This window comes from Python bivittatus, unplaced genomic scaffold (genome assembly GCF_059951505.1).
Source record: "Python bivittatus isolate LINGU-HERP-01145 unplaced genomic scaffold, Pbiv_v1 ctg000590_np1212, whole genome shotgun sequence".
NCBI lineage: Eukaryota > Metazoa > Chordata > Lepidosauria > Squamata > Pythonidae > Python > Python bivittatus.
Genome location: NW_028277086.1, coordinates 9,046,410 through 9,156,137, shown reverse-complemented (window position 1 = coordinate 9,156,137; position 109,728 = coordinate 9,046,410). Strand labels below are relative to the sequence as shown.

The following is a 109,728-nucleotide window of genomic DNA, read 5'->3' as shown; positions in this document are numbered from 1 at the left end:
AGACCTGGATGCTTTGATACTTTTGAATTGTGCATCAGCACAGACAATGCTAGTCTGTCTATGTCATCTTTAGTGGTTTTAGCTCTTTATGAAGACATTTTAGTTCTTGGTTTGTATTCTTTTGAACTATTATTTTTCTTGGTTTGCATTTATTTTGGCTGTCTTTAATTATTGATGTCTGCAGATTTCTTATTGTGTTCTTAGGTTCTATGCAATTATTCTTCTGTTTTTAATGTAATGCCTAAGATTCTCTCTAGGTAAAAACACAACCCAAGATAAGACTTAACAATGCCTCCTCCCCCCCCCCAATTTGTCAGCTAATTTGTCCTTAGTTTCATTAATCAAATCCTGCCACTCTTACTCCATGGTTATTTTTAGAAAATGAAGACATCCAGGGATTGCAATATCCTTTAACATAAAAATCACGTTTAAGTTTCCTTGAGTTAAGTGGACTTTTTTAAAATGACCTGCCAACTTTCCGAATTACCCCTTCAAGGGCAAACTGAGAAGGTCTGAGTCACCTCACAGACTGCCAGTAATAAATCCAATGTTGGGGGAATACAGAACCATTGAACAGCTCCTTGTGGAGGGCACCATAAAAAAACCCCCCACAATAAATCATTCCTTATTGACCTTTATTCATGCTTGCTACAGAAGACACATCACTCTGAAAGATATGCCCCATTTTGAGGTGATGCAAATTTATAGGATACTTTATTAGAATGCATTTTTGTCACTTCTCTATAAAAGTGCAGAATTTCAAAGCTGGTGTAATGTATGTTAATATGAGGTCTGCATTTTAAGAGCAGTGACAAGGCCAGCTCTAGTGGTGTTCCATTTAAAGTCTTACATCTTAGGTAGCATCTTACATCTTACATTTTCATGTAGCAAAGTGAACATGAAAACATGGCATTTTATTCTAGCACCATAATTGTTACAACCAGGACAATGATTCTCTGAAGTTTCATCTCACCCCACCAAGACATGAGATAAAGACATTTATGAGATAAAGGGAGGAGCCATGCAGGATCAGACCAAGGGTCCATGTAGTTCTGCATTCTGGGACAAACAGGAGCCAATCAGATGCATTTGGGAACTTCACAAAGTCAACAAGGTACTAGCCCACTTTCACTGATCCCTATACATGAGAATTAACACCCCCACACACACACCATTAAATCTTTAGGCACTGTACATCCTTCAAAATCAATAGCCATTCTTTGAACCAATCTTGATGAATCTATCTACGCTCCTGTTAAAATCGTCTCAACTGGTGGTCATGACATATGATAGCAGTCATTTCTATAGATGGGATAACTAAGCTTAACAATCTAGACTAACAAGATCCCCCCCCCCTTTTATTCCATATATAGAAGTCTACTAGAATGTATCTTGTTTTTAATCCAGAGGGAGCAGATAAATTTAAGAGCTTCAGGGTGGGATATGCGGCATACAAATGCTGGCATCCAAAGAAGGGAAGCACTAGGCAATTTAGGAGGAGTAGCAAAGACCCCTTGCCACCTCTCCTTCTCAGCATGCCACCTTAGGCTATTGGCTCATTCAGTCTTCTAGTAAGATTGGCCCCGAAGGCCACCATCGTTCATTGTTGGTATCTAGAATTAGACAGCTTGGTCTAATTCTGTAGATCTCTTCACATAATCATCACCAGACGGGGAAGATGGCAGCTAAGTTAAAGAGTATTTCATTGTTAGAGTGATACCCCATCTTTCTCAAGGTAGCGTAGAGAGTGCTTTTTCCACACAACAACTCTGAGAGGTAGGTTGGGCTGAGAGAGAGAGAAAGAAAGAGACTGCTTGGCTCAAAGTCACCTGGTGAACTTGCATGATCAAGGGTGGACTTTAACCTGAGTCTTCCCAGATGAATCCAAAACCTGCAGTTGGCTCTAGTGGTATGGTTCCAACTTCCTGTGAGGACGTGGAAAAAGCAGTGTTGTAGAGCAGTTCAGCCTGCTATACACACATACAGAGTTTGTGTGATGTGTTGTGAGGCTCAGGAAAATTGGCTAAAGTATTCAGTTTCTTTCAAGAAGGGCAGCAATAAGAGTCTTAAAAGCCAACAGGAACTTGAAACCACAGATCCTGGGGAGGCTGTTAACTGTCTTTGATTGTGAATTCTGTATTGATTAAATTACTAGTTTCCTCTTGCCAATGTTTCTTGGGCCACCAAGTCACCTAACAGTATCTTTGAACTGGCTTATCTAATTTTTTAGTAGAGAAGCACAGCCAGATTCAGAAGCATTTATCTATATATCTGTCTCCCATATGTATGGCTTCCAGAGATTCTTTCATCCTCCAAAGATAATTTATAGATCTCAGGACCTACCCCATTTTAAGTCTGGCCCAGGACCACTGGATCATTTGTACACTGTGAGAATCATTTATTGCTTTGCATCCCTTTTATTCTTTCCAACCCTTGAAAAGAAATTACGTAGAGAGTTTCAGAATTCTATTCATCATTAGGACAAGTCTCTGAAAATGGAATGAACAGGGCCAAATTGGGTGTGGAGGGAGAAGTTGGCAAAGAAAGATTAAGTTAAAAAATGCTTCAGTTCAGTCCAGGACTGCAGGGGGAAAAAAATCCCCAATGCCATCCCCTAGGGGAAAGGCAAGTGCTTAGAATTTTGGTGATTGCTCCATTGCCTCCCTCTTGGTCCTAGGACCTACAGCAAAGCTATTGTTAAGGGGATGAAGAGAATTCCAGAAGCAGGGTTCAAAACAAAAGAAAACAAACAAAAATACCAGCATTCAAACAATGCCTCACCCCATCCCTGGCTGTTCTGTGTGGTATTTAAAGCATCTAAATGGTGAAAACTAAAGGGGGCTGCAAAGCTACCCAGATGTCACATCAGCAAGGCCCCATTCCTCTGCTCAGTGTATTACAACAGCAACAAAATAACAGTACAATACTATGATGGCTTAACTCGGTGGGGGTAAGGGTGCAGAGATGGAACCAGCAGCCAGGAAGAAGGACAAAGCAGCATTTCCAACCAGGGGAAATGGCCCATCATCTAAGTTCCACAGAGCTCCAGCTCCTCAACTGGAAACTGGATTCACTATTTTGGGTTGAACTGCAGCTGAGCTGAAAAATTAACTGGCTCAGCTGCTGAACACTGATGACATGAGGAGCATGAAGACCATTCAGAAGTGGTGCAATCGCCCTTGGGTGAAAATGCTAAAAGGACAGGTCTTATATCCTGGAAATCCTCTCCCAAATCCCCAAGAACACTCAAATGCCAAAGGAACAGCAGTGCTGCGATATCTCAAAATTATCTTTATTGCAGCATAAATTCCAGTCTCTACTATACTGGATACATAGATTTTCATAGGCATCTAATACAGGAAGATAATTTCCTATGGAACAGCTGTGCTGCAATCACCGGCTTGGGATCTAGAATGAATACTTTACACGAACGCTTTGTGTTTGGGTTTCCTGCTTTTCATTGAGGTGGTAACACCTGTGTTTCAACCAAACCATTTCAAACTTCAAGGTGCAGGTCCTGTATAGTTGTATGGAGTTCTATGCCAACACTTCCTTCTACATGGATACCTATGTATACCAGGTTACAACCCTTCTCTATAACTGGGAAGAACATTTGACAACATGAACCCTAACCTGTAGTTTTAAAGTGGGATGACTCCAGGCATACAATTTTAGTGAAAATGAGACCCAATAATTTGAAGCAAGAAAGATAAATCAGTAAAGGCTATATTTGAAGAACAAAATGCTGCCACTACTGCTTTCAAAGGCTTACCTTACTGAGCTACTAAGAGTTAACTTGGATAGGGTGGTGGGAGTGAAAAGAGGGGAGAGACTGCAACTGTGGTTGGTGGACAAGCTAACAAGTGCCCCTGGTAGAAAGGAGCATGGCCCTTCCTTCATCCGTACTAGAGTGCCTAAAATTAAAAAGAAAGAAAGGTGCATATATAGAAATTGTTTAAAACTGAGATAAGCAAAAATCGTGGGGGAGGTGAGGAAACAAGCCAAAGGATTTAAACCAGCTAGGAAGAAAAGTTGAGCATGGCATTCACTTGCCATATTCATTTACATTTTCTTCTTTTGGCTATATGTCTATAAGTTTCTCCAACATTTTGTTGGAATCACAGTAGTTCGGGACATCTTGAGGAATGCTCAATATTACTATTTACCATGATGCCCTCTGACTACACAGGGTAATGATATAATTCTTAAATTCACCCTGAGCTTCCTAAACATCAGGCACCAAAAAAAAAAAATTCTTTATGCCTCATATCCCCAAACAAGGATCCCCAGAAATGATTGCTGCCTTCAAAATGGTGGGTGCCACCGGTCAATCAAAGCCCCGTTCCATTTTAATGGACATTGTGTGCACTGCATGCATGTAAAAAGGGCCAGGCGTCAATCACAGACTGCTCACCAACTGGAAGCCAGTAATTATCACTAAGAATGCTTCTGCCCCAACAACAATTCATACTTGTATTGGGGTTGAAGAAAGAACCGTGTGAAACAAGATGCATATAATCCTGGCCTGACATACTGTTTAACAGAGCTGGACACGAATTTTGGCAAGCATTTCAATTTCCACCAGAGACGAGAATAGTAAATAGGTATATGTATGTATGTAAATATGTGTGTGTGTGTGTGTATGTGTGTGTATACACACAAGATAATTAGATAAAAAGCATGTACCTTAATGGTGTTCTAAACTCAAAAGGAGCTATCTCTGGATTAGTTCTTTAAATTAAAGGTGGAACTTCTGGGTTATCTTCAAAGCTCACAGCCACGTTCTTGGTGTCCACGACTTTGGGCTGTTGAAGCCTTAAAGGTCCTTGTCCAATCCAATCCTTTTTATGGACAATATTTGTCACATCAGGGAAGGAATACTTGGTAGGATCCACTTCCAACTTCTCCAGATCTTCATGTCTGCAAGAATAAGCAAACAAACAGGTGAAACAGAGGAAAGCTAATCTGCAAAGTAGAACAGAACAGATTTCAGTCGAAAAAAGCCTTCCAATATTTATTGCTATGGGCAGGATATGAAAGAGTTTGGCTATCAAGAGCTCCTTCAGAACTCCAAGCACAAGTTTAGATGTTCTCTAGTCAAGATGTTCTGCTGTTCAAACATCCTTAGGGTTTTAGAAATATATTCTGATGATTAAGTGGCTTCTTGTGAACTACTTGATAATATTAATCTCTGATTATCATTTTGCTCATTGCAAGTCTAGAAGATCTGTATGCAGCTGAATATTTCACTAAAGGCTCTACCCTGCCTTCTCTCCTAAGGGGCAAAACTTGCTACTGTTTAACAGTTCCTGGTTTTCTTTTCACCTTCTTAAGAAACTAACACTGATAAGATTGGTTGGCTTTTATTTAGTTAGACATCCTTCACAAGTCTAACTGGAAGCTCATCCTTAGTCCAGGTAAATAAATATAGCAAGAGAGTTAAAACAGGATGTACCCTTTAACTAGGAGAGAATTCTACAAATATTCACCCCAATAATTTTGGAAAGTGTCTTCAGATGTAATTAGCTAGCTTGGATCTTACAAGCTAATATTGTATCTCCTACCAAGACAGTGGAAAGAGATGTCTAATTTCTGAGTCTACTAATGCTGCTTAAAATGGGTTTTCAACAGCATGTAAGCTATGTTTGACGAAACTGGGGGAGCTGAGTAAGCAGAGACTGGAAGATGGAGAATTATAACTTTACGGTACAGTAAAGGTACCCACTTTCACTTCTTGACTTGCTAAAACATTACCATGGCAGATTATGTATGTAATATTACATTATGCTTGTTAAATTTATATTCCCATCTTGCATTCACAAAGCCATACCTTGGTCCAAGATTTTTAGCCTTGATAGTATGAGAGTTTGCTGGCAAACAACAAACAAATGAAAGCCGAACAAATCCTACTGAAACCACATTACAATGTATTTACTTCTGACACTGTCATCATAGGCATCTGGTGGGGTGGGGAGTTACAAAATGTGCCTCATGATAAAGCCCCTGCAACGTATGTAATTTGACACCAAGTACATGAGGACAGGATTTGTGTCACAGTGGCCTGGGTGTGTGCTGTCTTTCCATTATCCAGGCTAGCAGTGGATGCTGGTCCCTGCCACACTGATGTTTAGCCAGTGCTACCAAGAGAGCCTCTATGCTCCGTAAGGTATGAAACATTAGGAAAAGGAATGGGACACAGAAGGAAAAGGTGGAGGGAAGGGAAAGGAACAAGGAGTTTTTCAACCTTTTTCCTTTCCTTACTTTGTCCACCCAAAACTTTACCCCCTCCCCAAAAGTGTTTTTTCCCTTGCAAGCAGAAAGGTATGGACTGTGGCCTCTATGAGAAAGTGGGAAGGGGAAAAACCCTACAGAGAGCCATTTTGAACAAGCAAATAGTGGGAAGATACTGGGCTAAGCAGCCACACGTGTTCTCTTTAAAACACAACTACTTTTTCCATCGTTCAAAGGTTTGGCCCAACGCTAACTTGGTCTTTTATACGTTTTTATTCACTGAACAGCATCTTGAAGGAACACGTGCTTTTAACACTCTATTTACTGCACATTTATTGGAACTATCTACCATTTCCAATATGAAATGCCCAAAACATAGCTTATCTTAACAAGCATATACATTGGTTGCTATTTAAATGGAATTGTGTTCCCAGCAGCTTTTGCACATTTCTGTTTACTTGGATGATTTTTTGTTGAGTGCTGACCCATCAACCCACACAATCATTATGAAATCGTCGTCTCAATAGAGTTCTTCTTTCAACCCAAAATTAAGTCATTATTTCACTAGGTAACAAGCACTATTCCAGGATCAGTAAATCAACGGACATAACATATATTGGGGGCTTTCTGTATAGTATATGAAACTATGATATGCAAAAGCATGTCATAGTGTACACCGATACAGCACCATTCCTGCATGATCAACCTGCTGTGCAACTGATAAGAATGGGACTATTTAGTTAAATTGGATAAAACACATGAATTAAATCTCATAGTTCAGCATTGTCTTATTACAGCAGCACTCTAAGGGAGGTGAAGGAGCTGTCCAGCAATGTCAGTAGTTAGTGGGCCTAATATTGGGCAGATCACTAGACAACTAGACAAAGAGCAATTCTATGGAGGATGATGCATCAGCTCCTACCAGATACCACCTACAATTCCAGGAGAGGACAGTATTTTGGACGCTGGGACTGCCATTAACATCTATGCAGGAAGGGCCACAATCTTTGCACCAACAATGGACGGCCTAGCTTAGGTCTTACAGTGCAGCTTTGGCATACCTCCTGCCTCAAAATGATTGGAAACTGAGCCCCAAATGCTGGGGTTTGGGAGGCCATGCGCAGTCCTAGGACTTCAGGTAGCCCATTCCTGTTCTATACCAAAGGACATTGTTTAGTAGAAGTGACCACATGGAAAGCACCAAGAGGAACACAATCTAGGGGTTTTTTTTCCTTACATTGCTATAATCTAAAACTGGGGGGGGGGAAATTGAAAAGGAATTAGGGAAGGATCAATGTGCTTTGCTCTTCTTGGCTTATTTCTTGCTCTCTCTCTTAAGCAAACAGCAAAGAGACTGTTCCGGGTCAGCTACTGCACTTGAACTTGGGCTAAACACCTTTCCGTTGGCCCAGAATTGGAAAGCTGGCAGTTTCCCATCACAGAGACCTGCCAAGGTCAAATTCTTAACTGCATGGTGACCATCTGCCAAAAGGTTTTCTAATTGCCTGATTAGAGGAGGGCATGAAAATCAGTAATATCTATGGGATTTATATCAGTGGTGTACAATTCTCGTTGCAACTGGCACAGTACCACCATGGGAGTTAGGGACAAAGACAAGACGCGTGTTTAGTTGAACTCACACAATTCATAGACATTATTTCTGTTGCAAGAAAACACCCCAAAGAAGAGGGGAAGCCTGATCAGCCATCAGAATGAGAGCATAGCAGGGAAAGCACCTTTCTTTGCCTCTCTCTTCCAACAAAAAGTGTCTTTGCGAACGTGTTACTTACTTTAAAAAAACCCTCCAAATATCAGTGCATTTAAATGCAAGGAGCACCTTCAGAGACAATTTCTTTTTTTGGGTGGGAGGAAGGGAGAGATGGCCAGGAGGAGAAGAAAAGCATACCTTTTTATTTTTATCTCCACCCACCTAGTCAGGAGGATGCTCAGGCTTTCCCAGAGCTGCTATTAACATAACGCTAGCTGAATTCATGCAATTAACATAACAACTGGTTTGGCCTTTAGGGAGAAGATATAGGCTCAAAAGGTTTGAGGGGCATCCATTTTTAAAGCTCCATGGCTAGATCTTGCATGCTATTAAACTCTTTAATAATGTGGTTTGGCAATTACAGAAAAATGCTCTACAAATGGCCATTCCTGAAAGGTAATTAACTGCTGTCTTCTCAACTCTTTGCAAAAAGAGTGTTATGACTCTGAATTAGATTATTAAGTCTTTTTGGGTGGGCTTCAAAGACTCTTACTCAACCATCTTACTGTTGCCACTTAAAATGCCATTTAATATTTCAGAATAATCCTGGCCACAAGTTTCTCTAAGGAGAAAAAGAGATGATTTACTTAAAACATACCATGTAGAGGGCACTGTCAGCAATGGAATGGTAGCTGGTCTTCCCATGAAGTACTGTTCTGGTTCATCAAAAGATGGAACCCACTGGAAATGGTTAACATGCTGCTTGGAGATGTTTTGGACTCAATGGCATAGAAATACCAGTAATCAATTAAAGAAGTCAGCTCTTAAGGATTCTTCCTGAACTTTAGGAAATATTAATTGCAGTCCTGACCTCAAAAGGTCATCAACCCTTTCACAATTTTTCAAAGAGGAACACAAAAATTGCAACCCACAGGGATGCCATGCAGCCCATTAGCCTCCCTTTTGCAGTCTTAAAGGAGGCAGTGCCAAAGTCTTTAGCTCTTTCTTGGCATTTTTTGAAGTTTGGGGAGAAGGTTCAAGAAGGTAAATGGGTGTCTCAGCCTTTGAAATCACCACAAACTGCTTTTAAAGGAAAGGACTATCACTGTGCAATGAAGAAACTATGGTTTAAATCTGATCAATGAGGAGTATGAGAACTGCTTCAGATTGTTACAGATCTTTGCTCATCCCACTGAAAGGAAAACATATAAGTTCCTTTCTATGACATTTTGCAGATGCTACATTGCATCCTGTCCAATTCAGATGACGTTTTTTAAAAAAACAAGGGTCTTACCATCTACCTATCACATTTAACTGGTTCACTAAACTTGCGTAACAAATTTACTAGCTCCATATCCTGCCTTTCCTCCAGGAGCAACTAACATGGGAATCTCTCTTCATTTTATCCCCACAGTAATTCTATTTACTTGTTATTCAAATTTATATAGCTGCCCAATTCATACATATGACTCTGGGTGGCTTACAAACAATTAAAACAAACATAAAAACAACAAAAAAGAACAACACAATTAAGGAAAAAAAATACAAAAGCAAATTAAAAAATCATAAAATATATAAAACTTACAGCTGAGGCAATCCCATTCATCAAAACATCAGTAAAGCCATTGCACCAGCTCCATCACATTCCAGGGTCCCCATGCAGGAAGGTAAAACCATGGTTTTAGGGCCTTGCGAAAAGCCAGTACGTTTGGGGTCAATTTGATATCCCAGTGAATGATATTCCACAGGGCAGGTGCCATGGCAGAAAAGGCTGTCTTCCTGGGTCCCTCCAGACAACACTTCCTGGCTGACAGGACCTGCAACATGCCCCTCCTACCAGACCTGATGGGACGGGCAGATGTAACTGAGGAGAGGTGGTCCCTCAAATAACCCAGTCCCATGCCATGTAAGGCTTTATAGGTCATTACCACCACCTCTAGAGTGTGGACTGGGCTGAGAGAAAGTCACTGGCCCAAAGTCATCCCATGAGTTTCCATGGCTGACAGTAGATTTGATTCTGGTTCATTTATAATGAGTTATTTAAGGTGGAATCTCTTTGAATGATTGATTTCTTTCCACCTGGGCTAAGTTGCCATTTATGAGATAAGCTGTCAGCTGACTTGCCCATCATCTCTTGATTGTTTATATCAGCTCTTTCTTCCATTCCTTTCCCAGCCACCCCTCATTCTCTCATAGATTCCTCCTCAAAAGGCACCCTCTTGCATAATGTTCATATCCAACTTTTTGCTTGCTCAGAAGGTGACCTGTCTTACTGCTTATATTAGGTTCTGTTATGGTTCATTGTGGCCAGAACATGATGATTATGCTCTTCAGCAGATGACATAAGAGTGCTGGCTAAGCTTCCAGCTCTGGGCAAATGAAAAATACTGATTAAGTCTGCAAAGGACTAAGAATGGAACAAATAGTATTACTGCTGCAGATCAAAAATTGTGAGGCAAGAAAGAGATGCAAACAGAAAAAAAAAAATGAACCTAGAACACCTATGTCCTTGAACCCAAAGCTATCATTGGATTACATGAAGACCATTCACATAACCTAATCATCTTCAGAAAACCGAATCCAGGACTGATATCAGTACTGTATGTACATTTGGGGTTCATTATGCTACTCCATTTGCAGTGCTGGAATAGGTAAATCAGACCGAGGAAAGTATGATAGGTGCTTTAGGCCACACGTCTTCAAAGCAAGGCGAGGAAAACCTGGCAATTACCATATGAGCCCCTGATGCAGAGGGATCATCTCCAGGAGTTAAGCAGATCCTCAGCAGCAACAAGGCCTTCTTTAGGTTGGACCTTCTTCCTGAAAGGTCATTTACTTGCTTTCCAGTTCTCACCATTTGGTTAAAATGACTGGATTCCCCTGGACTTTTCAGAAAAGATGTTTATGGTTGCTTCGTTTCCAGTTTTAGATCACTAGTTTTTCTTGGTTTTATTGATGCTAGACACATGCTCTGTTTTTGCTTCATATTGTTCTGCAACTTTTGACTGCAAAGTGCCGGAAAGCCTACAACAGGGACCTGAGTCTCTTTTCTTCTCTGCCCCTCCAAAACACCTTGAGTTGGGCTGGATCTTTCCTGCATTCTGGGGAAAGGGGACCACTAGGTCCCTGGCTGACTCTATAACCAGATACTCTAGGCCGGCCTTCAACCTGATAACCTCTAGATGTATTGGGACTACAATTCCCAGAATCCAAAAGTGCTAGGGAATTCCTGGAAGCTTGGCATTCAGACAAATCAGTCATCACTGCACACATAGAGATAAACCTTATTTACGTACCGTTCAAATGATGCAATCAAAAGCCTAGGAAGGAAACAAACAGCCTAGAACACATACACACACACACACACTCCCCCAGATAAGTAGGAAACAGCACCAAATAAACAATCAGGGAAGAAACAATACCGTAATCCAGGAACCACCAAGGAAAAACTGCACCCCAACCAAGACAGGCAGGGCAAGCTACTATTAATAAATAGCCAGCAAACCCCATTCTCCCTCTCCCTGATGATGTTACCTAGCCTGGTAAAGAAATGTCTGCAAGAAAAAAAACAAGCTCAGAGAACACCACGAACCCAATAATTCAACCTTGAGCTACCTCTATTCTCTCCTATTGGTCCCAGAATCTCCCGGCCCTCTGTCATGTGGGGTAGTTTCCTGCAATGGACGAGATGCTGTGAGACTGCAAAATGTCCACAAGACACAGCTGTCTGGCTGAAAGATGATGATTACAAAACCTTGCTACAGAGCCTGCTGCAAAACTGCACACAAAACCTGGATCCCCTTTCCACTTTTCATTCAAGCTTGAATTTTCTGCCTCACTGCCAGTTCTGAGCAATCTACTAGAACTGTTAAGTCTTCTCACATCAGCAATTCTAAAATGTGAGAGGTACATGTACACGTACAAACACACACACACACACACACACACACACATTTCTCAAGCCCTTGGAACTTCAGAAAATGTTTTTCTTCTTTGTGCCAAATAGGAGAGGGTGGGGGTGGGCAACACTGAGAGAGTTTCAAGAAACAAACATTTAGATCCCAGATTTACAAGTAAACTGATTCTTATTCTGCTTCAAGAAAATAAGATTGAAACTCTTAATTTTTCCTCTTGTTCCCATGCACACTTAACATCTTTGAAATAGATTCCTTTGATAATTGGTTCTGCTTATTTTGCAACATTCCTGCAGGGATTCCCCCCCCCCCCCGTATGTGGGTTCCGCCCCTCCATGAGAAATACAAGGAACTTTCTGCAGATCCGTATTGTGGCCACCCCCAACTCCACCATCTTCTGCCCCATGGGAAGTTTGCTGAAAATCTCTTTATGACTAACAGTGTCACCAAGCAGCACATTTGAGGGTTAAGAGAGTTCATTTGTTACCTGTTGGAAATGTACTATAAATGTGCTAGCTTCCCTCTTTTTCTCTTCCCCCCAAATAGTGAGAATTGTTAGAAGTATGTTCTTCATTTAACTCTGAGACCGTGAAGGAATAGTAATTATAAAGAATGTTGAAATATCTTCCCACCACTTGAACTGTTTTCCCCCCAATATCTTCTCTTTAATGCTTTCCAACTCTTCTTTGCCCCCATCTCCGCTCCAATTTAGAGGTTGCTCAGTTTTCCTAGGGAAGCTGCCCAGTGTTACATAATAAAAATGTGAGTGATTGCCGAATTCATGCAATTAAAGTAACATCTAGCTTGGTTTTTAGTGAGTCAAGGAGAAGCTCATTTTTTTTTTTTTATCTCTGTAGCTAGGTCTGGTATGCTATTAAGCTGTTTAATAAAGTGAATTTAATATTACGGAAAATGTTCTACAAATTATCATTCCAGGAAAGTAATTAACTGCTGTCTCCCTGACACATTTGCAAAAACTGTATTGTAACTCTGAATTAGCTTATTAATCACTCTTCCCTTTAGTGCTCTCAACTCCTTATTTGTTTGTTTGTTATTCTGGAGCCCAGCAGATAATAATGCTACACTGTTAATATGAAGACGAGAGCAATTTGTTGCATATGTAACAACAAACCAATAGGGAACCAATATTCAAAATTAGGAATACAGAAAGGTTTTTGGTCCAGCATATCCAATATTCTGGCTAGTGGCAACTCCCCACTAGTTGAAGGTGCAAACAATCACACCTAGGAGTTATCTATGATGCCAGCTGGGACCCTGAATATCATCCCTAATATTAGACCATGCCAACACCATGTCCAGAGCATTTGTTTAATAGGCCCCTATGGAACTGTCCTCTGCAGATTATGGGATGCTGTAAAATTCCACACAAGTGACAATCTTCCATCAAAACTACAGTGGGATATTTAAATGAAGCCTTCTACTAAGACTGTGCTCTTTGGTTCTAATTTATTCAGCATTCTTAACACTTCAAAGTACATTATAACCACTCTGATTCATTCTTACATCAAGCAAAATTGTTTCCATTAAATTAGAGTTGTCAAAAGAACTTTAAAGGGTTACAATTAGCACAAGCAGAATTCATCTATACATGCAAAAAGCATGTTCCTATACAGAACCTTTAATATTTTTAGACTACTTTTCCTTTTCACAATTTTGCAAAAAGAACTGGGAGGAAAGAGAGCACCAAGGGGACTGGATACAAGAATATTAAAATACATCTGAAATAACACAGCAACCATTAGTCCACCTTACAGCAAGTTAGTTTAGCTCGCAGGGATCAGCCAAGCAGCTCCCACATGTGATGCCCCTGGGTAACTCCCACTGATTCCTATAAATGGTCAAGCATTAAAAATGGCCCAAATCACACAAGATGGCTAAAACTAGAAGAATCGCTCACATGAGATTTTGTGAGATTCTACCTACTTTGTATAACTTAAAAAATATGTGTTGTTATATTTGGCATCCAGGGCACTGCATGGAATCAAAGAGTGGCTATCACTTGGAAAAGATGCAGAAGATGTGTGGCATTCGTTAGCCTGTTTCAACCGTAATGATTTTTTTGTTTGTTTCATGTGGAGTTTTTACAGTGCTGAAAGCCTTGACTCCCCCCATGGGTACTGTGTTGCCAACCCTGACCTAGCATGTTGCAGACAGCCCTTTCCAGAAAGCTTCAGCATTGGCTAGAAGAGAGGGAATTGGGACTTGTAATCAACAACAAGGTGAAGAAACAGTTTTACAATGTGTATAAAATTCTCTGCTTCAGTGGCTGAGTTAAGAAAGCTTTTACAACTGTAGGAAAGGAAAACAGTTTTCCTACAGTTGTTAAGAACTTTCTTAACTCAGCCACTGAAGCAGAGGATTTTACAACATTCCCAATGGACGAACTATTAGTCAGCACTCTTCAGGTAAGGCTTGGCTTCACAACAACCAACATCACAATTATTGCTCCTCCTCACAACTGCATTATATTGAGCATATTTGCCAATAATTAATCTATTTTCAGCCTGTATAAAATTGAGGTGCTAAAGGGGGGAAAAATCACAACAATTACCTTCTTATATTTTGTTGCAGTTTCCTGGGATCAAATGTTTTCTCAGAAGTGGATGTTTTTTGGCTAGTCACTACAACATCTTTAGCCTGGGGAAAAATAACAGTTGGTTTCCTTATTTTGTTGCAGCTTTTAGCAAAATGGGGGAAAATGGAAATACAAATGTTTTACTTAATGTTTCAGTCCATATTATTTGAATAATACATTTTTAAGGCTTGGAAAACAAACACCTAAAAGAATATTTGAATGAACTAAGTATTGGAAACTATTCCCCATCTCCACCTATAGGTATATTTGCATTTCTTACATATAATATATATTGATTCCAAAAGAATTATTCTCAAATTGTCTATTAAAATATATAAAATGTCATCTAGCCAAAATTAAACCCATCCGAGAGGCACATATTTCAGTCAGACGTTCATAGAAATCCTCAGCTCTTTTCTATTTCAAATCTTCACAGAGATTTGAATTCCTCTATTTTGGCTGAAAAAAACTTTATAATGAAGACTTAAACTAAAATGATCCAAGGCTGGGTTGTTATATCTGATACAACCCCCCCCAGATCTAGACTACAAACTAAGTAATCGTTCCCAGAAGTGCTAAAGAACTGAACTGAATATTCATGAACTTATAGAATATCCATGTCTGATAATAAAAAGAAATAATTTTAGGATAGAAATTGTGAGTAAGAGTGTATGTTTTTGTCTTTACAAGTGTACATGCACACATATACAGAAGCATACACACAAAAATAAATGACAAGAGTTTTTTTAGAGTTCAGTGGCCATTCATTTCTAAATACTTTGCTTATTAAGTAATCTATAATTAATTTGTTTGGGACTGGACAAATGAAAGGAAGCACACATTGGCTCTGTCCATCCATCCATCCATCCATCCATCCATCCATCCATCCGAGAATTAAGGGCAAAGGGAAAACCAGATTTACCCTAACCATCAACTAGAATGGAGTTGGCTACCATGAGATTTCTTCTCATTTCCCTGCTAGGCAGGACACTATTGTCAATTGTCCTAGGACAGCAGAACAGAGGGAAGTATATTTTGATGGATGCCAGTCAAGAATCCAAGATCATTATAGGTTCATCCATTAGCCAGAGTAGACACAGCAGGCTTGTTCTCTACCTTTCCTTCCTATCAGAAAGAACCTTTCCCTCCCATTTTCACTGGTCATCTGAGCCAAAGAGAAGAACTAAAAACTGCTCACTTATATGTGCAGTGTGCTTTATTTTGTATCTATTACAAAATGCCCTGAAAATAATTCAGGTAAAAAATGGAGCATCAATTTCTAAAACAAAAGAAATACATAAATAGATGCATTATGATTAAAATCTCCTTAGAAAGGTCCCCCCCCCATTTTTTACTTATTTTCTATTAGTAATCTGAACATATGGCACCACAAAAGAAAGAAAACTGAACAAAACTGTACAGTGTGGTGTGAGCATTTTCTCAAAATGGCAGGGTACAATTTTTGTCTAGATTCTTCAGTTTCTTGTTTGGCTGACCTTTACAAACTTTTTTTTCCTATTGAAATCAACAGGAAGTTGACTTTTCCAATGGATTGGCAATCAACACATTCATCCAATGAACAGTTCAATAGATCCCAATTACAACTCAGCTCTTAAAATAATGTTAAAATGGGTTTCAGTCATTACTTTGATCTTATTGAACAAGCCATTCAGATGTAATCAATAAAAAGCTGAGTTAATAAAGCAGCGTAAGAAACTATTCCAATACCCTGTTTTCTGCCTGGTCAAACAGATGCTTACAAGAAGGGCACCAATACAGCATTGGCTTTGTGATTACCTATAATGGCATATCACCCTGCACAAATTTTGAAAACTTTTTTTGATTTGCTGAATGATGAAAAGTGTCTAGTTCTATGTGACTAAAACCTTTTGCTGCCTTTTTGACTTCCTCTGGGACAGGAAAGAATATTAATTTTCAGGCTTAACAAAAGTGTGTCTGGAAACATAAAGAGCTTTCATTTAACTGATATAGTAATTTATTCTCTCTATAATCTCTGGTACCACAAAGTCACCAGAAAGGCAAGAAATACAATTTTAAACCCAAAGAAACAAGAACTGGAAACTGAAAATATGGAGAAATACAGATTTTTGCATAATGAAGGATGGGATCTTGTGCTGAGGTCAAAGAACTCTCAGAGAGGAGAGGCTTGAGTGAAAATGACAGGTTAAAGAGTAAAAGTCTTGTGTGTGTGTGTATGTCTGTGTGTGTGTGTATATGTATGTATGTGTCTGTGTGTGTGTCTGTGTGTGTATGTATGTGTCTGTGTGTGTGTATGTATGTGTATATATATGTCATATATATATATATCATATATACACACACACACACACACATATATATATACACACACACACACACACATATACACATACACACACACACGCACACATATATATATTTATATATATATATATATGACATCTTCCCTAAGCTGGCATCCTCCAGATTTATCGATATCTTATATATATATATTGTATACCGCCTAGAGTCGCTTGGATAAAGGGAGATGGATGGCTAATAAATTGAGTAAATAAATAAATATGAGATGTCATATATATCAATATCTATATTTATATCGATATATCATATATATACATATACAGTGGAACCTCGGGTTACGAACGCTTCTGTTCACGAACTTTTCGGGTGATGACCAGCTCCGGCCGCAAAATTTTGCTTCGGTTCGCGAACTCCGCCTCGGGTTACGAACAGGATCCGCGGCCATTTTCCCTCCCATGACCCGGTCCGCAGCCATTTTTCCGCCCCTGACACGTGGTCCGCGGCCATTTTTCCACCCCTGACACGTGATCCGTGGCCATTTTTCCGCCCCTGACACGTGATCCGCGGCCATTTTCCACCCCTGACACGTGGTCGTAGGGAGGGGGACTCTCCCTCCAAGCAATAGCCGCCTCCCTGTCCTCCACGCCAGAACGGATTAACAGTAATTACATTGAACCTTATGGGAAAATTTGCTTCGGGTCGCGACCAGAGTCACGGAATGAATTAAGTTCGTAAACCGAGGTTCCACTGTACATATGAGTTCCCACAAGGGAACAGCACCATCCAACTACCGGCTAATAACCTGCCTCCCCACAACATGGAAAGTCCTATCAGGCTTCATAGCTGCCAAGCTACAGGACCACATGGGCCAGTACATGAGCACATTTCAGAAGGCCATTGGGAACAATACCAGAGGCTCAGAACACCAGTGGCTCATGGATACAGCAGTTGCCCAAGACTCAAGGTCTAGACAGACCAATATGAGCACAGCCTGGATTGACTACAGGAAGGCCTACGATTCAATACCACGCACATGGATCTGTGAATGCCTGGCACTATACTAAGTCAACAGGACACTAAGGACCATCCTCAAGAACTCAATGGGACTGTGAAGGACAACACTGGAAGTCAACTCAAGATGGCTCACACAAGTGGCCATCGAGTGCGGCATATAGCAAGGTGATGCACTGTCCCCACTGCTGTTCTACATAGGCTTGAACCCCCAGATAATCATAATCAGCCAGATAATCCCAAGGACTAGATACAGATACAAGTTCAAGAATGGAACTACCATCAGCCGTCTCCTCTACTTGGATGACATCAAGCTGTATGCTAGGAGTAAACGAGACATTGACTTACTGATCCACCTGACATGGATCTACAGTGAGGACATTGGGATGTCATTCACACTGGAGAAGTGTGGCAGGATGACAGTAAAGAGAGGGAAGGTAGTTAAGACTGATGGAGTGGAACTACCAGTGGGCCACAGAGCAGACATAGAGACCAGCTATAAGTACCTTGGTATCCCACAGTCACATGGGAACCACAATGAGGAGGCAAGGAAGACAGCAACTTCCAAGTACCACCAAAGGATAAGACATGTCCTGAAGAGCCAGCTCAATGGGAAGAACAAGATCCATGCCATCAACATGTACACCTTGCTAGTCATCAGATACCCTGCCAGTATACTGAGCTGGCCAAAGGAGGACATGGAAGCTGCCAATGCTGAAGACCTGGAAGTTCCTCACAATTTATGGAGGTTTCCACCCCAAATCCAACACCCAGAGACTGTATACCAGCTGGAAAGAGGGCGGGCGGGGTCTGGTGAGTGTCAAAGCCATTGTCCTGGATGAAACCCAGAGCTTCCAGGAGTACATCAGTAAGACTGCACCCAAAGATGAGTTGCTGAGAGAATGCCTGAGGTAGCAGCTGACATGGGAAGAAGTTCAAGCAGAAGAAGTGCCATGGCAAGACAAGCCCCTGCATGGGAGGTACTATCAACAGATAGCTGAGGTGGCTGATATTAGGAAATCCTACCAGTGGCTGGAAAGGGCTGGACTAAAAGACAGCACTGAGGCACTGATCATAGCAGCACAAGAACAGGCACTAAGCACCAGATCCATAGAAGCAGGGGTCTACCACACTAGACAGGACCCAAGGTGCAGACTGTGCAGAGGTGCCTCAGAGACAGCCCAACACAGAGTGGCAGGTTGTAAGATGCAGGCAGGAACAGCATACACTGGACGGCACAACCAAATAGCTGGCTTTGTGTACAGGAACATCTGCACAGTGTATGGGCTAGGCCCTCCCAAGTCCAGATGGGAGATTCCACAGAAGATCCTGGAGAATAACAGGACTAAGATCCTGTGGGACTTCCTGATCCAGACGGACAGGCAGGTACTGTCCAGTCAACCAGACATCGTGGTAGTAGACAAGAACCAGAAGACAGCGGTGGTGATGGGACAGCAACATCAGGAAGAAGGAGTATGAGAAGCTGGAGAAGTACCAGGGCCTAAAAGAAGAACTAGAGAGGATGGGGAAAGTAAAGGCCAAAGTGGTGCCAGTGATGGTAGCAGTACTCGGGGCTATGACTCCTAAGCTGGGAGGGTGGTTCCAACAGTTCCCAGGAACGACTTCAGAGCTCTCTTTTCCAGAAGAGTGCAGTGCTAGGAACAGCTAAGGTACTGCACAGAACCCTCAAACTCCCAGGGCTCTGGTAGAGGACCCGAGATTGAGGAAGATGCATACCACCCATAGGGGTGAGAGGGGATTTTTTTTATAAATATATGGTTGAATTTTATATACTTTTTATATACTTTTAAACAGAGCTGTTAGCCTTTTTGAAAAACCAGCACAATGCAAAGACAGCATATTATTTTTAAAAAGCAAATATATGGGGCAGCGTTTCCTGTATTTTTTTTTAAAGATCTGGATCAATAAACTACTTGGATTGACCACATTCTCTATTTGGATTGGATACAACTTGATGACTGAACAACAACAACAATTGACCACATTCTCTATTTGGATACCTGTATACGAGGATCCTTATTTTCAACTTGTTGGCTTTCTTGGCTACCCGCTGTATTCTCAGGAATCTTCTCAAGCACCAGAGTTCAAAAGAGCCAATAGTCTTGCTATCCAGTTTCTTCAAGGTCCAACTTTGGCTTCATTCCATAGAGTATCACAGGTAGAATCATTGTCTGCAGAATTCTGATTTTTCTAGGTATAGATACATCATGGCATCTGAATAGCTCTTCTAAGACTTTCACTGCTACTCTACCAAGGGCTAGTGGCATATTTCTTGCCTGCTTGTTCATTTATTGATCCTAAAAGAGAAAAGTTACCTACTACTTTGACAATTTTAAGGGTGGTTCCTGTTCCTGTTGTGATTAGTTTGGTCTTCTTTATATTTAATATTAGTCCCATTTTTAAATGGTGGTCCTTAACTTTCATTGGCAGAGGTTGCATGTTATTCACATTTTGAGCTATTACAGTAGTACAAGTAGTCCTGGTTTAGTGACCACAGTTGGGACCTGCAACTTGATCATTAAATGAAGCAGTCACTAAGTGAAACTGTGCCTGCGCTTATGATCTTACTTCAGCTTTCCTTTGCTTTACAGACCTGTGAAGGTCGTAAATATGAGGACTGGTCACAAAGTTACTTTTTCATCACAGTTGTAACTGAATGGTTGCTAAACGAGGCAGTCGCTAAATGAGGACTATCTATATCATTATCATAGGGCAGGTTATTGATGTTTGTTCCTTCAGTTTTAAAACCATGCTCATCTTCTTCCAATCTAGCTTCCCTCAATATATATTCAGCATGTAGGTTGCATAAATAAGGGGAGAGTATACATTCTTGGCTACTCCTTGTCAGCATGGAACAAGTGTGTTCTGCCATGTTTCTGCCCTGTGTATAAGTTTTGCATGAGGATAAAAAGATGTTCTGGGATTCCCATTTTCCTAAGGACATTTCACAGCTTGACATGGCTGACACAATCAAAGGCCTTTCTTACTGAAGCATATATTGATTTATTTTTGGTATTCTTTGACCTTCTCAATTATCCAGCATGCATCAGTAATAACGTCTCTTATTCCTTGGCTTTTCTGTAGGAGTAAGACTGTGCTAGAAATCATAATGTCCAGATTAAAATCTCACCCCTGTTAAAAATTCAGCTGATTTTGCAAAGCAGCCTCTCTGCCTATTTTTTTTCCATTTTAACATCATCCCTTTTGAACACTAAGCTCAACTGTAAGTTCAACAAGCTTGTAGTAAAAATGGGACCACAAGAATGTAGAAGAAAATACCAGCATGCTTGGGGGAGTCTAGATTGAAAGCACAAAAAAAAAACCTTTAATAATTAAGCTGGCCACAAATGGCCTTTCAAAACACTCCTTAAAATGGGCAGAAAAAACCACATTGACAATTTCTTCCCTGGAAGGAGAAATTCTTCAGTGATTTCTCAAAGGCAAAGCCCCATGAGAGTTGTTCCCTCACAAAACCTCCCCTTGGGATTTATGCATTTGGCATATTTTCTGGGTGGAAAACAATACATGTACCCCATGATAGTACAGAAAAAATGGAATAAGCTTCCTTCTACATGTGAAAAGAATATAAATCAACAACTATTTTAATATTCAATTCATTTGTCACAAATCTTTAAAATATCTGCAAGGATTCTAAAAGTTCACAACCATTTCCAAAAGTGCTATTCTGAAACTAATAGACACAGATTTTAAATGAAATTTGTTTTGGAGAAGTGGATGTTGCTCAAATGAATAAAATTCAGGCACGGTTCCAGCCATTGATGAGGCTGCAAACCTGTCATTGCAGATGCACTATCTGAATTAATAAGAGACCTAGCAAGACAAAACAGATGGTGAAAACTGAAGGAAATTGGCTACATGTAATTTGGATATGGAATCACATTTCTGAAAATGTTCAAGAACAAATTCAAAAAAAGGAAGGAAGGAAGGAAGGAAGGAAGGAAGGAAGGAAGGAAGGAAGGAAGGAAGGAAGGAAGGAAGGAAGGAAGGAAGGAAGGAGCAGCAAAGGAGCACACAATGCTATAATATCTTCTGTCAGCACGGGGGGGGGGGGAGGGGAGCAATCTAAGGCCCCCAGGCAGCACGGGGCCTCCTGCTGCTTTTTTCCATGCCCAGAGCCCTCGCCAACTACAATGACCCAAAACCAAAATCAATGGTAGGTTTTCTAGCATTTTCAGATAGGAAACATGAAAACTGTACAGTAAACCCTAAAACAGACTTAACACAATTAAAAAAACACCTCTCCCCTACTAGAGAAAAAAACCCTGTTAAGGGCAGCCCTGGTCATCAAAAGATAGCCAATACTGGAGTTTTCACATGCTAGCAAGGTTATGCTCAAAATCCTACAAGCTAGGCTTCAGCAATACATGAACCGAGAACTACCGGATGTACAAGCTGGGTTTCGAAGAGGCAGAGGAACTAGAGACCAAATTGCCAACATTCGCTGGATCATGGAGAAAGCACGAGAGTTCCAGAAAAATATCTACTTCTGCTTCATTGACTATGCAAAAGCCTTTGATTGTGTGGATCACAACAAACTGTGGCAAATTCTTAAAGAGATGGGAGTACCAGACCACCTTACCTGTCTCCTGAGAAATCTGTATGCGGGCCAAGAAGCAACAGTTAGAACCGGTCATGGAACAACCGATTGGTTCAAAATAGGGAAAGGTGTACGACAAGGCTGTATACTGTCACCCTGCTTATTTAACCTATATGCAGAGTACATCATGAGAAATGCCAGGCTGGAAGAATCACAAGCCGGAATTAAGATTGCAGGGAGAATCATCAACAACCTCAGATATGCAGACGATACCACCCTCATGGCAGAAAGTGAAGAAGAACTAAAGAGCCTCTTGATGAGGGTGAAAGAGGAGAGTGCAAAAGCTGGCTTGAAACTCAACATTAAAAAAACTAAGATCATGGCATCTGGACCCATCAATTCCTGGCAAATAGAAGGGGTAGAAATGGAAGCAGTAACAGACTTCATTTATCTGGGCTCCAAGATCACCGCAGACGGAGACTGCAGCCATGAAATTAAAAGACGCTTGCTCCTTGGGAGGAAAGCTATGGCAAGCCTAGATAGCATATTAAACAGCAGAGACGTCACCTTGCCGACAAAGATCCGCATAGTCAAAGCTATGGTTTTTCCAGTAGTAATGTATGGCTGTGAGAGCTGGACCATAAAGAAGGCCGAGCGCCGAAGAATTGATGCCTTTGAACTGTGGTGCTGGAGAAGACTCTTGAGAGTCCCCTGGACTGCTAGGAGGTCAAACCAGTCAATCTTAAAGGAAATCAACCCTGATTGCTCATTGGAAGGATCGATAATGAAGCTCAAGCTCAGATACTTTGGTCACCTAATGCGAAGAGAGATCTCTTTGGAGAAGACCCTGATGCTGGGAAAGATTGAAGGCAAAAGGAGAAGATGACGGCAGAGGATGAGATGGTTAGATAGCATCACTGAAGCAATGAGCATGAAACTGAGCAAACTCAGGGAGGCTGTGAAGGACAGGAAGGCCTGGCGCAATATGGTTCATGGGGTCACGAAGAGTCGGACACGACTTAACGACTAAACAACAACAACACTGGAGTTTACAGTAAGCCATGTGGGATGGGGAGTGGAAAGAGAAGAATAGCATTTTGATCCATCAGCCTTGCAGGAAATCATCCAGGAGAGAAAAATATTAATGGCCTACTGGATTCTCGGCCTTCATCAGGAACACTGTTGACCTTTCCTACTATTCACCAAATACTCACTTAGACATTATACTATGAAGTATCTGAACGTTTCCCATCCCTGAATTAACAGAATAAAAAACAGGACAAGTGGTAGAACAAGTGTTATGCAGCCATTAAAACCCACAAAGGGAGCCAGCTTGGTGCAGTGGTTAAAGGCACCAAGGTAGAAACTGGGAGCCCATGAGTTCTAATCCTGCCTTCAGCATGGAAGCCAGCTGGGTGAATAGTCCTTTTTTAAGTTTTATGAAATTTAAAATGATTTATGAAATTTAAAGGCACCTCTTGAAGCCTTCCAGTGATGAAGAGGATCACAAAGAGGATCCTGCCTTTTTTATTGTGTCATACATGATAAAATAGTAAGTCAAATCAACCAAACTGTGCTCTGTGATGTTCAGAAATTATGCTCCCAATGATTTCTCTGGCTAGCTTATCTTTTGGGCAAAAGACCATAATTACAGGGGGAGACAATCATTCAGTGGTATTACACTTCTTTGGTATCCAAAAACTTCTCAAACAGAGTCCCTGGTATCTGCATTTCTGAGAACCACTCCTCCACAACTAGTTCATTGAAATTATCAGACACCAACAACCCTACACTAGGAATGCAAAATTACAACTTTTCAAAGACAATTGTGTGAAATGGCCTCAATATTCCAGGAAAGACTGGTAGAATATCAAACGAGCACTGCAGTCTTCCAGGCAAAGAATAGAGGTATCCTCTCAGAAAAGACCTGAATTGGCAGGGTCCTATATTGCATATAAAATCTCCCAGGTGAGATATGGGTCAGGCTTGGCCATTACATTAGAGAAGATCCTACAACAGGTATGAGAACTTCAGTCTCCCAAAAGAAACTTGCAGAGTAAGTAAGAAGGATGTTTGGGTAAATAGGTCAAAGTTTAAACTGCACTTTAATATCTCTGTTAAATATTTGTCCCACCTTTGGTATGTTGATAACCAAATGTCCAGTAGTCTGAGATCTTCTAGCAATGCTGCTATCTGGCTTCACTTCTTCAGGAAGCACAAGTTGAAATACCTTTAAAAAAATCAAACATATCAACAAGTGTTAGCCCTTTGAGGTAGCTCAGACAAGAAGCACAACCATGAGTACTAACTCTATCTTATTGTAAAGTTACATTAACAGAAGCTTGCAAGTCTGAAAGTACCCTCCCATCCCTTACTTTTACTCTCCCAAAACTAGGGAGGGTCCCTTCTGAGACGCTTTCTCCATCCCCCTCCTTCGGGCCCAGATTTCGTTTATCAGATTGTTGTCTAGGCTACAGGTGTTCTTCTTGTCTCCCAAGGTCATTCCCATATACCATTACAACAATGGACTATGCTAGCATGCTTTGACACAGAAATAATTCAAAAACCTTAAATTTGTTAAGGTTAGTTTGGAGGGGTTATGATGATGCAACATATCAATGCAAGGTGGATGGCCATAGTGACAGCAGCAATGAGTGCATTATTGGAAGATCTGAAGGACCAGGTTGGGGACAGAGTATTCTGAAGAAAATCTGAGTGGTTGCTAACACTCAATACCAACTTGATGGCACATAATCAATCAATCAACAATAAAAAAAATTGTGACCCAATTAGAAAATAATTAATAATATGAATAACATGACTTTAATCCAAGAGGATTTATGGAATTATACTCTCTGATGGCATAAATGAATGCCATTTTAATCAGGTGATTTGCACCTTAAAGAATTTTAATTTACACCCTAAGTAGAATGTGTATGTGCATGTGGGGGAAAGAGAGAGATGCAGATAGATAAGGCAAGATAAGACAGTCCCACAAACACATGGACAAGGATTTCTTCTGTGTTGTCACTGAAAAGTGTGATTTTTCTATTCTAAAAGTTACAATGTGTGCTTAAGATATTAAGATACAATGAGAATAATTATGTTAGTCCATTTTAGTTGGAAAATAATTATATGGACATGTCCATGAAATCACCAGGAAATGAAGTTGATTCGAAGGAGAAATTTCATTTTTAATTTTTACTCTGCTTTTAATAATATCATAGTACTAGGATTTTTAAAACCGAAAATGAAAGAAGTGTAATCTAGAAGGGTTAAAGCAAACATAGTAGGAGAGGGAGGGAGGCTCTGGTCTACTATGAATTTCACCTTTGAAGATTAATACTTTTCTCAGTTAACTTCAGAGAAAGCTTTTTAAAAAATATTAGATAAAATTATATTTAACAGGAAGCAAATGAAGTATGTTATGCCTGTATTAAGATCTAGGTACTGACTTGCGGGTGTGATTCTTTGAAGCATTATCTGTGAACTCAGACAAATGGATTGGGAACCCACTTCTCTGCAACCTTCCAGAGTTTCAAACATTATTAGGATCATGTTCCTTCCATTTACCATACCTCTCTACACACAGTTTCTGAGACCATCACAGCATATCTTGGAAACAAAAGCTGGATGAGACTGAAGCAATACCCCTTAGAAATTAAGTCTGAGGCCTGATGAGTTCAAGCATCCAGACTGGGGAGCAAAAAAATGTGCTGAGACTAGAACAAGTGCACCCAAAATGACATGCTTCTTCATGAGACAAATCTGTGGTAATCTCCATGAAAGCTAGCAGTTTCAGACTAAGACACCAGAAGGATATACCTGGGCCTGCCTTTCCTTCTCTACTACCACCACCATCTTGATGGTCTGCGTGGGCAAGTGTGTTGAAGGCAATTGCTTGTCCATGACCTGACTTGCATTGGGTTTCACTTCTTTTTGCTTTGTAACCTCTGCAAATTTCCCTCACTGTTTAGCTGCATGCTGCTCCCTACTCTGAATGCAGCTTTGTCCCCTCTATCCATCAGCTCTGCTCTGCCTGGTACCCTCAAAATTGCTTGGACCATAACTGTCATAGGCTTCACACAATGCTGACTAGTGCATTTGAGGAGTCACAAACTGACACATCTGGAAGGCCCCAGGAAAAGAAAGACTGTTGTACATGATGATCATCTCTCCTCCTCTTAGATGTCTTTCTTACAACCAAGCAGGGTCAGAATAACAAAGCCGGCCTCCTTACATCCCAAAAGAAAGGCCAACATCATAAAGTGAAAACAAATCCAAATGAAATAGGCTTTAAAAAAAGACTCAAAGCAACAACAACAAAGAATACTAACCTTTCCTTTGATCATTACCCGGACATAAGTAGGCTGTACATCAACATTGAGGAAGGAGATGTCCAGATGTCTGAGAGAGAGGGGGGCAGCATTAAGTTTAGCAGTTCTCTGTTCCCTCTGTTCCCATCAAAAAGCAGAGTGACACACAGGTACATCATTCAGAAGATTGTGTGCAACCTGTATCTAATACAACCTTTATTTATTGCAAGATTATTTTTTTGCCACTCAGTCCTTAAGAAAACTAATAGTCTCAATCCCCCTTTTTCTTCTGACCCACTGAAAATAATAAACATCTTTACTTTTGATGATACTCTACAATTTGCAACAACAAAGAGTCCAGAAACCCCATATTATGATGGTGAAGATTTTATACTGAGACAAGAGTAGCGAGGAGAAATAGGAGCCCAGAGATCATACATGATCCCCATAAAAGAAACTGGTACAGGAGGGGTGCCCACTGCGGGGAGGGCCAACACTGTCAAAATGGAGGGTGAAACCAAATGATTTAAGCCCCACTCCTTTTTAACATGGATTGTATGCATCACTCTCATGTAAAAAGGGGTGGGGTTTAATTGCTCTGGTTGTGCCCACTATTTTGATGCTGTTGATTCCCACCTCTGCAGACACCTTTGTGCCACAGCCTTCATGCAGAGAGAAATGTCTGATTTCTATCCTGCTATTTTCTCACTCAAAAACTGTCACCTACTTACATACATGCATGGGACTAATTCACCCACTATCCTATGCCCAAGTTTTATTTAACTATAAACCATAAAACAGAAACCTACTAACTGGATGGGTTCACACACAACACACACAACCATAACAACGGTTGGCTAGTTTGTGTTTCTGTGTGCCATGCAAACCTAGAAAATTGGATTGATTCCATATGTTGCATTAAGACAGCCAACGGCTGAAATGTTAGCTTGTGTAACAGTGAACCTGATCAACACGTAAGATGAGTACAGCTGTTGTAACAAACCTGCTGATGAAGTTCTGCTCATTAGTCTATTGGACAAACAGATAAAAGGGGATAGGATTTCCACACTTTTTGTTTTTTTTTAAGTTACCAGGAGGGGTATGAGTTTGACTGGAGTGGTAGCAATACTGTTTGTTAACCTCATTAGATGTAAATGCTCCTTCTTCTCCCCCAATACTGGCATATGTCTTAGGAAAAAAAAGTAGAATACAATCACTTTGTAGAGTTTATTCTAATCCATGTGATCATTTTAATCCCATTCTCTGGTTTATATGAAAAAATTCTGTCAGCTCAAAATGAATATTGTACAGCTTGACAAAGGGCAGAAAAGAGCAACATAATTATAAGCATGAGTCTGCTTCCCCAAAGGAAAGATTAAGTCACTGGGTTTGGGGACTTAAGAAAATGAGCAAGGTATACAAGAACCTGCACAATATGGTAAATGTTGATATACCTTTTTATTTCTCCCTTCCTGTATTATATCTTGAGTCATCCACTGCAACTAAATGTTGGGAGACAGAAGACTGAGAAAGGGAAATAATTTTTTAAACAGTGCACAGTTAAATTCTGGAAGGGGCTGCTACCTACTGTACCCACTGAGATAAAGGGGATTAGACAAATTCATGGAGGACTGGGCTATCATGGCTACTAGTCCTGACAGTATCAAAGACCTCATGCCTAAACATGGATTGCTAGTGACAACAGCATAAGGGAGAGATGGTTGAGCTTCCTGAATACTTTTCCCAGATTACAGCATGCTGGACTAGATGTTGGTCCAACCCAGCAGGGCGTTTCTTATACTCTTCGGCTGTGAATGAACAGCCAAATCAAAATCGACATGCCTCCCGAAACAATCTCAGCAAAGGAGCAAATAAAACAAATCCTTCTGACCTGTAAACAGCGAGATCCAGGATGAACTGGTTGTTTTCATTGTCATCTTCCAAGGAGAAAGGAAGCCTAGCAATAACAGCAGCAAGGTCTGCACATTATAAACTGGACTGGATGAAGTGCAGTATCAAAACTTCAAATGATTGTGGTTTTATTATTCAAGATGACATGATCTAGCAGTTAGCAAGATACACATGCTTCCCAAAATAGGTTTGCAAAATCTAAAAACCCAATAATGTTAAAATCTACGGCTGTTTTTAAGTTGAAACATGATGGGATGCTTGACATAAGGTCCATGTAATTCAAAGCTACACATTTGCGCTGAAAGAGAGACACCTACTGGCAAAAAACTGATTAAGTGGGCTAATCTTAGTATTATTATCCATGCATCTTCCCTCCCTCCCTCCCTCCCTCCCTCTCATTAGGTAGATAATACAGAACAAATGTCTTTGGAGCTTAATTTTTTTAAAAGAAAGTCCTGGTTAGAAAACACTATCTAACCCTGCACTAGATCTGAGCTATTCTAGTTTCTAGACAAGGGCTCTATTGTCTTACCATCACTTGCTACTAAGGGATGAAATTTAAGAGCTCCGATTTACAAAGCACGGCCCCTTCCTAGAGCTGTTCTGAACTGTTTCAATTTTCAGAATGTATTTATTTAATTTCTTATGTGGGTAAAATATGGCCCTTGGGTGGACAAAACATCAATATGAGAAAAATGGCACTGACTGAACCAACATAGTCTGGTGATTCAGATGTTGGAATAGGACCCAAGGATACCCACATTCAAGCCCACTTCAGCTATGGAAGCTTGCTAGATGACTTAGAGCCAGTCATTCTCTTAGCCCAACCTAATCTCACAGGGTTACTGTTGTGCAAAAAAATCATAGAAGAGAGTGCTGGGTATGCTGTTCCTAGAGGGAAGGGGTGCTATAAGGACAAGTGACCACACTATGTACAAAATCCACAGTCATATACAGTATTGCACCTGCATAGCCTTAGGGAAATCAATTGTTCCTCGTTTCTCCCCTCCTTATTTGGAAAAAGTATTTGGAAAAAAATAACCTATTTTACAGAATGGATAGATGGATGAATAGAAGATAACTCTCTCAACAAAGTAATGGGTTACTTCTATGCAAATGTTTTCCTAGAGAAAAGCACAGTACAGAATTTGGATGTTTTAAAAACTTTGGTTTTTTAAGGTTACAAAGGTATTTATATTTACTATCCCAAATTGTATGTGCACCTGATTTTCAGTATTTATTTCTCAGAGTTGGAGGGACTAGGTCTTTTCTCCTTTTTTCTTTTTAACATTTTGTTGCTGTACTGTGCAAATTAGCAAAAAAGCAAAGGAAAGCAAAACCCACAGTATTTTATATGCAAACAAGCTAAATGATATTATTACCATGGCTGATCTTATCTCTGTAATTCAAAAATTTAACATGAATTTAAACATCTCCATGAATGCTAGAGAATTTTAAAATGTTACTGTCAAGTTAAATGAAACTGGTGGGCAGCTTGACAGTTATTACCTTTGATTCGGCATAGCTCGATTTCAAAGTTAACTGCTATGTGACCTGGAATGTTTAAGGAAAATATCCAAAGCTTTCTTTAGCACAGAAAATTAGTTGAATGATTCTCTTGATTACATATAGATGGAAAATGGATTGTGATCGAACACATAAACCTAACTTGACATCCAATGATTATATGGGACACAAAGTTTTGCAGCACTGAGTAATTAGAAATGAGTGAATTGACATTTTTCAGAGATCAAATTACATATATAAATCCCCAAAATCTATTTTCCACTTGAACTTGATCATCAGAATCAAATGCATGAATTAGAAAAACATGAGGCAAACCTCTGTATTTATTTATTACAATATTTGTATAGTACCTCAAACACCAGACTCCAGATGGTTTACAATCAATAAAAGCACGAACAGCCTAAGATTCCATAAAATAAAAACATTCCTAAATAATTCCTTGAGGCATGTTCTGGCAATATATTTTTAAATTGTGTAATTTATATGCAAGTGTGATAATCATAGGAATTAATAAGCTAGCATCAAGGAACACAAAATAATTGATAATCATTAATCTAGTTTGTATAAATAACTGAATTTTTTTTGGTTGAAAATTGCATTTTGTTTAATTTTTTTTTCCTTAACAATGTGGTGTTTGAGAGAAAGAAAAAAATATTCATGAAGGCCATGGGAAGGGAAAGATCAAAGACTTTCCTGTAGCAAGGGGAACAAAAATTCACCCCATTTTTTAAAGTAATTGAAATCATATTTACAGTAAATGAAACACATTTGAAAGATATCTGAGCCATATATAAAACATACAGTAAATTACCCAGAAAAACACTTTGAGTATAACAAATAATGCATTTTTTCTTCCACCATATCGGACAGAGTATAGAGTTCAGTAGCATCCAGAGGGGAGGGCTGAAAAAAAGTCAAGGTGGTGGTCATGAGCACGTGATCAAAGTCCTGCTTCTTGAACCTATGTGCAATGTTGACACACATATACAAAAGGGTTAGGGCTTTGATCATGCAGTTATGGCCACCATCTTGATATTTTGGAGCTCTGAAACAAATGCTCAATATCTAAACATGGGGCGGGGAGGGAATTGGAAAAATGTGATATTTTCCTCCTCGTCTAGGCTATTAAACTTTAGCATCTATTTTGTTCCTAGGAAACAACTAACATGTTATATTATTTATTAGTTCTTTAAAAAAACTGTAGAGTGCTAGAGACCACCTGCAGCCCCAGGCAGTGGGTTGCCCACCCTTTATTTAACCAATTCAAATGGTTCATGAATTATATCTTTTTTACATACTTGGCTTCATTTACATTTAAAACTCTTCCTTCTGGGGTGATCAAAGTGCGCAGAGGCTTCTCTTTGTTTCTTCGTTCTCTATTAAAAAAGCAAAACATTTTTTTTTTTTTTAGTTTTGATACATTTTGCATTCTTATCCTTTCTGCAAGGTAGCAAAAACAGTAGCAGCAAGATGACCAAGCCTTGAACTAACTCTTAAGACACATAAACAATGTCCCATTTACTTTAATGTGCTGAGAAAATACTGATGTGATTCCTTCAGGTACAATCAAGGCAATGATAATGGCTCCTTCAGTTCATCTGATCCCTAGCTACCAAATGCTTATCTAAACAGAGATGTTTTCTTGTCTATTGCAACGCTTCTCTAATGTTTGGTACTGCAAAGGTGTAGTTTAATATTAATTTATAAAATAATGCATGAAGAATCAGCGTGTTTGAGATCTTGTTATTATAATATTCAGGTTCTTCATTATGCCATACATATCATAAAATATAAATATAATAAAACAAACCTTGCTCTGTGGATACTATTGTTATGAAGACCTTCTGGTTGATCCTAATGTTACTGAGCTATTAGAAAAAATGCTTTCCATGAACAGTAGATTTCTGGCTTGTGGGATCTATTTTAATCTTTAGTAAAATCAGATACCCATGCAGCTGAAGTCTGGTCCATAACAGAACTGAAGCTGAACTATGGCTTAGTAGGTTATGTGAATCCAGTCAACTGCAGTGTATTCACTAAACCACAGTTGAACAACTTAGCGCAAGCTACAGATTCAGTCATTAACTTCTCAGGGAGAAATGGCAGCTGTTTCAGAAAAGATTCTAGAGATAGGGCTTCTGGTGATGTAGCTTTGCAGCAGTTCACAATCTCCCTGCTCCTCATGAAATAAACATTAAAATAAGCCATTGGATTAGATACAGACTTAGGTATTAATGTTTTCTCTCCCCCATCATAAGAACAAAGGGAAACACCTTAGCATCTCCTATGAGAAATACTTTACTAATTATGTCCATGTAGCATTGCCAGAATGCTTCTGCTATTACATAGTCCAGAGGCCTTTTTATGAACAAGGAAGGACTGTTTCGTTGCTTCTATTCTGCATGACAATGTTGGAGATGGCTCATGTTGGCCTCCTACGCAGAAAATCTTTAAACATTCTCCCATCCTTATATTTCATCATGCATACGCATGATGGAGAAGCAGCTTATAGTTCATGGTCAGAACATTGTTTGGTACACAAAACATCCCAAATGTAATGTTTATTTAATGTATTTATTACAATCATATCCCACCAGAATCAGAATCGATTCTCAGCAGTTTACAATATCACGTAGGAAAATTAAAATATGCATAGTAAAAATTAAAATAAAAATTAGAAACAGTTAAAACAAAATCACCCCCCTCCAATTAACCAATAAAAAATAAAAAGAATGTTTCACTATCTATGTTAGCAAGTTACAGGTTTGAAAAGAAAATGTATCTCCGCTGTGTGTGTGTGTGTGTGCACACATACGTGCCCTTGTGTATCTACCTTCAAATAAATCCTGTTTTTTTGGCAACATTTTTTAGAAGTGGTTTGTCACCGCCTTCTTCCTAGAACTAAGAGGGAGTGACTAGTCCAAAATCATACTACTGCCTAGAATTCATGGTCTCTTGGTTTCTAGCCTAGTACCTCTAACTACTACATCAAAGTGGATCTCACCTTTGCATTAGATATATGTAAATATGCATTTATTCCATCACAAAGTTCAGCTGATCAGATTCTGCCTACATGCTGGCTATGCCAACATATTCTTTGCTATATAAGATCCGGTCATGGTGAATCCTGTGGCATACTGTACATCTGAGAAAAATCTGAACTTTGACCCTGCTCATTGTTGCTTTCTGCTAGGGAATCACCTGTTAGCTCTGACTTCTGTGTAACAAGCCTTCACCACCTTGTTTTAATCATTTTTCTGTCCAGCTTGTTCTGTCCCCACCACTTCTACAATTGCAGACATCTTGCAGTATTTATACTAATATATTGATGTCAACCCTAAAAAGTAGACCAGATCTGGAATCTGACTCCACTTGAAGGCTAGAATTTTATGCTTTATTGAGCTAGGCTATAGTAACTGAATCTTGCAAGTCTGCTTTTGTGTTACCTTCATTCCCTCTGTAATGGCTTCTGAATATTCAGTTTAAGGCTATCTCCATGGCTCTCTGCAATTCAACACCAGAGGTACATAGTCAACATCTCTGAATAGGGTACTGAGTCACTGAAGTTTAGATCTTCTGGTGGCTACAATTTCAAAGCCTACATTCTCCATAAGTGCTGGCATACAATCGCTATGTTCCCCTAACATCATGGGAGCCTGGTCCAGTATGTCTGAAGGGAACCACACTGGGAAAGAGTCTTCTAAGACCTATTATGAGCATCTGATACTGGGTTATATCCAACAGAAGTAGGTGCATTTCCATGAGTGCTAAAGTGGCCAAAATGTTCAGCCTTTTCTTTTGTTTAAGGAATGTTGTGGAAGTGATATGGATCCCTTAATCACACAACCTCCCCGCAAACCCTGAAGTAGATGTTGGACACATCCACTCTGGTGACATCATGATGTTACCAAGGATAACCCTTGCAGCCAGTGACAAGCCAAAAAAAAAAAAAAACCATGCAGACCCTGGGTGTACGAAAGTTGCCCACCCCTGCAATAATGTAACAGGATTTCCTATAGTTCTTCTCTTCAACAGATTTCAGGGATTCTTCAGATTTCCAGAGCAGAGTTGAACACAATGGGGGCGGAGCATTATGAGTCCAAGCCAGTAGCAGAAAGACATCTACCAATGGAATTACTTGATAGGTTCTAACTATTTAAGTGAGAAAATTAAAAAAGTGTGAAGATAAAAATATATTTGCCACTGTGAATAAAAGAAAATTAAGTCAGTCAGTTTTCTTTCTGTCTGAAATATATAAAAATTATGCATACCTATTTTCTCTTTCTTTCCTTTTCTCTTCAATATATTGGTGAATTTCTAACCTAGCCTCTGGAGTATGAGGCACAGGTTCTTCCCAAAAGGCTCTGTCTTCATCATCGTCCTCAATTATTAATTCACGAAACTCATTCCTTTCTTCACAATTTTGGTGGTTCTCTGCTCCTTCTGCAGAATAGTAGCTAGAATATAACGTGCAAAAGAAAATCTTGGACACTTGATTTATTTATTCACTTCAAATCCTGTTCTCTAGCCACATGTCTAGCCTGGCTGGAGAGCAGCTTAGCCTGGTGACCCGCCCTACCAGTTCCATTTGAGTGAATGAGGAATTAGTAGTGATGGTGGTGGTCAATGTTCTGAGCTCTAGACGTACCAGAAAAAAGCATCCTCTTCCATTTGCCCTGCAGTATATTCCTTTTTTCTGATTGCTCATAGCTCTCCAAACCATCTTGAGAGAGGGCTTGCAACATATTCCCAAAATTCCACATCATCTCCCAAGTCCCAAAAGGATGGACAGCCATAGATTATGTAGCAATAAAAATGTGACAAAGCATGATTAAATTTGTTGGGATTATCCCATCTTTCTATGAAGTGAACCTCCAGACTATTTACAAGCAAGAGGTTATTATAATACCCAAAATAAATTTTAAAAAATAACTAAAATAAACCCAAGTTTACAGACACAACCCAGAAGCTCTGGATTTGCATCAGCCAGGCAGTGTTCCCCTTTTAGCAACCACTACATTCACATTCAAACACATTCAGGTCTAATTTCTAGCTGAATTCATGGAAGTTAGGGAGACAAGAGGGTAGACCAGAATGTATAGCACCGCTCTCTTTCAGACTAATTCCTGTCTGATCCGGTCAGGCAGGATGGGCGTGCTTCCGGCCCCATCGGCTAAGGAATGCTGGTTGGCGGGGCCTAGAAAAGGTGCCTTTTCTGCCATAGTGCCTGCTTTATGGAACATTCTCCCTCTGGACATCAGGATGGCCCCAACCCTGCTGGCTTTTTGTAAGTCTTTAAAGACCTGACCCTGTGCCCGGGCCTGGGGCCCCGAGAGTGTGCAGAGACCCGTTTCGTGGTTATTTTAGAGATTATGATGGGTGATTTATTCTTGGCTATGTATTTTAATTTTTGCATTATTTTGTTTTTATGCTTTAAATTTTGTTCACCACCCAAAATCACTTGGTGAGATGGGTGACCATACAATTTAAATAAATAAATAAATTCCTATTCTTATACATTCAGTTTTCTCTACCCCAAATGAACTACAGTGGCACCTACATGGGTGTCTTAATGTCTGTGTATGATTGTTTATCAAATCCCAGATTATGTCCTTTCTTCTTCTCCTCCCTTTTCTTCTGCTTTTCTTGAATCTGTCTTTGTGCCTCTTTTTTTTCTTCTTCTCTTTTCAGAAGATAGATTTGCTCCTGCTTGTGGATTTTTCTTTCTAGTTCAGGATAGTTTTGTAAAGACTGAATCCTTTCTGACCGTGTTATCTCGTTGCAATCCAAAAACTTTAAAAAGAAGGGTGGAGGGGGAATAAAATGATATTTCAATACAGTAAGCAAGAAATCCATCTCTCTTTGTTTTTATTATTCTTTTCATTAAATGTAAATGATTACATTTATTAAATTACAAATTCCTCAAGCCCAAATTAACGTAGAATCCTGTGTATTGAAAGGATGGACAACTTCTAAGAAGAAATATTATGGGATAAAAGGGCCATAACGGGCAGGATTATGTTCAGTGATGTTTTGCAAGTGGGTGGGACCAGTATTTTCACACAATTTTAGGGATAAAAATGAAGCTGATATCGGTCAAGCAATTGTATATTCCATGGTTGTTTTTTTTCTTAGTTACACATTCTGAAAAAGGCGGAAGGAAAAAAAAATCTGGGACATGTTATTCTCATGGGACTCCCAAACCTCTTTTTAGACTTCATTAGGTAGGGCCCACCGAAATTTAATGCTGAATCATCAAATCCTGAGGGGTGATTTGCCATTACGTTCAGAAAAAAAGAGACAAAATTCTTAAAACTGTGTGAAAATATTACTCCTACCCGCTTGCATGATATTACTGAATATAATCCTACTGACTACAGTGGTTGGTCACTTCATCCTTTAATTCAAAAGTTGTCCAACCTGGTTGGGCTACTGCATATAACAGCTGCCTATCCTGTTAGGAGCCTTTGTGGATGGTAAGGTTTGCAGGAGAGGAGCAATTTGTTGGCACGCAAGACAAGCTCTCCTCCTGCATTGCTCCAGATTATGGGAGGCACTTCCTAGACACCTGCCTTTAGTGCCCACTCCACCCGTGTTTTGGAAGTCTACAAGAATGCATCTCTTTGAGCAGACTTTTAACAGCTGAATGATTTTAATATTTATCGTACTGTATTGTATTTTTAACTTCTTATATTTTGTGCTTGTTTTCAAATTTTAATATCTTAAGCCTTTGCAGCACAGCAAGGAGGAATATACATCAAATAGATAAATAAGAAGGAAACCTCACAATCCATAAGCATAATCCTACTGTTTTTAAAAGGCGGATCATAGTAGCAATTAAAAAAAAAATACTACCTGCTTGATAACAAGGAATATTCGTAAGATGACTGTCATTTCCCCCTCAACAAGCGCTTGCTTAAATATGTAGTCTATTATCTGATCAATTGAGGCATGCTTGAGCAACTGAATAATTCAATCCTACAATCCCATTAAGTAAAATGTAATGAATTCCCTAACAAGGGACCACAGCCTGGTAAGTTTTTCTTCGTTGTTGTTGCCTTCCTAATTTTATTGCTTGTTAAAGTAGTTATCAATAGTTTTGCACTACTGTGTTAAATTAGTGATTTCTGCCCTTGACACAAGAATGTTATTGGTATCTAAATTAGAATTTATCATAGACATACTCTGAGTTGTTGTAGAGTAGCAACCACAAACTGCCTATAGCCTTCAAAATCAGTGCATGGATTTCCTACAAGGAAAAGCTCTTCAAGATGTATATTACTTTTCAGTGTTCTGACACTAGACAATTTTCCAACGAAATTTGCTGTCAGGTCCAGCTTCTGCAGCTCTTCACAACCTGTTTGAAAATGAAAGAGGACTTTTAAGTTTAACAACTCTGCATTTAATTAACAAGGACTCCTACCTCAAAGTCATCATACTGACCCCATCCTCACTCACTTCTTTTTTTATGAAAGTAAATATCAGGTGTGAGAAGGATGAGCAACATTTTTTTAAAAAAATGATTAAAGTTTGTTTCTCAGGTCAAACCTCATAAAACTGGAGATTTAAATGCTTAAACGTTTAAAAGTGCAAAAACAGGAAAGGGTTTTATGATTTTCAGATTTCAAGACAGCAGCCATCAATAATGTTTGCATTATTATTGTACTGTAGTATACTATTATATTTTATTATGTAATTTGATATATTACTTTGTTATTTTATATTTTGTGAACTGCCTAGAATCCCTTGGGATTTGGGTAGTCAATACATTGCATAAATTAATAAATAAATATGTGATCAGAAACAGCAGCTTCCTCCCATCCTGGTTTTTATACCTATGAGATCAAAAGCATTTGCTTCTCCTTTTAAACTATAATCATCCAGGAGGAACACATTCAGAGAATTCTGGTTTGATTAAATAGAGGTGCACAGAGTCACTGGGAGTTGGGCAGCATATAAATTTAATAAATTATTATTTTTATTATTGCCCTGGGATTGCAAGGGGCCCCTGAAAACTCTGGGTTCGCTTCTCAAAACTGTCATAAAATTGTAAATGTGGATGTGACAGATTGAAAAAATGACAAATGACACGAGTGCAGAGTAATCATGCCAACCATATTTAATTTAATAAAGACATCAAACATTAACATGTTTGTCTGAACATGTGGAAAAACTCATCTGGGGGAAAACAAGGCAATCCATTTAATCTTGCCATCTTCTTTTCAATCTCCACACATTCAGATGAAGTCTAAAAGGGAGGTTCTATTCATATTGGTGTGATCTAGGACCTTGTTTTACTGAGGTTCTGGATCACAGAGACAGCTACATTCATGTCTGAACCAAGGTTTCTGCCTCCACATCAGACCTCTCATCCTAGATTCTTAACTACATCAAAGGGTAAGAGTCAAGTGTATGGAAATGTACTTACTGTAAATTAGCTCTATTACTATTTACATGTATAAGGCAATAGAGGAATTTGGACAACAGTCCAATTGCACAACCATCTTCTGACTAGTCTGTACTAGGCAGTTCTTCAAATACCATACTGGAGAGCAGATGAGTCACTCTACATATGTTACCAACTCTCTTTGGTATAATAATCCAAACTATAATTTATTCTCTTGGAAACTCACTCTCAAATGTCTCTCTAAAACTCTACAGAGTGCTGGAGAAGCCCTTGCTCAGATCAGTAATTAATTCAGAACTAGAGGTTCTTAAAGGATCAAGGAGCACTGGGTTAGGCACCTAGTATTGCCTATCAGTTCAAGGAGAACTTGCAGCTTGTTAAAACTATTTAAGCTACTGAATTGTTAAGCTTCTGCTTTATATTGCTTAGTCCTCTGGTGGGGAATCTGTGGCCCTCCAGATTTGCTGAGCTATGATGCCCAAAAACTCTAAAATGGATGAAGAAGCATTAAATTCAGGGTTTTGAAATCACCAAGTGAAAGTCCAGACTTAAACCCCACAGAAATGATGTGTCAAGACCTGAAATAAGCAATGTTGCTAAACTGAAGCAGTTTTCCATGGAAACATGGACCAAAAATTCTACATAGTGATGATCACCAATCATAGAAGTGCCTGGTTGCAGTTATTACTGATAAAGATGATGCAAGCAGTCACTAAATCTAAGGGGGCGATTACTTTTTCACACTAGCATAATGGTTTATGAAATAAAAGAAGCAAACATCAAACTTTGATTTTACCTGTTCTCTCAGATACCTTTTATTTATCTCTGGGAACTTTCATGATGGTCTGATAACATTCACTGGCAAAGATATATACTTTAGGCCAGTATACTATATTTGCTGGCTGGGGAATTCTGGGAATTGAAGTCTAGACCTCTTAAAGTTGCCAGTGCTTTAGGCAGAAGGCTGGTCTAGAAGACCTCCAAGATCCCTTCTAATTGTTTGATTCTATGACCCTAAGTTAAAAAAAAAAAACTAACAAAAGGGGACAAATACTTTTGCACACACAACTCAGTAATATCTGGAGGGCAACTGGTTCTTCAACTTTAGTCTTCAATCAACCTGTGTAAATCCAAATTTAGATTCATAACCTGCTAAAGAACTGCTTCTGGGAATAACTTCTTGTGTGTAAAAACACAACAGCTGAGACGTGCTTATGTTTTTGTAGAAATAGATGCATATGTATTAACAAGCATTACCCATAGAAACATTCTTCAAAAGACAAGTATCTTACCTTCCAAATTTTCAATTTTTTCAATGTTGTTTAAAGCCAGATTTAAATATTCAAGCTTCTTCAGTCTGCTAACGTTTTCTGAAACGTAATTATTACATGTGACAGTTTTGCTAGGATAGACTTAGCATTCCCAATAGTTCAGTAGTTGATTCTTTAAAAAAGCAGGCAAAACAGATTTCTTAAAGTACCAAAAAGATTTATTGAGCAAAATTATGAATTAATTGTGAATGAAACACACAGAATGTTTATTTTAGAAAAAGAAAAGCATGACATGAATTACGGATCTTCTTATTCAAATGACATTTCTCTCCATTGCAGGGATTTGGAGGATTAAGTTAAACTGCTTTCCTTTTCAAAAATCCAAAGGATTGGTGACTGAATTAATTCGAAGAACACACGCGGACTGTAAAAGCAATGGTGGGCCTATGAACAAGATTTGATACTAGCTCTAGAGACCCTGTCTCTTTTACACCCTAATTTTTTATAGCCACAACTGCAATGAAACAAACTATATGGTCAAGCGGTAAATCTATCTTCAGCTAGTTACTGTATAAACAGCTGTATATATCATTGTATGTATAGTAATGTGCATTTTATCTTCCAGTGGCTTTTTTTGTTTTGTCTGCAGAAAAGCCATTAATTGAACTTCCATTTCTTTTTTATGAATCGATGGAGGTTACACATGGACAGAAGAGCAGAGTTTAAAACTGCACTGGCACTGATTGCTTGAAAATGCTTCACAGCAACCAAAGCAAAGCGGCCATGACTGGCAGGCAAGGGAAAAGTAGCCTCTGCCAAGAATGAGCAAGCACCAGCAGTTTAACCGTATTCTTTTATCTCAACACCCTTCAGCGGGAGCCTGGGAAACAAAGGAGCAAAAAGGACATGAAAGGGTTCCTGGGGAAGAAGAAACTAAAGGCAAAGTCACCTTACCAGAAAGCCATTGGATTCAAATGGAAAACTGCATTTTCCCCAATTCTATGATCATGACATCCTTGTTGAAGACTTGGGTGAACAATCTCATAACTACATGTAGCCCCTGAACCTCTATTTTGCATCCCAATTACCGCTCAAATCACACTCCCAGTAAATGATGATCTTCACTGCTTTCCAAGCAAGTAAAATAAGTGTGACAAGCCCCAGAGAGGCTTAAGGTAACAATTAAAGCAAAAATCCAAAATGTGAAAAAATCTAGAAAAAATCTGGCTGGGCCTGCTCTTTTCTGTCCTAATATCCTCTTAGCATGCTCTGGGCAATACGTGGCACTGAAATAATAATGTCGGCCACAAAACCCATTTCCAGCTGTAACATAATCCAGAGTTCTCACCCCAGGCACAAATGACCAGGCTCACATTATCACCCTTCAGACACATTATGCAAAGACCCAGCTCTCTGGCAAATGATCTAATGTAGGGAAAAATGGAAGGCAAGAGAAGAAGAGAATGACCAGCAGCAAGGTGGATGGCCTCAGTTACAGCAGTGATGGAGTATACACCATTGGAAGATCTGGGCGGCCAGGTTGAAGACAGATCACCCTGGAGGAAGTTATCTATGTGGCCACTAAACCAACTCCAACCTGACACCACATAATCAATCTTTCAATCAATTTGGTGATCCCTGTAGGCTACCTAAGGCTTTTAAGGGTCGCACAGGACTCCAGGAACTTAAGTTGTGTGTTTCTGCTGTACACAGATGTCTGTACTATATGTCGGTATTATGCATGCATTTTCAGCAAAGGGCTTGGGCTACTTTCCCCATTTTAAATTATTTTTCTTCCTTAAGTTATATCTTTTTCACTTCCCAGAAGGATCACTACATAAATTCACTTCACAGATAAATACACTAACCAATTTTGGAGATCAAGTTGTTTTGGAGATAGAGAATTTTTAAATCCCGGCACCATTTGTCAAGATGTTCAATTTTCTCGATATTCTGTTGGTGTAAGGAAATTTCTTCCAAAGAGAAGATTTCACAGTTGTTATGCTCTGCCCGTTGCCTAACCAGTTCTTCTGTGACTGAAAGACATATTGCAGAACAGAGAATCAATTTCTTCCATAAAACAGGGAGGGTACAGACGGTTCCTTACAAATAGATTAAATTTAGAAATCAGTTTTATATTCATCCATCCATCCATCCATCCATCCATCTATTCATTCTTATGCAGGATCTTCATAAAGCAAACTGAATAAAAAAAAAACTACAAGAACAGCAAATGCCTTGTAATATATGGCTCAGCAAAATTGTGTTTTGACTGACATTGTTGTGCTCCATCAAATGTATGTTGTTGAGAAATGGATCTTATCAAAGAGTTTCCTTGGCAAATGGAGAATAAATATCTCACAGAGGAATAATCTTTTTTCACTGTTTAAAGAGACACAGATGGACCGTCAGTACTTCTTTACTTTAAAATAAATACTTTTTATTCAGAGAAAAGTTTAATTTTATATTCTTCAATAAAAGAAAATGGCAGAGGGAGTTTAGAGGGAAAGTCCTCCCCATCCAAAATAAATAGTGTTCCTTCCATCCAATTATGGCCTTATGGGATTTTTAAGTGAATCAAAATAGTTCTACTATCCATATTTCTTTGAAAGATTATCACTCCCAGATTCCCTTCCAGTGAGGAATGGTAAACTGATGCCCTGCGCTCCACGGGAGACATTGCAGCTGAAAGGCAGCTGGATGCGGGATCCAGACTGCTGATAATTCTCTCTGGATAAAAGAGAGATCTTGAGATTACCCTCATGATTCCGGACAGCTGGTGTTTTTGTGAGTCAACAGCAGAAACTGACAATTTTGCAGTCATTTGCAATCAGCTGGGAGTCGCAGTTCCATCATGCTCTGAGCCATTAATGTAGCCTTTTCATGAACTCAAACTTTGACCAAACCTCATCTTTTTAATCACCTTGGAGTTTCATTTTTTTCTTACTGTCTCTTTAAGATTGAAAAACCTTCAGAACCACAAGTTGGGTATTTGCTAGGTGAGTCTCTCTTCAATCCGTTTAAAAAGAAAGAAAACTACATGTTTCCAGTTTTGTAAGATCTTTATTTTTGCAATATATAACAAAAGGGGAACTATAGTGTTGTTTTTGGGAAAGTTTTTAAACACTAAGGATTCAGATGAAATTGATTTAAAGAAAGACTTTGAAGTTAATTAAAAAGATCCTCTGATGTGGGAAAAAATTTCATGTTTATATTTCGACCTGGTAACAAAGCTTTGAAGGTTAATCACTAGAGAGCACCAGATGGCTACTTTAAAGGAAAAGTTTTATAAGATGGCTCAAGAGATGCTTGGGCTATTTAACCCTACTGTACACTGGAACCAAAAGTTGTTATTAAAGAGAAACAAGTCCCTTGAAAGATAACCAAAATGGACTTTAAGGTGTTTTTAAAAATTATAAACTATAAGAAAGAGATGGAAATATTGGATTTACAAATGAAACTGGAAGATCATTTAAAAATTTAAAAAGATATACAAATAATGTATCAAAAGAGAGATGCAGATTACCTGTTTAAATTGGAATATAAGAGGCTCACTGGAGTGGCCACACTGAATTTACATATGGACTTTGATAAAGATGACAAGGATTTCAAGAGAAAAAACAAGGATAGTAGAAGAAAGCAGATGTTAGAACTTTATCTATGGGATTCAAGGATTGATGGGAGAAAGAAGAAAAAAACACAAAATTGGTTTACTTGATTATGGTTAAGTAAATGGTTGCTGTCTCTGGTAATGTTTAATGGATACTTTGACTAGCTAGGGTTTTTTCTTTATTGGAAATGTTCAATTGGGTGTAATGGTTAGTTTGTAATATCTGTGTTACTATTTTTGGTATATAAATAAGGGATTATTATTTCTGGTAAGGTTTAACAGTTTTTATTTTTCTGTAATGTTTAATTGTTAATTGTGATTAGATTTTGATTATTAGGAGAGGAATTGGGGGATTATGTTTAAATGGAAAGAGGGACTACATGCTTATGTTGTTAGTTATATTTGTTAATCTTTACACCTTTTGTTGATTAATAAGGAGAGCTGAGGACTTAGAGATGGGTCTATAGAAAATGAGGTGAAGTATGGAACAAAGATATATTTGGTAGTATTTTAAGAGACAGTGATAAGTTGAATATACTTGCTGGGGATGAAGGGGGACGTTTCTTCTTATTGGGGGGGATTTTTTTTCCTCTGCACTTTCTTAACATTATTTTTCCTTCTTTTAATGTATTTTTGAATTAGGCTCTTGTATTAGCTTATCTGTTTTATATAATCTTTAATAAAATTATTGGAAAAAGAAAAATTATCACTCCCTAAAATCAATAAGACATGTATCAGAAAATGTGTATCTGGAATAGAATTATTCATGTGAATATTGGAATAAATCCTTCTGTGCCTCTAAATTCATTTACCTTTTTGATGCCTCCATTAATTCAGTAAAGTATTTTGGAATGCAAAGTGAATGGAACTCGTTAATGGAAATGGAACAAAACAAGAGTCACACATGCATGCTGTGAAAATGCTTAAATTATTCTAAAAGGTAAGTTTTCCTCATATTTCTTCATGATGTCCTTATCAATTTGTTCAGGATACTGCAATCTAGCTTCCCTGACTTGCTGCCTTCCAAATAGCCTTCAACGATAACAATCACGAAAATATTTTCTGCATTGCTGTTCCTGCCGCAGGAGCCCAGAGGGCTTCACAAAAGAACAATAAAATCCACCTGAAAGCAATGTAGCCATAAATAATGAAACCAAGCATCCTAAAAAAGGAGAGAAATGTGAAAACAAAGCAAAAGAGCGAGGCGGGGGGGGGGGGTATGGACATGTTCTTTCTACCTCCCCACCGTCTACAGTCAGATAGGGAGTTTTTATCCTAGAAACGCCAGGAGTCATTTGTCATTGGAAAAGAAAGAGTGGGAAGGGTACAGGGGGGACAGCTGAGCTTACCTTGGGGGAGAGTTCGTAATGGGGGTTCCTCCACCAAGCAGGCCCCATTCCTGGCAATCCCACAGGAGCCCAGCTAACCCAGGGGGCTCAGGACCTCCCAGCATGTGGGGCGGAGGGTATGTGGGGGGGTGAACTTCTATCCCCTAAGGATGCTGGCCAGTGCCTCCCATGGTCCTCAGAGCTCCCAGGCAACCAATGCAGGGCTCCCAGGACCTGCCTGGGGGGTGGCATTTCGCCCCATGGCTGCTTCTGAACCCCCTGCCCCAGGGCAGTCCCCCACAGAATGTGGGGCCCGGAGGGATCCCTGGGGGGTGTAACTGGGCAACAGCTGTGACTGGGCAGAGGGCTTCCTTGGCCCCCAAGGGAAAGAGCAGACCTGGGGAGGAGCCCCCAGGAATACAGACCCACCCTGGGGGTCAGCCCCTCCCTCTCTGTCCAGCCCACCTCGTGGGGTTGTGGCGGCTGCAGTGGGGGGGGGGGGAGCCATGCAGTCTGGCAAGGAGAGAAAATAGGGGGAGGAACTGAAGAGGTGGAGAGAGAGAGGTTAAAAAATATGTATATAATTTACCTTCTCACATTTTATAAATTGATTTGCATTATTAAATTTATAATTTAATATTTGACATTTAATTTTTAAATATAATGTATATAATACAATTAATATATATTTAATTTATAGTTAATTATATACCTATACACACACACACACACACATATATACACACAGACATTTCTAATTTAATATTAATAATTTCTAAGACGGGGCTGATGGGGGTTGTAGTCCAACCCCTCCGGAGCAGGCGCAGGTCTGGGGGAGCCTGTTTTGAAAGGCAGCCGGGCTTCGGGCAGGAAGCCGCCCTTCCTTTCCCGACGCGGGAAGGCGGGGGACGACAAAGCCCCATAGACCACTGCGCGGCCGATGGGAGTTGTAGTCCGACCGTTCTGGACAAGGCCGGCTTGCAGGAGGCGGCTTGGGGGGCTCCCGAGGCCGCAGGTCCGTCCCGAAAGCGGAGCAACCCCGCAGCGCCCACCACCCCCGCGGGGCCGAGGAGCGGCTACTCACTCCGCGCCATGGCCGCCGACGCGCTCGGCCCCCTCGGCCGCTTCTCCCCGGCCGTTCCCAGCGACGCCGCTCGCGGTCGCCACGGCAACCAGAGGAGGCGGGGCCACGCGCACCGCGAGACCCGCCCGCCTCGGGCGGAGAAAGCGACGAAAGAGCTGGGAGAGGGAAGCCACTCTTCCCACACGTCCGGTGCTGCAGCGAACGCCGCGCTCTCCGGGGGGGCTGTTCCGACGCGGTGTCCTCTGGCCGGGAAGGACTCCAGCTCCCATTATCCTCCAGGCAGCTGAGGAATGGGAAATGCAGTCCAACATGTTTGGGCGGCAGCCGTTTGGGAAAGCCTGCTCTGTCCTTTCCAGATTAATTTAACATGAAGAATTTTTCTCCCCGCTCCGCCCCGCTTCTTGGATTTGCGTGGGGAACTACTGCAACATAAAAGGAGGTCGCTGGGATACCGGACTTGTCTAAAAGTCTGGGTGGATAGTTTTCCCTATGGAGGCAGGGACGGGTTAGAAGCGGCGTTTGCAAGAAGCGAGGCGCGGCTCGTGCGCCCGATGGGGCAGGGAAGGTGCCAGGGGGGTCCGTCGGGGGAGAGACTTTCATGATTTGGGGGCCAGTGCAAAAAAACCAAAAAAAGCCTCTTTCCATTCAGCACTCATCTAGGCACCCAAGATATTAACTGATGGGTCAATTAATAGTCGATTACTGTTATTTATTAAACTTGCATGACACCTGACTCTGGGCAGATAAACCCGGGAATCACACATTGGCTAAATTACCCTCCATGCTGATGGTTCATTAGGCTTTGGCATGCTACTTTGTGTGAACCCCTTTATTGCGGTCTTGGCACAGCTCCATCCTTAAAAACTATGTATATTCATTTTGGATAAACTTGTGTTTATTGTTACTCCCCACCACCACCACCACCACCCCCATCTTCTTTAGCAGAGCGGCATCCAGCAGGATTTGCTTTGTGCCAAACAGTTCAATTAGGTTTTTTTTAAAAAAATAAGGAAAACCAGATGTAGCTTGGTGGTCACAGTGCTGGCAAATAAATGATGGTGTATACTCTTGAGTTGCACTGCAAAATGATTACTCTGAGAACTTTTATAGTATTTCCTGACTAATAGCTACCACCAAACAAGCCAGAGAGATGCCAGTATTTGCAAGGTGAAGGAAATTAGGTACAGTACTCAGAATTTGGCTGGTAGTGCTTTATTAAAGGTCCTGGTTTGATAGATATAATGAATGCCACCATTTGAGTAAGCAGAGATTTCAGTGAAAGCTACTATGCCTTTGGAGAAGATGCATTTGTGCTGAATTTACTGTATATTTTTGAGACAGTACCATCCATATTAAAGCAAACGTTCTAAAAATTGCACCTTTCCTGCCAAGTTATTATTAAGCATAATACTGTGTTATGAAACAATGCAGTACAGTGTTGTGGGACTTGAACCAGGAAGATCCAGTTTCAGATTTCGACAAGAAACCCATCACCACAAAGAGACCCACTCTCTGTACCTAAAAAGTGGTAGGACTCTCAGCTGAAACAGCACTTGCTGTCTGACCTCCAACAGAGAAAATGCCTCAGAGATCCAGGAGGAGGAACTGGTGTTGCTCATCCTCACACCCACTCCCCTGAAGTATTTGGTAATTTTCTCTGCTAGAAGTCAAGGCAGCCATACATGGAGATCCAGCTTTCATTTTGCTCCTCTGTGTTGCAGTTTTAGGTCCAGGTGGGTTTCCCTTGAAAGTTCAGGGGATAAAGCTCAGCTGTAACAACTGTGACTCAACAATAGGTCCAGCAGGTAAATAGCACCCTGTTTAGCCTTTGCAGTGGGCTGGGTTGTGTAATTTCAGGTGCAGATGGAGGCTCGTGGAACCAAATGGTTGTTTACAGGATACAGCCGCTTCTCCAATGCAGAATAACAAGCTGAGCTGGTAACTACAAAGACCTGCCATGTGAGCATGGAAGAGCTTCCTGACAAAAGCTGTCCAGATCTGCAAAAATGAATCAACCTCCTATAGCTGTAACCGCGTACGGATTCAGCCCCAGTGACATGTGGATGCCCATGCCACCTTCGCTCCCCGGCTGTCCTCCTGGGCTGGAATATTTAAGCCAAATTGACTGGTTATTAATCCACCAGAAATACGAAATTCTGGAACTCATAACGTCCTTTGAAACAGCCAACAAGTACGAAGTAAGAAACCGTTTGGGACAAATGGTGTACTTTGCCACCGAAGAAAACAACTGCTGTGTGCGGAATTGCCTCGGAACCTTGCGGCCCTTTACCATGGTGATCGCTAACCACATGGGACAGCACATCATCAGCCTCGTGCGACCCTACCGTTGCATCAGCTGCTGTTGCCCATGCTGCTTGCAAGAGATGGAAATCCATGCGCCACCAGGCTTTCCGATTGGTTATATCAAACAGATATGGGACCCCTGTCTGCCCAAATTTACACTCCAAAATGAAGTCCGAAAGGATGTCCTTAAAATCATTGGGCCTTGCTTGACATCTGCCTGCTGTGGGGATGTGAATTTTGAGCTGATGGCACTAGACGAAAAGACCAACGTGGGAAGGATTTCTAAGCAGTGGGGAGGCTTTCTCCAGGAGTTCTTCACAGATGTGGATTCTCTCGGAATTGCGTTCCCTCTGGACCTTGAGGTTAAAATCAAAGCAGTAGTCCTTGGGGCTGCTTTCCTCCTCGATTTCATGTTCTTTGAGGAGGGAGGAGGTGGGCAGACTCTTGGTGTTTGGTGTTAAAAGCTGGCTATCCCTGCATTATAAAGCCTTTAGAGAAAGTCCCTGTGTTTATTTATTCTTCCTTGGCTAAAATGGAGAGTCAAGTTTGCTTTCTAGAGATATTTTTTTGGATGAAAAAAATTAAAGCTTATTTTTGCTAATGTCTGGCCCATAGACCTTTCATGCGCTTGTAGGATAAGAACTCTTCCAGGATGTGTCTGTATTTCAAAGGGCTTCTCTTTTCAAAGGAAGTTCTGTTTTTGTTGTAGTTTGGTTAACAATTTTTGGATGTTTTATTTAAGGTCCCTTTCATTCATTCATCGTATTCTTTGAACTCTTATGGGAGGAAGAGTGGTATAGAAATAACTATAACAATCTGGGGGTCCTCCTGGACTCACGACTGCTGCTCAAAGAGCAGGTGGCAGTCATGGCTAGGAGGGCCTTTACACAGCTTCTTGTTGTGCCCCAGTTGCGCCCATTCCTAGATCAGAGGGAGCTGATCACCGTCACTCATGCCCTGGTCACCTCCTGTTTGGATTTCTGTAATGTGCGCTACATGGGGCTGCCCTTGAAGAGTATCCGGAAACTTCAGCAGGTGCAAAATGCAGTGGTGTGGGCAGTTATGTGTGCCCCCAGGGTGGTACATGTTACACCTCTGCTCCGCGAGCTACATTGGTTGCCAGTTTACTTCTGGGTCCAATTCAAGTTGCTGGTTTTAACCTTTAAAGCCCTTCATGGCATGAGGCTGGGTTACTTGAGGGACTGCCTCTCCCCAATTACATCTCCCCGTCCCATCAGGTCTGGCAGAGAAGGCATCCCGTCTGCGGGTCTCGTCTGCCAGGGAATTCCATTTGGTGGGTCCCAGGAAGTGGGCCTTCTCTGCCGTGGCACCCACCTTGTGGAATCTTCTCCCCCCGGAAGTGAGATTAGCTCCATCCCTCTCAACAGTCCAGAAGTCCCTCAAGACCTGGCTATGGGATAAGGCCTGGGGGTCCCAGGTGTCAGGCCTAGCCCGAGGAACTCCAAGAGTCCATGCAAATTCAGTTCAGCTATGTTTATTAGCTACAACCTCTAGCAAGAATCTCCCCAGACTGAAACCCCAGCTCCCAAGTCAGCCAGCCACAACAGTGTGAATTCCTCAGGGAGGTGCCAGTCTCATCCTCTCGTATCTCCCACGCTCCTCCGGCGAGCTAAGAAAATGTTTTTTCTCCCTGAGCCTGGCCTTCATAATTCCATTCCATCACACAGGTGACGAGGGAGATTTTGCGTTGGCTCCCTTATTAATTTAATCCGCTCCTGTTTTGTGTGTTTTTACTGTTTTTTTATGTGTAGTTGTTTTTATGTATTTATTTTTTTTAGTTGTTGTACGCCGCCCAGAGTCACCTTGTGTGAGATGGGTGGTTATATAAATATGATAAATAAATAAATAAGAACAACAAGAAGATCCCAGTGTGTTATAATTATACTGCATCTGTACTAGCTGTACGGCTAAAATAGTGATGTAGATTGAATAACATGTTGCAGCCTATGTTGATTTATTTATGGAGACTATTTTTGGTATATTTAATACATAAAGGGAGAATTAACACCTTATTAGGGAATGGAGGGCAATGTTATAGATGGTCTCCTTGGCATATCCTAGGCATGCTTATCCGGTAGAAGGGAGGCAGATGCGTGTTTATGTGTTCTATGGTTTTTATATTTTTATATTTTTAAAGCTGCACTGGGGTGGCATTTAATTTCATTGTACGAGAAGTACAATGACAATAAAGATGACTTTGACTTTGACTTTGACTTTGACTTTGACTTCCATGCGATGTTGCAATGCAAATACGAAAGGGCAGAGTGTTCACTGTGATGTCACAATGCGTGTTTGGTTATTTTATCATCCTCATGGCTAGGTGTGAATACACCTGGTTCTAGTGTTTGGGTTATGACTGTGAAAAATGGGATGTCTCTGTTTTGTCTGAGGAGCATGCCAATATGCAAGGGTTGAATGAAAAGTGATGCCTCCACTTCCATAACTTTAGTTTAAGTTCAGATATTTTAATAATTGAAACAGAAAAATAACCCTTGAAGTAAGCTGTTTTGTTACCTGTATTTCATTCTCCACATAATCATCTTTCACTACACGCTTCTGCCAACGATGGACATGCTATTTAAAGCCATCATGAAAGAACTCCACATTGTCTGTTCAATCAGATCCAGATAGATGCTGACCAAGATATTTGTTCGATTTTGGGAAAAGTTGCATGGGACCAATTCTGGCTGTATGGGTTAAGATGGTGAGATCCAACTTTGCAACTGCCTCTTGGATGCTTTGAGAGATGAGGCTTAGTGTTGTCATGTTGCAGCAAGATTTCCTTCTTGTTCTTCTGAACTCTATGTAATTGTTGTTTCAAAGTTTTGAGTGTTGCAATGTAGCCCTTTTATGTCATAAGAAATGGGTTTGAATCTTGGTCCCCCAAAACTGTAACCTGTGTTTTCCTGCAAAGCCTGGCTTTGAATTTATTTTCCTGCAGGTAAAGCTTTGTGATAATATTCCATGGAGTGACACTGTGTTTTTGGGTCATAAGGATGGGCACAAGTTTTGCCAGCTGCCTTGTTGCTTAAACCAGTGTTTTTCAACCTCAGCAACTTTAAGATGTGTGGCCTTCAACTCCCAGAATTCCCCAGCCAGCATGGTTAGGGGATGCTCAGAATGCTGGCTAGGGAATTCTGGAAGTTGAAGTCCACACATCTTAACGCTTCCAGGGTTAAAAAACACTGGTATAAAGTGTTCCGAATCTCTTAAGCTCCACTCTGTCACCTAGGCAGATGCTCAGATAGTACAGAAAAATAGGGAAAGAGGCCTTCAAGTCATGCTTTATTCTTGGTAACTTCATGGACAACTCCAGGTACATTTCCTGTTTTCTGGGATTTGTTTTTTCCAATGCTCCAAATTAGTTTATAGCCTAGGAGTTTTCTGGTGGTGTCCCATCCTAGATGTGGGTGGGTTGTACTAAAGCAGTGTTTTTCAAACTTGGCAACTTTAAGAGGTGTTGAGTTCAACTCCCAGAATTCCCCAGCCAGGCAGACACACATTTCTCCTCCTCACATTATAGCCACTTCCTTCCACTATCCTTTATTGCCTTTGTTTCTCTTCTCTCCATTGTTTTTTCTTCTCTCCATTCTCTCCTGCCTCCATACCCCCTTCGGCCATAGCCTTCCACATTACCATCTTTTCAGTCCTCCTCCACCATTCCTATTGCTCTCAGTCACCCATGCCCTGGCCACCTCCCATATGGATTATTGTAACATGCTGTACATGAGGCTGCCATTGAAGAGCATGTGGAAGCTTCAGTTGGTGCAAAATGCAGTGATGCAGGCACTTCTGTGCACTCCTTGATCAGTGCACATTGCACCTCTACTCTCTGAAGTTGCATTGGTTGCCAGTTGGCTTCTGGGCTCAGTTCAAGATGCTGGTCATCACTTACAAACCCCTTTGTGGAATATGGGCTGGTTATCTGAGGTTACATCTACCTGTCCCACCAGGTCTGGCAGAAGAGGCATGTTACGGGTCCTGTCTATTAAGGAGTGTCATCTGACGGGACCCAGGAGGAAATCTTTCCTGCCATGGCGCCTACAGTTTGGAACATCATCCCCCACAGGTCATATTGGCCCAACTCTACTGGAGTTTTGGAAGGCTCTGAAGACATGGCTCTGTCAGCATGCCTGGAGATCTGGCTATGGTTTGGAGCCTGCTAGATGGTTGTATCGATTGATGGGTGACTTGTACTTCCCTGCTGATTATGTTTTGTGTTTTTAATTTGGTTTTAATCTGATTTTGAAAGGATTACTGTTTTTACTGATATTTGTACTTCCTTTATTGGTTTTGTTACTTGGTGGTTTAATCACGTGAGCGACCCAGAGTCACACATGTGAGATGGGTGGCTATACAAATTGAATGAATGAACGAACGAACAAATGAATAAATAAATAAATATTATCCACCACATCTTGGGGCATCTGCTGGCTTTCCTACTCCAACCATGTAGGACTCTTCTTCCTCTCATAACTGAGGATGGCTGGGATCCAGAGTTCACTGACACTCAGTCTTGCCAAGGTTCAGCTGAAGCTTGTTGTTCCCCATCCAGATGCTCACAGCCTCCAGACACAGGGATAAGGCTTCCACAACATCACTTACTTCACCAGGGGAAGAGATGTATAATTGAGTATCATCAGCATATTGATGATATCTCACCCCATGGCGACGGATGAGCTCACCCAGCAGTCTCATGTAGATGTTAAATAGGAGAGGTGAGAGCACCAACCCCTGCAGCACCCCACAGAGCAGGGGGGGGGGTGGGATCTCTCCTCCCCAATCACCACCATCCCTGGAGGAAGGAGGTGAACCAGCACATCACTGTGCCACCCACCCCCAATCTTCTGAGCTGATCCAGAAGGATACCATGGTCAATGGTATTGAAAGCCACAGAGAGGTCAAGTACAGCAAGGATGGACACACAACCCCCATCCCACTCTCGCCAGAGATCACCCAAAAGCTCAACCAATGCCATTTCTGTCCCATACCCAGGTCTGAACCCTGACTGAAAAGGATCCAGATATCCCACTTCATCCAAAGTCCTCTGAAGCTGTTGCGCGACCACCTTCTCAATCACCTTCCTCAAAAAGGAGAGGCTGGATGTTGGACGAAAATCATCCAGTATCGTGTGGTCCAGCGACGGCTTCTTGAGGAGGGGGCAAACCAGAGCCTCCTTAAGAGGTGCAGGAACGACCCCCTCAACTCAAGGAAGAACTCACCATTGCCAGAACCCACCCACACGACACCCCCCAGGCTGCTTTCACAAGCCAGGCGGGGCATGGATCTAGACAGCGGGTGGCTTTGCTCACAGTCCTAAGGACCCTGTCCAGCCGTTCCAGATAACCAGGCAAGACTCCACCCTAGGCATCTCCCCCGGACCTGCAGCAAAGCCGGTGTTGAACTGCGAATGAATATTTATAGATTTTTTTTTCTTAAATTGTTCCATTTTTAAAAACGGGAGTATGTCTACAGCCACTGGGGTGGCGGGGTGAAGCCATGCCTGCGCCAAGTAGAGGTGGCCAAGATTGGCCCCAAAGTCACCCACCAAATTTCCTGGTCACTCTTGGACTACAGTTCCCATAATACCCAACTGGAATAGTTTTGGCTTCTCTGCCTAGGTGACTTGCCATCTGCATTTTGTTTTTACAGTGATGTCTGTTTCTCTTCCCTCAAAGTCTTTCAGACAAACAAATAAATAAAGGCAGTGGGGACCCAAAATCATTTGAGATAGTGTTTCTCAACCTCAGCCAATTGAAGATGTGTGGACTTCAACTCCCAGAATTTCCTTGCTAGCCAGCTGGTGGGAGAATTCTGGGAGTTGAAGTCTACACAGCTGAAAATTGTGGAGGCTGAGAAACAGTTTAGATCAGTGTTTCTCAACCTTGGCAACTTTAAGATGCGTGGACTTCAACTCCCAGAATTCCCCAGCCAGCCACGCTGGCTGGGGAATTCTGGGAGTTGAAGTCCACACATTTTCAAGTTGCTGAGGTTGAGAAGTACAGTTACTGTATCAGCAGCAGCATTCTCCTCATCCCTGCTTGGACTTGCCCAATCCCCACCGCCCTCCGAAGGGCGCATGCGCCCTTGCCCCCACCCAGCTTTTCCTTTCAGCCGTTTGGTTTCTCCCTCGTCACGTGCCGGAGCAGGGACCGCCATGGCGGCGCCCGGCTTGGCCTCGCCCACGCTACGGCGGGCGTCGCGGCCCAGTGACGTCAGGTCTCGGCGCTGGGGCGAGAGGCGGGGCCGCGGGGGTCGACGGCGATGGGGCTCGCCGAGGAGGAAGAAGGGGGTGGAAGGCGGCTCCGCGGCTGCTGACCCTCCGCGGGGAGCGAGCGGGGGGACCGTTGTCCCCACAGGGCTGGTAGCAGCGGCGGGTAAGGGCGGGCGGGCGGCGGCAGGCCTCGCTCCCGAGCGGGTCCCAGGCAGGGCCCGGCTGAGAGGGGAAGGCGACCCGCAGCGGCCTCCTCTGCGGACCGCCTGGCTGGGTGGGCCTGCCCGGCCTGTGGAGAGGCCCGAGTGGGGGATGCCCTGTCTCGCCCCCCGGGCTTGAAATCCCGGGTGTAGCTCCCAAGGCGGCCCTGGAAGGTGGCGCGGGACGGAAGCGGGGCCGAGAAGGGCTGGGGGCGCCTCAGCGGGGCAGAACGGGACCCCCTTTTTTTTCTGGGCGGGGGGCAAAGATAACTGTGGTAATTTCTTCGGGGGCAGAAGTATGAGGGACTTCGATCCCCGCTGGGGTGGCTGAATCCCCATGAAGGGCTTTGCCTAAGTGGGTGTCAGTGCCTGGCCAGGTGCGTCTGAATGGGACAAGCTCAGCAGGGTGCTGCCTGGGATGGGAGACCACCAAGAGTTCCCAGTTGGGAAAGCATACTGGAGACAGGCGTCCTTGCTGCCGAGAAAACTGCACGGATGCCTCCCTGTATTCGTGAAGAATCAAACTGACGGCCTGGAAGGGTGTGGTTCGGGTTATCTAAGTCCCTTAATTAGAATGGAAGGTTAAAAGTATGGATCTGGGGGCTTTTGTTCTAAAACCTGGAGGTAAGGTGAAGTAGGGGGAAAAATGTTTATTCCTGGAAGAGGCCATAACCATCCTTCACTTTTCATGGTATATGGACTGTACTTTCATATGTGAGTGACTTCCAGTTTCAGATACTGCCTCCTAAAACCTAGTCAGATAAACCAGCTTCACCTTGCTTAGCCCCTTCTAGTTATGCTGAACTTTAACAGTATGGAACAGATTAGTGTAGCCAGTCCTGAGCAGAAGGGTATGGTTTGATAGAAGATTCATCCTGTACTCTTTTTGATCCCTGGAAAATTTGTTGCGTGGCACACACCAGGGTGTGGAGATCATTTTCTCCCAATCCATGGGGTTTGTATATATAGTAGAAAGTGTAGGGAAACCTCTTTGTCCTGGTATATGTTGATGCTGTGTTAAATTAACATGATGCGTGCTTACATTTCATTATCTGGCTTGATAAAAAGTGTTGACTGGTATTATGTAATGATCTGTACACTGGGGATCTGTTTTACAAATTCATAGTTCAGGTGAACACAAAAGGATTACTCCACTGGTGAATATCAACAGAGAGAAACTAATCAATATCCCAATTTTTTAGATTGGCTGCAGTCTGAGATTTCTCGGTACTGTATGTGCTTACCTGGGAGAAACCCTGTTTGAATTTATAAGAGATTTTCAGAAAAAGGCAGGACTACTTGTTCCAATATCTAGGTTAACGTTGTTTTCTGTAGTCAACAGATAAATACATGAATATGGCATTGTGGTTGTATGTGCACAATCATGAAGAAAGTTAACAAGCAATAATAGTTAAGCCACATTACGTCTTTACGTGTTTTGGGAATTAGGCCACCATGTTACATCATAATACAATTTTTTACGTTAGTATGCTATGAGAACAAGGTTATTGTAATCATGATATATAATTCAGTGTATGTAGGAACACACCTGAAATGTTTTCTTTGATTCCAGGAATGCTTTTTCTCTTTCTTTGAATAGCTAAGAAGAAGGATAAATTGAAGCTATCAAGATGAGCAGAAAGCCTCCACATCGTCCTGGGATCACATTTGAAATTGGTGCTCGGTTGGAAGCTCTGGATTATCTACAAAAATGGTATGGAAGCTGTTTATGTTGCTGGCTTAGTTAGAGGACTTCTTCACATGATATATGGTAGCTCCACGCTGAAACATATTTACGTCCGCTAACTAGCTTGAGATAATTTCTAAAAAAAAAAAAAAAATTGCATGGCAGTTCTTGTCAAAAGAACTTGCACAAAAAATAACTTTTTTAAAAAAAATAAATATTACTTTAATATACAAAAAGGAGGGAAAAGAAAAAAATTAAAAAGAACAAAAAGAGAAGAAAGATACAAGAAATAGTAATACATTCCAAGTAAAGAATGTAATTAAGCCGAATTTTTAAGCACATTGTGAAACCTTGACCACGAGGAATAATACAATCTTTCCTTTACATCAAGAGATGAGCCAGTTCATAATCAGAATGTGAACATCATTGATTCAAGTTGGTATATCTGGGATAGGGATCCCTTTCTAACATTGAAAAATAACATTTATTACTATGCCCCCATGCTTGATAAATCCATATATCTTTATATAGTGATAAATTCCACATTTTATTAAAAATGATATTCACATCTTTAAATGATATCAGTGATTGTAATACTATATGAACAAACTTACGTATATTAAACCAAAATACGGCAGTAGACGGAGAAGCCCATATCAGATGAGAAATTATCTGCTCCCCCATTGTATACTTCCAACATAGTGAGATTGACAGCCTCATTTTTTAAGTATTCTCTAGGGCATCCAATAAATATAAAAATGTTTAGTCGAATGTATCATCTTATAAGAAGCATGCTTAATATTCTTTAAGACTCTTAGCCTTTGCTTTGTTAATGATATTCCAGTTCTTTAGAGTTTTTGCAAATAACCATTCCCACCTTAGTGATACTCCTTAGTGATTCTTTTAAAAATACTGTAGACCTAAAATCATCCAAAACATGTTCCAATATTGAAAATAATTCAGGAGATTTAAATGCTGCTTCACAAAATATTTTGATAAATGAAGAGATAATTCCATTTGTAGTATCCCTAGTGGAAGAGTCAATCCAATTATTAAACCAGGAAGAAGTATTGATCCAGTTAATAAAACAAAAAAATCCATATTTATACAAAATGTTTTTCCTAAATTTCTAGTGCACCAAATCAAAGGCTTCTTCCTCATCCAGTAAATCTGTCTCTGCTGATTTCAATTTTTTTGAATGTACATCCAGAACGTTCATTTCTAATCTAATATTATCAGTTACTTGGCAACCTTTTATAAAATCAGATTTTGTGGAATGGATAATTTATTTATTTATTGAATTTATATAGCCACCCATATGTTACTCTGGGCGGTGCACGCAATTAAAATAACGGAAACAAAAAATAATTAGGACGAAACTGTTAGAAACAAAACAATTAAAAACTATAAATATAAAACAAAAATCCATGGAAGGGTGCATTCAGAATCTTACAATGCAGCCATTTTGCGGGCTCCATATTTCCATGGGTTACCCAGGCCCGATGGCAGAACCAAGTTTTCAGGGCCTGCAATAGTAGTAGGTAATATCGTCTGTAATATCCGTGACAAGGTTTCTGTCAATATTTTTGAATCAGCATTTAACCAGGAAACTTGAGGATGGCTTTCATAGTCAGCAGGTTCTGTATCATTTAAAAATAATTGTGTAAGCCTCACTGAAAGAGGTTTGAAAATTTTTATTCAAAAAGACATCGTTAATAGACCTCCAATAGTATTGAAGGAAAGAGTTCAGTATATGTCTTATATCACTCCCACTAACCAATTAGTCTGGGAGCTTTTCCTGTTTCCAGAGTTTTAATTATATGTATTTAATTTCTTGGAAACATATTGAGCGTGCATAATCTTAGGAAGAGCTGCCTGCCTGCTTTCGTTCGTTTGTTCATTCTTTCCTCCATAGCTACATTTGATTTTGTATTACATAATCAAGAACGAAACTTAAAAACATTGCTGACTTAATGAGTCAGAATCATTATATACGTTACTGCGGGTTGCCTTAATGGAACACGCAGGTTTCTCTGGAATGATCTCCTGCCCGATATATGACCAGCCCCAACACTGCTTGCCTTTAGAAAAGTGGCTGAAACCTGGCTTTTCTTCAGGCATTTGGGTCCGGAGGGGAGGGTGGAAGAGTCCTCTTATGGCTATTTTAATTATCCTGTTTGGTTCCCCATTTTAAGTACTGGGCTATTTTTTTAATGATGTGTGGTATGTTTTCTTAATGTTTATTTAAGACATTTAAGAATTGAGTTGGGCAGCCTTATAAATGCATGGAATAAATAAATTGTTGCAAGTGCTTCAGTTGAAAGGCTTGTAATATACCAAGTGTTTCATCTTGCTCCCTTTATCTGTATTTAAATGATTCAGTGAATATTCTGTTTCAGGTGCATAGTGGGAATAAAGATTTCTTTTTTTAACTCTTATGATAGCTTTATATAATTTTGGTTTTTTTTAAAAAAAATTTTTATCCCGCTTTTCTTATTTTTATAAATAACTCAAAGCGGTGAACATACTTAATACTTCATCCTTCTCCTGTTTTCCCCACAACAACAACCCTGTGAGGTGAGTTGGGCTGAGGGAGAATGACTGGCCCAAAGTCACCCAGCCGGCTTTCATGCCTCAGGTGGGACTAGAACTCACCGTCTCCTGCTTTCTAGCCTGGTGCCTTAACCATTGCGTATGTACTTAAAAGTTGTTTAAATGTTTCCCCCAAATTTTCTTCATTAAAAAAAGAAAATCATGAAGCTTTCACAATAAGATGGTCATCCGTGGGTTCCTAGACATAATATCTCTGTATAACAAAAAAACCCAATCTATTTTATGAAGAGTGGATCCTTTCATAATGCCACATTTAAATACTATCTAGAGAAAATGGGGTGATTCTTGTAATAAAGTTACTATGACACTATCAGATAGAGACCAGTGGTAGGCAGCATGCAAATAGCTGTCATAAATACATACATAAATTAATATGGAATAATATGTAATTGATTCAACTAAGGATCATAGTATGAGAAAATAAATTGGTTGAGAGCAAATCTGATTTGGAACAGGAAAAGAAATATAGTCTTCTAATGTATTTAAAAGTCACCATTGGACAATCAGATTAAGGTAAGAGATTCTTCTCTTGTGGAAGAACATGAGTTTCTTGTATTTTTTTTAAAAAAATGTTCAGGATTTAAGTGGCTTAACTTGATAATTTGAATCTCTCTGCCTTTGAAAGAATGTTGAAGGCTTTTATAATCCCCAGATTAACAGATATATTATATTGCATTAATCTATTAATCATCACAGGTGCGCGATAAACTTTTTTCTGTTTACTAATTAATAAAGCAAAGGATAATATTGTCATTCAGCTTGGGAGTTATCCAAAGTCGTAATTCAGGATGTTGCTGTAATAAAATGGAAGTCACCAGCTCTTATACCTAATAAACTGTAGATATACACCTCTAATTATCTTTGAACAAAGATAGGTTTTAGTGCAATGTATATACTCCACTCCTGTGGATATTCCATTAATACAAGAAATACCTGTTTTACACATTGTAGAGAAAATACTTTTAAAAAAAAAACTATGGGACAGGACATTTGATAGGGTTGCCAGCATGGGAAAGCAGTCACCCTACCGAGGAACTTTTGTGGCAGATTTTTGGAATGCAGTAGTCCCCTGGAATTTTTCCTTGTAAAATATTTCCCATCAGGGATTAGCAGGTAAGGTAGGAACATCAAGGCCTCTGTGCTTATTTATGGAATTGTTGCATTTCAGAAACAAAGTAGCATGTTGTAGAGCTGGTGCATCATTGCAGAGGATTTTTAAAAAAAGATACTGTGTAAAACTGTTAGACATTGTCAACTTTTATCAGTTCTAATACCTCTCACATTTGTGACATCTGTTTACTGTGCAGTATGATCAATACTACAAAAAGGAGAGCTGTGAGTCAGGCTCACCAAACTTATTTAAGAGTTCTGCCGATCATTTTCCTCTTCCTTGGATATCTGCTTCTCTGGCAGATGTTCTACTACATTTTAAACATGTTTTCTAGGGCTGGAGTATTGGTAACACCAGGAATGGGGAAGAGGTAACATAGAATTGTTGACCATCTACAATGTCAAGTTAAAACACACAACTGTGGCAGGGCTGAAAAAGCCAAGTATTGTAGGAAGGGGCTATTTCATTGAAGGCTGGTTCAAACAACCTGTTGAATGTGAACAGCTTTGGTAGAACTAATTTGTTCTACCAAAGATAAAGATAAAACTTATCTTTAATAAGTTTTTTCAAAATAACTGACTGAAGAATAAGTTTTTTTAAAAAAATTATCCCTAATAGCTCCTGACAAAGCATCTGATATAAATAATATTATCCTTTCTCTATGGCTATATAGATTTTGCTGTTCCTGTTTCGTTTTAACCCTGTAATAGGCAATGGTGTTTAGAGTTGGTTTCAGCCTAATGCTTTATCGGGATGGTCATAGCTTTCCAAACAGTTTTCTAGTAGTTGTTTTAGATTTTCTGTTTTTTATGGTCTTCGCTCTTGAGCCTTTCACGGTCTAGAAGTAAAATTTAATTTTCATTTTAGAAAAATTAAAAGTGCCTTAACTGTGAATCAGATGGAAGACATAATAGGCAAGAAAGCGGTTACCACTGGAATTTTCCCCATACTTTATTATCTTAAATTTGTAAGATAGACATATAAACTGTTTTTGAGAGTAGAGTGGTAGTTAACACCAGTGGATGATTTGTAATGGTGACTTAAAGCCACCCACTAAAAGTCAGCATATACATTCTCATGTTCTAGTGTTCTTCCTTGATAAAAATAATTTGGGTTTATATGTCTGGTCCAGTTTATGACCAGAGGTGCCCAGCTACTTTCAGATTTTTAGCAAAGCCATATAACATAGAAGTATCCATCCCTTTCTACTCCAACATATCTTGTTACCTCAAAAGTAATTTGCACAAACGGTACAGTGAACAAAAATGATGGGAAGCAAACCATTGCTATATGGTTTTGCCCAGCTAAATCCTGTTCCATTGTCGCAGAATCCAGATTTTTTTTTTTTTTGGTACCTTTGAGTTTGTGTTGACTCCTGGCAACTGCCTGGACTAGTCTCTGCCGTTTTCTTCACAAGGTTTTCAGAAGTGGTTTGCCATTTCCTTCTTTCAAGGGCTGAAAGAGAATGACCGGCCCAAGGTTACCCAACTGGATTTGTGCCTAAAGCAGGCCTAGAACTTACAATCTCCCAGTTTCTAGCCTGGAGCCTAGCTCTCTCCAGCATTCTGGCCCTAGATAAGACAAGCAGTATAACAGTGCTCATGAACGTATAACTAAAAGCTGTGTTAATTGGATTGGATAGACTACTTCAGATTTAATAATTAGAATCTCCGCTCATATCTTCCCCTTTAAGAATAAAGAAAATAGGAGAACATTGGATTGGCTCCGCCATGTTAATAATTCTAATGAAGAAAAATTTAGACCTAAGTCAGTGATGGGGCGTATATTGATGAATGAAAACAATGTGCAGTATATGCATAAAATGCACTCTGTATGTATCTATGGAAGAATATGGATGTGAGAATTTTTTTTTCATGGTTATTTGGGAAGAAAACTGCAAAACAGCAGAATCCCTCTAAGTACTGAATCAGCTGACAAGTAAGATCAGAATGGATTTTTAAAAATATATATACAGTGGTACCTCGGTTCACGAACTTAATTTGTTCCGCGACTCTGGTCACGACCCGAATCAAATTTTCCCATAAGGTTCAATGTAAATACGGTTAATCCGTTCTGAACCATGTGTATTTTTTTTAAAACCACAAAAATATGAAACAAAATACAGTACGAAGAGAGAGAACGCTAACCTTGCTCGACGCGACTTCTGGCGTGGAGGACAGGAAGGCGGGTGGGGAGGCGGTTATTGCTTGGAGGGAGAGTCCCCCTCCCTACAGGAAGCCACGACCATGTGTCACAGCAGGGAAAATGGCCGCGGATCCTGTTTGTTACCCGATCCGGCGTTCGCGGATGGAAGCAAAATTTTGCGAATGGAGCTGTTCATGACCCGAATTGGTCGTGAACAGAAGCGTTCGTGACCCGAGGTACCACTGTACATGCCTCAGATCAACCAAATTGGATAGCCATGTAAGGAGCAGAGAATAATGAACAACCCTAAAGTGCTATGATAATAGCACTGGATCCTGAAACGGTTTGCATGTGTTTAATATCATGTATTAAATGAATTTGTTGTAGAATTGTGCATTATCCTGTGCTTAAATGTAAATCTGGTTACAAATATAAATATGATCATAATAAGAGTTCAAGGTGTCTCCTAATTTTATCCTGTGAGGAACGTAGGGTTCATAGAAAGTGATTGGCTCCGAAAGATTAATTGAGCTCTGTAGTTCAGTGAGAATTAATATTTTAACCATGTGAAGTCTCTTTTGACATTAAGTTATGTTAAGTTGGGCTTCTAAACAACTATTCACATGGCTGTTTATCATTGGTAAGATCAGCAATATAAAATATGTACAAACTAGACATTTTCCCCCTAATTTATTAACATAAGGATAGTTTAGGAAGTTGACTGTAGCAGGTTTTTTTGGGGGGGGGGTGGATTAATACCTTCTATTGATCAATCCTGGCACAAAAGTCACAGCTTTTTTCCCCTTGTGTTCTTGCCTTGTCAATGACCTGCACAGAGGATTCATGAGAACACATTTCATGTTAGGTGCAGTGTAAATAATATTTAGAGGTTGAACATTTTCACCTTCTGTGGCCACACTGTTAGTCAAGAAGCTGATTAAAAGCTGTTCAGTTTTGAAAGCAGTCATAGTAGAGGTGTTTGGAGTGAGAAATACCTGGGCTAGGTCCATGTCTCTGTGGCTTGAAGGAAAATTGGCAGTCTGTACCTTAGTTGAAAGAAGAAGCTGCTAAGTGGGAGATGCTTAATATGGAGCAATAACCAGTATACTATCTTATACAGCATATACTGGTGTATTTCCCAGCTCTATGTTTTCTGGTTGGATTTGGATGGCAATACTAGAATTCACCAGCCAGCATGGCTATTACAGGAGTTTTAATTCTTGAAGACATGTTGTTGGGAATAGCTAATATTCTGTGTTTTATTTCTTATTACAGAATGATCTTGCACATATCCATTCAAAAGTAAATCCTGATTTGACATATCCAGACATGTGTGTGAGATCACATCTTTGTGCTTTATTTTTGCTTCCAATTAGTTTATTTAAATTACACTATACTTTTAACTGCCTATGGTTTTTGATACATTACAAACTGCTTTGAACAAAACCTTGTGGAAAAGTTACAAACCAATAAAGAGTGCAAATTATATATAATGAATGTGCATAAATATTATATGGCCACAAGCATCATATGAAAGTACATGAATATAGCCTATTCCTGGGCTATAGAAGCCATCACTTTCTGATCCTAGCATCATTATTTATAGTACTCCAGGATTAGTAATTCACACAAACATTACAAGGATTTCTTGACGAGTGATTGGAGAGAACAGTCTGCGGAAGTACTGTATCATCTTTTTGTTTGTTTTCTAAAGGTATCCTTCACGCATTGAGAAGATAGACTATGAGGAAGGAAAGATGCTTGTCCATTTCGAACGTTGGAGTCATCGTTACGATGAATGGATTTACTGGGATAGCAATCGATTGCGTCCGCTTGAACGGCCTTCACTGAGGAAAGAGGGCCTAAAAGATGATGAATTTATTGTAAGCGTTCATTCCTTTAATCTTTATGAATGGCTTTAAATGGAAGTCTTGGGCCACAATCACAAGCACAAATTGTAGCCAAGAGCATAGAAAAATGAAACTCTTAATTCCATAATATTTGGGTAGTGGACTTTTTCAGAGTTAGGCTTTAAGTCATATTCCCTATGTTCTTTTAAAACAGGATTTTAAACCAGGAGAAGAGGTTCTGGCTCGTTGGACAGATTGCCGATATTACCCTGCAAAAATTGAAGCAATTAACAAAGAAGGTATGTACACAGTCAGGAAAAGGGGCCCTTTCCTGCTGGAACGCACCAGGAGTCCATTCAGTCTAATGGCTTTTTCTAACAACAATTAAGGCAGATTCCTCAGAGAAGCAGATAAGCAGGATATGAGGACAACAGCTTTTCTCTGTACATCCCCTTCATCTGATTCTCAGAAGTAGATTCCCCCTAAATAACGAAGCTTCAGTTAAATTGTTACGCCACAATAGTTGTTGATAGGTCTATTCTTTCAGATTTTTTTTTTTGAACAACTGTCATATTCACCCCACATTTAAGTGTTCTTCACTGCACAAATGGAGAGCCAGTGTGGCCTAGTGATTAAGGTAGAATTCTGAAAGTTGAAGTCCACACATCTTCAAGCTGCCAGGGTTGAGAAACACTGGATTAAGGTGTTGGGCTAAGGCTAAAGACCCAGGTTCTAATCCACCTTCGCTCACAGATGACTTTGGGCAGGTCACTTTTTCCCAGTCCAGTCTGTTCACAGGATTGCTGTTGTAGGGACAAGTTGGAGAAGGGAACCCTATAAAAGCTGGGATATAAATCTAATAAACAAATAAAATGTCAGCATCATGGTTTTCTTCATTTTGTATTACAGGCCTTTGGCATACAGTTGAAGCCTTCCATTTTGGGGGTGGGGGCATTCATGCTTGTGTTTCAGTAGGTTGGAGAGTGGAAAACACTTTTAGCTAATACTTTGAGGACAGCAACTGTTATTCCCAAATAGTAATAGCAGTGAAATGTGTACTGTATGTAAGACCCAAACCCAGTTCTTAAATCAATTTCAAGCATGCTCTTCCATGTTTTTATATGAATGTAAACTATAATATGTGGCACAGCTTTGTGCAGATTTTAAAACGGTTTTAAAGCTATATCTTAGAAGTATTTAGACTCAAATGCTGAAAGTAACACTATCAAAAAATATACACGAGGCTCTGTTTTCAAAGCCTAAGAGGTAGCATAGTTTAGTTACGATGAGAGGTTAACGCAAGAAGTCATCAGTTAAAATTTTGTATGTATAAACTCACTAAAGTCCCTTAGTCAAACCACAGTTACTTACTTTTACCTCTCTGCAGTATGGAGCATTATAAAAATGTGTATGAAATGGCTTAGATTTTTCAAAAAAGACTGCAAAATGCAATTTTTCAAAAAAGCAAAATGTTGCTATCATTTGACTACTGCCGTGTGCTGTATGTGAGGTTATCCGTGAAAAATGCCTGGAAATTGCTATTAGTGCAAAATGTGGCAACTAGCTGGCTGATCAGTACAAGGTAATGTGATTGTGTGATTCCATTCTATACTTAAGGATCTGCATAGGTTGCCAGTTGCTTACCAAGCGCCATTTAAGGTGTTGGTATTAATTTGCAAAGCTCTAAATAGTTCATGATCTGAGCCTCTCCAGCATGAGTGTTTCCATCTGATAAGACTTATATGAGAGGCCCTTTGGAATATGCGGCTGTAATCAGCGGCCCATCTTTCTGGCACACAGGAAAGGGCCTTAACCTATATTGCTCCCTGATTTTGGGATGTACTCCCAAATAGGTTTTTTGGCCTCACAGTCTTGAAACTTCTATAAAGATGCATTTTTTAAAGGCAGGGTTTTAATTGTAGATGCTAGGATTACCTTCCATTTATGTTTATAGATTCTGTTTCTGCTATTTTTTTTTTAATGTGTTAGGTATCTTGAGTAGTCACTAGAGCAGAAGATAGGTTGTAAATCAAATAACATAGATGTTAAAAGCTTGAATATAAATGGCTTGCTGAAGCATTTAGGTAACTTTAAACTTTCATATTGGGAGTTTTTCTATATGCTAGTTGAGGATTTTTTTTTTTATCATTTATTCCCTTAAAATGTAATTCTGTGTATGTTAAGCTGTCTGCAATATTAAGCTGAATAACAAAAATGTACTATTTTAAAAAGTACGGGATTCATATTCCCCATATCTCCCAAAACAATGAATGAAGTTTGAAGAAATTTAGCATGCTAAGGATGACATGAAATACCGGAGCTGATGTTCAAGTGTGTGTGCATTTGTAGGACTGAAGCAGTGCTTCCCAACTTCAGACACTTTAAGATGTATGGACTTCAACTGCCAGAATTCCCCAGCAAGCATTTCATACTAAAGAATTCTGGGAGTTGTTGTCCACACATCTTAAAGCTGCCATGGTTGGGAAACACAGGACCAAAGCATCATTTAAATAAATAAATAATAAATATCTTTCCCATTGTGGTGATGGTGTTCTAGGAACCTTCACTGTACAGTTCTACGATGGAGTGATTCGGTGTCTCAAAAGAATACATATCAAATCCATGCCAGAGGATGCCAAAGGGCAGGTAAGCAAAGTTCCAGTTAGTTACTATGTTAAAGTTACATCTCTTAATTCCTGATTAATTAAATTCTGCTGCATTTCAGTTTGTGTTCTATAATTCGCATCCACAGACTCCATTAAGATTGAGGAATCATATACACTTTAGTAAATGTACAAGGTAGTCAACACCAGCAAAAAGGTCCTCTCCTCTCCTCTCCTCTCCTCTCCTCTCCTCTCCTCTCCTCTCCTCTCCTCTCCTCTCCTCTCCTCTCCTCTCCTCTCCTCTCCTCTCCTCTCCTCTCCTCTCCTCTCCTCTCCTCCCCTCCCCTCCCCTCCCCTCCCCTCCCCTCCCCTCCCCTCCCCTTTTTTGGTTTCCTTGCAAGAAAAAAAATAGAAAATTCAAAACCAAGACATTTTGCTGATGAAATAACAATAACAGGAGGAGGAAGAAGAGGATGGTTCATTCCCCTCAATCTCTTTGGCCTTTCCTCTGCCTTCCATATTAGATTTAGGCTCTTAAATTTTAACTATTGCTAAAATGCTGTCTATATAAGCTACGCTTTGTGAAGTATTGTCATTATTTGAAGGCAATGGCTGTTTTGCAAATCTGCAGACAGAGTACTCTTTTGATGCACTTTTAGTCCCTGTCAGATCCAGGAGTCAGCTTTTTGGTGGCTGGGATGGGCACAGGAGGTCTGCATTTACAGTTTATTTAGGAATGTTGTGGCCATGATACTGTTGAGTCATATTTGTGGGCTTGGCAAAGACTTTAGTGGGTTTCTTTGCTTTTTAAAACTATTTGATTCTAGCTGGATGTTAGGAAAAAAATAACTCTAAGAGTAGTTTTACAGTGGAAGAAATTATTAGGGAGAGCTCCTTGCTGATGGAGGTGTTCAGGCTGAGGTTGGACATCTACTTGGCATAGATGCTTTACTTCAAGTTCTTGCACATGTATTCCAGCTCTGTGGTTTTGGAAATTATTTTAAGTCTGTTTTGGCCTTATAGTATACTTTTAGGTGTTTGATGTCAAATTGGCAGGAAAGTATGCAGCTACTTTTCAGCAATTATGGTTGGGGAGGAGGCTGCTAGGGCCACTGAAAAGGGGTATGAGAATTAAACGTGGCCAGCTCCTCAGGCTGTCCCCATTGAATGAAAAGATTGTGCACAGTCAGCCTAGGGAAGAACAGTCCTAGAAGCTCTCTTGCCAGTCCAGTAATATTGAGCCAGGTGATGCATGAATGGTCTGATGCAGTAGAATGTGTCCTCACATCAGTGGACCACTTGTGGAGAGGGTCCATATTTAAATACGTCCTTATGGCAATTTTCATCATTTGTTTAATGGTCATTATGCCAATGATGTAAATCACCACGGGTGTCATAAAATTAACAACAATTTTACTACTTCATCCAGATGATTTTGAATGCGGTGGATTTGTCCATTGTTTCCTGAGGATGTCCAGATGGAAATTTGCATCTGATGTCTGTTAAATGAAGTCTGTTAAATCAAGGTTTTGCAGTGCTTTCATATTCAGATTTTGAGACTCCATTTTAAATGGACTTAGAAATGAATATCTAGCATGCGTTCACTTGGGTCAGTATTGAGCTTTAATGTGGTTTATTTGGTTTTTTGCTTAACACGATTTGTGAATCTAGGTGACAGATATTAAAATAAACCATGGCTTAACACAATGTGTAATCCAACCATTGTAGAAACTTGACTTCCAAACTGGAAATTTTATTTGCTAAATTGTGCAAGGTGTGGTAACATAGATGAGCAAATGTTGGCAATAGTTGTTTATTTTCCAGACAATCTTTACAGAGTTTGAGAGAAAGGGAAAGATTAAGGGTTTAATATACATTTTTAAATTGAAAAACTGCTATTGTTAATTTATGTGATGTGTGAAATTAAGTAACTGTGATGTACATTTTCTTAGAAAAGATAGTTTCTTGTATGAATATCCTGTGTTATAAGTTACTAGAAGCTACTGATTTTTCAAATAAACACATCTCTTTTATAAAAAACAGAGAGATAAATGCCCTCCTGTTATATGACTAGCCTTTGCACCAGACAGAAAACAAATTTCCAGGAATCTTTCAGAGTTAGTAATTTTTAGCATATCCTTTTAAAAAGAAAAACCTGGAGGCTTTGTACTTCCAGCTGTATTTCTCTGTAGAGTTTAATCTGTTCTTAAGGTTTATGGCATGATGTCAGATGACTGCTGACCAGTTTGGACTAGGAGCTCTGATTTCCACAAAATTATTTTAAAATCTGTCATGGAGTGAAGTACGGTTATTTACCCTGAAAATGTTTACATAATTTTATTAAAATTTCTTCTTGGTTTCTCACAATATTATTCAAATGCTTCTGCTTGAGAAACCCCCTTCAAATCTTTGGATTTCTTTTTAGTAATGTGTTATGACCTTCAGAATGTCCAAGAGAAATGTTGTAAGATTTATCTAGATTCTTCTGATGAATTCCTGTGATAAGATTCTGAAGAGTTCTCCCAGCGCTGTGTGTGTGTGTGTGTGTGTTTGTACAGTTTCTTCTTAAATCTTTCCGCTTCTTCCTAAATCCATGCCCAGCAGATGATAGTAGATGCTAACTGATCAGTTGCATGCCTTGGATTAAGGGGAACAAGTTCTAGGGAAATCTAAACTGGTGGTCACCAGTTATGGATCCAAAAGAACCATTGCTGCCTGCTAGATAAAGATGCAGAGGAAGGGGTGAACTTTTGGGTTTGCTGCCACTAAACTAGCATAGGCCAAGTCAAGGGCTAGAAAAGCAGTGTCCCAGGCTGATGATCTCATTGCTGAACCTTGCTGAGGGCCTGTTAAAACTTGTTGCTGGTTTGCAACAAGATGACAGAAAGTTATTCAGTGGACTTCGTTTATATACAGTGGTACCTCTACTTACGAACTTAATCCGTTCCGTGACTCTGATTGCAAGTTGAGTTGGTCGCAAGTCGAAGTAAATTTTCCCATAAGGTTCAATGTAATTACCGTTAATCCGTTCCGGCGTCCGCGGACCACGCGTCAGGGGCGGAAAAACGGCTGCTGACCACGCTGCAGGGCGGAAAAAATGGCCGCGGACCATGTGCCACGAGCAGGAAAATGGCCGCGGACCACGTGGCACGGGCAGAAAAATGGCCGCAAACCACTTGGAACAGGCGGAAAATGGCTCGTAAGTCGAGGCGAATTCGTAAGTAGAGGTAAATTTTTGGGGCTGGACCTGATCGTATCTCGAAAATTTCGTAAGTAGGGGCGTTCGTAAGTAGAGGTACCACTGTACTGTCCAAATGACAAAAGCTTTTAGATTGGTTACAGGTATAAAAGGAACAACAGCAACAAAAACGAAAGTCAAAACAAAGCTGATGTAAAAGTAACTTTTTTGAAGAAACCAAGTCAGTTAAAATGTAAAATGGGAGAGGAGGACTATGTGGTTCTCTCCCTGAGGAGGGACACTAAGTGGTTTTTTTTTTTCCCCCTCCCTTGGTAGCCATTATTTTGGGCAGTGATACTCAGAGAGGAGCCTCTGTTAGCCCAGATATGAATTTACAATTCTAAAAATGGCTTAGAAGTTCAGAGACTCTTGATAGTATTTGTCATGTTAAAATAACACACTTTGCATCTTCAAGCACATCACCATTTAAAACGTTAAATGAGTTGCTTAGCGGTAGGGTGGTTTTTTTATTGATTAGAGGATGAACCAGGATGCCGTGATTGACTGAGCTGTAGGATGGGAAGAAAGTGAAAAAGGGGTCTCCTAGAGTTGATAAACAAGTAAAAATTGTTGATACCATATGTAATATAAGGAGAAAAAAAACATACTCGATTCAGGAAACAGTATCTAGAAATTGGCTGCTTAATCTGAAAGATCCGAGACAAGGTTTTCTGTTCTATTGTATAATAGAGTGAAATGTGAATGTAAAAATGTTTCTCCATAATTAACTTGTCAAGGATATGTGCGACATTTTACAAGTTTTTGGGAATCACAACAAAAAGCTTTAAAATATAACAGATAGAATATTTTATTTGCAAAATTATGGAAATAAGACTACAAAGTTTGTTTCTCTTTTATCTACTGTAATGTTATACTGAAAAAACACTACTTGCTGCCTCTATCTCTAAATTTTAGCCTGAGCTATGAAAATGTTTAGTGAGATTTTTCAGAAGAAATGCAATTTTATTTCATTTAGATGGAATATGCTGATTAACTGTCAAATATACTTTTACCACTACTAGATACATTTGTATCCTGCAGAATATGGTGAGTGGTATAGAAATTTATTTTTGAAACATACTTAGTGTATGTGTGTGCATGTGCACATGTGATTGTTCAGTCTTTAAAACGCATGCTTATATAATTCAGGGTCTGTTTTTTAAATCTGTAGTTATTCTTATCTGAGCTCCTGAGATCAAGCAGTTTAGTGTTGTGTATTGAATACAGATTATGCACAAATTAGCATAAAGAATAAGATGCTAACACTTGTTTCTTATCTCCCTTATTTTAGATGTTATAGCAGGTTCCATAATTTGTAGAGATGAACAATTCTCTTATAAGTGACTGACTTTCTAGCCTTGAGATAGTCTTTATTTATTAAACTTGGTTGAGTATAAATCTTGACTCTGAGCAGAGGCAAGGCAGTAGATCGGTATCAATGTGGTTTTGGTTGTTAAAGTTTTGTAGGACTCAGGTTGTTGTTCACTAAAACTGTTGCATTGGGAGGGTAAGAAACTGCAGAAGACTGGTGAATGGAGTCAACTAGTTGAGAGGCATGTATGATAACTTGTCTTTTTGTTTCCATGTTTGTGTTTTATCTTCGATATGATTAGGCGCGCGAGAGGCAGCAGATAGCACCGGAGCTGAGATTAGTGACGGATAACGAGCCACATGAAGTGAGTTTTGTGGGATTGTGGAAGGAGAGGGAGGGTTCTTGGCACGCAGGAAGCAGAAGCTGAGGAGAAACCATGAAAACCTGATGTGGCCAAGACCAGCAGAAGAGGTGACAATAGGTGGAAAACCAGAGCTCTGAGAGAGAGGGGCAGAACTGTGGTAGAGCCTTGGAAGGTGAGAGCAATCAGTCCAGTGGGATTTGGGTGAGCTAATGGATGAATAATGCTTCAGGTGGGATCAAGAGCCGTTTTGTGTGTCTACGTGTAGTGGACAAATATCACATCTGAAAATGAGTGGCTTATAGTTGCTCAAGGAATAAATGGTGGAGCTAGGAACTTAAGAGGTGGTGGAATGATATTTTAGTTTTGTTTACCCATGTTTAAAGCTGTAAAATTATGAGGTAGGGCTCTAATAAATTGTATCCAGTGGAAACAAATGTTGCAGACCTATTAAGGATTTGGGGATAGCTCATGTAGTTCAGAGATAGCTGTTTGGGTCACTTAAAGTCTGTTGTCCAAAGTGAAAAATAACTTAGAATGTTTAATACAGTTTAACAGTAACAGTGGAGAATTAACCTATAATACATGCAGTTTGTTGGATGTAAATCTGCAGTTTTATAAACATGCAGAAGATGCTGTCCTACTGGTATGATTAAAACAGATGGGATAATAGTGATGAAGTTCAGTAGCCAAATCATCCAAGTTTGATAAATATTTCTTTTAGGAAGTGTGTAAATTTGCAGTTGCTCCACAGAAATTGGCTTCTCAAAAGTTGTTCTTGTCTACTTCTGATGACAAATAACAATTATAAATTGTATAATTATAATTATAAATATTAATTATAATGTTCAAAAGTGTGAATTCCTTCTGCTGCTTCGTAATAGCAAGATTCATGTATCATACATAGTAAGTCAGATATGTGGTTTAAAATTTGATGAATAAGAAACAGTTGGTGACATTTGGCTGGATTTTACCACTACTGTATTTTCAACAGATACCTTTGGTTTTAAAAAATATATATTTTATTAAAAATAGTATGTAGCAGAGTAGGCATAACTAATGAACCTCTGCTGTTTCCGAGTTGCATCAGCTTCACTATCTCTGCTGATTCTTCTCTATTGCATAATAAATCCAATTCAAAAAATTGCTTAGCATACATAAGGAATATGATGTACATTCATTTATTAAATAGAAACTAAGATCAGTTTAAAATTAACCTCTAAATTCAGTTAATTGAAAACAGAATTCTGAAAATCAATATCTTAGCTTGCCCACAGTTTCAGTAGGCTTTGACTCTGAGCTAGTAATTTATTTGTTAAGAATTTCATGCAGTAGAAAAGTAGGAAGCGTAGCGTATGGACCACCAGTGTGTCCACTTACATTTCCTTTAGTGGCTGCCAGCATCTGTAGTCTAGCTAATGTTAGCTGCATATTAATTTAGAAGAATGCCTCTGAGCCCCATATAGTGCTTTCCCCCTCCCTGCCTTTACATTCCAGAGAACTAGGGAGGATCCCTTCTGAGATGCTTTCTCCACTTCTATCCCTGCTTTGGACTCAGATTTCTCTTATCAGATCATTGTCTAGCCTGCAGCTCTTCCTCCTGTCACTCAGTGTTATTCTCACAGCCCATTACAAGACCTTGGTGCTTTATTTGGGAATTTGCCCACCTGTCCAGGAAAAACAAAACAAAATGGTTGCAGTAGTAGAGTGTATCATGGGTGGTGCTCAAGTATGACCCCTAGGGTAAACCCTTCAAAGTGAATGTTTCATGGACAGTCTCATCCACCATGACAGCCCAACTTGTGAAAGAGTTAATGCTCTCAAAATTTCAAATGTGTCGCAGCCCAGAATGGTTGCTTGTCTTGACTTAAACCAAATGAAGATGACTAGGCTTGCATGAATCTACTTTATGTATTACGTACTAAATATGTATTTTAAGAGGTATGTAGAATGTACTGTTTATTTAAATAAAAGATGCCAATCTGAAAGAACTAAATCTCAGATTCAGTTAAGTGAATAGACAATTATGGACAACCTTCCAGGTAGATACAGTATTCTAATTCACAGAATAGACCTGTGTATGTTTATACAGCGTTTGGATGTTCTTCTAAAGACATAAAATGTGAATGTGGTGAATATGTATTGGGCTACTACAGGAATGAACAACATTTGAGAAGTTTACTTTTTTCTGAACCTGTTATCATGTAATGTTGATTTTACCAAAGAAGATAAAATGCATTACCTTTATTCATGCATTCAGACAGATTGTCAGACCTTGAACTTGCAGTCATATCTTCAAAGCTTTGCACTTGCGTAGGTTTAAGAGTACATATCATAGAATCATAGAATTGGAAATTTTCATTTAAGCCAATGAGTCCAACCATTTGCTTGGGACAGAGATTCTGATTACAATATCCATGACAGATGTCTGTCCTGCCTGTACTTGAACACATCCAATGAAAGAGAGTTCATTCCCCTCTTTTGATGATTGATTCCACTGTCAAATTACCTCTCTTGGTAATTGATTCCACAGTCAAATTTTAGAAAGTTTTTCTAACATTCATCTGAAACCTACCTTCCTGTAACCCAAGACCATTATACTCTAGAATGATAGAGAATGGGAGTTCATCTTCTTTTCCCCCTTCTGGTTCTTGAAGTCTGCTGCAATACTCATTCAGTCATTTTTATCAAGGCTGAGAATGCTTAATTCTCTGAGTCTCCCCTTGTAAGGCTTAGCTTTCTGTCCCTTGATCATGACCGTAGCAATTCCCTGTATCTATTCCAGCATCTCTAATTTTTTTTAATTGTCCAGAATTGGACACAATATTTGAGGGATGGTGATGATTGTTTTGCATAATTTGGAAACTATAATTTATTACTGCAGCCTAGCATTACATTTGAATTTTTTGCAGTCACATTGTAGTGACTCAAATTCAACTAGTGATTAATTACAACTTTGAAATATTTTCCGTATAAGGTATTATCAGGCCTGACATCCTCCATCTTCTAGTTGTGCATTTGATTTCTTTTTTTAAATGTAGAGTTCTTCACTTTATCCTTTATAACATTTCATTACTTTTCAACCTTTTTCTAGCCTATCAAGATCATTTTAAAATCTGCTATGGCCTTCTTAGCTGTCCCACTCAATTTTGTGTCATCTGCAAATGTAGTATTTTCCTTCATCTACCGTTTCATCCCATTCTAATGAATTGTTGAAGAGAACTGGGCCCAGGACAATCCTGTGGCATCCTGCTTGATGGCTGACTTGAATTTGAAGAATAACTGTTGATCAGAGTTAATAGAATCCTTTTTCAAATGCTTTGCAAAAAATGAACTCTAAGAAAATCTGACCAAACTTGTATTTCACAAATCCACAACGATGATCTCTGCCTCCTCTTCACGGTCCTTAAGTATTGTTTACTTTGTGACTTGTTCTAGAATGTGCCAATATGTGTCAGAGTGACAGCTGTATGTTGTATGTACATCTATGCAAATGCTGTGCAGCACTTCAGAGTTAACATCCAAAAGGTGCATTAGAATGCACAGGTGCACAAATATATTTGTCTCCATAACCTTAAAGTATATATTGGTTGGAACGCTGTAGGAGCAACAAATCTGAAGCACCACCTAGCCTAATGCATATCAGGCTGACTCTGACTTGATCTTTAGATGCAGTAGATACCTTCAGATCTCTGGCTGTTGCAGAGCAGTTAAGAAAATGTAAAGTCCTCTTTGGGTATAAAAGTTTACAAGATAATGGCAGGTGGTTTGCTACTTGTTCTGGATGGTTTCCTTTCAAAGATATCCAAAGAATCTGGGCTAAATTAGGAATGGATGTACTAGTTTTGTATGGATCATATGGTGGCCTTAGTGGGATGATTTTTCCTTGCTTAATCTTCGCTAGCGAAATGTTTCTTAATACTTGAAATCAAAGAGTTGACACAATTTCCATTTCAATGGGTTTCAAAGAATGAAAAAGATTTCTGCCTAGGAAACTGAAAGGTTGGTTAAATGGGTAATTTTATTAGTTTATTCAACTTAGATGTCACCCAACTCTAAATCGATCCATTGAGATTGATGCACAGATAATCAGATCTGGTGTGGGTGTCTCCTGGACAGTTTTATATAGTACCTTCTAGTCACTGGATGCTATTGCTAAAGTTCTCACTGCCAAATCTTAGTTTAAACTGCTAAGATGAAGAACTGGTGATATGCAAAGCTGCCATACAGAAACGGAAAGTTTCAGAAAACTCCAGAATGTTCAGTTTCCTCTCTGGATTACACTGATTCTGGGGCAGTATGGTGGTTTTCTAGAAGTCAGTTTGCTGAACCTAAAGAGTTCGGCAAGAGGCGTTTAGTCTAGAACACGATGATTTGCATGGCCCAGAGGAGAGACAGAACATTCTAGAGTTTTTCATAACATTCAGTTCCTAGAATGGAAGCTGGATAAACTAGCCCATAAACAAAATCCTTGTTTCTTTCTTTTTCATTTGTGTCATATACCTTTAAGTACCGATTTTCAAGAAGCCATAGAAATTCAAAATACACATTCTTCAGTATGAAAATTTTCCCCTTTCCGATACCCTTATTTTTAATTATTTTCTTCATACCTGGATTTTAATTCGATGTTGTTGTTCTCTTTTGCTTTTTCCCCCTTTATTCTTCAAAGGATTGGATAGCTTTGGTCAAAGCTGCAGCAGTGGCAGCTGCGAAAAACAAAGCAGGAGTTAAGCCACGGACAAGTGCGAACAGTAATAAAGACAAAGAGGAGAGAAGGTGGTTTAAAGTACCTTCAAAGAAGGAAGAGACATCAACCTCAGCAATTGTCCAGAAAGTCCAGAAGAAAGAAGAGCAGCCCACATCCAGTGAGACATTTGGTATAACTATATTATCATATACATGGTTTTCCTCAAAAAAAAAATGTATTAACATTGGTCTGTGATCTTGCAATGGTAGTTGTTTATATTTGTGGAAACAGCAGCTGCAAGTTCAAAAACATCTGTGTTGCCTGATACCACTTCGTGTTCAGTGCTTGTTAACAGGACTTTTGAGAAATGCCTGGGTGAATCAGCATGAGGTTCCAGGCATGATGTGATAAGGAGATTTGGTTTCTGTCTTTGTGAAATATTACTAAGCTCCCTTTAAAACATGAGAAGGCATGAATTTAGGAATTTGGGTGAGCTAGGTTGTATTCATATTTTTGTCTTATGACAAAGCAGGGGGAGGAGCATTAATTAAGGCTACTGTGCCAAAGAAAACAAAGGAAATATTACTGCATTTGTGCCAGTATCTGCTTGTTTGGGATAAATTGCACTGTTGCTGCTCCTGCTGTTAATCCTCTCTTAATTATTCTAAGGCTTTTGGGTAATGCCATGACTTTCCTTTGTAAGTTTCTAAGCGTCCTACCTTTATTTGTTACTTCATTCAGAATAATAAAATATGTAAAATCTGTCAAAAATTGATAGCAGTGCAATAAAAAATGATTGCATTAACATAAAAACAGCTATATAAAAAGAATAATAAATGTCACCCTTCCCAGGTAGACCAGATAGGAAACATGACCAGATAAGCTTTATTCATTGTAAAGCTACATTAACAGAATCTTGCAAGTCATATAAATATGATGTATAAATAAATAAATAAAGTCTGAAAGTACAATTCTCCTGCCATCTCCTTTACAGCCTGAGAGACTAGGGAGGGTCTTTTTTGAACCTCTTGCCCCACCCACTTTCTAGCTGCAGGCTATGCTGTCTCTTACCTGACCATCCCTAGGTAGCATCTCTTCGCCCCATCTCCCAAGGTCTTTCCCACATACCATTACATAAATTACATATTTTACTCATCCAAAAGAACCAGATTTTTCTAATCCAGGGTCTAGAAGCTAAGAGTGATGATACAAGGACAACTGGTTAGGTGTGTGTGGGTGTTTCTGTATGCAAGGTCTCCAGAGAAAAAGCCTTTCTTCCAACTACCAGCCACCTAACTTCTGACAATAAGGACTTCCAAAAAATGGGCGTCACATCTTAAAATCATTGTTAATTCATATGAAAGAGGTGTTACTTTTTTCTAAGCTTCTGCTTTTTTTAACCTGCTGTCTACTTGACCATTCTTTTAGTCTCATGTGACTTTGTGAGGGGATGGGGGGAAACCCACAGTCTGCCAAATGCGGGATAAGGCAGTGCAGATCATGGGAAAATAGAAGGAGCTAAAGGGGATATGGGCAAGGAGTGTCACTCCCTCAAGGTAAAGCAGGTCAGAAAACAGACTCCACAAGAAATCCTAGAACTTGAATTGATCTAGGTAATAATAACAGAAACTTGAAAGCCTGATGGTGTTTCTCCTTAAGAGAGTCAAGGCAGGGCAATCTTGAGTTTCTTTCTTACATTTGCATGATTTCCCAGGTTAAGTTCATGTTTTATTAATCATTGCTGCATATTTTCTTTAAGGCCAACTCTGTACTCCTCTACAGGAGGGAGACTTATGTTTTAACTTACACTAGATTAAGGGGTGTATAAGAGACGTGACAGAAGCAATGGGGAATCTTCTTTGGAGTGATCTACTGCCAGGTGGCTGTGCTGCATACTTGTGGATCATAGAGTGTGTGTTGTGTAGCCTAAGAGACCATCTCCCTGCCCATGCCCCTTATTAAGCTATGTACCTCTTTCAGAAGAGTCAGGTGAAGAAAGGGGTCCTGCTAATACAAGTGGCCTTACAGAGTCCCTGGCTGACTGATACGAGTGGTCTTTGAGGTTTGTTTTGGGAGACCCCAGCGTTTTACTTCTGGAGAATTTGTTGTTCTTGCTGAGATCATTCTAAATAGGTGCAGTTCAGGATTTCATGTCTTCCACTGACTTCATGGACATTGTTTTAGAATATACCTGTGAGATAGGTCATGTCCTTGATTTGGGAGATGTGAAATTTTTGTATAGGGTTGTACTCCTGCTTAAGGGTTAAGTTGGCAGCCTGGAGATCCTATGGGTCCCCCTGTTGACATTGAACAGTCACAAAACATCTGGATCAAATGGGATCTTCTATCAGCTTTGGCTGCTAAATCAGATGCTTCCATATTTAGAGAGCTGGCTTTGCTATACACTGGAAAGTTGGATTATTGTAACGCACTCTTTGTGCTCTTCAGTCTTCAGGCACTCCTTGAAGACTGTCCAGAAATTGCAGCTAGTTCCTGGAAAAGCTGAATCAGCATGCCCTGGGGAGAATAACAGAACATTCCAGAGTTCTCCAGAATTTCCTGTTCCTAGAACAGTGCCTTTTGCACAACCTAATAAAAATAAAATTATCTCCAGAGATTTGAATGTGATTTCTAATGTTGTGTCATAATAGTATATGGAATCACTTCTTATTCAGCTGTATCATAGATGTTTACTTAGATGGGCTTTTAAAATGGGGAGCTTGTACATGATTTTTTCTTTTCTTGATGTAGGATTCCCTCTAGTGGATGTCCCAAAGATTGCCTTTGTACAGGCAGAGAATGCATTAGCGCACAAGAGGAAAAACAATCTAGGCAACTCATTTCAAGCAAAGAGGGCTCGTCTTAACAAGATCACTGGTAAGCTGTCATTTAAGATCAGGTACGGTAGCTGTTTTATGATTGCTTGCTCTTCATCTTTATATATTTACCATCAAATACTGTGCTTGGTTGCTTTATTCACATTCACAGGGACAATTTGCATAAATAATGCCAAGAATTCTGGGGGAAAATTCACATTAGTCTCATTTTTCAAATTGCTTGCCTGTTTCATATTTGGCAAGAAAAGTCTATATATTTTTATGAGCAATAGCAAAGTGGGATAGAGGTAATTTTAGAAAATTTGCTTAATAAAAGGGGAAAGGAGGCCCATGCCTCTTGAAGCCAGAATAGGTACCTGGTGGCTATTTTAACATAGCCACTGTTCTGAATTCAAGAAACTGGATCCCATGCAGCTTCCAAGCAGGGTCCCTCTAGCTGCTTTACAAGCCTGCTGGCATGGGGTGGGGTTGGGGGACTGGTTTTGATTCCCTTCTCTCTCCTGGGCCCCCCAAGAAATACCAACCCCTAGTTAAGAAGAGATGCAAACAATTTAACTACTTGCATTAGAAAATCAAAACTATACAGAGACAGAGACAGTATTGCACAAATACTAGAATAAATGTAATGTCTTGAAGAAAGGCTTGCTCACAGCTTGCCATTTCGACACAACACACTGAGCAGTCTTCTTCAAAGTTCAGTGCATTATTTTTTAAATTGTGACTTATTTTCTCTTAATTGCATTTTACAAAGATTCTGATTTCTCCCTGATTCTGACTGCTTCCAGTTACAAACTTTTGCAACCAGATCCTTAACAGCCAGATTTTTAACTTTCTTTTTTCCCCTAGCAAATGCCTGCTACCTGCACCAAACATTAACATCTTTGATTTTTCTCACTCTGCCACAATCAACTGGGTTAGCTTTATTTTAACTTCTCCACTCGCATGGAGAATGTGAGCCCTCACAATGCAGTCCCAGCTTCCAATTACCCATATAGCTTTCTTTTTTTGTGACTTGGATAATACAGGAGGGAGTAGTCAGACCTGCCATGTTTGTTTTTCTGTCTCCTCTTAAATAAAATCTGTCAGCATGAGCAAATTCTGAAAGCCATGATGTACTCATCTTTTATAGATTAGAGGAAAAAGAAGAATTTTCTGTGGGATATGCAGATGGAAGGATAGGGTGCTGGATTAGAACCCAGGAGACTGTGGGTTCCAATCCTCCCTTAGGCATGAAAGCTGGCTGAGTGATTTGGGACCAGTCACTCTCAGCCCAGTCCACCTCAGAAGGTTGTTGTAGGGAAAATAGAAGCTGGGAGTGTTGTGTAAGCTGCCTTGAGTTGTATAAAATAAAGGAAGGATGTTGTTATTCCAACTTACTTAGTTGCCCAACTGTCCTAGAAACTCTGGGCAGCAAACAAAGCAAAAACAGGGCATTCCATTAAACCAAGAAAAACCAAATAAAACTGCAATTGAGGCTCAGTAAAAATCACATGATCACCAACCATGTGTATCCATACCAGAGTCCTCAGTGCCTGGGGGAAAAGCCAGGTCTTCAAAGCCTTACAAAAGGCCAGTAGAGTTGGGGCCATCCATATCTCAGCAAGGAGACTGTTCCATAGGGCAGGCACCATGACAGGAGGCACACTTCCGGGGACCCACCAGGTGGTACTTTCTCACCAAGGGTACCCGGAGCATGCTCATTCTGCCAGATGATGATGATGGAGCAAGAGGAGTGGTCTGGAATATGGAGTTGTTTGGGGCACATTGTGTTGTTTATAGAACTTTGATTTTTAATCTTGCATATCAGAAATCTTTGTTGTTTTAGTTTTATGTAGTCTTTAGGAGATATTTTGGAAATGGAGCATATTAAAGCCTTGATATCTCCCTCCGAGTTCTTGAATGAAATACACATATGAAGAACAAGGCAAACTCTGAACATAATTTCAAATCGTTGGCAAAGTATAACAATCCTAAAATAAGTTTTCAACAATATTTTAATAGTATCAAATAGTATCAATAGTAGCAGCTAAACAGTACCTTAATATTATGAGCAATAAGCAAAGATACAATTTTTCATTATTAAAAGTGCTAAATTGTAGAGCATAGACCAGTGTTTCTCAACCTTGGCAACTTTAAGATGTCTGGTTGACTGGGGGAATCTGGGAGTTGGAAGTCCAGACATCTTAAAATTGCTAAGGTTGAGAAACAGTGGCATAGACTATAGTTTTTATTTGTGATCAGTGGAGCTGTTACAGTTGAATGTATTAATAAAGAAAAGCAGCTGAGTAAAGTGTTGAATTCGCACACTTTTAAGGGGTGTGTGTATAGCCAATAATTTTTAACTTGTTGAGACTAAACTACAATACTGTAGAAACCTATCCTAACTGGCAAACATTAACTAAGACGTTTTAGAAGAGAGCTGGAATTGTTGCTCTCTGTGTTCTTAAACAGTATCTCCCAGGCAACATGAGCAGTGGTGAAGGAGGTTGGATTGCAGTTCAGAAAGCACAAGCATAGAGCCATAAGTTCTCTGGAAACCTCAGTCTAACACATATTACTGAGAGTAATGTTTTGTAAAACCTAAAACAGTCTTGAATTAAATTCTGCTGTCTCACAAAGAGGGGCTGCCTCTGCATTTCTTTTAAGTGCTTAGATCTACTTGTAAGATCATACTTGACATAATGCAGTGATGGTTATTTCGAGAGAATCCTATTTTTATGCTATTTTTCTTGTATAGGATTGTTGGCATCCAAAGCTGTCAGTGCTGACGGTGCTGAAAAAAAAGAAGACAGCAAACAAGCAGCTCCAGTCTTGGAGCAGGTATGAAATTGTAGAGTTGATTCTTTTCCAAGGGCCATACTGGAATGTACTATGGGAAATACCAGATCTATGATGTTAATGTTGTCTTGCTAGGCAGAATTTGAGAGGGAACTAAAGAATCATTTGTATGTATATACCTCTGCATAAATGAAAGTAAATCTGTGCTCCTAAGGATGCATAACTTGGAAGCCAGTTCAAGATTCAGTCTGGACTAGACTTCTGCAGTTTGCACTTAGGATCAGACAGTTGGATGTCTTAATTCACGGCTACCTTTATTTTTATTTCCATTAGCAAAACATTCCGAGAATCAAAATTCTGGATGTCTCTCCCCAAGTACTGTTACAATATAGCTGAAATTGTGCCAACAAGTGACTTAAAAGACCCTTGACACAAATTCAATTTGTGCTTTCACCAGGGTTTTTGACATCTGCCAGAACTTCTTTTAAGAAGTTTCCTTTCTATTGTAAGAATCGGTGGTTGTAAATTTGTAAGTGTTTATGAAACTGTTCAATGAGCCATACTGCTACTACTACTTCACCTCTTTCTCTGGCTAGGATCTATATTTTTAAATAAATTTTAAAAAGCAGACATTAAAAGCCTCTTAGGGATTTGGTTTTAGTTCACATCTAAAGTAGAGATGCCTGTGTTCTCTTTAACTTGTTCAGCTGGATTTTCTCCTGCCTCACATTTTGTGCATAACTATGCCTTCTAAGAACAGGACTAGAATGAGCTAAACGTACCAAGAGGATACTGTTTTTGCTACTCTCAATACATTGGAGTGATTCCCAGAAATGAGCCCACATTTGAAAATGTGCTGACTATGAGTTTAAGGCTCTGTGTCCAACCAGTAAGGACTAGCTGTTCTTGTCCCCTTTATTAGGTTCCTAGAATATTCCTAGAGTATCTGATACATCTATTGGGGTGTCTTATTTTGTATGATCTAATAAGTAACATTTGAAAAATAGTTCAAAATCCTAGGTGCCTATAATCTCACCTAGCTAAATCCCTAAATTTCTAGTTAACAGTAAGTTAGACTACTGAGTCTGCTTTGGAACAGCTTTTTCCAACTTGTTATAGTTTGGCTAGTGACCTCTTCATAGCCAGGGCAGCTAGTGTAGGCCACTCAGTTCAACATTTGATCTTTAAGAACAAAATCAGTTGACTTTCAATCCAGATAAATTGAATCTAGCATTTTCTCAAGGGATGTTCTTCTGATAACATACGTGTGCACATAGGCAAATGCAACTCATTCAATTGGACAGTGTGAATTGTGACTTGACAGCCAAATTCATTGATGGACTCAGTCCATAATGGAGAAAGTGACTTCCTAGGGAGTTTGTGGGTAGGCATGTTTGTCCTTTAAACAGGAAGTAAAAGGTCAAAAAAGAATTTGTGTTGTGTTGCTAATTTTTGCTTTGTGGACTGCAGATGCCTGCAGTGTCAATGGCTTGAAGCAGGCACGGTGTAATGTTACACTAGGATCCAGACTCTAAGCTACCATGTGACTCTGCCCTAGTATGTTAGCAAATTTGGCCTGAAAGTTACTTGAGGAGAGATCTAAACTTGTACACGTTTTTTACTGAGTTCAGAACCTTAACATGATATTTAGCGTGGTTTTTGTTGTTATGAGTAGGTAGAATTTTTTAAATTTCCCCTCCTTTAAGAATATTTCTACCCTGCTGGTTTTTCTGCCTAAATGAACCCTTTTCGAAAAGGGCTTTGAACCCTTTTGAACCCTTTTAATTCACTCTGGGCTACATAATTGGGTCAAAAATACCTATACAAGCCACTTCACAGTTATTTTTGCTCTTCCCCCAACTGTTCCAGTGCTGGTTTGGAGAACACACTTTTTATGGAATGCGTAAGCTTTATCCCCATGTTACTCAGATTAGGTAACTTATTTTAGATTTAGAAATTAGACCATGAGATTATGAGGAATATCTATTATATTCATGCAACTGCTTTTGATACATTGAGCAATCCTTTGGATCAAAATGAAACTGGATTTTCTTTATTTTGAGCAGAATGTTTTCATTTTAGCTTGAGTTGGCTAAAATGTGGGAGGAGCATGAACATGATTCTACAATTCATTCCTGATCTCTAAACTAGAATTCAGTTGTAACTGTTTCCTTAATAGCCATATTTAATCACTCTGAAATCAGAGTTTTTTGCCATCATATTTTTTACACGCGGATTGTTTGTGTATTGATATTCTGTGCAATTTCGTAGGATAGTTCTGCATGTTTCAAAGGATGGAGGAGCCCCCCCCCCCCCAATGACAGCTTCCTATTGAATTGCCCTTTCCATCTTTTAGGCTTCTGTCTGCTCAGGCAAAAGACCCATTTTTAGCCTCAGCCAATGAAATGCAAGCCCTTCTTATTTTTATTTTTTTAACATACTCACCCTATCCCTTCTCTGTCCCTATCATCTTTTTCTATACATTTTACTCAAAAAGTAAAAGTTAAAATTATCAACTGGGGACTATTTTGCTCCCACATCACCTGTGTCCTGATGCCATAGTGCCTTTTCACACTCCTGCAGCAATGGCTGATCCTGGCAAAAGCCAGAAAACGGATGATGCAAAAGGCATCGGGATAAGTGATGGAGGGATTAATCCATGAGGATTGGAGAAGAGTTATAAAATATGAGTTGTCAAGTATGTTTTTAATTTTTTTTTTTTTTTGCACATTAAGAGTAGACAGACTACAAAGAGAAAATTGAAGGACTAATGAAATTAAGATGCTGTAAAGCATTCAGAATATGAAACCCTTGTTGGCACTTTTCCCACCTTAGCCACATTCATTAACCAAATAATAGATTTTGATTCTGCTAATTCCTACAATTCAGACCAGAGTATGTAATAAATTAGGTAGAGTGGATAGAATATTTCTCACCAGATACGCCTGCCAACATTATTAAAAGAAAAACACTTTATTGGAGTCATAATGAATGTGGATTGTTATGCTGCCACTTTAAGGAATTGGGTGTCATTTCATTCTACAGTGTGCTCCTTCAAACATGCATCCAAAATAACTGAATGCATTAAATTAAAAACTTGATGGCTGTTCCATGAACCACACAACACAAATTTATTTATTTATTTATTTATTTAAACAATTATATAGTCCATCTCACAGCAGTGACTTTGGTTGGCATACAACAATTAAAACCACCACAAAAATACAAATTCATTCAATTAAATTCATCCAATTAAACCATAACCCCTGAACCAAACTACATCACTAATAACAACAGAGCTGGCCTAACTGCTTGGCTCAAAAGCCTGGGGGAACTCACACCAATGTTGAAATGCTAATTTTGCAGACCTTATTCTGTAAGCCATACAATATAAAACAAAATTAGTTAAAATTAAATGTGGCTGGTCTTATTAGAATTTAACTTACTTATAGGCTGTTATCAATGTTAGAAATTAACAGCCTATAAAATATGAATTTGCAAACCCTTTGGTTATATGTTTTCTTAATACAGAAAATTGATACAGAAAAATTGGAATTTGAATATGCCTTTAAAAAAAAAAGAAATGAAAAGAAATTCCTTGCCGGAATGAAAGAAATAATAGTTGAGTAATGAGAAGTCAGAAAAACATAACAATGGCTTTTAGCCAGCCATGCATTGACCCCACCCAGGCATCTGTTATAGGTCTTTTAAGTTATACGTACACAGACAAAACCCTGGTTCTACTTTTAAACCTGAAGTTGTAACCGTAATTTAAGTGGGTTTTCAAATGATGGTTATTAAAAAAAAAAACATTTGGTTAATACCAGTGTGTGTATGTATCCCGAATCATGGTTTATTCTGGGAAAGCCCAAAACTGGCTGCAAATTTGGAATCTGTTTTCTGAGGCACGAATAATTTTTTTAGGAATCAGTGGCTTCATAATGCCAAGCTGCCTGCAGCTGAAACATTTATGGTTAAAAAGATGTAATGCAAAAGAAAGTCAGACCCACTGTCTCCTCCGGTTGTTGATTTCCCTTCCCACCTTCTGGTTTATAATATTTTAAACCTAAACCCTCAGGTTACATGATGCAGGTACAATAGTTATTTAATTGTGTTATTAGGATTGGGCCTTGTATTTACTTTTGAACAATATCTGCTTAGATTCAATAAATAATTTTCATTAAGGTTCTTTCTAATGTTTAATTTTGTCCTTGTTAAAGAGGTTAAGCACCTTATTAGAACAAGTTTTTAAAACCTTGTTTTAAATAATTTTGTAACTTTGAAAGTAATGGTTTCTGTAGTGATGTCTTTCACACGTGAAGATAAACAATAAAATCATTTATTTACAAGCTATGGCTCTAATTAATTTCTGGCAATGTTCTTAACAAGTTAGCTATGTTCTACAATCTTCCAGATGTTTTACATGAAGAAATTATGCTCAGTGTACATGCATAACCGGGTCAGAGATAGGATGGGTAACAGCTGAATGGAATGTTTGCTCCACCAGTCTTTACATCTTACTTCCATTACATTGAGTGTAGCAAGGATATTGAACCAGATGCATATTCTGTCTTGACAAACATGACACTAATCCTATTGTGGTTGGGGCAGTTTCTTTGCATAGTCCATGCACATGCTAGACCTCTCCACATTATTTACCTAGTCACTTGTGCCCAGCATACATCTCTTGCATGCAAAGTTTCCAAACTGGAGAACACTTTCTGGTCATAAATTTGGTTCTTCTTATGAACATTTGCTTGTTTGTTTTTAACGAAAAGGTAATGCTTCTGAATTTCCCCAATGGTTTAATGAAGTGCTTACTAGCACAGTACTTATCTCTGCTAGGTGAAACAGTGTTTTGAACTGTGTGAGGGAGTAGCTCTCTAGATACGTATGTAAAATGCTGGTATTTGTAAATTCAGGTTATCTTGAAACTGATGTAGAGGCATTACATTTTGAAAATATAGTATGCTTTGCTTTTCTGACTTGATTAGATGACACTTCTTTTGTTATTGCTCTTAGATGACAACTTAATTTTTGTGGTCCTTATGATATCTAATGCACAGGGAGGTGATATCCAGATTATGTGCTAAAATAAACAGTATATAGTCAATGATTTAAAAAACTAAAGGGACACTGCCAGCCTCTTCATGTCTTGTATTCAGACTGAACTGGATTTGTGGGAAATTGTGGATTTTAATAATCACTCATTTAATATTAAGATTTGGAATCTGGTAACCAGGAAATCAGAATATTTGCATCACTAGGTGGTTTTATAACACCCCAGGAGCTTATAGTTGCAAATTCTTAATTGTTACTTTAAGAAATATTCCTGATACAGAAATATGGCAAAAGTTTGTCAAGTCAAACAGAGATTAGTATGTTTGGAAGAATTATGGTGCTCAGTCAATGAGAACTGAAGAGATGTGTAAGACCTCGCATCCTGATCCAGAGATCAACATCAAGTATAAACTGCAGATGGAGGGGTTTTCTTCAGACATGGAAGAAATCCCCTTTCTTTTCCACATGCTCTTGTACAAGAATGCTTGTGTGGAACATTATTTCTCTGTGAAATGAAGGGGGAAGTTGTTCACAGAAGGAAGCTACAAAGACATGTCACACCTCTCCAGCTTGGAGAAGATCACTGGATTGGGATGACGGTCTTTGGCCGAGTCCCTTTTTAAATATAAATGTGCTTAATTTAGGTTTTTTCCTTCTGAAAATGTTCTATTTAAATACTAAAGTTGCTTTTAAAAATCAAAGTAGAATGCAAGAGCTGCAATGAAGAAAATGCAATAAAAGTATCAATTTCTTATTATTTATTCAGGAGATATCACCTAAGCCTCAAAGTCAGAAAAAAAATGAAGCTGATATTAGCTGTTCTGCCAACATTCAGAAATCGGCACTGTTGCCCTCCAACTTGTCTTCAGGAAAGGCTCGCAGCAAGAAATGCAAACAAGAATCTGGAGATTCTGCAGGGTGTTTAAAGCCCCTTAAAACACCAATTTCCCCAGAGTTAATACAAGTGGAGGATTTGACCCTGGTCTCCCAGCTTCCTTCTTCTGTGATAAATAAAACTAGTGAGCACAGACATTTTAAAACATACCATAATTGAGAAGTCATCATTGGCGGGTGGTGGATGTTTTGTTTGAATGTGGCTTGTTTATCATGAGTAGATTTTTGAAAAAAAAGAAAACCTGAGCTTCAAGGAAGGTATGACATGGAGTCTAACAATATTGTAATTAAACTCACCATAGTTACTGCCCCAGAAAAAAATACTAGAAAATAGTGATTTCTTGTACCTTTTAACATCTGTGGAAAAGAAGAGAATTTAAACCAACCAACTGTTCTTCCAATTTGCAAAGATTTCCTTGTCCTGTTGCCTGGAACCTCTTTCTCTCTCTTCTCTCCCCCCTCCCCTTTTTTCCCCCAACTTGTACCAGGTAACTGGCTCAAGACTGTTTTTTGTTTTTGTTTTTGTTCTTGTTCCTGCTAAGCACACAGTATGAAATTACAGTGCAGAACTCTTTTCTGTGATGGCACAACTCCTCATACTGCATGGAACAGCAAAGCTATTGCTGATCCGCTCTCAAAGAGCCAACTTCTTCAAAGAACGAGAAGAAGAAGAGCTTTCCCCATGTTTTGTAGCTCATCAAGTAACTTAAAGATTCTTCTTGCATGACAAGCCAACTCTATTTCCTCCATTTCTGGTTAACAGGAAGCAGTATTCCGCTTCTAAGATAAAGATCCAAAATTGTTTTCTGAGATGAGACCCAGGAATATATTAATGGAAATGTCTACCATTTTAGAAGATGTCTAAGCATGTTCAACAACTACAACAACAAAAATAGAAGATAATTTTTTTGTTCCCTTCCTTGTGTCCAACTTCAGCCCACATTTCCCCATCCAAAGGCTTAATCCTTTCTCATCCATAGATTACAGAATGTTGGGAGGGGAGGTGTTGTGCTTTCGTAAAATACCAGCCTAAACCTTTTTCTTCACTCCTGAAAAATGGTAAAATGAAGAATCAGAAGAGCTGTTTCCTTGAGCTGTCTTCTATCTATAATTGGCATGCATTGAAAGAGAACTCAGGGTATGATCCAAACAGAAGTATGTACAAATCCAATTGATTTGGAGAGGGATTAATATTTTCACTTAACAGGGCAGGGAATAACAACTGGCTAACCTAGACAAAAATTAGCACCAAAATATATGATGAGAAAACACTCCTCGTTGAACATTACATCCATAGTACATGCAGTAGCACATAATGTCTGCAAGTAACGTTTATTGAGGATGATCTGGGTCTATGTAAAACCAGGAAAGAGAGCAATTTAAAGAAAATCCATTTAATTAAAAGTGTTGCTTTGCTTTGGATGGTTTTCACTGTTTCCTCCCTTTCTTCATTTTTTTTGGTTTATTTGTTTTGAAGCCAAGATGACTTTTAAATAGTTTCCAGTGTGAAACTTTATGGACCATCTTTTGTTAAGGGGGGGGACCCTTTTGTTTGGAGTGCCTTGCAAGTGCTTTAAGCTGGAAACAGCTCAAAATGGGATGTTCTGCATGCCCCTTTAAATAATTCAGTCTCTTAGCCTCAATAATTAGGGAATGTAAGGTGTGCCTCTGAAGTGATTTTCTTGATTGCATATGCATGGAAATTAACTATGTTGGTTTCAGTCTGTCCAAAATCTAAAAGTCCTATTACATTTAGCGGAAGGGTTAAGCACCTCTTCCATTAAAAGTAATGTGATCTTGTATTGTTTAATTTTGCATGGATGAAACTTCGTTAACCATGATCATAACTTCTTTCTCCCCATAGACAAATTCTAGAAGTGTACTGAAAAAGGACATCAAATTCTTTGTCTCTTTGGGGAAATAACTTATGAATAATTGTGTAGATAAATTAAATATTACTATATTACTTACCCACAAATACATGATTACAAGATCACATCAAAAATTTTAGTAGGTATCCATTGTTGCAACAGTTGACTGCTATGCAGCAAAGGTCTAAATACTAAAGCATCAGAGCCAGCAGTACAATAATTGGTTTTTGCTGATAGATTAAAGTGATCTATGCTTTGCAAAAGATTCCAGCTTGCTTAAAAGCTAAAGGTAGTCATGCATTTATCTCACATCAGGTTATGGCTAATGTCTTAATTTATTAAATATAGCTAAATTGCTCTGTTTCCAACATCCCGTATTTTATGTCTCTAATATGTCATACCAGCATTATTGAATAGCCATGTTCCACTTCATGCTAAGACTGAAGCAGTTTGCAGGCAATTTATCAAAATAAATACTGAATGCAACAGAGAAGGAATTGAAAAACGATCTTCAAACCATCTCATATCTATAATATAGATTTAAGTAAAATAACCGTAATATACTCATTGACAGCTAACAGATTAGACTGTCTACAGTCTGTCAGCAAAATGAATGATGAAAGCCATCCACACAATGTTCCAGAGGGCCTATGGTTCCAAGGAAAGTATTCAGCGTACGTAGTATTTTTTTTTTTAGTATTAGAACAATTTTGGATCTGGATGTGTATCATTCTGTCCTTGAATTGGTATGCTGGTAAATAGGGTATGCACTGCTTTGCAACGTTCTGCAGTTTTATTAAAGAGTTAAAAAGGTACCCACTTACATTACATAACCCAGCTAGATTAGGTTTATTAGTACTGCTTGTGGCCTTTTGTGTCAAACCTGCTTCTTTTCAAAGAATCTTCTTTTCCTGTGATTATTTTAACAAATAATTTTTAGTGATTGCTAGCTATGCCCTTGATTATTACTTTAGGAAACCTTGCTAGTCAGTTTTCTCCTTCCCACCACCCTTTTTGTATTTAAACACGTGGATTGTGGTAGATGAAAACTACTTGAGACAACTGCCTGATGATACCCTTAAAAATGTTAGAGTGAGACATACAGCTGTGTCTGCTTCATGAACATTGCAAGGTCTCTTTTTAGGTCGATCACAACCAGTGACTGTCCGTAGACCCTTCAAAAATAGCCACCGGAGACGAAGATTACAGCACTTAGCGACTGATTCGTTGCCTCATGATTCTCTAGAAAAAGTTCCTTCTCTCTCTCCAGTCATTGATGGTAAAGTGTTCTCCATCAATGCCCCAAATGAACCCGCGCGCATTACTGGAGGGTAATGTATTTCACTGTTAATACAGAACCAGGGAGAAATCAAGTATTTAAAATAAGACCTTCACAAGACATTGCCTATCTAACAAGAGCTTCTGGCTAGTAAACAAGGCCTATGCCACGCTAGGTGTGTAACTTAACAGCTCCAAGAAACACGATTCTTTTCTGTTAATACTACATTCTTTCTTTTGTATAGTTCCCAATGTTGCTCATGTATCCCTTGAGAAGCAAGGACTGTGTCTCCCTCTTGACTTAAGCAGTAACTCGGATGTTTCAGCACCGTTAACTGGGGAGGTTGCCCTCTATAACAAACAGCCCAATCAAGAGAAGGAAGAGAACCAGATTATTAGATGCCATCTTTCTAAAGCAGGAACTGATGGCAGAATAGCTCCGGTGGTATCAGGTAAAATGTCTGTCAACCCTTTTCAACTTTATTAAATGTGTATTTGTATTTACAGGGAACTGTAAGTCACTTTGGGTAATATATTTCTGGATATTTTTATGCATACCTAGAAAATATAGAAATCTCTGCGTGTACGTGTGTTTCAAACCTCTGTATAAGTCCAGTGCATCCCCAGGAAACAAACAGTTTGAGGAGATGGTTGGTGCCAAATCCATGTTGTTGTTAGTTATGTAAGAAAAAGATAGTTATTTTAATTTGTAATTACAATTGAGTTTGGACAACTATGGATATTGCAGCTAGCCTTTATCCTGTTACTGTATTCAGTTCTACGTGGAAGTAACAATCCTTCGACTTTTAAGTTTCTTGATTTTACGTAGTTTTTCCTAGTGTTAATGCACCGCAACTCCAGTCTTTGATCCAAGATGTATAAATAGTGACTAATGCAAAACGTATAGATCGGGTTCACATATTGCACTAATAAAGGTTGGTTTGGACTTAACGTGCTGTATGATTCCACACATCATGGTTTGGACACTGTATTTTATGATTTGGGGTGTTGCTTAAACTCAAACCATAAAAATATGTCTTAATGTGTAAACCCACTCATAATGAGTTAGCAAGTAAACATCGCCAATCTTTCCAGAAAAAAAGCAGTGTACGGAAACTAAATTTTATTTTTGGAAATAATATGACGGGAATTTAGGTGTATCTGTATCATCTTTGACTCTGCAGGAACACTGAAAATTGAGAGAAAATCAAAACTGGAAGAGAGATGCTCATCTTTGCTTGGTATGAACAAAAAAATCAAGAACATTCATGGTAGCCCCCCCTTTTTTTTAATCTGCATCACTTATTAATGACTGTGCCCTGTTTTTAATTATTGAGGGCATGATTTGATAGTTCTGTTTTTTCGAGTTATCTTTTGAAGTGTTGAATCATACTTATTTAAGGGAAAATATAAGGACTGACATTTTTTTGTAGTTCCAGAATTGGATCAGTCGCTAAATGAATGTGATTACTAGTTCATAGTCTTTTGTATTTTTGATGCCAAAGTGCCATTGAAATTATAACATCTCTTTCAGACTGAATTAACTCAGTCCAGCACACTTAGAAAGTGCCAATTTTGTGCAGATGTTCATATGATGCTAAGAGAAAAATGAACAAACCACATTAGGGTTTAGTGTTATATGTACACTTGGCCATTTTCATAGTTAATACTTTACTGTATTTTTATACTTTTTGTAAATCGTAGTTCCTAGCTTAAGATTGGTTCTTTGAAATTCCCCTTCTTTCCAGTGCCTCCACTGCTTAATATTAACAATATTTGCCTAACACATATTTATCTACTTGGTCAGTTTCATTTATTTTTTCCAGGCAGGATATTGATATTAGGTGACAATTATTTTAAGCAAGTTGGGTTCTTTTAGATTAAACTATCCTTCAGTTAAATGGATGTTTACCATTTGCAATGCAGGTAAAAAGAAGGAGAAGGAAAAAAAAGAGAAGAAGGAAAAAGATCAGAAGTCAAAACAGAAGAAGAAGAAAAAGAAAAAGAAGAAATCAAAGCAGCATGGTACACCCAGCATATAAACAAATTAACAAAACATGTGCCTGTGGTTGCTCATATGTTGATGCATTAGATTTTAAATGCAAAACAGGCACTCATAAAATCACCCAGACGTTGCTTCAGAATATGTTTGTTGGCTCTCCTCAGATACAACCTGCTGACTAGTTTTACATATCCAATGCACATCTCGTGCTTGTTCTTTGACATTTCTTCTCTGAACAGCAGTAGATGCTCCAGTTCATCCCTGCTATGTCCTCCAACCACTTTCTCTTTGTTGATAATTGGAAAGGCCTGAGACTTATTCTGGGCACTCATAGTAGTGAAAGCATGTATGATTTGAGTGGATAAGGGAGCTCTTGTACATCTCCGCTGTAACCATGGACTTCCATTGTTTGTCACTTCACTGAATATAATCACAAGACAGGCTAAACTATGATTTGGAGGGACCTAGCATGACTTTAGCACATGAGCCACAGTTTAAATAGTGGTTAAGGCAGAACTCTAGCTACAATTGTTACCCATGGTTTGTAGGACATTTTCTTACTTAACCAAGGCTCTGTGTTAGATGGAGATTGAGATTTGCCTAATATTAACTTCCTTTTTACAGTTTCTGGACAGAGAGACAGGAGGTAGATATGTCAGCAAAATGAGGCATCTGCAGTCACGAATCTTTTGCTTCCAGCTTTTTTTTTTTTAAACACACTTCCTTTGCAGTTGTGCACCAAGGGAATGGAAGAGGAGACTCAGCTTTCTCCCAGTCCATGGATGGTGGCCCTGACTGTGGATCGATAGATTTTGTCACTATTTTTCAGTGTAATATTAAAGACAAGGAAGGAAGGAAAGGAGGCAGGCAGGCAGGCCTGTAGTAGCTGTAGCTGATAATAGTTTATTGTGCCAATTTAGGGCCAGGTTTGGTTTAGCCTGTCATGATTTGTGTGGCCAGTTACTGGGAAGTTAATGGCTTTCTGCCCTGTATTTTTCTTGATAAATTGCTTCAAAGACAACTGATGCAATATCTCAGGCATTTGAAAATTCTGGTTTATGACATTTAAAGGCATATTTGCTCTGTACAAAATTCTATTCAGCTGGGCCCTGTGATCCCTTTGCAGATTACTCCGACTTTGAGGATAGCTCTCTTGAATACTTCGACAGGTGCTCCTCCCCCTTCACTAGGTCTTCTGGCAGCTCGCTGACTCTACGCAGCACCACAACGGAGAAGAGCACGTCTTATCAGTACCCAAGGGCTATTTTATCTGTTGATCTCAGTGGTGAAAGTAGGTCTGCTTTACTCTGCGATACTCTTTAAAACAAGTTTTCATTTTCATGTTAATTTAATTATCCCATTTACATAGAATATTTCCAAGGTTCATATGCTTCATGTAGACTTCAGTAATCCAAACAACTGTAGTGTGTCATTACATTTGAAGGGTTTCCATGTCCCTAATTATTGTGAATAGATTTCCCCTTCTTTAATATGCTTGTTTTCATGGAGAAAATCTTACCTATGTGGTCACTAAAAGCCGACAAAGACTTGATGGCACATAATCAAAATATGCTTGTTGAGTATGTGTGCCTTCTAGTAACCATTTTTACATCACTTGGCACTAAGTTGCATGAGCTCATCCAATGAATTCAGTGTCATACTGATTCCATGGTTTTTGACCACTATATGTAATACAAGTAGTCCTCATTTAGCGACCACAGTTGGGACTGGCAACTCGGTTATTAAGCAAAACAGTTGTTAAGTAAAATTGCAGCTGTACTTATGATCTTACTTAGGCTTTCCTTTGCTTTACAGACCTGAATTGGTCACAAAGTTACTTTTTCATGATTGTTGTAACTGCAAATGGCTAAACGAAGTAAACTTCGTCTGCTAAACGAAGACGCTCTGTACCTCTTAAGTCCAGAGTAGACAGGGTTATGCTCATGTCTGCTAATAACTACTAACCCTTAGCACTCTTTGGATCCCTTGCCCCCCGGTTTTATAGAAGGACCATTTCATTACCTACAATTAAATGAGAAGATGACTTAATTATTCATTTACTTTTCAAGGCTTCCTCAACAACTCTGGGTAGCTTATAAATAAAAGAGGGAAGCATGCATATAAAAGAGGAACATTGCTGACCAGAAGAACAAACTCCCAATCTTAAGTTAAACTGAACTAACTAAAAGGGGCCATACAACTACCTTAACCCAATGCCTGAAAGAACAACCAGATTTGAGTAATTTCCAGAAGGTCATAGGGGTGGATATCATTCCAAAGGGCAGGCGCTGCAGCTGAGTAGGCGCACTTTCTGGGTTCCACAAGGTGACATTGTTGATAGACTTGTTGCAAACATAGCATTCTCTTTACTCCCAAGAACGATTCACCATGGAGATAGTATTAGAAATTGTAGGGGGCTGCAACCTAGTGCTATATTTCAGTGTTTTCTCACCTACCCAGAAAAAAAAATGATGAAGACAGAATGATAGTCATGGCGAATAAGTTTGGTATCCCTTACCTTATCAGTTTATTTTCAAGTAAACAGATACTTCCATGGCCACCATTTTGTAAACTACCAGGAGCCTTGTTGGACTGTGGTGATCTATAAAAATGGCTTCTAAATAAATGAGCCAGCCTCCTTCATAGCTGTTGTATTGTGAGAGTACTTATGGCTCATTCTCAGAACTCCAGATGCACCTACTTCTGCATTCAGACATGCAACTCCAGTCCACCACCTTGTGCAATTTCTGCAGTATATTTTACCCACTTAAAATTAGTCCACTGTGATTTTTTTCCCATCCTTTCCCTAGCATTTTTTTTTTCAGCGAGAAAGTTTGAAAAAGTAGGAAAATATCATAGACGTGGTGATGTGGATATACTAGCTCTTAGAATCTTTTCAGATAAGGTGACTAATAAATGTGACAAATAATGCTTACGAACTTCCTTCATTGTTCAGATGATTAGTACATCTCTTCTTCTTTATTGCCAAAGATGAGATGAGGGATTCTTCAGTTGCTGTGCCTCCATCTCTGGAGTTCTCAGAGCAATTTACAACATACTTGTTTTTTTTTTTAGTTTTTTTTTTTTTTTACTGATTTAGTTGTGGATGAAGACTTTTAAAAAATTGCTTGATCCTTTTGATTTTGATTGGCTGATGCATAGGGGGTGTTTTACTGCTGACCTAGAGTTTTACTATTGTTTTAATTTGACTATTTTTTGCCAGCCATTTAGTGCAAAGACACTAATCCATGTCATCCCTGAGAAGCTACTTTTTGACTGTTTCTGGTTATATTTGTACTTCACCTAAAAGTTTTCTGAAAGAACAGTGTCCTAAATAACTTTAGGCATTTTTGTTAATACAGTGTCATCCATGTAGAGAATTATCCAAATAAGTCTATCTGTTTTGAATCTTAGGCATAAACTGTTTATTTTTAAATCCCATGTTATTTATTTGTCAAAGACCTTATTTGTCTTTTTTATATGTGCTCATTCACCAACCATCTCCAAATCATATTCCAGACCTCTCTGATATGGAGTTTTTGGATGACTCGTCTACTGAGAGCTTGCTGTTGAGTGGTGATGAATATAATCAGGATTTTGATTCAACCAATTTTGAAGAGTCTCAGGATGAAGAGGATGCTCTGAATGAAATAGTCAGGTGTATCTGTGAAATGGATGAGGAAAATGGCTTCATGATTCAAGTAAGAATTTAGTTATTTGCTGTCACTTTTTCTTTGTGGTTTTCACTCTGTTCTGCTTGTCACCAGGCAAGAGAAATTTATTTAGAAGTTTATAGGATGAATTCTAGGCTGGATTGATCCAGCAGATTTCTCCTAAGTTACATTCTTAAGAAGTCTCTCTCCATTACAGTGAGTTCACGGACGTTCTCGCTAAAACAGTAGTGGTTCAGCCTGTGACAGCAAAAGCATTGTGAATGAACTTGTTTGGTTGTTACTTCTAGGATATATAATAAATGTTATAAAAATATGAGACAGTTGATTAGGCAGATCAGAACATGCAAGGCGTAATTATCTTATGTCAGCCTTGCGAGGTAGTGCAGGCGGGAAGCACGACCAGATGGACTAATTCCACTTTATTGTAAGATTACGTTAACAGAATCTTGCAAGTTTGAAAATGCATTTCTCCCCTGCCACCTTTACAGCCCAAGGAACTAGGGAGGGTCCCTTCTGAGATGTCTGCCCTGCCCACATTCCTTCTGTGGGCTCAGCTGCCTCTGATCTGACCCTTGCCTTGGCTGCAGCTCTTCCCCCTGTCTCCCAAGGTAATTCCCACCTACCATTACATCTTCTGATAATAATTAAGATCAGGCCATTAACAGTGGTTCTTGCTTCTTATAATCATAAGATATTCAGAAGTTTCCCAGCATTGTTTTTTTGAAAAAGGGAAATGTTACATTGTTTCCCATCTGTTGATTCTAACTTATGGTTCTTATTACTTAACCTTGCCTGCTTGGCCACTTCTGTTGCTTAGCAAGCTGTCTGCAAATGCCGAACTAGAAAAAAAATCCCTACTGAATGTTTTCCTCCTAAGAGCTCCCTAGTCAAAAGGTAGACTTAAATTTTAAGAAGGCAAGGAGGATGCACCGCCTCCTCGATTATTCCAGCCTTTGTTCTTTTATTTTTTTAATTTAAATTAATTTTATTAAAGTAATTAACAGATGAAAAATAAATACAGGCAACAGTATTAACAATATAATGTGATCTCAACATTAGTCAGCATGATCATTTATCAGTTATAAACAGGACAAATGCAAAATGTGTGATCATATTGCTCAGAAGTCTTTTACCCCTTTTTTTAAAAAAAAGTTGACAACCAACACAACCAACAACCCATTTGCTGCAGATGCTACATGATGACAATACCTTTAGCTAATCCCTCACATCCTCCTCCCCCAATGTACAATTTTTGAGGTCTTGATATATTCCAAAGTCTAGAGATATAGTTGAGAGCAATCTATTAATCTTTAACACACAACGTTTGATCCAGTCATATTGACAGCCCTGATGATTTCAGCCCCAAATGAAGCAGAAATAGGAGAAGGCTAAACTATAATGATTAACATTTCAACTCCTGAGTTGCATCCAAAAGCAAGATAATTACAGCTAATCCATATGAAACGTTCTCTGAGATTCCTGATATATACCAAGCTATGTTTTTGCTGTAGAAGTTTTATCCTAAAGTAATTAATGTTGTGTTATTTGAAGCTATAGGAAGAAACTCTAATGAGATTTTTGGACCCTGAATTAGACAGAAACGCACTCACATATTAAAAAAAACCATTCAACAGAAAGAGCTACGATTTGAACGTACATGGTGGAGTCACATCTGATTGACACTTGATTATGTCCATTGTCTCCTGCATTGACTTCTCTCCTTGTTTTTATCATCCCCACAGTGTGAGGAATGCCTGTGTTGGCAACACAGTGCATGCATGGGATTGTTGGAAGACAGCATTCCTGAGCAATATATCTGCTACATTTGCAGGGATCCACCTGGTATGAACACATTTTCAAGTCCATTTCAAATTCATTCCCAAAATTCCAAGCTCTGCATTTCATGTTAATGTGTTGGTATAAAGACCACTGTCTAGTTCTGTATGCACTAAGGGTATGCTTAGGCAGGTAAGCCTAGTTCTATTATTGTTTTTCTGGGTTCACTTGCAAAATGTTTGGGCAACTCACGTACAACCTTTCCATAACCAACCACCCTAATAGAGCTCTAATTGCCGTGTTCTGCCACCAGGTGCCAGTAAGATAGTGTTTGTGCTCTTGAGGTATTTATGATTTGCATTGTAACCTGATGGTTGGTCAGACAAGTTTAAAAATGTAACTATGCTACTGAAACTGAATAAACGTTCAGTAAAGCTTATTTAAAACCCTACCTCCTCTCTTAGCTTGGCTTTGATTTCCCATACCCTTTGGAGTCCCAAATGGAAATTGTTTGACTTTTGAAAATGTGGAGGCACCATCTGAAGTCATCAGAAGCAGTTGTCTCAACATCCATATGGTATTGTTAAAGGGGCACCATTGAGCAATCTCCAGTAACACTAGATGTCTTCAGGACATTGCTATGAAGACAGGACAACTTGATTGTCAGGATGGTATTTGATGGATTTAGTCAGTAGTCTACTGCCAGATACCAAGCTTCTGAAGTTGCAAATTCAGAAGATTCTAGTCATGCCCAGCTATTTGGAGAAAGGGGAAAAATATATATTGCCCTTAGCATGTGTATGTGGGTCACTGGAAGGGTGTGAATATTTCTGGCACATATATGGACATGCGTTGGAGGATAATATTAATGGAATGAAAATAATATAAGCATATAAAAGCGTAAATTATGCATAGACAACATCAAAAAGCTTTACATTTTTTTGCCAAGAGTTACTGGGTAATCATATGACAGTTTTGAGAGATAAGTACATACTTCCAGCTAATTATTGTTTAAGGGTGGAAAGCAGTAAGAAAACTCTCAAGGTAACAAATCAAAATAGAAAAGAACTTTTATACTTTTGTACCAGAGAGTCCGATAAAATAATAGCTCTTTTACTATTACAGATGTTTTTGTTGAATCCGTTGAATTGTGGGTTTTATTACATACATAAAACAGAGGAATTCAAGGGAATTATTAGTAAACAGAATTTACTTCATAGCTTTGTTACATCTGCATTTATACATCTGTTTAAACCAGCAGGCTTAATATCTATTTACTTCCGTGTATGTCCTTAGATTCCCTCCTGATGAAAAATTGAAATGTGAGAATCACAGTATTTTGCTGAGAGGCATACTGATTACTTTACCACCAGCCTAAGCTGCCTACTAAGAGCCAGTTTGGTGTAGTGGTTAAAGCACCAGGCTAGAAAATGGGGGACTGCTTCTCGTCCCACCTTAGACACAAAAGCCAGCTGGGTGGCTTTGGGCCCAGTTACTTTTTCTCAGCCTTAGGCATTGACAAATCACTTCTGAAAAAGCTGCCAAGAAAACTTCAGAGGCTTGTCCTAGTAGACACAAGGAGTGAAGTCTGACTCAAAGGCATCCCGCTCCCCCCAAATACTACCTATTACAGTAAAGGGAGAACATTATCTTGTTTATTGACTTGTTGACATATTCCTCAATATATGTTGGAAGTAAGAGTAATCAGCTTTACTGAAAATAATTCTGCTTGCTTAGTCACGTACATAAGCCAAAACTATCCATTTTTGAAAGAGAAGGGATTTCTCAAGTTTTTCAAACATCGGTGCATGTTTAGTGTAGTGTATGTATCCATGTTTTACACTGTGTATGTGCACATATTCTTTACAGTGTAATTTTTTGTCCAAAATTTGTGGTTATAATTTTTTGAATATTTTTCTTGGATTCTTTGTGTCTATTGTATTTGCATATTGACTCTCTTGCTCTGTTATAACCTCCACTTCTGGCTTTGTATTTATGGGAGTCCTCTTGTTTTTAAACATTAAATGAGTGAATCATGAATGGACTTATGGATATTTTAATTCCTGCTAAACAAATGGAGAGCTTTCCATTGCTTTAACAGCTTGTTGAACAAATGCTTACTTCCCATTTGTATATTTTTCCTACTGAGATTTGATCTCTTTCAGCTATAATTAGTCAAGAGTAATCTTCCTGGAGTCTTGGTAGTATAATAAAAATCTCATTTTCATGTTTTGTCTAGGTCAGAGATGGAGTGCCAAATATCTCTGTGACAAAGATTGGTTGAATAATGGCCACATGTGTGGCTTGTCGTTCTTAAAAGAGAACTACTCTCATTTAAATGCCAAAAAGATTGTGTCAACGCATCGCCTTCTGGCTGACGTGTATGGTGTTACAGAAATATTACATGGGCTACAGCTGAAGATTGGAATACTAAAGTAAGCGTATCCTGTAATGCTGCAAAATATTTTTTTTCTCCCTTTCTCATCCTGCTACCCCTTGGCACTGGTTGAATTAAGACCATTTTTCTCTGTGTTAGCAATAAAATATTCATAATGAACATTTGTGATTACACAACATACATGGAATGATTTGTGAAGTTAGTGACTTGATTAATGCAAATACACAAATTTGTCATGTTTTTGTAAGTATATTATTTTCCTTTCTCTGATGGTTTGAGCAGTCACTATCACTTTCAAATGTTTATTGAGAACAACATGCCAGATCTTGTACGATACACCAAAATTACATAATCCTATCAGATGACATTGAATTCTCGTATAATTATTACTCATCTTAAGTGCATAGCAAGACCTTGTATAGCTATCACAAGATTGAAGTAATGTATTTGATTAACAGGCATTAGTGCCAGCAAAGTTGAGTTTCAGAAAGGAGAAGTTCTTACTTGCACATATCAAAACATACATTTTTCTTGTTCATTCCTTCTGCATGCAGAATGCAATATATTGATATTACAGAGGATTTGGACAAATCTCCCTCCCAATCAGTTATTTCTGTTAATGAGGTAAACTGTTCAATTTGAACAGCAGATGAATACTTTAGATGTTTCATCATGGAAACTACTCATTGTAATCAGCATTTCATTTTTTAAACTGAAATCCTAGGTATATTTTAGGCTTCTTTTCTATTCAGACAGTGCGTATATGACTTGGTGCCTCTACCAATTTGACCTGCATACAACTTTTTTTTCCCCCCCCAGAAATAAGCATCACCCTGATCTTCATCTCTGGGCTTGCACAGGTATGCGGCGGGATCAAGACCAAATCACTCTTGGAATAGAAAGAAGGGTCCTAACTGTGCCAGAAGCCATTAATCCCTCTGGAAGGACGTGTCATAGTCAAAATCATAAAGAGCCCCCTCGTTTAGCTCCAAAGATGGAAGAAACATACATCAGAAGTGAACACAGTTATCAAAAACCAAGTTTTGGTCAGGATTGCAAGTCAGTTGTTGACCCCGCCAGCTCAGAGGATGATGACACCAGCAGTTTTGAACATAATCAGGAGCTTCTCTTAGAAGAGAAAAACTGTTTACAATATTCATCTACAGAAGATGGTTTTGGCCATCAGGTAAATCAGCCTGTTCATCTGTGTGACTTTCTAGAATTATGGAGACAAAAATAAGAGTTTTTTAGCCCAGAGGTCCCCAGTAAAAGCCACAATGACATTGCGTGTGTCATGGCATTATCATGTAAATGATGTGCATTATGGGATTGGGGTCATTTATGTGATAATATCATGACAAGGTGACATTGCTTCCCATGTCCCCCTTGCATTAGCCACTTAAATGATAACAAATGCATTCATGCATCTGATAAAGGGAGCTTGAGTCCATGAAGGCTTATACAATTATGAATTAATGTTCTTTTGTTTTCACTGGAACATATCAGTTGTGTGTGTGGGGGGGAGAAATATGCTGATAGACAAAAAGACCTTGGAAAGAACTGAAATGATGGGTCCTATTGTTCACTGAGGATAAAGTATAAATCAGAAAGTTTCAATGTACAGAGAGGTCTGTTCAACATAAATGTGAGAAATCACTTCCTTAACTTTGGAAGCATTTCTGAAGAAGGTTAGAAATTCTTTGCTTGAAAGGCTGGAGGAAGAGTTTAATGGTGCTTTTGGTTTGTCCTAAGGGGACCATCTATCTAGGAAAAGAGATTGTGTCACTTCTGGGCAAAAGGAATAGGCCAGATAGGGCAACTAGTCTGTATTCTTGTGCTTTGTTTCTATCTGCTTCTTTGTTTAGTTGACTGCCGGAAGCAAAAGTGCCTCTAGACTCCAAGTTATGGCTACTCCAAGGTAGTCAGTGGAAACGGCTCATCTGTAGGATCTCTTCCAGCTACAGCTCTGAATTTGAAGATAACTATAGTGTGGGATGGCTTAGTTCTTAATATTTTTATGGTAGAAGCAGACACCTGTTAGAGGCTTAGCTCTGTCCCATAATAAGGTTCACTGGTACCTCTAGGTCAGTCATCCATAAGCTTTTCTAAGAATCCAGTTGTTAAGGAGTAACCAGAAAGAGAGGAATGCTTTTCATAGATTTCTTCTTCTGCTGGACCATTACGCTTTCTGCATGATTTTAAAATTTTCATGCATCTATAATTTTTTGTTTCTTCCAATTCCATGACAGCCACAGTGCCAGGGTACTGGGGGGAAGAGGGGTTGTTTTGTTTCATTTTATGTTTTCTGCATGGTATTCTGTCATACCTACATTTTGTATTTCTAGATAATGCCACTTTGTTCCCTATCTAGTTCTGTTCCTCTTGCTTTCATTCTAGTCTACAAGGTCCTCCTTGCACATTCTTCTTGATCATAAATTGTCTGCATTTGGAGTCATATCTTTGTGGCCCATGTGAACAAAGGCTTCATCCTAAGTTTTTCTTCCCTGTCAATCCAGTCAGCCAACTGGTGGGAGTAGCTTATGTTGTGTAATTGGCACAAACAAGCTTTCTTCTGTTCGTGAATGTGACCTTGGGATGGGGAAAGAGAGACAAAGAATGAGAGATTGATTTCCTGAGATTTCTACATGTGGTTAGGCACATGTATTACAGAACTTAGCTGAAAGTTTGAGCACTGCTGTGCATTTGAGCCCCCAATTTTTATATACCTGGAAGGCTGAGAAGGACCAATTACATGAACCTTGACATTCAGAAAAGCTCTCATTGTCTTGTTTCCACATGGCTGGAGAACTGAACTAACAAAACCTTCAATGAATTTCTTTTTTCTGTCACTGATCACTGGTATATGAAGAACCACTACAGTCAGTGAGAAATTCTTGGGCTAATATTTCTTAACAATAGGAACTTTGCAGAAATCTTCTTCTTCTTCTGTTGCTGTAGGCTGCAGCCAAGAGGAGAGGGGGCATATAGGTAGCAGCTTTGAAAAAGGGCAAAACATGTTCCATATCGGGCTGTAGTGAACTTTAAATAGCCAGTTGGTTTTCAATTAAGCATCTGCATGACTTCGGGCAGTGTTAGAAATTGGTGGGGATTCATGATTTCCTAGAATACACATAGCATTTCTGTTGTCGACCTCATTTGCTGAGAAATCCCAAGTGTCCTGAATGTTACGATTTCTAACAAGTACTGCTGTGCTTTATAGTTTTTATTGTGACTGTCGTTAACTAATGCTCACTGCAGCAGAGGAATCGCCTTAGTTGACCTCCTGTTCTGCTGAGTCATTCAGGAGCAGCAGATCTATTTCAGCTCCCTGCAGAAGTCACTTGAGAGTCACTGATACTGTATAACTGTTTTGATAACCTGGTTCTCTTTTGCGGTAACTGCACAGAAGCATTCAGCTGAAGGGAACACCGTGTTTGTGTTCAATGAAAAAAGAGGAGCCGAAGAACACGTGGATGCTCGTCTTCAGTGGCAGCTAAACCTCCTTACCCACATAGAAAATGTGCAGAATGAAGTCACTAGTAGAATGGACCTGATTGAAAAGGAAGTTGATGGTAACTATTTTCAGGCAGAGCTTATGCTGACATTTCTCTTTCCCAAAGCTCTTTTTGGGTAACATGACAGATAACAAAATGTGCTGGCCAAAATATATTTGGGATTTTTAGCTTGAGACCCAGAGATGCACATGTCCCCATGGATACTTGCCTGGTGCTTGCTAAGTTCCCTATCTCACCTGGCTTTTTTACATTAAAAATTATAGATATAAAATTTCTCCCCATCTCCATAACGTTATATTAATATTAACATACAAAATGGATGATGCTGGAATGCTACAAAGCAAAGCACCTGAGCTGTCTTTGTCCCTGGGGATGTCTCCAGAGTCCAGAAGATAAAAATGATAGCCTGTTCTAATTCAGCGCTTAGCTTGGAAGTGTGCAGAAAGTAGCAGGATGATAAAGAGAGTCTTGCAGGAAGAGAGAGGAGGCTAGAGAAAGATGTGTGATGTCCCTGAGAGCAGTCTTTGTGTGCATGGCAAGCTATCCCAGCAGCCATTGTGTGAGGGCACCCGCAATATGCCCAATATTTCCAGGGGTTGGAAATCCCTGAAGCATATCAGTTTTTTCCCGACAGAGTGCCTTCTACTGGTTTCATATCACCAAAAGGGTAGCCTGCATCCATTTTGCAATGTTAGAAGATTTCTGATAGGACGTTCTGCTGTCACTCTGTTCATGTTGGGTTCTTATCCCATAACCAGTTACAGAAGCTGATTGTCTGACAAGCCTGATTTGACTGTATTTCGTTTGCTGGAAACAAAAAGGGCACCCGATTAACTTAATAATTACTGACGGGAGTAGAACAAACACTTAAAAAACAAATCCTTGGTTTCGTCAAAGAACTTACTGTCTTAGTAAGTTTTGGAAAATTCCTTTTCTTCCTAGATTCTTTTGGAGTGATGGAGTGAAGGTATAGCAGCATTAATTCTACTTGGTGTTGGTCTGTACCGAAGGATGGTGCCACGTGGCTAGGGTTCTGTTTCACGCTTCAAATGCAGAATTATTGCTTACTGTAATTCCTGGACTAAGTAAAGATGCGGCTTTTTGTCTCTTTTTTTCCCCCCATATAGTGTTAGAAAGCTGGCTTGATTTCACTGGAGAATTGGAGCCACCCGATCCCCTTGCACGTTTGCCTCAGCTCAAGCGTCGGATTAAACAGCTCATTTCTGACATGGGTAAAGTCCAACAAATTGCAACCCTTTGCTCTGTATGACAAAAGGGAAGGTAAAGGAACGCACACAGGCTCCAACTATGGGTTTCTTCTGATTCACAAGACTCACAAAAGGGTACCTTTAAAAAAAGAAGCCTGAATGCTGTTCCTTATTCTCTGCCGATTCTCTCCTTAGCCTCAAAGTGGTGGGTGGGATGGGGCAAGGGAGAAATCTCATCTATAAAGGAAAGTTCGTACCGGTTTGATCTGAAAAGCAGGGAAGTAAAGATTTGTGTATTCCTTTCCATGTACAATGGTTTAGAAACCTCAACAAAGGCATGTTTTCCTACATCTTCACATGCAGTATCAAGGAAGAAGTCCACAAACTGTTAAACAATCATAAAATAAGAAGTCGGCCAAAGGAATCTGCATTGGAAGAAGGAACAAATTTGCCTTGTTTTCTTTCAGTCGGGACAGCAGAACAAGGAGATTTGTCCCTGTTGGTATCTTGAAGGGTGAAAAAGTTGAACAAATGCCTGTTTTCCTTTGTACTGTAGATATCCAGGAAAATGAAAAATTCTAGCTTCCCTTTCAGAAGAAACTCTTTTCTACGGTAGCCTCTATGAATATTTTTTTAAGCCAAGCCTTCCTTGCATTGAATCTTATGCTCCATTTTTAGAAACCAAACTGGGAAGGTAATGGTCAGAAGTGCCAAAAAATGCTTTCAAAAAACACTGAAACGGGAGTGTGTGAGGTCAGTTGAAGGGGACCTTTCCCCTGACTTCTCATTATCTGAATCCTCCATATTGCCAGCATCATCCAGGATTGGATCTCATTCATATTTGGGTAAGCTATAATTATAGTATTGAGGGATATAGTCCCGTTGCTTTTTTAAATGTGTCTCACCTTCCTCAGCTGGATTGAGGAACTGCAAGAGCATCCAAAATGCCAAGGACTGGCTGTGAAATGGGTCCACGTCCAACCTTTTTAGCCTTTGTAACGCGAAATGAAAGCGAGTGAGGAACACAAAGGTTGATGCTGTTTTATTCCAGGGAGATAAGCCTGTGCATGCCAAGAATCTTGGAATAGGTCAGCAATTCATAAAACGTGGCATGCTCTGTATATTCTCCCTGTGAATCCCAAATACAAGTTAGGAGCCCTCCTTCTAGAAAGGGTATGGTGCGAGCGTAATTACCTATTAAAGGCATTCACGTATGATTTGGCAAATCGTTATGAAACCAAAGCCAGCCTAGTTAGCTGGGTTTTTAAAAAATTCTGGGCCAAGTCCAGGGTTTTCACTTTAGTTTATCTGCATTATTGCTGCACCCAGTGCTATAGTATACCTGTTAGGGTATGTATATATGTCTTTGTGTGCGTGCATGTGTATGTGTGTATATATACATATACATACATATATATGTGTGTGTGTGCGCTCATATACATACTGCATTCTAGAGACATATTTATATTGACAAGTCTAGTTTTCTTACAATAAAAAGACCTTGGTGACAAAATATTTAAAATGTTACCTTTTAATGAGCTGTTTCTTAGAGAGAGAGAGAGAGAGAGAGAGGATAAAAAAATAATCTATGTACAGATTTTGAAATTTGTAAAAAAGAAATAATTTTTTAAAAAATACTGACTGTTCAAGAGAGGCTGCACCATTGAGGACAGCAAGACAGTTGAATGCTCGAGGCCTCCCCGACTGTTCCCGTGCTGGCAGTATGTATAAAATGTGTGAGAACTACATGAAGGACAGTAAACTTGAACCTCCATGGGATAAGAGTACAAGCCACTGTACATTAAAATGTATTTAAATTTGCAGATACACTGTCTATATGTAAGGTACTGTATGTAAAGCTGTTTATTAAACTATTCTGTATACCGCACGCCCTTTCTGTCTGGTTGATTTGCTTTTCAGAGTGTTGAATAAACACAGCATTTCGAGGTGGGCTTTGTGCAAATGTGCTGCTGCTGGTGGCTTTAAAGATCACCCTCTGGGGTTTTGGTGGGAAGCAAGAATATACCACAGTAATTAGGTACTAGGATCCAGAATCCAACTTGTAATAATTGTGGTTGCTTGGTGCACACATCCCCAAACAAATCTGTATGCATAGAAATTCCTCCGTTTCTCTGTGTACGTGTGCGCTCCATTTGTGTAAACAGCTGCACAAAAACAAATGTAATTCAGAGGAACTGGACTTGATAGCTTTACATTCACTTTTAATATGTTGGTTTGGCTCCAGAAGATCAAGACTGGTATGTTATAAAAAGCCTTTGGGGCCAACATCCGCTCTTTCAGCTGATCATAGGTGCTTTTGTTTAATTCAGAGGTGACATATTTTCACATTGTACACTACAGTTTCTCCTGAATACTTAGCCAAATTTAAGCGAAGGTTATCATCTACTTATCAATTAGCTATCCAGTGTTGTTACTCTGGACATAGATGATCCCACATTCTCAAGGAACTTAGGTGGCAAATCAAGCTACCTGGGAATTAGTGATAGATAAGAAAATACCAGGTTCAAAAGATGGCCTGCCTATATAAGCAGATTTGTATGTTTCTGCCCAATAACTCCCACAGTCACTTTGGTACCGGACTACATATGGACTTGGAAGAGTGAGGAACTTTTGAGGCTTTCACAACATTAACAGTAGGAGTCCAGCTCCTCCTTACCTTTTCAGTGTGTTTTTGGCCAAGGTTTAGGATTTATGGAAAGGAAGGATCCCACCGTGACCTCAGTAGGTGAACGTTCAATTCAGGTGAGTCTTAGATCTTTTGCATTTTTTCTATGTGCTGCACATTGCAAGAATAACAACAGTTTTCCCCCAGGTCTAGTGCCTATATGGGTAAGTTTCTGTTTCATGGCCTCGTATATGTATATTTTTAAAAAAATCCTATCTCACCTTTTCATTCTGTAGAGCACTTAGAAGGGCAAGGTGAAGAAATTTAAGCAGGGACATTTGCGTGACCCAACTCAATGGGTCTTGAAATAGCCTGCGTCACTAACCTCCTTTAGAGCCCAGTCTTCCATTTCATAAGTGAAAGGTATTTGAGGGGCAGCAGCTATAAAATACTGGCTGAGAACATCCTCAAGGGTGTAGGTTGGATGCCTTTCCCTCACAAGGGAGATGGTCTTCCTACATCCCAGAATGAGTCCCTTGCTGTTTGTCACCTTTCTTTGCCTTATCGATAGAGCACTGACCAGCATCTTCGGTAAGTCAGTTGGTATCTCTTTGTTCACAGGTGCCTACCTTTAGAATAAAATCGTAGAAACCTAAAGTTGGAAGAGGGCATAGTTCTCATCTAGTCCAGCATCCTAGAAAGAGTGCAGAGAAGAGCAACAAAGATGATAAAGGGGTCTGGAGGCTAAATCCTATGAAGAATGGCTAAAGGAACTAGGTATGTTTAGCTTAACCAAGAGAAGACTGAGGGGAGACATGATAGCAGTCCTCCAATACTTGAAGAGCTGCCCCAGGGAAGAGCGCACAGATTTATTCTCCATAGCACCTGAGAGTAGGATAAGAAGCAGTGGGTGGAAGCTTGTCAGAGGGAGATCCAACCTGGAAAGAAGGAATTTCCTGACAGAACTATTAAGCAGTGGAACAGCTTGCCTCCTGGAGTTGTGGGTGCTCCATCGCTGGAGGTTTTCAAGAAATGATTGGACAACCATTTGTCCAAGATGGTATGAGGACTCCTGCCTTGGGCAGGGGGTTGGACTAGAAGATCTCTGAGGTCCCTTCCAACCCTATAATTCTATGATCTTGTTCAGTGCAGGATCCACTAGACCAGTGTTTCTCAACCTTGGGAACTTAAAGATGTGTGGCTTCAACTCCCTAAATTCCCCAGCTAGTCATGGGATTCTGGGAGTTGAAGTCCACACATCTTAAAGTTCCCAAGGTTGAGAAACACTGCACTAGACCATCTTTAACAAGTGACCATCCAACCTCTTGAAGACCTAGCAAAGGAGAACTCCCACATCATGCAACAGACTGTTTCTCAGGCTGAATCTCACACAGCCAGGAATTTTGGAGGCTTGTGGCTGATGGATCTGCAAAGAGAAAGTGGAGATGGTACAACCCAAATGGAAAAGCAGTAGATTCGCTCATGGGTAAAAATTACAAAGTTTGGGGCTTTTTACCTTAGGAAAAAATAGGACAGGATAAAATAAGGTTATGCAGAGTGTGGAGACAGGATAGGGAGCATTCTTCAGAGTGCTAAAATCTGGGGGTCATCTAATGAAGCAGAATAATGGGAGATCCAGCATAAATGAAAAAAAATTGCTGTGATTTAGG

General features: G+C 39.4%; 3 protein-coding genes across 8 annotated transcripts; 2 read left to right on the top strand and 1 right to left on the bottom strand.

The window, feature by feature from the left end:
* Positions 1-3,278: 3,278 nt before the first annotated feature.
* Positions 3,279-45,889, bottom strand: DNAAF11 (dynein axonemal assembly factor 11). Its single transcript, XM_025165346.2, has 12 exons — positions 45,795-45,889; positions 41,641-41,808; positions 39,794-39,871; positions 37,279-37,451; positions 35,655-35,887; positions 34,366-34,551; positions 31,393-31,470; positions 28,548-28,613; positions 26,678-26,747; positions 24,475-24,570; positions 14,426-14,511; positions 3,279-4,920 (listed from the first exon to the last, which is right to left on the bottom strand). The coding sequence occupies exons 1-12, from the start codon at positions 45,802-45,804 to the stop codon at positions 4,734-4,736; spliced, it is 1,431 nt and encodes a 476-aa protein (XP_025021114.1). The 5' UTR covers positions 45,805-45,889; the 3' UTR covers positions 3,279-4,733.
* A 1,962-nt stretch (positions 45,890-47,851) lies between these two features.
* LOC103059974 (phospholipid scramblase 1-like) lies at positions 47,852-48,559 on the top strand. Its single transcript, XM_007426112.2, has one exon. It carries the CDS (start codon positions 47,852-47,854, stop codon positions 48,557-48,559), a length of 708 nt encoding a protein of 235 aa, XP_007426174.1.
* A 5,785-nt stretch (positions 48,560-54,344) lies between these two features.
* Positions 54,345-107,320, top strand: PHF20L1 (PHD finger protein 20 like 1). 6 transcript variants are annotated; one of them, XM_088148950.1, is made up of 21 exons: positions 54,345-54,496; positions 56,134-56,247; positions 63,804-63,972; positions 64,154-64,238; positions 66,497-66,585; positions 71,394-71,456; positions 76,123-76,318; positions 78,892-79,017; positions 81,715-81,797; positions 87,583-87,835; positions 90,726-90,860; positions 91,105-91,311; positions 92,044-92,100; positions 92,786-92,884; positions 93,988-94,152; positions 96,381-96,562; positions 98,278-98,377; positions 100,551-100,746; positions 101,529-101,895; positions 104,116-104,281; positions 105,352-107,320. In XM_088148950.1, exons 2-21 carry the CDS (start codon positions 56,165-56,167, stop codon positions 105,492-105,494), a joined length of 2,964 nt encoding a protein of 987 aa, XP_088005076.1. In that variant the 5' UTR covers positions 54,345-54,496; positions 56,134-56,164; the 3' UTR covers positions 105,495-107,320. The 6 variants fall into 6 exon arrangements, with proteins under 6 accessions (XP_088005076.1, XP_088005075.1, XP_088005078.1 ...); XM_088148949.1 differs by having other exon boundaries at positions 76,123-76,330; XM_088148952.1 differs by lacking the exon at positions 71,394-71,456 and having other exon boundaries at positions 76,123-76,330.
* The last annotated feature ends 2,408 nt before the right edge of the window (positions 107,321-109,728 follow it).

Bases quoted from the DNA above. Each gene is read 5' to 3' on its own strand.
- PHF20L1 (XM_088148949.1), top strand. From the start codon at position 56,165: ATGAGCAGAAAGCCTCCACATCGTCCTGGGATCACATTTGAAATTGGT. The intron at 87,836-90,725 runs GTGAGCACAGAC...GTCTCTTTTTAG, and splicing joins TTCTGTGATAAATAAAACTA to GTCGATCACAACCAGTGACT. The intron at 104,282-105,351 runs GTAACTATTTTC...CCCCCCATATAG, and splicing joins GATTGAAAAGGAAGTTGATG to TGTTAGAAAGCTGGCTTGAT.
- DNAAF11 (XM_025165346.2), bottom strand. The intron at 31,471-34,365 runs GTATGCATAATT...CTTTTTTAATAG, and splicing joins AGGAAAGAAAGAGAAAATAG to AGAACGAAGAAACAAAGAGA. The intron at 4,921-14,425 runs GTAATTGTTGTG...TTATTCTTGCAG, and splicing joins CTGCAACAAAATATAAGAAG to ACATGAAGATCTGGAGAAGT.
- LOC103059974 (XM_007426112.2), top strand. From the start codon at position 47,852: ATGTGGATGCCCATGCCACCTTCGCTCCCCGGCTGTCCTCCTGGGCTG.